This window comes from Salvelinus alpinus, chromosome 9, assembly GCF_045679555.1.
Source record: "Salvelinus alpinus chromosome 9, SLU_Salpinus.1, whole genome shotgun sequence".
NCBI lineage: Eukaryota > Metazoa > Chordata > Actinopteri > Salmoniformes > Salmonidae > Salvelinus > Salvelinus alpinus.
Window position 1 is genome coordinate 12,775,876 of NC_092094.1, and position 144,179 is coordinate 12,920,054.

The window sequence follows — 144,179 nt, forward strand, 5'->3', positions numbered from 1 at the left end:
TGTAAAGTGGCTGTTCCACTGGATGTCATTAGGTGAATGCACCAATTTGTAAGTCGCTCTGGATAAGAGCGTCTGCTAAATGACTTAAATGTAAATGTAAATGTAAGTATTCAGCCCTGAGTCAATACATTTAAGAATCACCTTTGGCAGTGTTTACAGATGTCAGTCTTTCTGGGTAAGTCTCTTAAGAGCTTTCCACTCCTGGATTGTGCAACATTTGCCCATTATTCTTTTTTAAATTCTTTACGCTCTGTCAAATTGGTTGTTGTTCATTGCTAGACAACAATTTTCATGTATTGCCATAGATTTTCAAGCAGATTTAAGTAAAAAAATGTAACTCGGCCATTCAGGAACTTTCACTGTCTTCTTGGTAAGCAACTCCAGTTTGGATATAGCTTTGTGTTTTAGGTTATTGGCCTGCTGAAAGGTGAAATCATCTCCCAGTGTCTGGTCGAAAGCAGACTGAACCAGGCCTGGGCTTAGCTCCATTTTGTTTCTTATTTATCCTGAAAAACTTCCCAGTCCTTAACAATTACAAGCAAACCCATAACATGATGCAGCCACCACTATCCTTGAAAAACGGAAAGTGGTACTCAGTAATGTGTTGGAGAAAATCCAATACAAACATAACAATTTAATAAAAAAGGACAAAAAGTTGCTTTGCAAACAGGATGCATGTTTTGGAATATTTGTTTTATGTCCAGGTTTGCTTCTTTTCACTCTAAATAGGGTAGTATTGTGGAGTAACTACAACTATCATGTTGATCCATCCTCAGTTTTCTCCTGTCACAGCCATTAAACTCTGTAACTGTTGTAAAGTCACCATTGGCCTCATGGTGAAATCCCTGAACGGTTTTATTCGTCTCTGGCAACTGAATTAGGAAGGACAGCTGTATCTTTTGTAGTGACTGGGTGTATTGATACTCCATCCAAAGTGTAATTAATAACTTCACCATGCTCAAAGGGTTATTCAATGTCGGCTTTTATTTTTTAAATGTTTTACCCATTTACCAATAGGTGCTCTTCTTTGCAAGGCATTGGAAAACCTCCCTAGTCTTTGTGGTTAAATCTGTGTTTGAAATTCACTGCTCGACTGAGGGACCTTACAGATAATTGTATATGTGGGGTACAGAGGAGATGTAGTCATTCAAAAATAATCATCTTAAACACTATTATTACACACAGAGTCCATGCAACATATTGTCCTTCTTGTTAAGACATTTTTCAACTTATTTAGGCTTGCCATAACAAAGGGGTTGAATATTTATTGACTCAAGACTTTTTAGCTTTTCATTTTTTATTAATTTGTTGTTGTTTTTTATTGAAAAACATAATTCCGCTTTGACATTATGAGGTATCGTGTGTGGACCAGTGACACAAATCTCAATTTAATCAATTTAAAATTCAGGCTGTAACACAATAAAATGTGAAAAAAGTGTGAATAATTTCTGAATCAATCGGTCAAATGTATTTATGAAGCCCTTTTTACATCAGCCGATGTCACAAACTGCTGTACAGAAACCCAGCCTAAAACCCCAAACAGCAAGCAATGCAGATGTAGAAGCACGGTGGCTAGGAAAAACTCCCTAGGAAGAAACCTAGAGAGGAACCAGGCTCTGAGGGGTGGCCAGTCCTCTTCTGGCTGTGCCGGGTGGAGAGTATAACAGAACATGGCCAAGATGTTCAAACGTTCATAGATGACCAGCAGGGTCAGATAATAATAATCACAGTGACTATAGAGGGTGCAACAGGTCAGCACCTCAGGAGTAAATGTCAGTTGGTTTTTCATAGCCGATCATTCATAGTTAGAGACAGCAGGTGAGGTAGAGAGAGTCCAAAACAGCAGGTGCGGGACAAGGTAGCACGTCCAGTGAACAGGTCAGGGTTCCATAGCCGCAGGCAGAACAGTTGAAACTGGAGCAGCAGCATGACCAGGTGGACAGGGGACAGCAAGGAGTCATCAGGCCAGATAGTCCTGAGGCATGGTCTCAGGTCCTCCGAGAGAAAGAAGGAGAGAGAGAAGGAGAGCGAGAGGGAATTAGAGGGAGCATACTTAAATTCACACAGGACACCGGATAAGACAGAAGAAATACTCCAGATATAACAGACTGACACTAGCCCCCCGACACTTAAACTATTGCAGCATAAATACTGGAGGCTGAGACAGGAGTGGTCGGGAGACACTGTGGCCCTGTCTGACGATACCCCCGGACAGGGCCAAACAGGCAGAATATAACCCCACCCACTTTGCCAAAGCACAGCCCCCACACCACTAGAGGGATATCTTCAACCACCAACCTACTACCCTGAGACAAGGCCGACTATAGCCCACGAAGATCTCCCCCACGACATGAACCCGAGAGGGGCGCCAACCCGGACGTTCCATTTCTGAAGGCACTGTACGTTACATTTCTGCAGTACATTTGACAACCATGGGTATAACCGCTAAGAAACACACCTTACTGAAGCACATATTATTCATATCACTCTCTATTGGCCTCGGCCTACTTACAGAGATCCTCTCAGGATCCTTCGACCTGTACCCATCTTCCTTCACTATTCTCTTCACTGGCACAGCATATAACACCTTCTGTACTACTCTGATCCTGGCAACCTCAACCTGCCTTTCTCTCGTCACACCTTTTGTCCATCCATGCACCTATCAATATAATGCGTTGTCATCCCTACTGCCTCTGATCTGGCAAACTCAATAAACACAAAAACTGCATTTGTAAATTATGTCTTGAGTGTTGGAGTGTTGCCCTATCTGATCATAAATTAAGAAAAATAAGAAAATCATGCTGTCTGGGTTGCTTAAAAGAAGGTATTTGATGTATGACAATCAAAAACTTTTTACACCACTGTCCAATAGTGAGAAACAAGTTTTGGTTTACTTCATACCATAATTTACAAGTGTCGTCAGAACTCCGGTCAACAATGAACGCATTTCTCCTTAACAATGAATGATTCTGCTTTGTGATTAAAAATAAGTTATGACATTACTAGCTTGACAAACAATTCTCTCCTGTCTCAGCTGCAACCATCTGGGATCCTGCTAAACCAACCATAAGGGGATGTATTATCTCCCCATCATCTCTGATCAAGGAACTTAGATTGGAAAAGAGGGAACATTTGAAGCTGAGGTAAAGAATTTCGAACTTTTACACAAACAGCCAACTCAGGTAAACTGGAACTCCCTAACTTGTACTAAGTCCAAACTCACTTTAGACCACACAAAGCCCTTTTTTTTACCAAACAAAAATATTATGACTCTGGCAACCAACTGAGCCATCTACTTGCACACCAACTTAAAAATGAACGGAGAGAAAGATCTATTGAGTCTATAAAGATGGCAGATGTCTCCACTACCTTGCTTATCAATAATACATTTGGTGACTTCTATAAATCTCTTTATACTTCTCAATACAGTTTACTAGCAGTGGTGTAAAGTACTTTAGTAAAAATACTTTAAAGTACTAAAGTAGTTTTTTGGGGTAACTATCTTCATTTATTATTAATATTTTTTACTACTTTTACTTTTACTTCACTACATTCCTAAAGAAAATAATGTACTTTTTACTCCACACATTTTCCCTGACACCCAAAAGTACTTGTAACATTGTGAATGCTTAGCAGGACAGGAAAATTGTCTAATTCACACACTTCTCAAGAGAACATCCTTGGTTATCTAGCGGACTCATCAGACACGTTTTGTTTGTAAATTATTTCTGAGCAAGAGTTGGACCGTGCCCCTGGCTATCCGTAAATAAATAAAAAACTAGAAAATGTAGCAGTCTACTTTGCTTAATATAAGGAATTTGAAATTAATTATACATGTACTTTTACTTTTGATACTTAAGTATTTTTAAATCCAAATACTTTTAGAATTTTACTCAAGTAGTATTTTACTGGGTGACTTTTACTTGAGTCGTTTTCTATTAAGGCATCTTTACTTTTACTAAAGTATGACAATTTGGTACTTTTTCCACCACTGTTTAACAGAGCAAATGACGAAATCACAAAATATCTGAATAAGATCACTTTACCCACTATATAAGATGAGCATAGAACGACGTTATATGTCCCCCTTACTTCTGAAGAGGTCTGGGAAGCTATTAAGTCAATGCTCTCCGGAAATAGCTACTCGGTAGAGTTTTATAAGAGGTTTTGGCCTGAGATATGACCTATCCTTATGCCTGCTCTTAATGATATGTTTGAAAGAGACCTCATACCAGAGTCCTGAACAACTGCCTAAATTAGCCTGTTACTGAAAAAAGAAAAACATCCATTGGAGTGCTCTTTGTTTAGACCAATTAGTTTGTCGGAGTTGATGTTAAGATAGTTGCCAAGACACTTGTTTGCAGAGTGGAAGTCCTGCTATCGCACCTCATTAATCTGATCAGACTGGTTTTGTCAAATCCAGATCTGGAATGGACAATGTGAGACACATTTCGAATATCATTAACCATCTTGGCAGGAAGACAGACCTCTCACTCATTGTCTCTGTAGATGCCGAAAAGGCTTTTGACAGAGTTTAATGGGAATTATTGTATTCTGTACCAGAAAAGGCGAATCTGGGTGATCATTTTATTAATTTTGTAAAATTACTGTAGTCCACTCCATCAGCAGCAGTTAACACAAATGGTTGGCTATCATTAATATTTTCTATTGGTAGGGGTTGTCGCCAAGGCTGTCCTTAGTTGCCTAGACTGTTCTCATTGGTCATAAAACCAATGGCTGAGGCAATAAGGTGTAGCAATGACATCAGGGGCATTTCTGTGGGAGATCAAGAACATAGAGGCGCATGCACATACCGATAGGACGCATGGGGTGTGAGTAGCACTGGTTAGTACAGACAAGAATGTGGTTTAAATGTAGAAACCAGACAAAAAAGTTTATATTAAGCCTCTAAAATCAATAAATCAACATATCCCCAAGCAACTGGGAGAGAGTGAACAGTCAGTTTTGTACAACAGCGAGCCAATCAGTTGGCAAAGCGACGCAGCAACACGAATCCAACATGCCAAGCTAAAATGCCCTCAATGCAAATAAAAAAACTGCTACAATCTGTCGTTAAAAGTTTATTTGCTCAAAAAGAAAGTAGAGGCTATCGTGTCAGACACGCACAAACAACGGCAGAGGGGATGCTTCAAAGGCAGTTGTCCACATAGAATGACTCCATGACTGACTTCACAAGCTCTTGGTTGGCTCCTACGTTGTCCTGAACGTTTCGCTGCTGAGCGTAGATGGCACAACAGGGACTACAAATCTTTCCAAATGGCAAGACCTGCCACTCATAGATCCTTGGTTCTTCAGTTCTATGCATGTTCCACCAGATGAAGCATAGCACCGGTTTGTCAGCTGGTAAGAGGCGGATCTGATTAAACATGTCTTTGATGTCACTACTTACAAGTACAGCATGTTGACGGAATCTGAGCAGGACACTGAGCAGGGATGGTCCCAACGTTAGTCCAGGGAAGAGAATGTCATTGAGCGACAGTCCTTTATGCTGGAATGAACAGTTAAACACAATCCTGTCCTTTCCATTGTGATGCACAGTATGGTGGAGTATAAACCAGTAGATTGTTCAGTTACCTTGGGTGGCAACAGTGAAACATAACCTGCTGTCTGCAGCTTCTTGATCTCCTGACAGTACACCTCTGCGCTTTTTGGGTCTGGCGAGTTTTCGCTCCGTGCTATGGAGGCTTGGCAGTACAGCTTCCTTTGGAGCATGGAGAGTTGCATCGTTGACTCGACGAAACATGGGTGTAGCGAAGCGCTGAAGTAATCAACTTCTATCCTAGAAGAGAACTTCTGGAGAAGCGTCATGGATTGCTGGTCTTGTTTCGAGCGAGTCGCCAACTTCTCACTCACATAGAAAAGGGTATCAATCTGCCAAAGTCACTCCACGTTTTTGAAGAGCTCGGCGGACGGCGAAACAGTAGTGGTGAGCAGGCACTGTTGTTCAGCTGGTGCTGTGTGCAAAAAACTAGTAGCACCTTGCTAGTACCAGCAGAGTTTGGTGTGGACTGCCAGTGTAGCTGTATTGGTATCAGAAGGTGAAGCCTGTCTGAATCAATCAGCAGCAGAGGTTGAGCTTGGTCTACCAGTGGCAAAGGCAGCTTACGGAGGTGGTCATATCGCTTTCGGAGAGCTGCTACTGGGAGGAGTGTTCAGAAAAGCCTAGGTAGGCTGTAGTGAATGCCTGACGTATCTGACAGTTCTTGAACGGTTTGAGCAGGAGGGGACACCTCAAAGGTAACTGAGGCACCTTGCAGTTGCAAATCATCTTGTCGAACAGTCCTGAGGGTGAGTGTCTCAGGCTCAGAACTGACGTTTAGTTGTTGAACAGAGTGTGGCAGGACGATGCTACGCTCCGAGCCATCGCTGAGCATTGCGTATGTCTCCAGGGCTCGGTCTCCATTGTGAAGTAAGACCTTCAAAACTTTCAGCATTACTTTCGCCGATCGTTTGGGTCTGTCCAGGTACACCTTGGTCGTAGGGACACTCACCATGAGCAGGCTTTTCTGGTTTTCCAGTATGGCGTCATGAAGGACCGTTAGGTGCTGCTCTTTACATGTCTTGCATGGTCGTCTGAGGGTGCAAGCATCAGCTTTGTGGGATTGTTCGCACTTCCAACATCTTTTTCCATCCTTTGTCCACTTGACGATCTGTCCTGTGTTCAGCTTCTTGAACTCATCACTTAAGTTGAGAAAGTGTTCTTTATTGTCACAGTGGGGGCGGCATGGCTGTATGGCTTGGGTCTGGATTTCTCCTTGGATTGAGCAGGCTCCTTGGGAAGACATGGCAATAAAATAGGTAAATTCAAGAAGCCTGTTTGAGATTATTCACTCATTCTTCATTCAAACTAACAGGAAAAGGTTGATCTGGTGAATTTGGCCATTAGTTGGCAAGGCAATAATGGGCCGGGGGCCTCAATGAAAAGATGGGACAGTGTGTTAGAAATGCCGGGGCCGTTTACTGGTCAAGGGGAAAAGGGCAGGTGCTCAGCCATCCCTGAGACCCCTATTTGTGCATGTGTCGGCTTTTAAACAACTTTCTTCCCCTTTGCTGCAAGAACGTATTTTGGCATATTAAGTTGAAATTCAACATTTTAACACTGTAATGGAGTATCCTTATTCTGAATTATGTCTGTTAGTGTAAAAGAGGATCCTTAATAGTCCATTTGTAATTTAGTTATGGTTTATTGATCAAATTGTGAAATGTATCAATGCGTGAAACTGACTGCTTGCAAGCCTGATAATTATGCCAGGCATGACTCTCTCTAGATAAGGTACTCTGTTTATTTTAGACAAGATTTCTCCACAGAAAAGTTAATATTTCAATTAGATCATTATAATTCAATAATATAATAATTCCAAGAAATGTTTACCCAGTGGCATCCTGAGGCATTGACAGATCACAAGAGAAGAAAAACAACTCTCAATACACACAGTCACTAATCGCTAACCCTGATTCTCCCACCTGTGAGTATATCAGAGGGTTGGGTACCGTGGCAGAAAAAATACACATTTCTGTTGCATAATGGACATAAATAAATATCTATTTGAGTGGTCTTTTATTTTGAAAACCCACATGAATACCCACAGTTAACTGCCAAAATGAAGGAACCACTTGAGTAAATGAGGGATACAAAGTATATTGAAACCAGGTGCTTCCACACAGGTGTGGTTCCTAAGTTCATTCATCCCATCATGCTTAGGGTCATGTATAAAAATGCCCAGTGCCCATTATTTTGACTACCATAGCTAGAAGAGATCTCAGTGACTTTGAAAGAAGGGTCTCAAAGGAGTATAGTGGGTTTAAAGGGTGTTTGTGTGAGTCTCAGTCACCAGATCTCAACCAAATTGAGCTCTTATGGGAGATTCTAGAGCTGGTTATGAGACAGCGTTTTTTACCACCATCAACAAAACACCAAATTATGGAATTTCTTGTGGAAGAATTGTGTTGCATGCCTCCAATAGAGTTCTAGAAACTTGTATAATCTACACCAAGGCGTATTGAAACAGTTTTGGTGGCTCCTGGTGGCCCAATGCCCTATTAAGACGCTTTATGTTGTTGTTTCATTGATTTTGGTAGTTACCTGTAAATGTGTGATGAAAGTGTTATGAAGGGAAGGGGGAAAGGGGATACATAGTCAGTTGCACATCTGAATGCATTCTACCGAAATGTCTCTTCTGCAATTAACCCAACCCCTCTGGTTTCATCAGGTGTTATTGATGCCTAATGTATCACCCCTTTAAATGAAGTGTTACCCATTGTTAAAAAAAAAAATAATGTTTTGTTTTTAAATTATTGATTCTATTTACATTGCCGAAAATGTGTCATCAAAGTCATTTCCCCCATTATGTCAGGGTTCAGCATGTCGGAGAACTCGGGAACAGAGATGTTTCACTCATTCTGCATTCAAACAAACAGGTAAAGGTTGATCTGGTGAATTTGGCCATCAGTTGGCCAGAATAATGGGACGGGGCCTCAATAAAAAAAATGGGACAGTGTGTTACAAATGCTGGGGCTGATTTCTGGCCGAGGGCAAAATGGCAGGTGCTCAGCCATCCCTAGACCTCTAGATGTGCACGTGTCTGCATTTAAACAACATTCTTCCCCTTGCTGTAAGAGAGTATTTTGGCATATTAAGTTGAAATTCAATATTTTAACACTGTAAAGGAGTATCCTTATTCTGAATGATGTCTGTTTGTGTTACAGAAGGCCCTTAATAGTCCATTTATCATTAGGTTCCTTTGATTTCAGTTTATTAATCCTATTATGAAATGAATCAAATGTACAATGAGTAAAACTGGCTGCTTGCAAACATGATAATTATGCCAGGCAGGACCTGCTTTAGGTCAAGTACTATGTTTACTTCAGACACGCCTTCTCCCGGATATCATCACAGAAAAGTAATTTATTCAATAAGATAATTCACTTAATAATAATTCCAGGGAATGTTTACCCAGTGGCATCCTGAGGCATTGACAGAATACAAACAACTCTCAATGCACACAGTCACTACGCTAGGGTTTAACATGTACTTGCAGAAAAAAAGGTACTGCATTGTACTTAAAGGGGTACAAACCCTTGTCACTGTAGTGCAGCGTTTACCAAACTCGGGGTCTTGACCCCATGTGGGGTTGCCGAATTGAACATGGGGTCGTGAGATAAACTCGCGCTTGGTTTATAGAACCTGGGTCAGTAACCGGTAGCCGCTAGATGTGTTTGTAATAAATCGAGCTGTTTCTGTTTTCTTCCTACAAATGTGGTCTTATCTTTTGAACGGTTTAAGTGGAAAATATTATCACCCAATCACTGAAAGATGAGACTCTCAGGAACACATATGTGTTTTCTGTTCCACTCTTCAATGCCCACAAGCCTCCTTAGAACAGAATGGACAAGACAAGACACTAAATCAGACTGGAGGGAGAATGTTCTTTTCTACACTGAAAATCATACAAATCATTGCCTGATGATCTTCTGACCTGCCCAATACCTTTGTGATGCATTTCAGTCACTTCAAACCAACCTTCCTTCAGATTGAATTGCTGTCAAAAGTACTGTCAGACTGATTTGTAATAGACTGTCATATCATCGCCCCAGTTAATATTGGCCGTTGATTACACAGATTTTTTACATGTTGGGGTCGCACATTTTTTTAAATCAAATTGGGTCGTGGGCCAAAAAAAGTTTGGGAACCCCTGCTGTAGCTGTACCCTATAAGGCCCTATAAGGTATATTGTACCATTAGTTATAGGTGAATATTTGTACCCTATAAGGCCCTATAAGGTATATTGTACCATTAGTTATAGGTGAATATTTGTACCCTATAAGGCCCTATAAGGTATATTGTACCATTAGTTATAGGTGAATATTTGTACCCTTGCAGGTTTTTCAAACCAGCACCTTAATCACCTTAATGGCTCTTAATCGAATGGATGAAGAGCCATTTATTTGGCTCCCTGATTTGCATACCTCTACTACTGCTTTTTGAGCCACAAACAACGATTCTCTGCAGTTCAGTTCAGAATCATTCTCTGCAGTTCACTTCAGAATCATTCTCTGAAGATGTTGAATTCTCACCGCAGAAACAATCAATATTGGGGAGAGTGCTTCATTCTGGGCCACTCTCATTTTTGCAGTGCGTAAACAACATTTCACGACTTGCAAACATTCAACACATAATGGTAGGCTACTTTTTTTGACTTTACATCAGAGATTTGCAATTTTTTCATGATTCTCTGTCAGTTTTTAAGCATTTTGAACAAAGAGCCACGTGGGAGCCAAATGAACATATCTTTTACATGAATGGAGCTAAATTATCCGGCTCACCGAAAATACTTTTTGCTCAGCACTTTATTGTCAAATGCTCTTATGTAAGCCTTTTTAAAGACTTCAGAACAGTTAGCAGACATAATCAAACTTTAATTAACATATCCTTAGATGACTTAAATTTGTACAATACTTCCTTTTGTGGGTGGCCAACAATAAGTAACTAAAAGCCATGACCCCACTAGGCCACACCGCCAATGATTGTACCTTCACATAAAACATAATAGGTACAAACATGTACCATAATACTAGATTATCTGCACATGTACCCTAAAAGATATCGAACCTCTAAAGGTACATTATGTGTAATTTGATATTTTTATACCCCAGGGAACAAGACTGTACCCTAACCGTACCCATTTTCTCCGTGTGTAGGAAAACGTTTGGTACAGAGAGGGTTCTTATTCTGCATTCAAACAAACAGATCAAGGATCATCTGGTGAATTTGGCCATCGTCTGTGGTGGTTCTTGTTAAAAGGCCTGGAGGGCTGATCACCATGCAGTGGTCTTAGGGCCTTAAGTAGGCATGTAACACGTTTTCCTTCACAGCTGTTTCAGGGAAGCAAACAGAGTTAATACAAACCAACCTGTCTCTGAAAAACCTATTTAAAGGAGAGGAGGAATAGGTCGAATTTAGGACACGGAGAGAGACCCAGTGAAGTTCTTTGAAGATCTCTGAAAAAGTGAAGCTACAACTGAAGATTTCAAAAGGTGAGATTTCAACAGTTATTAATTTAAAACTGCACCTGTCTGCATTCCAATTGGTACCCTACTCCCTATGTAGTGAGCTACTTTTGAAAAGGGCCCATAGGGCCTACAGTATGTGTTCCTTGTCAAAGTAGTGCACTACATAGGGAATATGGTGACATTTAGGAAGCATACATTTTCCTGTGTGCTAGGCTATTCTATTGTATGTGGTTGAAGGGTGTTGAATGAGAGATTCCTGTTTTTTTTCCATGTGAGCACAGAGTGAAATGCAGAGGCGATCAACGCTGTTATAATGGAAACTACTGGCAAATACAACTCAACCCAAACTCATCTGCCAAACTTACGATGGGGGAAAGCTGCATGTTATGTACCCAGTAGGTCCCTCTGGCCCTCTGGCACTGGCCTTTTAACTATCCCACACCTAGGACCAAGAGGCATGGAGAGGCAGCCTTTAGTTACTAAGCCCCCAGCCTCTGGAATAGTCAGCCAGAGAACCTGAGGGGGGCCGAAACTGTGGACATATTTAAAAGAGATCTTAAAACACACTTTTTTACCTCTGCTTTTCCTTAGGTCGTTTTTTAGTTGTTCAGTTTGTGTAATTATTTTGTTTTTATCTTATATTTGTTGTGAAGTAAATATTTCAGCTTTTATTTTCATTGTTCTTTATTTGTTTTTTTCCTGTAAAGCACATTGTGCTGCATTCCATGTCTGAAATGTGCTGTATAAATAAAGCTTGATTTGATTTACGTGGGCAGCAAGGTGGGGTTCAGGCGCTCGTGAAAACCCACTGTCAATATGCCCTGTTCATTCATTGTTATGCCCACAAACTAATTTTAGTTTAGGCACAGGGGACAAACAATATTCAAAACGCAAAAAAACTTTTTGCATCCATTGACAATTTTACCCATCATGCATTTTACAGACATGCTTACTGAGGTTGACAATACCATTCGGTTACCGGGAGGCTGTGCAACTCATAGGAACTTCAAAAGTAGAGCAGTGCATGCTGTGCACGAAGGCCAGAGATCATTGGACACTGTTTTTGATCGGATCATTACTGAGCCCAGCTGTGATAAAGATTCAATCGCCCAGAGCAGTGCTCTGAAACAGAAACTGAAGGACTTCATGTTAATTGTTTTAGTTGGTGTTTGAGGCCATTTTTTGATTCACCGAACAACTGTTTCAGGCCCTACAGAGCAAATCTCTTGACGTAAGACATTCTTGTGTACAGGTAGATGGGACACTGAATGCATTGAAAGCCATCAGAAGTGATGCTAAGTTTCAAGGGATAGATGACAACACTGTTCAGGCTGTTGGAATGGAAGATGAAAAACTCAAAAGATGCCACGGTGGCTGGGATGACTATGAGCTCAACCACCGGGACAACGCTGACAATGACCTAGGCTTCCTGGACAGATACCGACGACTGTACTTCAAAATACTCAATGGAATCATACTACACATGACCCAGAGGACTGCTGACATAAAGAGCCTCAACTTTTTCCATGTTCTTGATCATGGGTAATTTCCTGAGTACTCAAAGCAAGAGGGGTTTCCTGATAGAGTACTGATAGAGTACTCACACAGCTGTCCCAGACGTACCCTTTCTTTGACAACCAGAGATTGAAAAATGAGCTGCAGGTAGTCTATGCTGATGCCTTCTTTAACTTCTAATTGGTCCCAATCCCGGATCCGGGAGCACCCCCATCAGTAAAAAAGCTGACTAGCATAGCCTAGCATAGCGTCACAAGTAAATACTAGCATCTAAATATCATTAAATCACAAGTCCAAGACACCAGATGAAAGATACACATCTTGTGAATCCAGCCATCATTTCTGATTTTTTAAATGTTTTACAGGGAAGACACAATATGTAAATCTATTAGCTAACCACGATAGCAAAAGACACAACTTTATTTTTCCACAATTTTTTTCCTGCATCACAATTAGCTATCACAATTTCGACCAAATAAAGATATAAATAGCCACTAACCAAGAAACAACTTCATCAGATGACAGTCTGATAACATATTTATTGTATAGCATATGTTTTGTTCGAAAAATTTGCATATTTCAGGTATAAATCACAGTTCTACATTGCAGCTGCAATCTGAAATAGTGCCGAAGCAGCCAGAATAATTACAGAGACCAACGTCAAATACCTAAATACTCATCATAAAACTTTTCTGAAAAATACACAGCGTACAGCAAATGAAAGACCAACATCTTGTGAATCCAGCCAATATTTCAGATTTTTTAAGTGTTTTACAGTGAAAACACAATATAGCATTATATTAGCTTACCACAATAGCCAGAAACACAAGCCGTTTACCAGCAGCAAAGGTTAGCGATCCTAACAAACCAACAAAAGATATATAATTTTTGACTAACCTTCATATACTTCATCAGATGACAGTCCTGTAACATCATATTACACAATGCATATAGGATTTGTTCGAAAATGTGCATATTTAACGGCACAAATTGTGGTTATACAATGTGATTAGTAGTCAACTTCAAGCAATCTGTCCGGCGCCATCTTGGAGAGGCACCTAATCTAATCGATAACTAATCATAAACTTGACTAAAAAATACAGGTTGGACAGCAAATGAAAGATATATTAGTTCTTAATGTAATCGCTGTGTTAGATTTTTAAAATTAACGTTACTATGATATACAGCGTGCGCTAAAGCGAGACCGCACCGCAATTCATGGCGGAATTATTGTTTCACATTTTTCAACATAAATACGAATTAATAGCATAAAGACCTCTTACTATTTGTTGAGCTTCCATCAGAATCTTGGGCAAGGTGTCCTTTGTCCAGAACAATCGTCTTTTGGTTGAAAGATGTCCTCTTCAACCGTGTAATTAGCAGCTAACGTTAGCCATATGCCGGAGAGGTGTCCAACTCGCGACGACGCATGACAAAGAAATTCCAGAAAATCGCAATAAACTGCTATAAACTGCTATAAGTCGGTTTAAATTAACTACCTTATGAAGTTTTTAAGACAAAAAACAAATTAAATCAGAGCCGGAGATATAGAACTGCTAAACCGAAAGCTTTTCAGTACGCCATGCTTGGTGTCCCTCCTGCGTCAGGCCCCGCGTCGAAAAGGTCGGTCCTTCCGTTCCAAGAGGATTTATACTCCCCCAGATGGTGCTATCCACTCCATTCAAAGTCTCACCGCTTACTGACATCTAGGGGAAGGCGTATGCAGTGCATGTAGCCCCATAGCTTACAAGGGAATTTATAAACCGACCCTGGAACAGAGACCTCGATTTCAGAAATCTCACTTCTTGACAGGAAGTGAGCTGCAGAATGAGTTCTGTTTCACTCAGAGAAATAATTCAAACGGTTTTAGAAACTAGAGAGTGTTTTCTATCCAATAGTAATAATAATATGCATATTGTACGAGCAAGAATTGAGTACGAGGCAGTTTAATTTGGGAACGAATTTTTTTCAAAGTGTTAACAGCACCCCCTATTGAGAAAAGGTTTTAACAAACCACCAGATGAGCTGCTGCAATCACTTGTGAAAAATGACCTGACCACCACTTTACCCGAGGTATGCAAGCTCCTGAAACTAATGCTCACCATCACTGTTACAAGTACGTCAGCTGAAAGGTCATTTTCCTGTCTGAAAATGATTAAAACTTACTGTACTTGCGCTATAGCTGTGGACAAGAGAGAATCACGCATTTGTCAAAAATGTCAATGGAAACGTGTGGGCAGCATGATCTTAAGTCCAGCGGAGTACTGTATGACAAAGTCATTGACCCTTTTGGGGTAGGGTGAGTCAACATTTTCTCTTTGCACACACGCACACACAAATTGATTAGACTTGATTATTTTTGGTGTTTTTAAATTGCCATTGTATTAAACTAGGCATATACTTGATGTTGTTTAAATATCGGAAAGTATTCAGACCCCTTGACTTTTTCCACATTTTGTTACATTACAGCCTTATTCTAAAATGGATTAAATAAATAAAAATACTCACAATACCCAGAGCAAAAACCAAGCCATGAGGTCAAAGGAATTGTCTGTTGAACTCCGAGACAGGATTATGTTGAGGCACAGATCTGGGGAAGAGTACCATAAACTTTCTGCAGCATTGAAGGTCCCCAAGAGCATAGTGGCTTCCATCATTCTTAAATGGAAGAAGTTTGGAACCACCAAGACTCTTCCTAGAACTGGCCGCTCTGCCAAACAGCAATCGGGGGAGAAGGGCTTTGGTCAGGGAGGTGACCAAGAACCCGATGATCACTCTGACAAAACTCCAGAGTTCCTCTATGGAGATGGGAGAACCTTCCAGAAGGACAACCATCTCTGCAGCACTCCACCAATCAGACCTTTATGGTAGAGTGGCAAGACGGAAGCCACTACTCAGTAAAAGGCACATGACAGCCTGCTTGGAGTTTGCCAAAAGGCACCTAAAGACTCTCACTCCATGAGAAACAAGATTCTCTGGTCTGATGAAACCAAGATTGAACTCTTTGGCCTGAATGCCAAGCGTCACATCTGGAGGAAACCTGGCACCATCCCTATGGTGAAGCATGGTGGTAGCAACATCATGCTGTGGGGGATGTTTTTCAGCGGCAGGGACTGGGAGACTAGTCAGGATTGAGGCAAAGATGAACGGAGCAAAGTACAGATGATGAAAACCAGCTCCAGAGCGCTCAGGACCTCATACACTGGTGCGAAGGTTCACCTTCCAACAGGACAACGACCCTAAGCACACAGCCAAGACAACACAGGAGTGGCTTCGGTACAAGTCTCTGAATGTCCTTGAGTGGGCCAGCCAGAGGCCGGACTTGAACCAGATCGAACATCTCTGGAGAGATCTGAAAATAGTTGTGCAGCAACGCTCCCATCCAACCTGACAGAGCTTGAAAGGATCTGCAGAGAAGAATGGGAGAAACTCCCCAAATACAGGTGTGCCAAGCTTGTAGCGTCATACCCAAGAATACTCAAGGCTGTAATCGCTGCCTAAGGTGCTGTAACAAAGTACTGAGTAAAGGGTCTGAATACTTATGTAAATGTCATATTTCAGGTTTTTATTTTTAATAAATTAGCAGAAAGTTCTAAAAACCTGTTTTTGTTTTGTCATTATGGGGTATTGTGTGTAGATTGATGAGGGGGGAAAAGCAATGTAATATATTTTAGAATAAGGCTGTAACGTAACTATGAGGGAAAAGTAAAGGGTTCTGAATGCACTGTATATTATTGTGATGAGTCAGTGTGAATGTGCTCGTTGAGATGCTGCCTCTGCCGGAGAGGCACTGTCCAACTGATGGTGCTGGTAGCATATGCTGTGCTCTCCGGTAACTCTCTGTGGTCCTGAATCAATAGTTAGAGTGCTCGGAGTCTGTTTTAATGCACATCTTGGGGTCACCACAGGTTAACATCAGTATTCCGGGGGCTTCTCCCTATAGTTAGCCTACAACATGTCCAAGTTGAAGTGCATTGCGGTTGTATTTCCCATTAGGCTATTTTAATCTTCCTGCTTCTGAAATCATTTTAGCAAGGATGCTATTATAACTTGTGCAAACCGATGGTGAAATGAAATTTGCTAACTAACTTTAACTTGCGTTTGACCATGCTGTTTAGGTCATCTAACTGTTTGTTGCATGCAATATTTTCTTTTTGGACTTAAACGGGATAGATGTTGCTCTCTGGTTTTAACTGTGATGAAACACAAACATATGTGGTTGAATTTATTCTGCCTAGTAGTGTAAAGTACCTAAAGTAAAAATAGTTTTTTTGGGTATCTGTACTTTACTTTACTATTAATATTTTTTACAACTTTTACTTCACTACATTCCTAAAAAAAAGTATGTACTTTTTACTCCATACATTTTCCTTGACACCCAAAAGTACTAGTTACATTTTGAATGCTTAGCAGGACAGGAAAATTGTCAAATACACACACTTAACAAGAGAAAATCCTTGGTCATCACTACTGCCTCTGATCTGGCGGACTAACTAAACACATGCTTAGTTTGTAAATTATGTCTGAGAGTTGGAGTGTGCCTTTGGCTATCCTTAAATGTAAAAATAAATAGAAAATGTGGTTTGTCTGCTTTCCTTAATATAAGGAATTTGAAATTATTAATACGTTTTAGCAATTACATTTTCTTTTGAAACTTAAGTATATTTCAAACTAAATAATTTTTTACTTCTACTCAAGTTGTATTTTACTGGGTGACTTTCACTTTTACTTGACCAAAAATATTATTAAGGACATCAACCACCCGAGCCACTGCCTGTTCACCCCGTTATCATCCAGAAGGCGAGGTCAGTACAGGTGCATCAAAGCTGGGACCGAGAGACTGAAAAACAGCTTCTATCTCAATGCCATCAGACTGCTAAACAGCCATCACTAGCACATCACATCACTAGCACAACATCTGCCTATGGATATTGATTAGCAATCACTGGCCACTTTTAGAAATGGATCACTAGCCACTTTAATAATGTCTCCGTATCTGGCATTACTCATCTCATATGTATAAACCGCACTCCACACTATTCTACGGTATCTTAGTCACTTTTAAATTCTGTTTACATATTGCATCACCCATTTCATATGTATATACTGTATTGTATTCTATACTACACCACTGACTGTTAAACAGCCATCTCCAGCACATCAGAGGCTGCTGCCTATAGACATAGATTAGGTATCACTGGCCACTTTAAGGAAATTAAACACTAGCCACTTTAATAATGTCTCCGTATCTTGCATTACTCATCTCATATGTATAAACTGTACTCTATACTATTCTACGCTATCTTAGTCACTTTAATTGAGTGTAAATATTGCATCACTCATCTCATATGTACTGTATATACTGTACTCTATACTATGCCACTATATCTTAGTCCAATGCCGCTCTGACATATATGTATATATATTCTTAATCCATTCCTTACTTATATTTACTTGTATTTTGGGTATATGTTGTGAAACTGTTAGATATTACTGCACTGTCGGAGCTAGAAGCACAAGAATTTCACTACACCTGCAATAACATCTGCTAAACATGTGTACGTGACCAATATTTCTTTTTAAATTTTATAAAATTTAATTTAAAACCTGTCTAACTGATTTTGCATAGGACCAATCTTTCCACTGTTTTGATGTTATTGCGTTTTCTCCCCGGTCCCTAATCGAAACAGACAAATGTAATGGTGTTAAATATAAATGCAATGTAAAGTGTTGGTCCCATGTTTAATAAGCTGAAATAAAAGATAGCAGAAAGGCTTATTTCGAAAAGCTTATTTCTCTCAAATTTTGTGCACAAATTTGTTTACATCCTTGTTAGTGAGCATTTATGCTTAACCAAGATAATCCATCCACCTGACAGGTGTGGCATATCAAGAAGCTGATTAAACAGCATGATTCTTACTCAGGTGCACCTTGTGCAGGGGAAAATAACAGGCCATTCTAAATTGTGTAGTTTTGTCACACAACACAAGGCCCACAGATGTCTCAAGTTTTGAGGGAGAGTGCAATTGGCATGCTGACTGCAAGAATATCCACCAGAGCGGTTGCCAGAGAATTGAATGTTCATTTCTCTACGATAAGCCGCCTCCAACATCCTTTTAGAGAGTTTGACAGTACGTTCAACCGGCCTCACAACCGCAGACCACGCGTATGGCATCGTGTGGGTGACTGGTTTGCAAGTGCCCCATGGTGGCGGTGGGGTTATGGTATGGAAAGACATAAGCTACGGACAACGACCACAATTGCATTTTATCAATGGCAATTTGAATGCACAGAGATACCGTGACAAGGTCCTGGGGCCCATTTGTCATGTCATTCATATGCAATCATCACCACATGTTTTAGTATGATAATAGATGGCCCCATGTCGCAAGGATCTGTACACAATTCCTGGAAGTTGAAAATGTCCCAGTTCTTCAATGGCCTGCATTGACATTTCACCCATTGAGCATGTTTGAGATGCTCTAGATCGACATGTACGACAGTGTGTTCCAGTACCCACCAATATCCAGCTACTTTATACAGCCATTGAAGAGGAGTGGGACAACATTCCACAGGCCACAATCAACAGACTGATCAACTCTATGCAAAGGAGATGTGTTGCGCTGCATGAGGCAAATGGTGGGCACTACAGGTAATGACTGGTTTTCTGATCCACGCCCTTACCTTTTTAGAAGGTACACTAGATATACAAAAGTATGTGGACACCAATTCAAATTAAAGGATTCGGCTATTTCAGCCACACCCGTTGCTGACAGGTGTAAAAAATCGAGCACACCGCCATGCAGTCTCCATAGACAAACACTGGCAGTAGAATGGCCTTACTGAAGAGCTCAGTGACTTTCAATGTGGCAACGTCATAGGATGCCATCTTTCCAACAAGTCAGATCATAAAAATGTCTGCCCTACTAGAGCTGTCACGGTCAACTGTAAGTGCTGTTATTGTGAAGTGGAAACGTCTAGGAGCAACAACGGCTCAGCCGCTAAGTGGTAGGCCACACAAGCTGACAGAATGGGACCACCAAGTGCTGAAGCGCGTAGTGCATATAAATCATCTGTCCTAGCTTCCCGAGTGGCGCAGTGGTCTAAGGCACTGCATCGCAGTGCTAGCTGTGCCACTAGAGATCCTGGTTCGCAGCCAGCCGTAACCGGGAGACCCATGGGGCGGCGCACAATTGGCCCAGCGTCGTCCGGGTTAGGGGAGGGTTTGACCGGCAGGGATGTTCTTGTCCCATCACGCACTAGCGACTCCTGTGGCGGGCTGGGCGCAATGCACGCTGGCACGGTCGTCAGGTGTACGTGTTTCCTCCAACACATCAGTGCGGCTGGCTTCCGGGTTAAGCGGGCATTGTGTCAAGAAGCGGTGCATGGTTGGGTTGTGTTTCGGCGGACGCACGGCTCTCGACCTTCGCCTCTCCCGAGTCCATGGATACCACGAAATTGGGGAGAAAAAGGGGTAAAAAAATAAATATAATAATAACTAAAGAAATGTAAAAAAATAAGATCTAAAAATAAAGAACAACGAATAAAATAAAGAACAAAAAATGTCATTCATATAAAAATAAATAAACAAAAAATAATCATCTGTCCTTGATTGCAACACTCACTACTGAGTTCCAAACTGCCTCTGGAAGTAACGTCAGCACAAGAACTGTTCCTCAGGAGCATCATGAAATGGGTTTCCATGGCCAAGCAGTCGCACACAAGCCTAAGTACAACATGCGCAATGCAAAGCTTTGGCTGGAGTGGTGTAAAGCTCGCCGCCATTGGACTCTGGAGCAGTGGAAATGCGTTCTCTGGAGTGATGAATCACGCCATTCCAGTGAAGGGAAATCTTAATACTACAGCACAATGACATTCTAGACAATTCTGTGCTTCCAACTTTGTGGCAACAGTTTGGGGGAAGGCCCTTTCATGTTTCAGCATGACAATGCCCCTGTGCACAAAGTAAGGTCCATACAGAAATGTATTGTCGAGATCGGTGTGGAAGAACTTGCCTGGCCTGCACAGAACCCTGAGCTAAACTCCATCGAACAACTTCGGGATGAACTGTAACACCGACTCCAAGCCAGGCATAATTGCCCAACATCAGTGCCCGACCTCACTAATGCTCTTGTGGCTGAATGGAAGCTAGTCCCTGCAGCATTGTTCCAACATCTAGTGGAAAGCCTTCACAGAAGAGTGGAGGCTGTTAAAGCAGCAAAGGGGGGACCAACTCCATATTAATGCCCATGATTTTGGAATGAGATGTTCAACGAGCAGGTGTTCACATACTTTTCGTCATGTAGTGTATCTGTGACCAACAGATGCATATCTGCATTCCCAGTCATGTGAAATCCACAGATTAGGTCCTAATGAATTTATTTAAATTTAATGATTTCCTTATAGGAACTGTAACTCAGCAACATCTTTGAAATTGTTGCATGTTTGTTCAGTATTGTCACGACTCCGACCGAGGCAGGCTCTCCTTCCCGTTCGGGTGGCGCTCGGCGGTCGTCGTCACCGGCATATTAGCTGCCACTGATCTTTTCCTCCCCCTCCTTATGTGTTCATTGGTTACACCTGTTTTGTGTTTGTTCATAATTAGTTGGGCTTTATCTGTCAGCCGGCCCGCCCGTTTCTTTGTGCGGGATTGTTTTATTGTAAACTTGGTGTTTGTTAGTCTGACGTTACGTGTTTGTGTTGGTGTACATTTTCTGAACTGTTTTCGTTCCCCGTGTCTGGGGCGGTTTATTGTGAGCACCCAGTGTCAAGTGGGGTGGCCGTTGTTTGTCCGTGGTTCATTAAATGAACGTTATTATTGAATCCTCTGTCTTCCTGCGCCTGACTTCGCACTCCGACACCCAGTCCTTACAAGTATATAAATTAATGGGTGCAATTAAGAAAACCGTTCCAATAGGATTCTGATAGAGGTGATTACAAAATCCTATAGAATTGCTAAAATCATATAGGGTCCAACAGTATTACTTTTTTATTTCCAATAGGAAAAAATGGGTCTGATAGGATTCCAATAGGATTCTGATACAGGTGACACAAAATCCTATAGGACTGCGAGAATCCTACAGGATCCAATATGATAACGTTTTAATTTAAATCAAATCAAATCAAATGTTATTTGTCACATGCGCCAAAAACAACAATAACCTTACTGTTAAATGCTTACTTACAAGTAGTCCAATAGTATTCCAATAGGATTCTGATTGAGGTGTTGCAAAATCCTATAGGATTGTGAGAATCCTATGGGATTCTATTTGAAAAATCACAAATGCTGTAGGATTTTTTGACCAAGGATAGGCCAACATTGCTGTTCTCCAGAATGAACGAGTAGTACGTTCCACCTAGCCACCTTGGCACCACATTCAGCAGCGTTTTTTGGGCATCACATAACCCATCACCTGCACTTTAGGAGTGGAAGCCTTTACTGTTCGTTGAAGTCGTTTGGGAAGGCTGTGTGGATTCCGTCTATCACTCCATTCGTATTTGGGAACCCATTGATGGGAAAGAAACCCCTCTTGAATTTAACCTGTTGTGCGATGGTATATGGAAATTGAATGTTACAGTTCATTTTACTGATGATTGCCCCCAAAACATTGGCTCATTGAGGGATGTGAGATGGTGATCGCCAAGCTCCCACTGAAAAGTACCCGTTGCCAAAAACCTGAGGGTGGATAGCACTTTGATGTGCAGCGGAAAGTGTTTGCTTTTCTAAAGAGGATTTTAAATCCTCGCAAAGATCCTATGTGATTGGTTTTTGGAAACTACAGTATATCTGATGAGCCAATCTGTTCTTTCTGCAAAAAAGTCCCATCTGTCTCTAAAAACACGCTCTCTGCGGAATGCAGCCTGTGCTAAATCTTCCAACAGGGCAAGATCAGCCATCTCTCGTTCGAATTTTCCCATTATATTAGTATTTTATAGTATTTCAACAATGGTTTCACTTTCACACATGCCTCTAATTTAACACATTACTGTACTTTATGTGGATTATCTGAGGACGTGGAAACCGGCCAGTATATTTTACAATAGTTATCTTTTGTTTATTTTTAGTCCCATCCAGCTCCACTTAACCCCTCCAATCTATCTCTGAACACCATCCATATATTTTTCAACTGTGCTGTGTTGTTTCACTAATGTTCTGAACCTTTCTATTTTCACAGATTCTACATATTGTACATTTAAAAAAAAAATTGCTGAGAGTATTATTATATTATTGATCGATTGACTATTACTTTTTAAATCACCCAGCAGTGCTATTTGCAGAAAGGGACATAACTTGGCAGGGTGTCTGGGGGTCCTCCCATTTTTGGGGGCATCTAAAGCACATTTCCTACATTTCTACACAATCTAATATGACCTTTGGCCCTTCTAGCCTTCTCTATTTAGAACAACAAAAAGTAAGCAAAAATGCCCACAGTCATCAAGCTAGGTAAGAGAATATTAAATATGTTGAAGTGATTGATAAGACTGAACTTGATCCATGATCATTCAATAACAATATTGTGTTGCACCTTAAACCAATAGCCTGACAAATGAACAACTCTTACAAATAAAGTACAAGGACATCCTCTATATCAAATTTCAGCAAGACAACCCAACCAACCCAAGCCGCCTACACACCCGACCCCCACCAGTCTAGTCAATAACTCAACTCTCTCCCCAACACAACTGCCTTCCCATCTTTTTTTTATGTCTCAAGGGAAAGGTTTGGAAAACAAAAGTTGAATGAAAACACACATACACCTACACATTAACACACAGAAACAGTACACCTTCCATATAATTTATACCATAGGCCTAATAGTACTGTAGAGCTATTTTTACTTGCACACAATATAGCTGGGTCTCCCTGTCCTGCCCCTAGGGGTCCACTGCCCTGCAGCGCCTCAACCCAACACACCCCACTCAGCTTTAGGATCTTAGTGAAACATGTATTATTGGTTCCAGGTGTGTTAGGCCAAGGCCAGAGTGACAACAGTACAGCAGAGCCCCAGGGACAGGACTGAGCAGCCCAGCAGCTAGGGATTGCCTAAATAGGTATCTTCCCTGACGTGAGCATGTTTTCAATACAGTCTCCTTTTGTCGTACAGTGTTCCATATAAGGCATCCAGACCTTATGAAAGTTTCACAGTTTACTCTTAATTTTAAAACGAATCTGGTGATACTGTACATAACTTGACATTTCTTCCATACATTGTGGGAGGATGACCAACCTTCCAGTTAATGGCAATGCATTTATTAGCCATTATAAATGCTAGGTTACACAGTTTCTTCTGATAACAATCTCCAGTATCAACATTTCCAAGCAAACAAAAACAGGGAGAAGGGAGAATATGTAGACATGCTGAGATAAAACAACATACTCTTTGCCAGAATTCAGCCAGCCTTCACAAGACCACAACATATGCAAATATCTTCCCCTTCACACCTCCAGCAGAATAATACCATTTCGGAGTGCATGATATTCAGTTTCATTGGCATATACAGTAGTGTGTTCTCTGGATGGTCTTAAACTGCCGTGATTTATGTCTGAGATGATATGAACATGACTGGGCATTCTAACATATCTGTATCCATTCATCATCATCAATAGCGTCTCCCAGGTCTTTCTCACATTTTTGTTTTATATGTTTTGTGTCATCGGGAAAGGCCTCTGTCAACTCTTGATACAGTTTTGAAATCAACTTTAGAGGTTTGTCAGACTGCCTTAAAATAGCATCTGGCTTGTCCAGTGTTTGCAGGACAGAGGGAATAAAGTGTTGTATCTGCAAAAATTCACCTCACCTCTGTCACAGACCGGTCTTCCCTGGCTGTCTAACCCTACTGGGACCCCTGTCACCATTTGAACCTGCTAAGACATGATGAGCATAGTGTTGTGTACTGACTGCACTAGAGGGCTGCATTCGCACAGGATGCCTGCGAGACCTGCGGGTCCCGGCAGAGATCATTGCGGCGTGGTCAGCATTTTTTATTCGGCAGGCGGAAGCGGGTGGTCATACAGACGACTTTGGGATTCAAATATTTTTGTCATCCCACAGATTCTTTTGAAACGGTCTTTGTTCTGCTTTGTATGCGTTAGCCTACTTATGGTATTAATAACACATATTTGTCCCATTATTCACACACTCAGAATTCGCTGCTTCAACTTCAGTAGCCTACCTCTTCTAGTTGGGTGTGAGAGTTCAAGTGCGCCTAGTATGTGTGGTCTCATTGAAATAGAGTAGGCTGCCTATGTAACGGATGTGAAATGGCTAGCTAGTTAGCGGGTACGCGCTAGTAGTGTTTCAATCAGTTACGTCACTTGCTCTGAAACCTAGAAGTAGTGTTGCCCCTTGCTCTGCAAGGGCCGCGGCTTTTGTGGAGCGATGGGTAACGACGCTTCGTGGGTGTCAGTTGTTGATGTGTGCAGAGGGTCCCTGGTTCGCGCCAGTGTCGGGGCGAGGGGACGGTTTAAAGTTATACTGTTACACCTACATAGGCCGGAGAATCACGTGGCAGTTAACTTGAATATGAAATTAACTTAAAGATGATTAGACTGTAGTGTACTACAGTGTCTGTAAATAAATATTGCCGTGGGGTGCTGGCAGGAGCAGGATGAAGCAATTGGTCCCGCGCAGACCTCTACTGTGCATCATGACAGTGAAGCCTGTAATGTTATAGCTGTTTATTACTGTGTCAGTGTGAAAAGTAAGGAATTATCTTGGGAAACTGACAGATCAATAACGTTACATTAACGTACTCACTAATACAACTCACAAGTAGAAAGAAACAAAGAAATAATTAAATATTATAATTAATATTTCTCTCCATTGGCTCTAATGTGTCTGAGCATCCTGAACTTGATGGGTATGCTATTTCCATCCATCCATCCATTTGGTTCCTGCTGTTCTGACAACTACATGCATGTGTGCATTCCTTGTCTTTCGAAATCATACAATGAGGCAAAATCAGAACATGGAGGCAAGAAAAGCCATTGTCCTCTCAGTATTATCATAGATGCGCCAACGTGCAAGTACACAAACTGAAATGTGCTTGTACAAGCTTACAGCATACTGTTACAGTATACCATATAAATAGTTTATGTCTATGCTGTATACATCAGTCAATGAGTGAAATATATGTACTGTAGGCAGAGATCAAGGCCAGGGCAAGCAGCAGAAGGCAGACAAGGCAGAGAAAGGAAGGGACAGGGGTGGACTGAAGACAATAGAGAGAGCACCAAGCTCACCTCGGGGCAGACAGTGGTATTAGTTTGAGGACTGATTCATTATCCCTCAAGCACTGGGGATGAAATAGAATAAACCATGATCATGCTGTCTGTCTGTACCTTTACAGTTTCAGGGCTCACATTATGTTAATGCCTATGCCTTGTGCTATATGCAGATATGCAATTTGCTCTATGAGCAGGAATTGGCATCAGAATACTTGTGATTGAATGTTGCCATGTTTAAATGTTTAACTGGCAATGACGTAGGGTGACTGCTTGAGGCGGTGCCCCTCTCTGTGGAGCTCCCTCTGACTCTCCGCCCTTGGAGGCGTTCAAATCTCACAGAGAGTAATGATCAAATATCGTCTCTATCTATATAACGTTAGCTAGCTAACGTCATTTTGCCTACCAGAAAGACCCCCAGGTAACCAAAAGGCCTTTATTCATTGTTTTGCGTGTTAGCTATTACATACTGAAAGGCTAGCCCGCGTTTTCCATCAGACTTCGACATTATTGTTCTGCGATTTCTGGGCCCTGTGGTGCGCGGATGGATTAGCTTTGTGGCAGACAATAGTGAGTCTTATTGTGTGCATATGCCAGCTTAATACAATGTCATCATGCCTTATATTTTACTTCACGTTATACTGGTTGGTGAGAAAGTATCGTTGTAAATAGTCAAAATGGTTGGTTGTGTTTTGGGCGTGTTGACAGGCGCATCTAGCTAAGTTGCTAGCTACTGTTGCTAACCATTATTAGCTAGCTTCTGTTGATGTTGTCAGCTGACGTTTGCAAGAACAGTCTTAGCTTAGCATCGTTAGTTAGCTAACTATCTGTGCATTGATGCTGAACTGTGCTCCTTGATTCTAAGTAGGTATATATATATCTCTCTCGTTATTTGTTACCGAACATAGCTAGACTACATGCGGGCGAGGTTCTGTCAGTAATGTTTATCATTAGCCTAACGTTAGTTAACCTATTGAGATTGTGTTGAAGATGGAGCCTTTTCCAAGCCTTTTTCCATCATGCCATGCATGTGTTTATTGTATTATCATTGAACACACTATGTTTGGCATTACTTTGCTTACTAGTTAAATCGATGTTTGCTAGTGTCGCAGACTCGCAGTTAACTAATGTAGCTAACTTAGCTGGTTAGTTAGTGTAGTTAAGCCATCTAACCTTACCCAGCCAAAATATTTAACTCGCCCCAGCCAGCCAGTCTGCCATATCATAGCTTGCCAGACGCTGTTGCCATGTTTTTTGGCAAATCTTTACATATCGCTCAGCTATTTGCAAATAGAACCATATAGGTTATGTTTGCAAGTAACTAATTTGGCTAGCTAACGTTAGTTAGATAACTAGATGACTAACATATTGTTGATGAAATATGCACTTCATGTGTTAAAGCTGTTTACCCCAAACTGCATAGATCAATATGAAATCTGACAAGGCAGCCTCTCCTGAGAATGCATTAGGGGAGAATCGCATGGTTTGTCCTTTCAAATAGAGTTGTAGCACAGCCATTTTAACCACAACTAGCGGGGTATTGTAATGGCTACGTTTTGTCTTTAGATCTCTACTCAGACATTGTATTAGGCAAGCTAATGGTTCTACTGAATTATGTCTGCACTTTGTACACAAGTGCTATTGGTGTAGGCCAGAGTATCATACTGATGCTTTCATGAATACATTGCATGATGTTTTCTAATTTCACATTGGTATGATAACTATGGAAATGACTGCACTATTGACATACCAGCACTCATTCCAACTTAAAATAGATGTCACATAAAACATGGTGACTCACTTTGTTTTCATATTTCCATGACAGTTGAATTTGTAAGGCCTAAGGCAAACACACAGAGGTCATCATGGGTGACGACAGTGAGTGGATGAAGTTGCCCATCGACCAGAAGTGTGAACACAAGGTGATTACCCCTTACACACACTATAAAACAAGCCTGACTCTCCTCAGTGTTGAATCCTTGCTGGATGCGTTTCAGCAGCTGTGGTTTTGTTTCATAAAATGTTATCCAATAGCACACTCAGTATTCTCATTGTAAGATCATTTATAGAGCAGCTTTTATTGAACATGTTTTTTCCCACATAACATCTAATTTAGACTGGATTTCCAGCAGCATAGAGCTAGACTGGAGAAGGCTTATTGGCTTCTTCCAAAAGGATAACTTAAAACCCAGTAACGCTTATGATTTAGAGTTTCGAATCCCTCTTCAGAGTTTCTCTCAAATGATCGAAACCCCTTACTGACTGCTTCAATCACAATGTTTTATATGCTAGGCCAATCAACAGCCCAATATAACATCCAAAGAAGGCCCATTTTAAATTACTTTCTCTACTCTGGCATTCCAACTAGAATCTGGATCACATCACCCTATCCCTTAGTTATAAACTCGAAATGACCTTGACTCCCTCTCCTCACAATGCTCACTATTCTCCTGCTTCATCCCAACCACCCAACCAAGGTATGGAAGGCCAGACTAAATGGCTATGAAGAAGCCCTGAAGCTCTTCCAGCGTATAGAGGATGAGAAGAGCCCAGAATGGGGCAAATACCTGGGCCTGCTTAAGAAGTTTGTGACAGACTCAAATGCTGTGGCCCAGCTCAAGGGCCTCGAGGCAGCACTTGCTTACGTTGAGAATGCTCATTTGGCTGGCAAGTAAGTATTAAACCTACATCTGTCATCTGACTACTAGACTGTACTGTGTAAGAATAAGTATTACCTAGCTTATTCTCAGTCTTCAGGCTACTTGAATATTTCCTGATATAAACACTGTTTAAATAATTAATGAATAGGCCTAATTTATAGCCTGGGTGTACAGGTTAGGTGATTTCATAGAATTATAATACATGACTCATCGTAATTCTATGGGTGAATATAACAACAGTCTCCCAGTGAAAGCTTTCTGTTTGTGTTATAAGTACTGCTCTCTGTGTGAGTATGGGCTTGTTGTGGAAAGCTCCAGTAAGATGCAACACAGTCAGGAGAAATGTGATGCCTGTCTGATATTTATTTATGGCGTGAGTCAGTCTGACATCATAGCCGTCTATTGTGTGCAGCCTATTGGGCAAGGATTACACTATTGAATGACTGGTAGATACTGAGTTTAGCTAAAAGGTGGTATTTCCAGATGACCTCTTACACCTCCTGGACAGCTTCTGGTTATGAACAACATGGTATTATATTGTACAAAAACAAGCACTTGCATTCTACAATGGTAACTAATGTCAAATATTGTTTCCACAAACCCTTGTTATATGATGTACACTCCACAGTATGTATTCCACATTTTACAGAATTTTAACGGCTTGTATTTGAATGGTTGGCTAAGTATTCTTCTCTGTATTGTGCTTGTGTTCCAGAACATCAGGAGAGGTGGTGTCTGGAGTGGTCAGTAAAGTGTTTAACCAGCCTAAAGCCAGGGCCAAAGAGCTGGGCTCTGACATCTGCCTCATGTACATAGAGATCGAGAGGGCTGAGGTGGTTCAGGACGAGCTCATCAAAGGCCTCGATAACAAAAACCCTAAGATTGTTGTCACCTGTATTGAAACTTTAAGGAAGGCACTTAGGTGAGTTGTTCAATTTTTTAGTTTTCCTAGAGATTTCTCCAACCAATTAATTATATATTTTTTCTTTTTTTACCATCGCTATTTTCATTACATACATAGGCCTAAATTCTGAAATGTAACATGATTTTTATTTTATTTCCAGTGAATTTGGCTCCAAGATTATTACCCTGAAGCCAGTGGTGAAAGTTTTGCCCAAACAGTTTGAGTCGAGAGAAAAGGCAGTCCGAGATGAGGCCAAACTACTCTCAGTAGAGATCTATAAATGGATCCGGGATGCTCTGCGACCTCCTCTCCAGGGTATCAACTCTGTTCAGGTGTGATGACACTTCTGAACACTTTCATACACATCCCATCTCCTCTCTGCCTTCTCAAAACGCATAGGAGAAGAAGTTCTGAGGGGAGGGACGTTGGACCTTCTCCAATAATAGGATTATAGCATGGAATTGTGGAAAGACAAATTGAGATGCAGCTAGAGTTTCCGTATGGTCATGTGCAGTATGGGTCTCCCTAAATGCCGGAACAACCGATGAATGGGATGTCTAACAGTTGGGTATCTTACTCTTTCTTCCACAGTTGAAAGAGCTGGAAGAGGAGTGGGTGAAGCTGCCAACAACGGCCCCTAAACAGAGTCGCTTCCTCCGCTCCCAGCAGGCCCTCAAGGCCAGGTTTGAACAGCAGCAAGCGGCTGGAGGAGACGAGGCAGACGGTAGGCTTTCTCATAAATAGTTTTGATGTTCACATTTAAGCCTTTTACACACCCCCACACCCCCCTTTTTCTAGCCTGGGTGGCGGTGTGTTTGTGCTATCTTGCCCACTCCTTATGGAAATGTTGGCTAGATGGCACAATCAGATCTGTGACTAGGCTGCTTTTTACCCCCTGCAGCTTAATTCCATTTGTGGAACAATTGATCTTCATCGATGGCGTTTGAGGGTGAATTTGTGCAATGCTTTATATCTTTGTGAAAGTGAACTTTAAATGCCCAGGTGTTGTTGAAAGACAAGAAGATTGACGTATGATGGAAACTGGTCTTGAGAAAGGCCTTTGTGCTGAAGCGTCAACATCAAACCGTCTCCAATATATCCCCTCGTCTTTTTTTCTTCTTCACTACTCTTACTAATGAGATGGGTCTAGGACTACAATATCAGATGGTCTCAGTCTGTAAACTCTTTCAGGAGATGACGATGATGAACCTGCACCTCAAGTTGATCCTTATGAGCTGCTGGAACCAGTGGAGATCCTCTCAAAACTACCTAAAGACTTCTATGACAAAATTGTAAGTTTGGGCCCCTGTGTTTTAGGAAAGGCCCTATTGGATCTTTGGATGTGATGTAATGCTGAATCTGTCTAAATTATTTTATATGATTAGTTTCACTGCAATTTTGTTTCTTGTAACAACTATCTGATTTTTATCTGACCATAGGAGGCCAAAAAATGGCAGGAGAGGAAAGAGGCCTTAGAAGCATTGGAGACCTTGGCTAAAAACCCTAAATTGGAGAACGGTGACTATGGGGACTTAGTCAGAGCACTAAAAAAGGTACAGTAACATGCATATCAGCTTAATGGAGATGCCAGGGATCCTGGGAAATGGAATGTGTCTCAAGGAAGTAGGTCGGTCGACAATGAAAAATCTACTGAACAACTCTCTTGTTTTCCAGGTTATTGGGAAAGATGCAAATGTTATGTTGGTGACCTTGGCAGCCAAGTGTTTGGCTGGACTAGCTGCTGGGCTCCGGAAGAAGTTTGGAACATATGCAGGACATGTAAGTTAACTAGCTAGCTATCCTCATGGCAGAGGGAACATCTCTTTATACATCTTGATTTCTGACCAAAAATAAGTACTTATATATTATGCGCAATGTTTTCAAGGTGGTGCCAACGATTTTAGAAAAGTTTAAAGAGAAGAAACCTCAAGTGGTCCAGGCCTTGCAAGAGGCTATTGATGCAGTCTTCCTTACTGTGAGTATGCTGTTTCATCCAGTGTAGATGCGTATAGATTGCATTTGGATTATTGTTACAGTGATATTTGTGTTGTTCATTCGATTAGTTCCTCAATTTCTTGATTAACCCGGAAGCCACCTGCACCAATGTGTCGGAGGAAACACCGTACAACTGGCGACCGTGTCAGTGCATGCTCCCGGCCCGCCACATGAGTCTCTAGAGCGCAATGGGGACATCCCTGCCAGCCAAACCCTTCCCTAACCCGGACGATGCTGGGCCAATTATACGCAGCCTCATGGGTCTCCCGGTCGCTGCCGGCTGCGACACTGCCCAGGATCGAACCAAATCTGTAGTGACTCCGCTAGCACTGCCTTAGACTGCTGCGCCACTCGGGAGGCCCTCAATGTCTTGTTTTTGACATAATGCTATCCATGTTTTTCAGACAACTCTCCAGAATATCAGTGAGGATGTATTGGGGGTGATGGACAATAAGAACCCTTCCATCAAACAACAGGCCTCTCTGTTCCTGGCCAGAAGCTTCCGCAACTGTACCCAAGCCACATTGCCAAAGAGCATGCTCAAAGCTTTCTGCCCTGCATTTCTCAAGGTATCTGAACATTTCCTATTTCTAAGCAGGCAAATTCAGGGCTGGTTTCGCAGAAACAGATTAAGTGTTGTCCTGGACTAAAAAGCATGCTTAGTCAAGACTCTAACATTGTAAATGCTTTTTAGTCTAGGACTAGGCTTTATCTGTGTCTGGGAAAATGGCCCTCTGTTCAAATTATGCTCTGTCCTCAAATTTGTGATTGAGTGTGTGGAGTAATGCTCCTACTCCTGATCTCTTGATTAACCCTCTCAGCAAGTGAATGATTCGGCCCCAGAGGTGAGAGATGCTGCGTATGAAGCTTTGGGTACAGCCATGAAGGTGGTGGGTGAGAAGGCTGTCAACCCATTCCTGACTGATCTGGATAAACTCAAGCTTGACAAGGTGAGGCTAGGGGTGTTGCGATGACCGTATTACCGCCACACCGGCGGTCACGAGTCATGAAGGCAGTCAAATTCCACGTCACCGTTTAGTCACGGTAATGATGATTCTCCAAGTTCTTATGCTGCTGATGGTCATTAGTAGCCAACCAAACTTGCTAACTGCCTGGTACTCAGCACTCTATTGTCCCTCTAATCACTCTGACATCAATGCAAATGTGTTCGAAAATCTAATCTAACACTTCATGAGAGCCCATGAGCTCATGTTGTGCAACATTTCTATAGGCTATGCAATTGTGCGAGAAAACAGAGTGATGGCCTCTATTAAAAAGAGGAGGATCCCATCAGCTTTCTATAGGCTTGCCCTACTATATTTATTTCTCAACGTTCCTAATATTAAGCACATTGCTTATCTTTACAACAGGAGTATAGCCTACCTGGCTGGCATGAAAATGAACCACAGGAAAAGTGTCCTCCATTCACTATTTAAGTGCATAGATGACATGATTTTTTCCCGCTACCTCTGTTTGGAGACTGGTTCATTGTCATGCACCTGTCTAAATCCAAACTTCACACATATATGTTGATGGATTCTGGGTGCTAAACACCTAAACTTGGGATAAGGTTAATTATCATGTATCCTATTGAAATATTGAGTGCTATGGTTTAGAGGGTCTACACCAGAAGTTCATTGTTATCTGTAGGAGGAAGGTATATAGTGTGTGCAACTAAGCTTGGAATGTACTGAGTGCAGGGAAAGCGATCACATGTGGCAGGCATTGATAAGGGGGGAGAGCCATGGATTACTGATGAAGGGGGTCTAGGTCAGGTCACGTTAAGGGAGAAATAAAAGTTTATGGCCCGTATCACTTAGTGTCCTGCCTTGCAGTAAAGATACAATGTTTGTACAGATGTGTAGGAGGAGACTCCGCCTAGGAGGAAGGGTTAAATATCAGTGCTTTTGTGAAAAGGTTTTTGTGTAATGCAGCTGTATTGATCCTCTGGGAAGAATAAACTTGGTTAAGCTTTCATAGTGTCACTGAAATTAGAACCTGACAAGATTAAATCAAGGATAGTCTGATGGGTGACAGTATTAGCCTATCACTTGTGAATGATATATTATCACTTGGGAATGATGCCCAGCATAAGAAACAAGGCCTTTTTTTGCGTGACTTTTTCGAATCAGTCGCACACCTCATGTAGCTTAGTCCATAGTCCTTTAGTTGTGATACAAACCTTCCTGCTGTGTGCGCATTGCTGCGCTTATAATGTGAATAAATAGCTTAATAGTTTATTAACATATTTTAAGCTAAATGTTCTGATCTGTTGCGTCAGCCACAATTCGTAAAAAAAAAAAAAGACTATGACTATGTTTGGAATATTTATTTCTCACACAGAATAGAATAGGTGAACTTTTGTACTATGGGGGATAGTAGATTGACATAGGCTAGTGCTTTTGCTGTTCCTTTAGGCCTACTCATCTTGTTGGCTGACGAAAAGTAAATATGGACCGTTCTTCCAATATGCATCTCGGAATTGGATAAGGACGCACGCAGTTGCATTCCTGATGTCTGTCTTCACTTGTAGCCAATGAGTAACACCTGATCACGTGATGGAGAACCATGTGAGTGAGAGGTGCTTTAGAGCGCGCAGCACTCTGGGAGAAGGGCACAATGCAGCACTCTGGGAGAAGGGCACAATGCAGCACTCTGGGAGAAGGGCACAATGCAGCACTCTGGGAGAAGAGCACAATGCAGCACTCTGGGAGAAGGGCATAATGCAGCACTCTGGGAGAAGGGCACAATGCAGCACTCTGGGAGAAGGGCACAATGCAGCACTCTGGGAGAAGGGCACAATGCAGCACTCTGGGAGAAGGGCATAATGCAGCACTCTGGGAGAAGGGCACAATGCAGCACTCTGGGAGAAGGGCACAATGCAGCACTCTGGGAGAAGGGCACAATGCAGCACTCTGGGAGAAGGGCACAATGCAGCACTCTGGGAGAAGGGCACAATGCAGCACTCTGGGAGAAGGGCACAATGCAGCACTCTGGGAGAAGGGCACAATGCAGCACTCTGGGAGAAGGGCACAATGCAGCACTCTGGGAGAAGGGCACAATGCAGCACTCTGGGAGAAGGGCACAATGCAGCACTCTGGGAGAAGGGCACAATGCAGCACTCTGGGCCAAGGGCACAACAGCCACTGGCCGCAAAAGGCATCAAGTTTTTTTAGGGTGCGTTATGGCCACACAAAGGGATGCCGTTGGGAAATTCGAGGCGTTATCAAGTGCTTGTCAAATTGTGAATAAGAGACGGATGAAGTGCGACTTTTCAAGTCATCATTAGTCGCATCATGCAGCCTTACAATGTATTAAATCAAAACATATAGCCCAACGTTTGTAGAACTAAAGTTAAATTACTAACTCTAAATTAAGCATATAGAAGTACATATTTTTTTTGTAAACCGCTCAACACACACTGCGCACTCCCTCAAATCATTTGGAGAAAATATCCTTTCTATTTTATTCAGCTTTGTTCAATTGTATTCTTCAAACTATAAAATAATGCCACGGAATTCTAAGCAAATCTTGTCTGCTAAATGAACTAGTGTAGCCACAGCCATTTGTCATAGCCATATCGGACCTAACATGAGCACAACTCAAAGTATGCTGTTCTTCTGAAATAGACTACATTTTCTTCATATCATGTTTCTTTAGACCTAAAATAAATAATGGATTAGTGATGGTGTAGGCTATATTAAATGGATTTAAAATGTAGATGTTCCAAAGGTCTGCATCAGTGGCTTGTATGGAAGCCAGGAGATGCTAAATGTGTTTATGTCAATTACCGTGAGACCGACAGTTATTTGCTTGACAATCACCGGCTGACAATTTCGTGACCGCCACAGCCCTAGGCAAGTCCATATAAAAGATTTATCAGTCTATTGTTTTCTATATATATAATACGGATACTGATAAGGAATATATATATTATTATTGTTATCTTGTGTTGCTTATCCTGTGAAAAACTAGTTTACCCCTTCAGACTAGTTGAGGCCAATGTAGATGAGTTCTTTATTGGATAAGGGTTATATTATGAGTGAGTGAGTGAGGTTGTACCCTTTTGAAGTTTAGCCGTTAAAGAGTTGACAACAAATGAAATGACCTGACTTCCATCTCTAAATGAACAGATTAAAGAAAGTGCTGATAAAGTGGAACTGCTGGGAAAGAAAGGAGGTGGAGGAGCGGAGAAGAAGGCACCTGCTGCAAAGGTTGCACCGCCTGCAAAGGTTGCACCGCCTGCTGAGAATCCAGCTAGATCCTCTGGACCACCCAAGAAGGCCTCAGCAGCTAAGGTGTGATTGGGTGATTGATTATACAATTATAATGCATATAAAGCCACTCCGGCCTGAGACAACATTACAAAGTGAATCCCAGGCTAACAGTTTTGTTTACCAGGCTCACTACACTGCCACTAATGAGACACAGGAACCATAGTAGTAATAATAATTGATTGCATCTATATAGCGCCTTTCCACCTACAGTAGGTGCTCAAAGCGCTTTGCATAGTAAAGTGGGGAAAGTCACTACCTCCACCACCAATGTGTGGCAACCAGTTGGGTGATGCACAGCAACCATTTTGTGCCGGGAACACTCACCATACATCAGCTATCATGGTGGAGAGGTGAGGAGTGATGAATGCCAATTGGGGATTCGGGCAATGATTAGGTGGCCAACTACTATTAAAAAGTTATATTTTTTGTGTTTTTCATTATTTTTTAAGTCTGGTGGACCTCCTAAGAAAGGGAAATCTGCTCTGGGTGCCAAAGGAAAGAAAGTTACTGAAACAAAGGAATTCATAGAGACAGAAATATCGGTAAGTTGGCTCATAATGTTTCACGGTTGTTTCGCAGATTGTAATGTGCAGCCATTTCACCGTAGGAATACTCAGTTTTGTTTTGATTCTTTAGTGATCTGTTTCAACATGAGTGAAGCAGTCGTCTCTATGATTGGCTCTGGCCCTCTGACCCCGGTTCCTCTCTAGGTTTCTTCTTTCTAGGGAGTTTTTACTCTTTTCATTAACTTGAGTGCGTTCTTCTGTCTGTGTCCTCTAGATTGAGGTATGTGAGGAGAAGTCGGCCGCGGTGCTCCCTACCTCCTGCATGCAGCTGCTGGACTCTGCTAACTGGAAGGAGAGACTGGCCAGCATGGAGGAGTTTCAGAAGGTAACTAGTTTTGACCTTGTATAGTTTGACTTCGTTTTTGCTCATAAAGTGCATTCAGAAAGTATTCAGACCTCTTCCCCTTTTCCACATTTTGTTACGTTTCAGCCTTATTCTAAAATGGATTAAATAGTTTTGGCTTTGTCATTATGGGGTATTGTGTGTAGATTGGGGGAACGATTTGGTTCATTTTAGAATAAGGCTGTAATGTAACAAAATGTGGATAAAGCCATACTTTCCAAGTGCGCTGTACCTCATAATAAGATACATTTGTGTTCTATTTAATTTGGTGCTTTTGCTCATGTCATGAACATGCTCCATACAACATAATGGTATTGTCATCTGAATTCCAATGTATTTTTAGCATCTACAACTGGCATATAAACATGTGTAAATAGGTTAGAGACATATTTTAAGTGTCGGCGTCATGTACTGTTATCTTATGCTATGTTCTTTCATGTGATTGTCATCAGGCTGTGGAGCAGATGGACAAGAATGAGATGCCGTGCCAGGCTCTGGTCAGGATGCTGGCCAAGAAACCAGGCTGGAAAGAGACTAACTTCCAGGTACAGTATACACACTTTAAACACTTACCGATAAAATGGAAGTATCACCAACAAGTATATATTTTAGTGGACAGTCTCTTTTTTTGGTATTGGACCTTGTTTTTGTCCAGCTCCTGTCATTATTTTGGATACGTGTAGAAAGAAAAACGTATTCACTAGATGGATCCACCCACATGGCTCTGTCTTCATAACTGACTTTTGGCTCTTGGGTTTGTTCAGGTGATGCAGATGAAGCTCCACATTGTGGGTCTGATAGCCCAGAAGGGCTCCTTCTCCAAGACGTCTGCCTTCGTGGTGCTGGACGGCTTGGTTGATAAAATAGGAGATGTGAAGTGTGGGGGTAAAGCTAAGGAGGGCCTGACTGCTACTGCCGAGGCCTGCTCCCTCCCCTGGACTGCTGAACAGGTCTGTTGTCACTATTTGTTTATGACACTGCTGTTCTGGTAGTCTGTTTTTGAATGAAAAGAACAAGACTAAGAAATATGAGAACACAAGTAGGATATATATCACAGCGGTCCCAGGACTGGTTTGTAGATTAGTATGTCATATGTCTGTTCTACAATATATATATTCCCAAATATTACATTTTTCTGTTACAATGTGTGCACTGAACTGACATGCAGGATTGTTGATGACGCTCCGATGTTCTGATCAATGTCATTAAATAGTCTATAATGGACATCACAGCGGCGCTCAACTCAGACAGCAGTGTGTAGCCTACTGTAGTTGCTGGCAAAGTCATTCACAGCCGATACTTTAGAACTTTCCAGTGCTACTATCTTTGCCATGTAACGGTGTTAATGAAACTAAATCAGAGACCACGTTTCCCCTCTTATGGCTCTCGCGACTTGAACCTTGAGAGGAATATTTACCTTGCATAGAACACACTGCAACTAGCAGACTAGGTCATAGGTCAACTATGGGGCTCATGTACATGTACAAAATTATAATTTTTCCCTAAAAGCATGATGATGGTCATGACTTTCTTACATGAAAGGGAGTTTAACTTGGCCCCAACCAATCAAACTGAGATCCTCTTAAGTTTCAGTCATGGGCCTTATTTCTTTTTTTCAACCGGTCCCTGGTCTGTAATGGTTTGACTGGGATAGGGTCCAAGGCAGACAACGTGAAAGAGGGTTACTGGTTTATAGATATGATTCCACTTTCTCTAAGAACGTCGCCTGATGGTCCTAAGGGAACATTCTCTGTGGGACCTTTGTTTAGTTCCCTGTACGTTCCCAGGATATCACTGAGGACCATGTCAGGACCTTTTTAGGACGTTCCCAGGACTTTCATGGACATCGCATAGTTTTTCACTAATGTGCTTCATCCCTCAGGTGGTCTCCATGGTTTTTGCACAGAAGAATCCAAAAAATCAAGCTGAAACCCTCAACTGGTTGTCTAATGCCATGAAGGAATTTGGATTTACTGGGTTAGTCTTACTTTCCATTATTGGAAGTGTATTCATCTACCAATAACAGTATCAAAGCCTTTACTGTCCTATGATTTTAGATATTTTAATTCACCAAATCATTGTGGTAACACAAGTCTGCAGGTAAAATGCTTTGTGTTATAAACATTTCTGATGATGTGTATCCCCTGCAGCATCAATGTGAAGGGTTTCATCAACAATGTCAAGACGGCGTTGGGAGCGACCAACCCTGCGGTGAGGACCGCAGCCATCACCCTCCTAGGAGTCATGTACCTGTACATGGGAGCTCCTCTACGCATGTTCTTCGAGGATGAGAAACCTGCCCTGCTGAAACAGATAGACGATGAGTTTGAAAAGGTAGGAAAAACGTGTGAGCAGCATGTTGAGTGAAGTAAACAATATAGTATTTGATGTATGTCTTTTTTCCCTTCTTCCTAATGACTGGCCTCTCTTTGAAATTGGTAGCTAGAGGTTTATTTAAACTTTGATCTGTTCGGTCTACATAAGATGAATCTCTTGTGAACAGACTATTTAAACATTCTGGTACCGTCGATCTGTCATCAGGCTTTAGGCTGCATGAGATAAAGATCAGAATTAGTTCAGTGTTTGGGTTTTCTTCACAGGTTATTTCGACGAATCGGGTTTGGGCGAATGCAGTGGTCCAACTGGGGGTGGGGATATCCAGCCTGAATAAATACAGCCGGTATTATCAGCGGGGTGGGGCTGTTTTCTTTTGCAAGGGTGGAGACTAGTGATGTTAATCGGTTAGCTGCCGAAAATACATGCCTAATGGTCTATAGGTTATTTTCATAATTTTGTGGAATTAAATTTGTGCGTATGTATTTTTGTTTGTCGTCATGCATTTAATTTATCACAGCATACACACCCTAGTTTGAGGAGCTGAATAGCCTACCACCTGTCAGTCAGCACGAGAGTAGCTCCTTAAAAAGCCTGTAGGTTACTGGAGTGAAACCTGTTTTTATAAGCCCAGTCATTGGCAACAAATGACAATTCTAAATGCATTTGCGTGTTAACTTTGGTGGCCACTATATCAAAAATTTTGCATTTCTTTTTTGGGTGAAGTGCAATCCCATTTGCCTTTAGGGTGCATAGGCTATAGTCTGCTTACTGTTGACTATCAGCACATCACCTACTTTTCAATGCGAGCTGGAGGCAGAGTAGTGTAATGCGAGCTGGAGGCAGGGTAGTGTAATGCGAGCTGGAGGCAGGGTAGTGTAATGCGAGCTGGAGGCAGGGTAGTGTAATGCGAGCTGGAGGCAGGGTAGTGTAATGCGAGCTGGAGGCAGGGTAGTGTAATGCGAGCTGGAGGCAGGGTAGTGTAATGCGAGCTGGAGGCAGGGTAGTGTAATGCGAGCTGGAGGCAGGGTAGTGTAATGCGAGCTGGAGGCAGGGTAGTGTAATGCGAGCTGGAGGCAGGGTAGTGTAATGCGAGCTGGAGGCAGGGTAGTGTAATGCGAGCTGGAGGCAGGGTAGTGTAATGCGAGCTGGAGGCAGGGTAGTGTAATGCGAGCTGGAGGCAGGGTAGTGTAATGCGAGCTGGAGGCAGGGTAGTGTAATGCGAGCTGGAGGCAGGGTAGTGTAATGCGAGCTGGAGGCAGGGTAGTGTAATGCGAGCTGGAGGCAGGGTAGGGTAATGCGAGCTGGAGGCAGGGTAGGGTAATGCGAGCTGGAGGCAGGGTAGGGTAATGCGAGCTGGAGGCAGGGTAGGGTAATGCGAGCTGGAGGCAGGGTAGGGTAATGCGACCTGGAGGCAGGGTAGGGTAGGGTAATGCGACCTGGAGGCAGGGTAGGGTAGGGTAATGCGACCTGGAGGCAGGGTAGGGTAGGGTAATGCGACCTGGAGGCAGGGTAGGGTAGGGTAATGCGAGCTGGACGTCTTACTTTGAAGTAAAGTAGCCTTGTGAAAATCCATCCATAGAAGCGTTCAGGCAGTTATTTTCTAAAGTCTTCCTTATGCCATTAAAACCTCTTTGGGCTAAGTGGGATGCTAGCGCCCCACCTCGACAACATCCAGTGAAATTGCAGAGTGCGAAATTCAAAATACAAAAATCGTAATATTAAACATTCATGAAAATACAAGTGTCTTACATCGTTTAAAAGCTTAACTCCTTGTTAATCCAACCGCTTTGTCAGATTTCAAAAAGGCTTTTTGATTAAAAGAAAATCAGAAATAGCGATAAAATAAATCAATTACCTTTGAAGATCTTCCTCTGTTTGCAATCCCAAGGGTCCCAGCTACACAACAAATGGTCGTTTTGTTCGATGAAGTCCTTCTTTATATCCCAAAAAAGTCAGTTTAGTTGGCGCGTTTGATTGTGTTCCACTCGTTCAACATGCAGACAAAGGAATCCCAAAAGTTACCAGTAAACTTCGTCCAAACAAGTCAAACAATGTTTCTAATCAATCCTCAGGTACCCTAATATGTAAATAAATGATCAAATTTAAGACGGAATGTAGTATGTTCAATACTGGTGATAAATAACGAAGTGCGCACCCTCATCCACGCGCGCCACAAGACTACAGTCCAAATGAGAGCCACCTTGAAAAATTACAACTACTAACTAATTATTCAAAGAACAAGCCTGAAACCCTTTCTAAAGACTGTTGACATCTAGTGGAAGCCGTATGAACTGCAATCTGGGAGGAATTCCTTTGAATATCCCATAGATAAGCATTGGAATGGCCAGTGACCTCAAAAACAAAGAATCCGGGTTTTCGCCCGCCATATCAGTTCTGTTATACTCACTGACATTATTTTAACAGTTTTAGAAACTTCAGAGTTTTCTATCTAATGCTACCAATTATATTCATATCCTAGCTTCTGGGCCTGAGTAACAGGCAGTTTACTTTGGGCACGTCAGTCATCCGAACTTACGAATACTGCCCCCTAGCCATAAGAAGTTTTTAACCAGCATTTCTCTCCTGTTCTATTGGATTTCATATTCACTTACTTTTGTTGTCCAGAAGCCATAGGCACTATCCTAGTCATATTAGCAACCCATTCTAGTAGTTGCTATTAGATTCCCCCTTTTTCTACGTTTCTAACGGAGATTTCCGTATCTGTCACATGAAACTGCTCTCCGTTAGGTGTGTAATTTGGAACTGTGTTTTCCGTGAAAGAACTGTTTTCCGTGAATTCTATTTATTAGCTGCTTCATGACAGCAGTTGCTTGTTCAATAATAGGCTATAGCTTTTTTGACTGTAAGACGATAGACTTGCTATTCATGAAAAATATCCAGTCCTTGTATGCATGCAAAGTGTCAGGGAGCAAGAAGCGACGCGAGAGGTTTCACTCTTGCCAAAATAGGCCCAATGCGATTTCTATGGGCTTATTTTGGGCATAAGCTTATCACCTGCCTTCCCGCCTTGCCATTGTTAGGGTGGAAACATAAACATCTTGTCATTATATGCAGATCTCTGATACTATTTTCTGTTGGTCACGTCATTTTACTTCTTTTTAAAAAATGTAACCGTTTGTTGAGGGTCAGTTAGTCAGCAGCAAAATTGACTGAAATTTGCATCCCTAGTGGAGACTTCGCAAGACTAGATATCTACATTTCTAACACCACCACCCCCCCAAACCTAATTGAGGATCGGACCAAATAACGCAATATTTTCTTTATGGTTTAACTGAGATTAACATAAGATTGATGTCAGGAAGGCATATAAGATATGTTTATATGCACAGGTAAATATTTTTCAATGTGACTGAGATTGCTGCTTTTGCCTCTTCAGATGCAAGGCCAGTCTCCTCCGGCTGCGTTCAGAGGAACCAAGAAAGGAGGAGCAGAGGAGGACGGTGAGGAGGCAGACGAACAAGAGGAGGATGGAGGAGGAGCAGCTGACATCATGGATCTGCTACCTAGAACTGACATCAGGTTTGAATTCACACACTACCTCACCGCTCCTTCTCAGCACTGTTCCATATTTTCACCAAGTATGGTGGTCCTGCTTGGATTGGTTTGGCTCATCTGGCTCAGTGTGAAAAGTCCTATACTACTTGGACTATTTTGGTTTTGATGTTAAATGGTTTAGTTATTTCACCTTATGAATCTATGTTCTTCATCTCCTGTCAGTGATAAGATCACACAAGACATGGTGGATAAGATGGCTGATAAGAACTGGAAAATCCGTAAGGAAGGTCTGGATGAGGTGGCAGCGGTCATCTCTGAGGCCAAGTTCATCCAGCCCAGTATAGGAGAGCTGCCAATGGCACTGAAGGGCCGACTCAACGACTCCAACAAGATCCTGGTAAGAAATGGACTCTGCTCTGACAGATACCATGACATTAAAAAAATCAACGTTTTAAGTGATCTGTTTTTCTCCAGGATATTGGAGTATCAGTGCAAACATCATTTATAGATGTCCTGCCATATTGTAGATATTTCTGACAGTGAATTATGTCTCTCCCCAGTGCCAGCAAACCCTGACTATTCTTCAACAAATAGCCGTAGCGATGGGCCCAGCTCTGAAACAACATGTTAAGAGCCTGGGCATGCCCATCATCACTGTACTGGGAGACAGTAAGGTAAACACTATCCTACTCTAAAATACCTACACAAAGGCATAGGTAGGCATTAGGATTAATGTGAGAGAGAGTATTATATAGTGCATACATATTACAAGCATAACAATCTCATACCATTGATAGACTAGCGTAGAGTTGTCAGAATCACTTGTCACTCTCTGTATTGGATTGAGTGAATAATGGCGTTGGCGCTCTGTGTCCCCTCCTCCCCTGTAGACCAATGTGCGTGGTGCTGCCATGACAACCCTGCAGGCCTGGGTAGAACAGACCGGCATGAAGGACTGGCTGGAGGGAGAGGACCTTTCTGAAGAGCTCAAGAGGGAGAACCCTTTCCTCAGGCAGGAGGTACAAACACAGCCCTTCAGGTCATCTCTTAGAATCTCTGTTAAAGCCTACCTCTTGTAGCTGGCAGTAATGTGTACTGACAATGTGGTTAGATGGCTGTGTCATGGGTATTGTGTGGATTCACTGGGGGCATTTGGACTGTTAAAAAAAGGGGAAACATAATACCTCCAACCATGTTTGAGAAAGACCCATGTAACCCCCCTCTCCCTAGGTGCTGGGCTGGCTGGCAGAGAAGCTCCCCACTATGCGTACGGTGCCCTCTGACCTGATGCTGTGTGTGCCCTACCTGTTCATTTGTCTGGAGGACCGCAACGGAGACGTGAGGAAGAAGGCCCAGGACGCCCTGCCCACCTTCATGATGCACTTGGGCTATGAGAAGATGTTGAAGGCCACTGGCAAACTGAAGGTACATTATGCCATGGAGGAGATGACTTAGACGCACTAACTCAAGGTGTGTTATGGATGGAAGAGATGACTAGGACAGGCTATATTAAAGATAACTTGGCTAAAATATATCTACCAGAGATGGGTGAGGGGCAAGTTCATTGGATAGCTTTTGAAAACATTTGAATGACTAACTCATAGAGGAAAACCGAGCTGAATTCAGTCTGGATTCCTAGTGGAAAACAGAGATGATTTCAGTCTGGATTTTGAGGCTAGAGTACATTGTCTTAGGTCAGATGGTGCAGTGGTTTATGGCAACACTCGCGTTAGAATGACGCCATCTGTGTGAACACAATGGGCTGGGGTATTGTTATTGTGTAGTGACTCGGAAGACAGTGGGCTGGGGTATTGTTATTGTGTAGTGACTTGGAAGACAGTGGGCTGGGGTATTGTTATTGTGTAGTGACTCGGAAGACAGTGGGCTGGGGTATTGTTATTGTGTAGTGACTCGGAAGACAGTGGGCTGGGGTATTGTTATTGGGTAGTGACTTGGAAGACAGTGGGCTGGAGTATTGTTATTGTGTAGTGACTTGGAAGACAGTGGGCTGGGGTATTGTTATTGGGTAGTGACTTGGAAGACAGTGGGCTGGGGTATTGTTATTGTGTAGTGACTTGGAAGACAGTGGGCTGGAGTATTGTTATTGGGTAGTGACTTGGAAGACAGTGGGCTGGGGTATTGTTATTGTGTAGTGACTCGGAAGACAGTGGGCTGGGGTATTGTTATTGTGTAGTGACTCGGAAGACAGTGGGCTGGAGTATTGTTATTGGGTAGTGACTCGGAAGACAGTGGGCTGGGGTATTGTTATTGGGTAGTGACTCGGAAGACAGTGGGCTGGAGTATTGTTATTGGGTAGTGACTTGGAAGACAGTGGGCTGGGGTATTGTTATTGGGTAGTGACTTGGAAGACAGTGGGCTGGAGTATTGTTATTGGGTAGTGACTCGGAAGACAGTGGGCTGGGGTATTGTTATTGGGTAGTGACTCGGAAGACAGTGGGCTGGGGTATTGTTATTGGGTAGTGACTCGGAAGACAGTGGGCTGGAGTATTGTTATTGGGTAGTGACTTGGAAGACAGTGGGCTGGGGTATTGTTATTGTGTAGTGACTCGGAAGACAGTGGGCTGGGGTATTGTTATTGGGTAGTGACTTGGAAGACAGTGGGCTGGGGTATTGTTATTGTGTAGTGACTCGGAAGACAGTGGGCTGGGGTATTGTTATTGTGTAGTGACTTGGAAGACAGTGGGCTGGGGTATTGTTATTGTGTAGTGACTTGGAAGACAGTGGGCTGGGGTATTGTTATTGTGTAGTGACTTGGAAGACAGTGGGCTGGGGTATTGTTATTGGGTAGTGACTCGGAAGACAGTGGGCTGGGGTATTGTTATTGGGTAGTGACTCGGAAGACAGTGGGCTGGGGTATTGTTATTGGGTAGTGACTCGGAAGACAGTGGGCTGGGGTATTGTTATTGGGTAGTGACTCGGAAGACAGTGGGCTGGGGTATTGTTATTGTGTAGTGACTTGGAAGACAGTGGGCTGGGGTATTGTTATTGTGTAGTGACTTGGAAGACAGTGGGCTGGGGTATTGTTATTGGGTAGTGACTCGGAAGACAGTGGGCTGGGGTATTGTTATTGGGTAGTGACTCGGAAGACAGTGGGCTGGGGTATTGTTATTGGGTAGTGACTTGGAAGACAGTGGGCTGGGGTATTGTTATTGTGTAGTGACTCGGAAGACAGTGGGCTGGGGTATTGTTATTGGGTAGTGACTTGGAAGACAGTGGGCTGGAGTATTGGTATTGGGTAGTGACTCGGAAGACAGTGGGCTGGGGTATTGTTATTGTGTAGTGACTCGGAAGACAGTGGGCTGGGGTATTGTTATTGTGTAGTGACTCGGAAGACAGTGGGCTGGGGTATTGTTATTGGGTAGTGACTCGGAAGACAGTGGGCTGGGGTATTGTTATTGTGTAGTGACTCGGAAGACAGTGGGCTGGGGTATTGTTATTGGGTAGTGACTCGGAAGACAGTGGGCTGGGGTATTGTTATTGGGTAGTGACTCGGAAGACAGTGGGCTGGGGTATTGTTATTGGGTAGTGACTCGGAAGACAGTGGGCTGGGGTATTGTTATTGGGTAGTGACTCGGAAGACAGTGGGCTGGGGTATTGTTATTGGGTAGTGACTCGGAAGACAGTGGGCTGGGGTATTGTTATTGGGTAGTGACTCGGAAGACAGTGGGCTGGGGTATTGTTATTGTGTAGTGACTCGGAAGACAGTGGGCTGGGGTATTGTTATTGGGTAGTGACTCGGAAGACAGTGGGCTGGGGTATTGTTATTGGGTAGTGACTCGGAAGACAGTGGGCTGGGGTATTGTTATTGGGTAGTGACTCGGAAGACAGTGGGCTGGGGTATTGTTATTGGGTAGTGACTCGGAAGACAGTGGGCTGGGGTATTGTTATTGTGTAGTGACTCGGAAGACAGTGGGCTGGGGTATTGTTATTGGGTAGTGACTCGGAAGACAGTGGGCTGGGGTATTGTTATTGTGTAGTGACTTGGAAGACAGTGGGCTGGAGTATTGTTATTGGGTAGTGACTTGGAAGACAGTGGGCTGGGGTATTGTTATTGGGTAGTGACTCGGAAGACAGTGGGCTGGGGTATTGTTATTGGGTAGTGACTCGGAAGACAGTGGGCTGGGGTATTGTTATTGTGTAGTGACTCGGAAGACAGTGGGCTGGGGTATTGTTATTGTGTAGTGACTCGGAAGACAGTGGGCTGGGGTATTGTTGTTCTGTCATCTGACTCTGTGTGTCCATGTCTTCCTCTCCCTGCAGCCGGCCTCCAAGGAGCCAGTGTCTGCCCTGCTGGAGAAGGCCCGGGCAGTGATGCCAGCCAAGCCTGCTCCACCACCTGGCAAAGCTGGCGCAGCCAAGTCTAGCAGCGGCGGCGCCCCCGCTGCAAAGTCAGGTTGGCTTGCCTCTCCGTTACTGTCTGAATGATGAATGAGTGTTCATCCCCAATTGCACCCTATTAAGTGCACTACTTTTGACCAGGTTCCATAGAGCTCTGATCAAAAGTAGTGCATTATGTAGGGAATAGGGTGCTATTTGGGACACTATCTACCACCAGTACATTCCTTATCATGTGCTACATCAACTAAGATCCCCTCCTGGCTGAAGTTACTATCTTTACAATGTTCTAATCTTGAGCAATAATCCAATCAAATGGTATTTGTAACATGCATGTTGACTTTACCGTGAAATGCTTACTTACGAGCCCTTTCCCAACAATGCAGAATTAAAAAGTAAGGAAATAAACATTTTTGGCAAAGAAGAAGGAAAAAAGGAAATAGTCACGCAATAAAATAGTAAGGCTATATACAAGGAGTACTGAGTCAATGTGCAGGGTTACGAGGTAATTAAGGGAACATGTAGGTAGGGGTAAAAGTGACTAGGCAATCAGGGTAGATAATAAACAAAGTAGCAGTGTGTGTGTGTGTGTGCACTACAGCTCAAAAGTTTGGGGTCACTTAGAAATGTCCTTGTTTTTGAAAGAAAAGCACTTGTTTTTTTTGTCCATATAAAATTGATTAGAAATACACTGGAGACATTGTTAATGTTGTAAATGACTATTGTAGCTGGAATCGGCTGATTGTACGCCTATGTAGATATTCCATAAAAACAGAGGCCCATTATCAGCAACCATCACTCCTGTTTTCCAATGGCACGTTGTGTTAGCTTATCATAGCTTTATAATGATCAAGTTTATCATTATAAAAGGATAATTGATCATTAGAAAACCCTTTTGCGATTATGTTAGCACAGCTGAAAACTGTTATCTGATTAAAAAAGCAATAAATCTGTCTGCCTTTAGACTAGTTGAGTATCTGGAGCATCAGCATTTGTGGGTTTGATTACAGGCTCAAAATGGCCAGAAACAAAGAACTTTCTTCTGAAACTTGTCAGTCTATTCTTGTTCTGAGAAAGGAAGGCTATTCCATGTGAGAAATTGCCAAGAAACTGAATATCTCGTACAACGCTGTGTACTACTCCCTTCATAGAACAGTGCAAACTGTCTATAACCAGAATAGAAAGAGTGGGAGGCCCCGGTGCACAACTGAGTAAGAGTACATTAGAATGTACTCTAATTAGAATGTCTAGTTTGAGAAACAGATGCCTCACAAGTCCTCAACTGGCAGCTTCATTAAATAGTACCCACAAAACACCAGTCTCAATAGTGAAGAGGCGACTCTGTGAGGCTGGCCTTCTAGGCAGAGTTGCAAAGAAAAAGCCATATCTCAGACTGGCCAATAAAAATAAAATATTAAGATGGGCAAAAGAACACAGACACTGGATAGAGGAACTCTGCCTAGAAGGCCAGCATCCCGGAGTCGCCTCTTCACAGTTGAGACTGGTGTTTTGTGGGTACTATTTAATGAAGCTGCCAGTTGAGGACTTGTGAGGCTGTGCTAACATAATTGCAAAAGGGTTTTCTAATGATCAATTACCCTTTTTAAAATGATAAACTTTGATGCTAACACAACGTGCCATTGGACGCAGGAGTGATGGTTGCTGATAATGGGCCTCTGTATGCCTATGTAGATATTCCATTAAAAAAATTACAAATCTGCCGTTTCCAGCTACAATAGTCATTTACAACATTAACAATGTCTACACTGTATTTCTGATCAATTTGATGTTATTTTAATGAACAATTTTTTTTGCTTTTCTTTCAAAAACAAGGACATTTCTAAGTGACCCAAAACTTTTGAACATGTGTGTGGGTAGAGTCCAGTGAGTGTGCATAGAGCCAGTGCCAAAAAAAAGGGGTGGAGGGGCAATGCAAATAGTCTGGGTAGCCATTTGATTAACTTTTCAGCAGACTTGTGGCTTGGGGGTAGAAGCTGTTCAGGAGATTTTTGGTCCCAGACTTGGTGCTCCTGTACCGCTTGCCGTGCTGTGGTAGAGAGGACAGTCTATGACTTGGGTGGCTGTAGTTGTTGACAATTTCTTGGGGCTTTCCTCTGACACCGCCTAGCTCCCTTGGCCTCATAACCTGTCTTGTAAGATGTAGGTTTAGTCTGTTTTATTTATTTATATATATTTTATTTATTTATATATCTATATGTATATATCTATATGTATATATATTAGTGTGGACAGAGAGAACTTCCTGACCACTGTTGTTTTTTATACAGGTCCGTCTAAACCTAAACCTGTCATTGATGACTATGATGATGACGATCCTGAGCCTGAGACTAAGTCTAAGAAAGTGGTCAAGCCTGGAGCAGCCAAAAAGGTATGCATTTATTCAGCTTTTCTTTTGTATTAAGTTTATTTGTCAGGGACCATGTAGTTACATTTGATGCATTGTTCCACATATAGTTGGACTGATAATGTACGTCTCCAGTCCCTGGGAATCTTACTTGCCAATGTCATGAAAATATCATTTCAGTCCCATCTCATTTCAGTCCCATCTCATTTCAGTCCCATCTCATTTCAGTCCCATCTCATTTCAATCCCATCTCATTTCAGTCCCATCTCATTTCAGTCCCATCTCATTTCAGTCCCATCTCATTTCAGTCCCATCTCATTTCAGTCCCATCTCATTTCAGTCCCATCTCATTTCAATCCCATCTCATTTCAATCCCATCTCATTCAGCTCTCGGCACACCAAACTCCTACAGTGTGCCAGCTTTTCTCTCTGTGAAGTTGATATTTAATTTAGCATTTAATAGAACGCCCCCCCAGGAATCTGTTGCGAGCTCATATAAAGATAGTCAGTAGTCCTAAAAGACTTACAAAGGGGAAGCCTAGCAGCCAGCATGTACATGTTCGGATTCAAGCACCTCTGTGTTACTAATGTGTGACTCAGGAATGACTAACTGGGTGGAGCCTTGCGTCGGCTGTTGAGGCTCTGCGCTCTGTCCAAGGCGTTGCACAATATCTAAGAATTTTAAATCTAGCTTTATATTCATCTTTGTAATTTTGGTGAAAAATATGGTTAGTGTGTAGTGCTTTTTCATTTACAGGCTGAAATCACAAAGCTCTTTACATTATGAAGAGGATGGTGTTTTGGTGTTGTCTTAACCTTTTGTCTTTGTCTGACCACGCTATACATGAGTTTTACAGCTTTTATATATAGCTTTACATGTTGTAGTAATGTTTCTGTCTTTTAAACCTCTACCACATATTCTGAGCACAACCCTTTAGCTTTTATCTACCTTTGGATCTTGTAATGATGATATTTCTGTGCCTCCCCATCTCTCTCCCCCGTCCCGTCTTCAGGGTGTGCTTGGGAAGAAGGCCCCGGTCACGAAGGCCAAGGATGAGGAGGACCGGTCTGGTGTCATCTTCATCCTGGTCCCCAATGGCAAGGAGCAGAGGATAAAGGAAGAGAAAGGGCTGAAGGCACGTCACCTTTGACCTTTTCACTTTTGATAAAAGGAGTGTGGGAGATGTCTCTTTGTAATCACTTGAATAAGAGATGTACATCTCAATGTGCCTTCTCTGGTTAAATAAAACATCAAAATAAATTGTGCAGTGAGATGGAAGCTAGAGGTTTCTATAAAGGACAGTCATGTTTCATCTGCTCCCTGACAGTGTTTTCTGGATGCCCAGGATAAGACTGTTAACTGAGCAAGACATTTTAACTCTTTATTTAAGCTTGAAGTCCCACTGAGAGCAAAGTCTCTTTTGCAAGGGAGCCCTGCAAAAGTGTAAAGGAAAATATTGTTTTATTTTATCCTTTTATTTAACCCGGCAAATAATTTAAGAACAAATTCTTATTTACATTGAAAACCTTTCTTGCTGAACAAGAAATAACTTGTCATGTGAATAAGAATGCTGATTTTATAATTCTTGACTAATGATAATCATCTAACTTGTGATGCAGGTGTTGAAGTGGAACTTCCAGACCCCGCGGGATGAGTACGTGGATCAGCTAAAGACTCAGATGTCCAGCTGCTTCGCCAGATGGCTCCAGGACGAGCTCTTCCATGCTTCTGACTTCCAACGCCAGGTCAAGGCTATCGGGGTCATGGGAGAGGTGAGAACCTGTAGGAGACAGTGAAACGCACTAATGATTAGATGGAGCCCTTGGTTGAGTGTGTTCTTTTTTTCTTGAACCTTTATTTATACAGGTGTGTGTTACTGAGATAATCTCTTTAGCAATAGGGACCTGCACTCTGTACATAACCGCTTTTGTTGTTTGAGTCTGAAGAGTGTAAAAGGCTTCAAAAATCGAATCTTGCCTCCCGGGTGGCGCAGTGGTCTAAGGCCGCAGCCGGCCGCGACCGGGAGGTCCATGGGGCGACGCACAATTGGCCTAGCGTCGTCCGGGTTAGGGAGGGTTTGGCCGGTAGGGATATCCTTGTCTCATCGTGCACTAGCGACTCCTGTGGCGGGCCGGGCGCAGTGCGCGTTGACCAGGTCGCTAGGTGCACGGTGTTTCCTCCGACACATTGGTGCGGCTGGCTTCCGGGTTGGATGTGGCTGTGTTAAGAAGCAGTGCGGTTTGGTTGGGTTGTGTTTCGGCGGACGCATGGCTCTCGACCTTCGTCTCTCCCGAGCCCGTACGGGAGTTGTAGCGATGAGACAAGATAGTAACTATTAACAATTGGATACCACGAAATTGGGGAGGAAATTTTTATATTATAATTTTTTATTATTAGTCTTGTTTTTTAGTTTCTCTTAGACCAAAACCATTAGTGTTTCTTAGAAACCTAAGGGAGTTGCTTGTTTACTTGACTGACTACAATCTTATGTTTCCACTCTGTAGCGAATGGAGGATGAGCTTGAGGGCACAGTCAGCTGCTTGGACCTGATCCTGAAGTGGTTCACGCTGCGTTTCTTTGAGACCAACAGCACTGTGCTGATGAAGGTGCTGGAGTACCTCAAGCAGCTCTTCCCCACACTGAGTAGAGAGAACTACCACCTCAATGAATACGAGGCCTCCTCCTTCATTCCCTACCTCATCCTCAAAGTAAGTCATTCCCCTACCACCTCCTCAAAGTAAGTAATTCCCCTACCTCAGTGGTCACCAACTGGTCGATCACCAAACATTTCTGTAAAAAAAAACAACGATAAAGCCTTGCGTTCCTTTTTTGGGGGGGTTTGCGCTGTTGGCGGTTGGTGTACTTGATTCAGCAGCCCTGGTGCCTGGAAAGAAAGGTATTCCCATTATGAACCATTTCATGTGCCTGAAAGTAGAACTCTGCAGGCCAAGGGAGCAAATCAAGTGCACCTACCGCTGGCCAATCCGATAGCTCAGATCACCGTGTCTGTACAGTTTCCTCAAGTCGTAGGCTGTGAAAAGAAGCCTCGAACACACAGCAAAGTTGATACTGTGAGTTTTCTAAACTTTTAAAACCATGACTAGTGACTCAATGAATACAGCAAATAGATGCTGTTTTTATGAGTAAGTTCATGTTTAAGTTGTTATTCAGCACTGTCAACACATATGTGCATTCTCCCTACTTCCACTCACGCTACAACCAGCACTGCAGCTGTAATGAATGAGTACAACCAGCACTGCAGCTGTAATGAATGAGTACAACCAGCACTGCAGCTGTAATGAATGAGTACAACCAGCACTGCAGCTGTAATGAATGAGTACAACCAGCACTGCAGCTGTAATGAATGAGTACAACCAGCAGTGCAGCTGTAATGAATGAGTACAACCAGCAGTGCAGCTGTAATGAATGAGTACAACCAGCAGTGCAGCTGTAATGAATGAGTACAACCAGCAGTGCAGCTGTAATGAATGAGTACAACCAGCAGTGCAGCTGTAATGAATGAGTACAACCAGCAGTGCAGCTGTAATGAATGAGTACAACCAGCAGTGCAGCTGTAATGAATGAGTACAACCAGCAGTGCAGCTGTAATGAATGAGTACAACCAGCACTGCAGCTGTAATGAATGAGTACAACCAGCACTGCAGCTGTAATGAATGAGTACAACCAGCACTGCAGCTGTAATGAATGAGTACAACCAGCACTGCAGCTGTAATGAATGAGTACAACCAGCAGTGCAGCTGTAATGAATGAGTACAACCAGCAGTGCAGCTGTAATGAATGAGTACAACCAGCAGTGCAGCTGTAATGAATGAGTACAACCAGCACTGCAGCTGTAATGAATGAGTACAACCAGCACTGCAGCTGTAATGAATGAGTACAACCAGCACTGCAGCTGTAATGAATGAGTACAACCAGCACTGCAGCTGTAATGAATGAGTACAACCAGCACTGCAGCTGTAATGAATGAGTACAACCAGCAGTGCAGCTGTAATGAATGAGTACAACCAGCAGTGCAGCTGTAATGAATGAGTACAACCAGCAGGGCAGCTGCAATGAATGAGTACAACCAGCAGTGCAGCTGTAATGAATGAGTACAACCAGCAGTGCAGCTGTAATGAATGAGTACAACCAGCAGTGCAGCTGTAATGAATGAGTACAACCAGCACTGCAGCTGTAATGAATGAGTACAACCAGCACTGCAGCTGTAATGAATGAGTACAACCAGCAGTGCAGCTGTAATGAATGAGTACAACCAGCACTGCAGCTGTAATGAATGAGTACAACCAGCACTGCAGCTGTAATGAATGAGTACAACCAGCACTGCAGCTGTAATGAATGAGTACAACCAGCACTGCAGCTGTAATGAATGAGTACAACCAGCAGTGCAGCTGTAATGAATGAGTACAACCAGCAGTGCAGCTGTAATGAATGAGTACAACCAGCAGTGCAGCTGTAATGAATGAGTACAACCAGCAGTGCAGCTGTAATGAATGAGTACAACCAGCAGTGCAGCTGTAATGAATGAGTACAACCAGCAGTGCAGCTGTAATGAATGAGTACAACCAGCAGTGCAGCTGTAATGAATGAGTACAACCAGCACTGCAGCTGTAATGAATGAGTACAACCAGCACTGCAGCTGTAATGAATGAGTACAACCAGCACTGCAGCTGTAATGAATGAGTACAACCAGCACTGCAGCTGTAATGAATGAGTACAACCAGCACTGCAGCTGTAATGAATGAGTACAACCAGCACTGCAGCTGTAATGAATGAGTACAACCAGCACTGCAGCTGTAATGAATGAGTACAACCAGCAGTGCAGCTGTAATGAATGAGTACAACCAGCAGTGCAGCTGTAATGAATGAGTACAACCAGCACTGCAGCTGTAATGAATGAGTACAACCAGCAGTGCAGCTGTAATGAATGAGTACAACCAGCAGTGCAGCTGTAATGAATGAGTACAACCAGCAGTGCAGCTGTAATGAATGAGTACAACCAGCAGTGCAGCTGTAATGAATGAGTACAACCAGCAGTGCAGCTGTAATGAATGAGTACAACCAGCAGTGCAGCTGTAATGAATGAGTACAACCAGCAGTGCAGCTGTAATGAATGAGTACAACCAGCAGTGCAGCTGTAATGAATGAGTACAACCAGCAGTGCAGCTGTAATGAATGAGTACAACCAGCAGTGCAGCTGTAATGAATGAGTACAACCAGCACTGCAGCTGTAATGAATGAGTACAACCAGCAGTGCAGCTGTAATGAATGAGTACAACCAGCAGTGCAGCTGTAATGAATGAGTACAACCAGCAGTGCAGCTGTAATGAATGAGTACAACCAGCACTGCAGCTGTAATGAATGAGTACAACCAGCAGTGCAGCTGTAATGAATGAGTACAACCAGCACTGCAGCTGTAATGAATGAGTACAACCAGCAGTGCAGCTGTAATGAATGAGTACAACCAGCAGTGCAGCTGTAATGAATGAGTACAACCAGCAGTGCAGCTGTAATGAATGAGTACAACCAGCAGTGCAGCTGTAATGAATGAGTACAGGAAGTGTTCCCATAACATTGCTTTCTTGTTATTATTAGCGGCTTGTTTCTTTTTTAATATCAAGGAATATTTCACTTCCTCTGGTCAGAGTTGTAACTTTGTGTAAGTTGGTGCATGAAGCAGAAATCATGCAGTGCGAAGTCAGTTTCGTCATCAGCTGGAAGACTGTGTCCCCTTTTCTCAGCGGAGGGAGGGAGAGGGAGATGGTGAGAGGCATCTGCTCCCTCCCCTCGGCCTGCATCTGATGGTCAGTCTATCAGTCCAGTAAAATGAAAAAAAGCGAATTATTATGCTCACTCTGCTGTGCCTCACAAGTAATACAACACATATATTACCAGTGTGATCATATACCTACAATTTTGAAATATAATTTCATAATGGTCTGTGAAGAACAATGGCAGGGTAATTCAAGCATAGTCAATATGCAGTGATAATGTATTTGGCCTATAGCTTACTGTACAAACCTCATTGCTACAGAACTGTTAGGTTAATGTAGCATAGGCTTATGTTTTTAATGGGTTAATGTGTAGGCTTACATTTTTAAGCCATGTTTTTTTTTTTATATATATAAATCTGAGCGGTAGATCTCTGCTGACTTTTGGACTCAAAGTGATCTTGACTCAAAAGGTTGGTGACCATCCCCTTACCTCATCCTCCAAGTAGGGAATCCCCCTACCTCATCCTCCAAGTAGGGAATCCCCCTACCTCATCCTCCAAGTAGGGAATCCCCCTACCTCATCCTCCAAGTAGGGAATCCGCCTACCTCATCCTCCAAGTAGGGAATCCGCCTACCTCATCCTCCAAGTAGGGAATCCGCCTACCTCATCCTCCAAGTAGGGAATCCGCCTACCTCATCCTCCAAGTAGGGGGTCCCCCTACCTCATCCTCCAAGTAGGGGGTCCCCCTACCTCATCCTCCAAGTAGGGGGTCCCCCTACCTCATCCTCCAAGTAGGGGGTCCCCCTACCTCATCCTCCAAGTAGGGGGTCCCCCTACCTCATCCTCCAAGTAGGGGGTCCCCCTACCTCATCCTCCAAGTAGGGGGTCCCCCTACCTCATCCTCCAAGTAGGGGGTCCCCTGTGAATTGTGCCGTAAAAGTTGTTTTCATGTATGATTTTGGGTGGCAGGTAGCCTAGTGGTTAGAGGCAGGTAGCCTAGTGGTTAGAGGCAGGTAGCCTAGTGGTTAGAGCGTTGGGCCAGTAACCGAAAGGTTGCAAGATCGAAACCCTGAGCTGACAATGTAAAAATCTGTAGTTCTGCCCCCTGAACAAGGCAGTTAACCCACTGTTCCCCAGTAGGCCGTCATTGTAAATATGAATTTGTTCTTAACGGACTCGCCTAGTTAAATAAAGGTTCAATTAAAAACAACACGTCTTAACAAAAAAGGAAAGGTTTAGTAGAAAGTTCGATACACGGTGAAGCTGCAAATGCTAATATGACTATTGACTAGCCATCTGTAACCCTCTTTCACCTGACAGGTTGGAGAGTCGAAGGATGTGGTGCGTAAAGATGTGCGTGCCATCCTCACCATGTTGTGCAAGGTCTACCCTGCCAGCAAAGTCTTCCCATTCCTCATGGACGGGACCAAGTCCAAGAACTCCAAACAGAGAGCTGGTAAGAAAGAGATTTTAGTTGTGACTGAGGTTGACCAAGGCTATAAGGACTAAAACAGGTTATAGAATTCATTACAGTAAGTGATTGTGTCAGAAATGTTGTAATTCATTGTAAGAACTTCAGGTTCTTAATAAATACTCTATGGGGCTAGTTTCCCAGACACATATTATGCTTAGTTCTGGATAAAAGCTATTCCATTTTATGGGGGGAATATTAAAATATGTTTTTGTCTAAGACTAAGCTTAATCTATGTTTGGGGAAACTGTCTGAATACCTGAAGTGTGACGTTCCTGTCTGAAAAGCTCCAGATCTTACCATCCATCTCTCCCTGAATTTCCCCAGAATGTCTTGAGGAGCTGGGCTGTCTGATAGAAAACTATGGGATGAACGTGTGTCAGCCAACACCGGCCAAGTCCCTGAAAGAGATCGCTGTTCACATCGGAGACAGGGACAACTCAGTACGCAACGCTGCCCTTAACACAGTGGTGACTGTGTACAACGTCTGTGGCGACCAAGTCTACAAACTCATTGGCAATGTAAGCTACTCGCTAGTACAATGTACTGAAACAGTGTACAAAACGTAAGGAACACCTGCTCTTTCCATGACACAGACTGACCAGGTGAATCCAGGTGAAAACTATGATCCCTTATTGATGTCACTTGTTAAATCCTCTTCAATCAGTGTAGATGAAGGGAAGGAGACCGGTTAAAGAATGAGTTTCAAGCCTTGAGACATGGATTGTGTGTGTGTGCACTTCAGAGGGTGAATGGGCAAGACAAAAAATGGAAGTGACTTTGAATGGGGTATGGTAGTAGGTGCCAAGCGCACCAGTTTGAGTGTCAAGAACTGCAACGCGCAACTCAATATTAGGAAGGTGTTCATAATGTTTTGTACACAGTGTAAACTTCAGTACAATAGAGGGTATGTCACAACGCAGGGTCAATGAGTTAACCAGCTAACTTGCTTAAATCTTCTGGAATGAATACATTTTAAGATGTAGATATGCTTGAAATGGGCATGGACTGTTTCAACCAACAACCATTTAATTTATTAATGAACCATTAATATCTGAATGTTTATCAAAGTTGGCCAATTTACTATCCTGCTTTGGACTAGACCCCTCTGGATATATCATCTCCGGTGTTAATCTCAAACATCCTGTCTTTCTCCTGCAGTTGTCTGAGAAGGAGATGAGTATGTTAGAGGAGAGGGTCAAGCGCTCGGCTAAGAAGACCCCGGCAGCTGCCCCACCACCCAACAGACAGGCTGCAGAGAGGGAGAGGCTCCAGAGAGAGCACCCCTCCAACCCCAACACTACCTTCATGAGGAAGCCTGCTCAGCAACCTCAGGAGGATGTGCCCAACAAGCTCAAGTATGGGAAGGGTCAAGTCCCTGGCCTAGTGCCTCCTCAACTACCTGCCACAGCATGGCTCTCTCTCCTAACGAACCTGCCTATGGGGTTTTTACTATACTTAAGTCTGGTGATCTACTAGATAGTACCACTTTTACCATTACTAACATTCATGGTAAAGAAATTCTGTCCATGTCTTAAGACCTATCTACAAACCCTCGTGAAAATATCTTAATGCTCTTCCTCAATGTTTCTTGAATGTCTTTCCTCTTGCTCTAACCTATGTTTCATTGGGTACAACTAAACGCATGTGACTGGCCTGCAACTCATTGACAGTCCAATGTGGGCGACCCTAACCTTGAACAAACCCCTGACGCAAACCTCAAACCTAACTTGAACCAATTAGAAAATTCCACGTGTTTGCTGGTCAGTCACCCTTTAGTTTTCCCAGTATCGTTGCATGGTGTGGTCTCTTAATCCAGACCTCTCTTCTCCTTTATAATTGCTCTTTTCTTATCGCTGCTCTGCTCTCCATGGACAGAATAATGTATCGCACATATAGGATGTGAGTACCGCCGAGCCTCTCCCAGACAGTGTGCCCTCTGCTCTCCTCCAGAAGCACTCAGAATGGGGCTGTAATGTAACACTCACCAGTCTAAACTAAGTAGTTCATTTACTGTGTCCTCCCCTCCTCGTTTGTTGTAACTGTCTTAATGTGTCCATGGTAACCTTCCAGTGTCCATACTAGCAAACCGCAATGTTTTGGGCATGCATTCTAAGTAGTAGGCTTGTGGGGGATATTGGAACAGAGCTATTTGTGCTGCCTGCCTGCCTCTCTGTCCATGTTGGTTTCCATGACATGGTTCTGATTCTGAATGATCCTCTTCTGTCCTCCCTCCACCAGCCAAGCGCGGGCTCAGAACGCAGAACGGGAACACTCACACCCCTCTATCCCCAAGGAGTTTCAGCTGGATCTAGACATGATTGAGAACGACCACACGCGGGTCAGTGAGCTGCCTGACCTGGTCCAACACAAACTGGAAGAACTGCTGGAGCCCATCATGATGCCAGAGCCCAAGTAAGTGTCTAGCTGCCCTGAGCCCTAATACTCTACCGGCTGCCCTGAGCAGCCCTGGTACTCTACCCGGCAGCCCTGGTACTCTACCCGGCTGCCCTGAGCAGCCCTGGTACTCTACCCGGCTGCCCTGAGCAGCCCTGGTACTCTACCCGGCTGCCCTGAGCAGCCCTGGTACTCTACCCGGCTGCCCTGAGCAGCCCTGGTACTCCACCCGGCTGCCCTGAGCAGCCCTGGTACTCTACCCGGCTGCCCTGAGCAGCCCTGGTACTCTACCCGGCTGCCCTGAGCAGCCCTGGTACTCTACCCGGCTGCCCTGAGCAGCCCTGGTACTCTACCCGGCTGCCCTGAGCAGCCCTGGTACTCTACCCGGCTGCCCTGAGCAGCCCTGGTACTCTACCCGGCTGCCCTGAGCAGCCCTGGTACTCTCCCCCGGCTGCCCTGGTACTCTCCCCCGGCTGCCCGGATACTCTCCCCTGGCTACCCTGAGCCCTAATACGCTACCAACACAGGTTGGGAGATCTGCCTGCCAACTTTATTACTTTGTTCTGAAATAGCTGTTGTGTTAGCTGGCTGGGAGAGATGTGTGTTGATGTTGAGTGCAAGAGACTTAACGACCCCGTCATCATAAGACTAATCATCATGAGAGATCTCATAAGACACATGGTTATATAAGGTGTGAGTTGCTTGTGTTCCCTCAGGATCCGCTCTGTGTCGCCCCACTTTGACGACCTCCACAACAGTACTGCGTCCACCATCAACTTTGTCATCTCCCAGGTGGCCAGTGGCGACATCAACACCAGCATCCAGGCTCTGGCTCAGGTACATCATTGACTCGGTTGGTGGCACCTTAGTTGGGGATAATCAGTGGAATGGTATCAAACGCATGGTGTCCAGGTGTTTGATGCCATTCCATTTGCTCCGTTCTAGACATTATGAGCCGTTCTCCCCTCAGCCGCCTCCACTGAGGCATAGCAACATCACTCACTGGGGAATTACCAGGCTTTACTCTTCAACTATAAACCTCAGCTCTTTTTTTTTCTTTTTTTTTTGCAATGTGTAATGAATACATTAGAAATCCTATTCAACCAAGCTCTCACAATAACAACCACAAGAAATGGAAGTAAGGTAACCTCTTAACACCCATCTATTTACCTGAGGTACTCTGCTCTGGTTAGGAGAGAGTAAACGGTTGATAACGACAGTACCAAAGTGTGTGTGGTGTGGGATTCTCTGTCTCTCTGTAACCCTTGTGCCTCCCCCAGATTGACGAGGTGTTGAGGCAGGAGGACAAAGCAGATGCCATGTCAGGTCACATTGACCAGTTCCTCATCGCTACCTTCATGCAGCTGCGCCTCATCTACAACACACACATGGCTGACGAGCGCCTCGACAAGAAGGACATCTTCAAGCTCTACAGCTGCATCATCGGCAACATGCTCTCAGTGAGTGTGACTACACATGAACACCACTAGGGGGTTCTGTTTGACCATTTAAGGCCTGAGGATTGTCTGTGTATCCTGGCAGATCTTTCTAGAGAGAAATTATACAGGAATTGTTCTTTGTCATTGTATTTATTAAAACATTTTACCAAACGTTTTTAGCCAAGCACACCTGAGTAGGCTTAGTAGACTGGTGTTGACATCTGTGTCCCTGTACTGGGTCTGTCTCCTGTAGCTGTTCTCTATAGAGAGCCTTGCACGGGAGGCGTCGATGGGCGTGCTGAAGGACCTGATGCACGGTCTGATCACCCTGATGCTGGATGCCCGGGTGGAGGACATCGAGGACGGACAGCAGCTCATCCGCTCTGTCAACCTGCTGGTGGTCAGAGTACTGGAGAAGTCTGACCAGACCAACATCCTCAGGTCAGATTCCACTCACTCTCTGAGACTGACGGGGATGTCATTTTTCTTCCTGGTTTAATAAGGAATTTCTACTTTTTTATTCATATTGAAATATACCTACCCCCAAACAAACATCCTACGTTTCCTGATTGTATATGTTGGAGTTTCCAGTGAGTTCCAGTATCTAGTGTTTATACGGAGTCTCTGTTCTATCTCTCTGCAGCGCTCTTCTGGTGCTGCTACAGGACAGTCTTACCACTTCTTCTGGGTCACCTATGTTCTCTGAACTGGTCATGAAGGTAATATCACTGTTTCACTATATTTTCTTGTGGGAGAGTTTACTTTTGTCGTTTTACATACTATTAGGGCTGAGAATTGTTAGGGACCTCACAATATATTATCACGATACTCAGGTGCTGATACGATGTGTATTGTGGTTCTCATGATTCTATGTATTGCGATTTATTGCAATTTGATGTTACAAACATTGCTCACTATGTGTCTGCTGCAGAGAGACAAGAGAGCATGAGAAAATGAGTGCTGAAAACATGTTGGCTCACTATTTAAAAAGAAAATGGAGAACAAAGCTATAGAATGAAAAATACCTGAGTTTTGGCACAGGTATAGCCGACTACCAATTATTATTTATATTTTTTACAAATGAATACTTGCCGTCAAAGGATCGATTTAATATTGCAATTGGAACTGTCTATTTTTTCCCCCCATCACTACATACTATGTATATTGTCACGTGATTTTCTCAGACATAAACTTCCTGTTCTTTGTATTCCCAACTAACACATAAATAAAGAAATACTGAATTTGACTTTAAAAAGTGGTCAATTTCTCCCTTTACACTGCCTGTACAATCTTAAACTTTTGTTCTGTGTCTGCAGTGCCTCTGGCGTATGATCCGGTTCCTGCCAGAGACCATCAACAGCATCAATCTGGACCGCATCCTACTGGATGTTCACAACTTCATGAAGGTGTTCCCCAAAGAGAAGCTCAAGCAGCTGAAGAGTGACGTACCCCACAGGACCCTCAAGACCCTACTGCACACACTGTGTAAACTCACTGGAGCCAAGGTACAATACATACACGTCATTCACAGCCAATGGTTCAGTGATTTGTTATGTTTTATGTACACAGATGAATTTCCCCCTTGAGGAACAATTTAAGTTGTATTGAATTGAAACACCTTAATATTTATTAGTGCATTACTCAGGGGTACTGCTGTCTATTTTCACTGGTTTTAATTACTCGGGGGTACTGCTGTCTATTTTCACTGGTTTTAATTACTCGGGGGTACTGCTGTCTTTTCACTGGTTTTCATTATTCAGGGGTACTGCTGTCTATTTTCACTGGTTTTCATTATTCAGGGGTACTGCTGTCTATTTTCACTGGTTTTCATTATTCAGGGGTACTGCTGTCTATTTTCACTGGTTTTCATTATTCAGGGGTACTGCTGTCTATTTTCACTGGTTTTCATTATTCAGGGGTACTGCTGTCTATTTTCACTGGTTTTCGTTAAGTAGACCATAGGTAGGCTGTTGTGGTTGTTTTGACCATGTTGTTTTGTGGTGGCTAGATCCTAGACCACATGTCCATGATCGAGAACAGGAATGAGTCTGAGCTGGAGGCCCACCTGAGACGTGTGGTTAAACACTCTGGAAACTTCTCTGGCATGAAGTCTGACAGGGGCACAGAGAAAGGACAGGTATGTTCACTTAACCCAACCTCTATTAGATTTATTGAACACCAAGTGAATACACTGAATTAAAAATAATTCAGTCCGCTTCCATAAAGCCTAATCTCTTCTTCCTGCTTCCAGGATGACAGGATGTCAAAAGCTAAAGTGAGCGACATCCTCTCTGAGATCTTCAAGAAGATTGGTTCCAAGGAAAACACAAAAGAGGTGATTTTATTTTCTTTATTATTCCTATTCATGTATTCATACCTTAGTTTTACTGTTTTCATCCCCCTGCTCAGTTCCTAATTGTAAAAGATCATGTGTTCTCAATAACTGGTTAAATTAATTTCCAGTCCCACCCCAGAATTGTTTTAAGTTGGCTGTGTGTGTTGTGACGTTGTGTTCTCTCCAGGGTCTGACGGAGCTGTATGAGTATAAACAGAAGTACTCAGACGCTGACCTGGAGCCCTTCCTGAGGAACACGTCTCAGTTCTTCCAGAGTTATGTGGAGAGAGGCCTGCGCATGATTGAGTCTGAGAGAGAGGGCAAAGGCAGGATCCAGCCTTCTAGCACAGGTAATAACCCTGCAGGATTAAAAGGGAATTACTGGTCTTTACCTTTTTGATACTTTATCTGATATGACTAGTGTCTACCATGGCCAACCCACAAACTTTAGTCCCAACCCTTTACCTGAGCAGTAGGGAATGTAATCCTATAACATTGGCTCCAGTGTTCTGGTATAAGGAGTGTTATTACTGTTGTGGTTTACTAGTAGCTAGCTACTGTATGTCAATTTATTGATATTATATGCATCTGCTGGACTGGTTAAAAAGCAGCTCGGTAGCTGTGAAGAGTTGAAGTGTGATGTGTCTCTCTGTTCCAGTGATTCCCCAACATGGCCTAGACTCTGGCTCAGTGCCTCTGAACGGAGAGGAGATGAAACCCGCAGTGTACTATGAGAGACTGAAGATACTGAGACAGAGACAGGGACTGGAGAACAACTCCAGGGTTAGTTTAATATCGATCACATTGATGCCACTGGGCTTACCAATTTCACATTTAGATTTATATATTTATATTACGATGTAGATTTGTAATACTTGCTGTATTGATGAGTGTCCCCATTATATTATAGCTAGTTTCACACAATTTTAAACCTTATCACTTGTTCTCTCCTTCTACCTTTTTTTCTATATATTCTCTCCCCCTCCTTCTCTCTGTCATAACAGCAGGCTCAGCTATTGCAGCAGGTGGAGGGGGACAGTGGACCGACGCGTCCCATCACGTCCCTGCTGTCCAAGCCCTCAGTGGCCTCCTCCACAGACATGCTCCAAAGCAAACTCTCTCAGCTCAAGGAGTCCCGTGAGTCCCACTTCCAGCAGGAGCAGTCCCACTCCCACAGCCCCACACGCTCCTCATCCCCCGCCGCCAACCTCGACGACCTCAAGAAGAGGCTGGAGCGGATAAAGAGCAACCGCCAATGAGTGAACCCTGACCCCACCTCTATACCCAGTCTATCCAATGTGTTAGCCAGACTCCACCCTAAAACCCACCAAGCATTGGCTTTACCCGCCCCAAAACCCATCTCTTATCCTGGCCTTATTTTTCAGGGCAATCCCCTCTTCTGTGTATAAATTGAAAAAAATAACCTGTCATTGTATAATATTCTATAAGTGAACTAGCTTCTGTTTAGTATCGTGGCACACTTGTTTGTATATACTCATGTGTGCTAACCACTCAATGCTTTTAAGTGTCAAGCTAGGGTTATAGTGTACAGTTTCCATGTGCAAAATACTGTAATATGTGTAACTTAACCTATCCTTTTTTAGGTTTTAGAATTCCATGGTCAAACCATAACATTTCTCTGAGCCTCCAGCAGGGTTGGAGTGTGTTCCATTTCAATTCATGAAGTAAACTGACATTCCAATTTAAAAAATAATAATAATAATGTTTTACAGAAGTATTGAGGAAAATCAGAATTGAAATGTCAGTTTACTTCTGAAATTGAAATGGAATTGACCCCAAACCTGTTTCCAGGCCTTGTTAGTTTATACCACTGTTTGCTGAACTTGCTAATGAGCTTTTTCATCTATGAAGTTAAGACTCATAAAACCTGAAGGATTCTGTTCTCAAAGTGAAGGAAGGAGCATGGCATGAAGGAATTAATGTTTTGTAAATAAAGTTTGCATTACTAAAATCTGCTGGTTTAATGATGTGCCCATCTTGCGTACTGTAGCAGAATGTTGCTAATTCCGACTCATTGTTTTTATTTAATTCAAATGGAAGTAGTCTTAAATTGTTGCTCTTATGAGTGTTTAATCTGTAGTGAAAATGGCAATAAAGCAAGTTTGTTTTTGAACAAACTATGTTTTGCATTTTATTCTTGATCATGACACAGGTGCACCTTGTGCTGGAGACAATAAAAGGGCACTCTAAAATGTGCAGTTTTGTCACAACGCCACAGATAGCTCAAGTTTTGAGGGCATGTGCAATTGGCATGCTGACTGCAGGCATGTCCGCCAGATAATTAAATGTTCATTTCTCTACCATAAGCTGCCTTCAATGTCATTTTGGAGAATTTGGCAGTACATACAACCGGTGACCACTCGTAACCACGCCAGCCCAGGACCTCCACATTCGGCTTCTTCACCTGTGGGATCATCTAAGCCACCTGGACAGCTGATGAAATTGAGGAGTATTTCTGTCTGTAATAAATCCCTTTTGTGGGGAAAAACTAATTCTGATTGGCTGGGCCTGGCTCCCAAGTGGGCGGGCCCATGCCAACCCAAGGCTGTGCCCCTTTTGAAAGAATATGCCAAAAACAATCAGATAACGACAGAAATATGGATGAGACAAAGAAAATTCGAGGGGATAAATTGTCAGATTAATACTGCCATTGAGAAAATCTACAACAAATCGATTGATATCTTTCAAGGGCAGTCTCGCAAAAAGAAGCATTCTTGCGTGTTTACTATTGCTATTCAAAATGCTCTGAACAAATTAAGGGAATCGTATACAAACATTGGCACATTCTAAAATCCGATGACAGTATCGGTAATGTGTTTTTGGACCCTCCCTTGGTCGTATTCTCATGGGGCAGAAATCTCAGAGATCAATTAGTAAACTCCGATTTACCAACCCAAAATACCCCTGCACAACGTCTATTTACGCCTCTACGGGATGGAAACTACAAGTGTAATGGATGCGCGCAATGCAATGGCACTTACAAATGTAGATCCTTCAAACACCCCCAAACAGGGAAACAAATCCCAATCAAATGTGTTATCACGTGCTCCAATAAGGCAGTTATTTATCTTATAACTTGTTCTTGTGGTAAAAAAAAAACTACGTATCCAGTTAAGGACCACTTTTTGGAAGCGAACCACTCGATTTGTCCCTACGTTATATCGGCATCGAACACGTCACCCTCCCTAGGAGAGGGGTTGACCTCGACAATTTATTGTTAAAACGAGAGGCTGCCTGGATCTTTAACTTAAAGAACCTTGCTCCCTTCGGTCTCAACGTAAACTTTGATCTGAAGCCATTTTTGTGGTTATTGTAATTTTGCTATTCATTGAAAATGTTTGTAGGTCTATGTAGCCAAATTGTATCTATGATCATATGCTATTCATTTGTGTTTTTTATATGTTCTATTTATATCTGTTAATTAACCAATGATATCAAGCCACACCCGGCCATGATTACAGACACCTGTGTGTGTTCTTTGACACTATATTAACTAATGACCCGCAGTGTTCGTCATTATATAAAGACAGTTTGTCAGTCAAAACGTTGGTTATGAGGTTATTAAGTTATTGCAACAGCTAGCTCCTAGTGTGCGGCTTTCCTTTTCTTTTTCAAGTGTTTTACTCCGCTAGCCAGCACCTCGCCTTAACAGGTGTGCGTTTCTCTCGCCTCTGCAGAGTCATGTGGAATCCGTAGATGAGGGTCTAATGAATTTATTTCAACTGACTGATTTCATTATATGAACTGTAACTCAGTAAAATCATTGAAATTGTTGCATGTTGAGTTTATATTTTTGTTCAGTATACACAAACTGTATATTAATAAAGGTATTTCAGGATTTCATCAGGTTTAGGCCAAGATTTAATCCGAACATGGTTTATAATGCTACTGCGCTAGACAGCTGACAATTTGCCTGTTAAAGGCTACTTCCCAGCCGTTTGCGGAGTTCACATTCATGGTAAACGCTTTGAATGTCGGCTCAAGTGTAAATTACCTTTTCAAAGGCAAAATGTCCCCTATACCGCAGCTGCGCTATAGCATGCGTCGGATTTAATCCAAGTCTTAAAGTTGTATTTACAATAAATGCAAATATACATATCGCAATTGTGTAGATAAATACAAAATCTGAGGTATTGCCTCAAATATCCACAAAGTGCTGAAAAAGCACACTATTTTAAACAATCTAATAACTTAATTATTTTTCAATCCATACAATCTTTTAAAATGTGAGTACATCTCAAAGGCCAAAGGTTACCTGAAGATGTGGCATAAACATGCTGGAAAACATTTGTGATCAAATTGAAATTGACTGGCAGTATATTCAACTTCCCATAGATGTTTCTGTCTCCAAATCTTTCACTAAGCACTCCATCTTTGGTTTTGTATATCCTAAGTTGATGTAAAAGAATGGCAAACACAGTAGATTCAACAGTACAGCCTCCAAGCATGCTTTGTGACTACATGCAAGGGAAGAGGAGGGCTGTATTCAAACAAGTGCAAGTATACAATACATTTAGAAACACTCTCAGCAGCCAAAGACAAATAGAAGCATGACATACAAGAACGGCATGATCAACATGTGTCACGTGCCAAATTCTTGACAAATGACAATGTTTTCTGATTCAGTTGTAGGCACATGCAACACAAATTATTTGACATACAAGTTACACGTTGCTTATACAAAAGGCAGTTTGAGGTTGATTAATTCATTGTAGCCACAGTTTTTCTCTGTTGGGATGTGCTTATTAGTTCATTGAGCAGCTAACATGGAATGTTTACATATAACTATGCTACAGTACACGCAAACAGATATATCTTTCATCAACATGTTTCCTATTGCAGATTTCTTGACAACGACATGCATCACAACAAACCTCATTCTTTTTTCAAATCTATTTAGTAACAGTGTTGAGAAGCGACCTGTTTCTGTGCTGGGAGGACATGTCTATAACCATTCTCCTATTCAGTGGGCTCAGAATAGTTATTTTAACACATAAAATAAACAGCATTGTGGAAGACTGGAGATTAAGCACAGTAGGCACCAAATCAGCCCTGTTACCTGTAAAAATCGATCATAGGCCTACTGCTGTATTAAATGGACAGTCTTTGTCAGAAGACAACATGCATAATCTTGGACTTTGACTTTCAATTTCCCTTTGTGTAATCTATAGAAAAGTGTGCAAACGGTGAATAGAGCGAACAACAGATGACTACTGCAGAGTTGGTGAACTTTGTCACTTGTCCAGGAACAGACATTAGCACTGGGTCTGGCCCAGCTGAAGGCCTTTAGGAGGGAGTTTGAGCCCCAGGGAGTTGGTTCCTAGCGGGTCCATCATGTTCTTGTATCGTTCTCCTCTGTGCTTCATCAGGAAGGGACCCCAGTCCGGCTGAGGGGAGCACACTAGCTTCAGACGCTGAAACATCATTAAATTCATTACCATAACATGTCGTAATACCAGGGTACACATCAGGAAAACATTAGAACACTGTTGTATAAAAACCATTGTCCCTTGAGCCAGATGTCCTGGAACAAGTGTAGCAACATAGCATCAGAAGAATATTCCAATTATTTTCACTCTTTTGTAGGATGATCTTACCAAGCATCGCAATTTCACTATCAAGCTACATTAGGCATTATTAGGCTACATTAGGCTACATTAAGCATTATTAGGCTACATTATTGGACCACTACATAACATGGAAGATGAGAGAGACAGTAAATGTCTTAAGCAGGGGAGGGGGGAGTTACATTTAATGTCTTTAGCAGGGGGAGGGGGGAGCTACAGTAAATGTCTTAAGCAGGAGGGGGGAGCTACATTAAATGTCTTTAGCAGGGGGAGGGGGGAGCTACATTAAATGTCTTTAGCAGGGGGAGGGGGAACTACATTAAAGGTCTTTAGCAGAGGGCAGGAGGAGCTACATTAAATGTCTTTAGCAGGGGGAGGGGGGAGCTACATTAAATGTCTTTAGCAGGGGGAGGGGGAGCTACATTAAAGGTCTTTAGCAGAGGGCAGGAGGAGCTACATTAAATGTCTTTAGCAGAGGGAGAGAGGAGCTACATTAAAGGTCTTTAGCAGAGGGCAGGAGGAGCTACATTAAATGTCTTTAGCAGGGGGTGGGGGAGCTACAGTAAATGTCTTTAGCAGAGGGAGGGGGGAGCTACAGTAAATGTCTTTAGCGGGGGGAGGGGGGGCTACATTAAATGTCTTTAGCAGGGGAGGGGTAGCTACAGTAAATGTCTTTAGCAGGGGAGGGGGTAGCTACAGTAAATGTATTTAGCAGAGGAGGGGGAGCTACATTAAATGTCTATAGCAGGGGAGGGGGGGAGCTACAGTAAATGTCTTTAGCAGGGGGAGGGGGGAGCTACAGTATATGTCTTTAGCAGGGGAGGGGGAGCTACATTAAATGTCTTTAGCAGGGGAGGGGGGAGCTACATTAAATGTCTTTAGCAGGGGAGGGGGGGAGCTACAGTAAATGTCTTTAGCAGGGGGAGGGGGGAGCTACAGTAAATGTCTTTAGCAGGGGGAGTGGAGCTACAGTAAATGTCTTTAGCAGGAGGGGGGAGCTACAGTAAATGTCTTTAGCAGGGGGAGGGGGGAGCTACATTAAATGTCTTTAGCAGGGGGAGGGGGGAGCTACATTAAATGTCTTTAGCAGGGGGAGGGGGAGCTACAGTAAATGTCTTTAGCAGGGGGAGTGGAGCTACAGTAAATGTCTTTAGCAGGGGGAGTGGAGCTACAGTAAATGTCTTTAGCAGGGGGTGGGGGAGCTACAGTATATGTCTTTAGCAGGGGGAGTGGAGCTACAGTAAATGTATTTAGCAGGGGAGGGGGGAGCAACATTAAGTGTATTTAGTGGGGGGAGGGGGGAGCTACATTAAATGTCTTTAGCAGGGGAGGGGGGAGCTACATTAAAGGTCTTTAGCGGGGGGGGAGCTACAGTAAATGTCTTTAGCAGGGGAGGGGGGAGCTACAGTATATGTCTTTAGCAGGGGAGGGGGAGCTACATTAAATGTCTTTAGCAGGGGAGGGGGGAGCTACATTAAATGTCTTTAGCAGGGGAGGGGGGGAGCTACAGTAAATGTCTTTAGCAGGGGGAGGGGGGAGCTACAGTAAATGTCTTTAGCAGGGGGAGTGGAGCTACAGTAAATGTCTTTAGCAGGAGGGGGGAGCTACAGTAAATGTCTTTAGCAGGGGGAGGGGGGAGCTACAGTAAATGTATTTAGTAGGGGGAGGGAGGAGCTACATTAAATGTCTTTAGCAGGGGGAGGGGGAGCTACAGTAAATGTCTTTAGCAGGGGGAGTGGAGCTACAGTAAATGTCTTTAGCAGAGGGAGTGGAGCTACAGTAAATGTCTTTAGGAGGGGGTGGGGGAGCTACAGTATATGTCTTTAGCAGGGGGAGTGGAGCTACAGTAAATGTCTTTAGCAGGGGAGGGGGGAGCTACATTAAATGTATTTAGTGGGGGGAGGGGGGAGCTATATTAAATGTCTTTAGCAGGGGAGGGGGGAGCTACATTAAAGGTCTTTAGCGGGGGGGGAGCTACAGTAAATGTCTTTAGCAGGGGAGGGGGGAGCTACAGTAAATGTATTTAGTGGGGGGAGGGAGGAGCTACAGTAAATGTATTTAGTAGGGGGAGGGAGGAGCTACAGTAAATGTCTTTAGCAGGGGAGGGGGAGCTACAGTAAATGTCTTTAGCAGGGGGATGGGGGAGCTACATTAAATGTTTTTAGCAAGGGGAGGGGGAGCTACATTTAATGTCTTTAGCAGGGAGGGGAAGCTACATTAAATGTTTTTAGCAAGGGGAGGGGGAGCTACATTAAATGTTTTTATCAAGGGGAGGGTGGCTACTGTAAATGTCTTTAGCAGGGGGAGTGGAGCTACAGTAAATGTCATTAGCAGGGGGACGGGGAGCTACATTAAATGGCTTTAGCAGGGGCAGGGGGGAGCTATATTAAATGTCTTTAGCAGGGGGAGGGGGAGCTACATTAAAGGTCTTTAGCAGAGGGCAGGAGGAGCTACAGTAAATGTCTTTAGCAGAGGGAGAGAGGAGCTACATTAAAGGTCTTTAGCAGGAGGGGGAGCTACATTAAATGTCTTTAGCAGGGGGAGGGGGAGCTACAGTAAATGTTTTTAGCAGAGGGAGGGGGGAGCTACAGTAAATGTCTTTAGCGGGGGGAGGGGGGGGCTACATTAAATGTCTTTAGCAGGGGAGGGGGAGCTACATTAAATGTCTTTAGCAGGGGAGGGGGGAGCTACAGTAAATGTCTTTAGCAGGGGGAGGGGGGAGCTACAGTAAATGTCTTTAGCAGGGGGAGTGGAGCTACAGTAAATGTCTTTAGCAGGAGGGGGGAGCTGCAGTAAATGTCTTTAGCAGGGGGAGGGGGGAGCTACATTAAATGTCTTTAGCAGGGGGAGGGGGATCTACAGTAAATGTCTTTAGCAGGGGGAGTGGAGCTACAGTAAATGTCTTTAGCAGGGGGAGTGGAGCTACAGTAAATGTCTTTAGCAGGAGGGGGGAGCTACAGTAAATGTCTTTAGCAGGGGGAGGGGGAGCTACAGTAAATGTCTTTAGCAGAGGGAGGGGGGAGCTACAGTAAATGTCTTTAGCGGGGGGAGGGGGGGCTACATTAAATGTCTTTAGCAGGGGAGGGGGAGCTACATTAAATGTCTTTAGCAGGGGAGGGGGGAGCTACAGTAAATGTCTTTAGCAGGGGGAGGGGGGAGCTACAGTAAATGTCTTTAGCAGGGGGAGTGGAGCTACAGTAAATGTATTTAGCAGGAGGGGGGAGCTACAGTAAATGTCTTTAGCAGGGGGAGGGGGGAGCTACATTAAATGTCTTTAGCAGGGGGAGGGGGAGCTACAGTAAATGTCTTTAGCAGGGGGAGTGGAGCTACAGTAAATGTCTTTAGCAGGGGGAGTGGGAGCTACAGTAAATGTCTTTAGCAGGGGGTGGGGGAGCTACAGTATATGTCTTTAGCAGGGGGAGGGGGAGCTACAGTAAATGTCTTTAGCAGAGGGAGGGGGGAGCTACAGTAAATGTCTTTAGCGGGGGGAGGGGGGGCTACATTAAATGTCTTTAGCAGGGGAGGGGGTAGCTACAGTAAATGTATTTAGCAGAGGAGGGGGAGCTACATTAAATGTCTTTAGCAGGGGGAGGGGGAGCTACAGTAAATGTCTTTAGCAGGGGGAGGGGGGAGCTACAGTATATGTCTTTAGCAGGGGAGGGGGGGAGCTACATTAAATGTCTTTAGCAGGGGAGGGGGGGAGCTACAGTAAATGTCTTTAGCAGGGGGAGGGGGGAGCTACAGTAAATGTCTTTAGCAGGGGGAGTGGAGCTACAGTAAATGTCTTTAGCAGGAGGGGGGAGCTACAGTAAATGTCTTTAGCAGGGGGGGGGGAAACTACATTAAATGTCTTTAGCAGGGGGAGGGGGGAGCTACATTAAATGTCTTTAGCAGGGGGAGGGGGAGCTACAGTAAATGTCTTTAGCAGGGGGAGTGGAGCTACAGTAAATGTCTTTAGCAGGGGGAGTGGAGCTACAGTAAATGTCTTTAGCAGGGGGTGGGGGAGCTACAGTATATGTCTTTAGCAGGGGTAGTGGAGCTACAGTAAATGTCTTTAGCAGGGGAGGGGGGAGCTACATGAAATGTATTTAGTGGGGGGAGGGGGGAGCTACATTAAATGTCTTTAGCAGGGGAGGGGGGAGCTACATTAAAGGTCTTTAGCGGGGGGGGAGCTACAGTAAATGTCTTTAGCAGGGGAGGGGGGAGCTACAGTAAATGTATTTAGTGGGGGGAGGGAGGAGCTACAGTAAATGTATTTAGTAGGGGGAGGGAGGAGCTACAGTAAATGTCTTTAGCAGGGGAGGGGGGAGCTACAGTAAATGTATTTAGCAGAGGAGGGGGAGCTACATTAAATGTTTTTAGCAAGGGGAGGGGGAGCTACATTTAATGTCTTTAGCAGGGAGGGGAAGCTACATTAAATGTTTTTAGCAAGGGGAGGGGGAGCTACATTAAATGTTTTTATCAAGGGGAGGGTGGCTACTGTAAATGTCTTTAGCAGGGGGAGTGGAGCTACAGTAAATGTCATTAGCAGGGGGACGGGGAGCTACATTAAATGGCTTTAGCAGGGGCAGGGGGGAGCTATATTAAATGTCTTTAGCAGGGGGAGGGGGAGCTACATTAAAGGTCTTTAGCAGAGGGCAGGAGGAGCTACAGTAAATGTCTTTAGCAGGGGGAGGGGTAGCTACATTAAATGTCTTTAGCAGAGGGAGGGAGGAGCTACAGTAAATGTCTTTAGCAGGAGGGGGAGCTACATTAAATGTCTTTAGCAGGGGGAGGGGGAGCTATAGTAAATGTCTTTAGCAGAGGGAGGGGGGAGCTACAGTAAATGTCTTTAGCGGGGGGAGGGGGGGCTACATTAAATGTCTTTAGCAGGGGAGGGGGGAGCTACAGTAAATGTATTTAGCAGAGGAGGGGGAGCTACATTAAATGTCTTTAGCAGGGGAGGGGGGAGCTACAGTAAATGTCTTTAGCAGGGGGAGGGGGGAGCTACAGTAAATGTCTTTAGCAGGGGGAGTGGAGCTACAGTAAATGTCTTTAGCAGGAGGCGGGAGCTACAGTAAATGTCTTTAGCAGGGGGAGGGGGGAGCTACATTAAATGTCTTTAGCAGGGGGAGGGGGAGCTACAGTAAATGTCTTTAGCAGGGGGAGTGGAGCTACAGTAAATGTCTTTAGCAGGGGGAGTGGAACTACAGTAAATGTCTTTAGCAGGGGGTGGGGGAGCTACAGTATATGTCTTTAGCAGGGGGAGTGGAGCTACAGTAAATGTCTTTAGCAGGGGAGGGGGAGCTACAGTAAATGTATTTAGTGGGGGGAGGGGGGAGCTACATTAAATGTATTTAGTGGGGGGAGGGGAGAGCTACATTAAATGTATTTAGTGGGGGGAGGGGGGAGCTACATTAAATGTCTTTAGCAGGTGAGGGGGAGAGCTACATTAAATGTCTTTAGCAGGGGGAGGGGGAGCTACAGTAAATGTCTTTAGCAGGGGGTGTGGAGCTACAGTAAATGTCTTTAGCAGGGGGAGTGGAGCTACAGTAAATGTCTTTAGCAGGGGAGGGGGAGCTACAGTAAATGTATTTAGTGGGGGGAGGGGGGAGCTACATTAAATGTATTTAGTGGGGGGAGGGGAGAGCTACATTAAATGTATTTAGTGGGGGGAGGGGGAGCTACATTAAATGTCTTTAGCAGGGGAGGGGGGAGCTACATTAAAGGTCTTTAGCAGGGGGAGGGGGAGCTACAGTAAATGTCTTTAGCAGGGGAGGGGGGAGCTACAGTAAATGTATTTAGTGGGGGGAGGGAGGAGCTACAGTAAATGTATTTAGTGGGGGTAGGGAGGAGCTACAGTAAATGTCTTTAGCAGGGGAGGGGGAGCTACAGTAAATGTCTTTAGCAGGGGGATGGGGGAGCTACATTAAATGTTTTTAGCAAGGGGAGGGGAGCTACATTTAATGTCTTTAGCAGGAGGGGAAGCGACATTAAATGTTTTTAGCAAGGGGAGGGGGAGCTACATTAAATGGCTTTAGCAGGGGCAGGGGGGAGCTACATTAAATGTCTTTAGCAGAGGGAGGGGGAGCTACATTAAATGTCTTTAGCAGAGGGAGGGAGGAGCTACAATAAATGTCTTTAGCAGGAGGGGGAGCTACATTAAATGTCTTTAGCAGGGGGAGGGGGAGCTACAGTAAATGTCTTTAGCAGAGGGAGGGGGGAGCTACATTAAATGTCTTTAGCAGGGGGAGGGGGAGCTACGGTAAATGTCTTTAATGGGGGGAAAGCTAGAGTAAATGTCTTTAGCGGGGGGGATAGCTACAGTAAATCATCACATACCTGGATGAAGGTGCCGGGGGCCAGGTGCATCTTGATGCAAAACATGATGGGGATCCAGATAACAGAACAAACCACCATGAGCCAGCCCATCACCATGGACCAGGTGGGGTAGGTGTAGGTCTCATAGGTCATCACCTTCCAGTGGTACAGACTCAGACCCAGGATAAACTGTAGTACAGGCAGAAGACAGGGACAACCAAGACATTAAAGGCTACTGAGCATTAGGTGAACTATAGAAATAGCATTATTAGAAGGGATAAAGCCCCTGCATTTGGCTAGAACAGGATGCACGTTTTTTGGTCCTGGGGCCCACCCTGGGTGCACGTTTTGGTTTTTACCCTAGCACTACACAGATGATTCAATAATCAAAGCTTGATGATGAGTTGGTTATTTTAATCAGCTGTGTAGTGCTAGGGCAAAAACCAAAACGTGCACCCAGGGTGGGCCCCAGGACCGAGTTTGGGAAACCCTGGACTAGAACACTCATGGAAACACTCAATATGACTGACATGGTATAGTGATGCACAATGTCCATGTAATTCGATTTTTATGCAGTTATCACTGTTTCTTATGTACCGTTTCTTGTGCTGAAAGTAACATGTTCTATATAAAATCACACAGAGCAACATGGGAATACAGAATACATTTAATCTTGGCCTGGGGATGGTAGCACCTACTGTGAGAATGGTGGGGGTCACAAAGGCCCAGCAGACCCTCCAGAACATGTTTGGCTGGAACCCGATCATCATTTCAATGTCTTCACAGAACCTCTTCAGACCTAGAACACAACAACCAGTTAGTTTGAGTCCTTTCACACACAGTACCAAGCTTGATAATGTCACTCAACCACAATTAGTAAAGCATATCTTGAAAACATTTACAGGAAGGCTTATGCCAAATAAGGTCTTTGTCGAATAAGGTATCTTTTGAATACGGTCTGAAAAAACTGTACAAACACTGGACCAGTGCCTATACATGACTCACCATAAATGTATGAAACTCCCACAAGTTCAAAGATGGCGATGATGATCAGAGAGTATGAGGCTGCGTATGTGTCCACCAGCTGAAGCATATACATTCCATTCTGCCAGGATGGGATACAAGACCCATCAGAGCACTGAAAACGTAGCAGTCCGCTATACAGCCTCACTGACTCTCAATGTCATTCTATTAGTTTGACTGTGTATCCTTAGTGTTTGAGACGTGCCACTCAGACACCTAAACTGTATAATACATTTGCGTTATTGACAAAATGACTAGGGCCGGGATCTAGTTGTTGCAGAGCAGCGCACTACACAGCGCCTTCTCAAGGCATTCGCCATTTATGGTAAACGCTACAGATGAATGTTGAGGATCAGATTAGGCCTTACCTCTGTGATCATGGGGTACCCCAGGATGTAGAAAGAGGTGCAGCACCCCAGGGTGAAGAGGGCCTTGTACTTCCTCAGATATCTGGGGAACTCATCTGACACAGACGTCACTATGGTCTCAATGGTGGCAAACTGAGACAGGGACAGTAGATACTTAATTAATATAATAGATTCCGTCGAACAACAGAAAGCCAAATGACATAATCTTGGTACTACACATACTTACAATGAACCACTAAGACCTTGTGGAGGTCTTATCAACCACTAAGACCCTGCGGAGGTCTTATCAACCACTAAGACCCTGCGGAGGTCTTATCAACCACTAAGACCCTGCGGAGGTCTTATCAACCACTAAGACCTTGCGGAGGTCTTATCAACCACTAAGACCCTGCGGAGGTCTTATCAACCACTAAGACCCTGCGGAGGTCTTATCAACCACTAAGACCCTGTGGAGGTCTTATCAACCACTAAGACCCTGTGGAGGTCTTATCAACCACTAAGACCTTGTGGAGGTCTTATCAACCACTAAGACCTTGTGGAGGTCTTATCAACCACTAAGACCCTGCGGAGGTCTTATCAACCACTAAGACCCTGCGGAGGTCTTATCAACCACTAAGACCTTGTGGAGGTCTTATCAACCACTAAGACCTTGTGGAGGTCTTATCAACCACTAAGACCTTGTGGAGGTCTTATCAACCACTAAGACCTTGTGGAGGTCTTATCAACCACTAAGACCTTGTGGAGGTCTTATCAACCACTAAGACCTTGTGGAGGTCTTATCAACCACTAAGACCTTGTGGAGGTCTTATCAACCACTAAGACCCTGCGGAGGTCTTATCAACCACTAAGACCTTGTGGAGGTCTTATCAACCACTAAGACCTTGCGGAGGTCTTATCAACCACTAAGACCTTGCGGAGGTCTTATCAACCACTAAGACCCTGCGGAGGTCTTATCAACCACTAAGACCTTGCGGAGGTCTTATCAACCACTAAGACCTTGTGGAGGTCTTATCAACCACTAAGACCTTGTGGAGGTCTTATCAACCACTAAGACCCTGCGGAGGTCTTATCAACCACTAAGACCCTGCGGAGGTCTTATCAACCACTAAGACCCTGCGGAGGTCTTATTAACCACTAAGACCCTGCGGAGGTCTTATCAACCACTAAGACCCTGCGGAGGTCTTATCAACCACTAAGACCCTGCGGAGGTCTTATCAACCACTAAGACCCTGCGGAGGTCTTATCAACCACTAAGACCTTGCGGAGGTCTTATCAACCACTAAGACCCTGCGGAGGTCTTATCAACCACTAAGACCTTGCGGAGGTCTTATCAACCACTAAGACCCTGCGGAGGTCTTATCAACCACTAAGACCTTGTGGAGGTCTTATCAACCACTAAGACCTTGTGGAGGTCTTATCAACCACTAAGACCCTGCGGAGGTCTTATCAACCACTAAGACCCTGCGGAGGTCTTATCAACCACTAAGACCTTGTGGAGGTCTTATCAACCACTAAGACCTTGTGGAGGTCTTATCAACCACTAAGACCTTGCGAAGGTCCTATCAACCACAAAGACCTTGTGGAGGTCTTATCAACCACTAAGACCTTGTGGAGGTCTTATCAACCACTAAGACCTTGTGGAGGTCTTATCAACCACTAAGACCTTGCGGAGGTCTTATCAACCACTAAGACCTTGCGGAGGTCTTATCAACCACTAAGACCTTGCGGAGGTCTTATCAACCACTAAGACCTTGTGGAGGTCTTATCAACCACTAAGACCATGCGAAGGTCTTATCAACCACTAAGACCTTGTGGAGGTCTTATCAACCACTAAGACCTTGCGAAGGTCTTATCAACCACAAAGACCTTGTGGAGGTCTTATCAACCACTAAGACCGTGCGAAGGTCTTATCAACCACGAAGACCTTGTGGAGGTCTTATCAACCACTAAGACCTTGTGAAGGTCTTATCAACCACTAAGACCTTGTGGAGGTCTTATCAACCACTAAGACCTTGCCAAGGTCTTATCAACCACAAAGACCTTGTGGAGGTCTTATCAACCACTAAGACCTTGCGAAGGTCTTATCAACCACGAAGACCTTGTGGAGGTCTTATCAACCACTAAGACCTTGTGAAGGTCTTATCAACCACTAAGACCTTGTGAAGGTCTTATCAACCACTAAGACCTTGCGGAGGTCTTATCAACCACTAAGACCTTGTGGAGGTCTTATCAACCATTAGGGCAGCGCACAATTGGCCCAGCATCGTCCGGGTTAGGGGAGGGTTTGGTCGGGGTAGGCCGTCATTTTAAAATAAAAATTTGTTCTTAACTGACTTGCCTAGTTAAATAAAGATAAAATAAAAATAAAAGACAACCAAGTAATTAAATACAAACACTTACATCCACACAAAACAGAAAGCAGAACAATAGTTACCATGGTATCCAGTCCCAGAGTGAGTAGCATAAGGAAGAAGATGATGGCCCAGAAAGGAGAGAGAGGAAGTCTGGTGAGGGCCTCTGGATACACTACGAAGGCTATGCCAGGACCTGCAGAATCACAACAAGACAAGAGAACTGTCTGGTTACACTAATGTTACTTCAAAAAGTTATTTTAATAGAATAGAATAACTGTTTTCTTTACCCTCATCAGCCACCTGTTCGATGGGCACTTTCAGCTCATGAGCCATAAACCCGATGACAGAGAAGATGACAAACCCTGCAAAGATGCTGGTGGCACTGTTGGTGCAGGTCACAATGATGGTGTCCCTAAAAGATCAAAGACAGTCTGAAACTGTCTGAAACAAGTTGTTGCATCTACAGTATAGTTTGCATGTAGGGTATGTTTCCTGGACGCTTAAGACTAGTCCTGGAGTAAGAAGCATACTCAATAGAGAACCTGTGTCCGGGAAACCGTCCCATAAGGTTTAACCCTGCTCACCTGTAGCAGTTGTTATGAAACTTGTTGTAGGAGGACAGAGTGATAAGTCCACCCCAGCCTGCTGACAAGGAGAAGAAGATCTGGGTTGCAGCATCCTTCCACACCTTGGCATCGTAGAGTTTCTCCCACTTGGGAGTGATGAAGTAGAGGATGCCATCCCCAGCTCCAGGCAGAGTAACTCCTCTGACCAGCAGAATCACCAGCACCACGTAGGGGAACGTAGCCGTGAAATACACCACCTATAGAACAGAATCCAACAGAATCCAATCCACTCCAATAAAATAGAAAAACTTTAATGATCCTATAATCCTATTGTCAATCAGTGCAGCAACGTAGACACAAAGACAACAATCCAAAAACAGACACCAATAACCACAACATATATCTCTTCAGAAAAGCCTCAAAAGAATAATATAAGTATGTTGGCTGGAAAGTGACAATGATTACCTTCCCAGATGATTTGATTCCTTTAGCCAGTGAGGCGTAGACAATAACCCAGGCCAAGAGAAGACAGAGGGCCAGAGGCCAGCGGATTTCCCCTGGGTATTCTATTCCTTTGGAGATGTTCAATACATTATATCTGCATGGAGAGGGAGGGAGAGACATCAGGTTATAACGCAATGTCTTCAAATCAATAACATATTATTTTCACTGAAAAATATAACTTCAGTCACACACACATAAAGCAGACATATTTTATTTTATTACATAGCCTAACATAATAAACAATACTTACTTAAAATACTCTTCACTTGGGCTGACATAGGTTTTGTTGATCTCAGATGTGATGTTAGTGAGTTTGCTCAGATTCCCAATGACATCAGCAGACAAACATAGTGTAGTATTCCTTATAGAGGTGGCGTTCCCATCCCGCAGAATGCATGAATCTGACAGGAGAACAAAAGCGAAGAAAGTGGGTGGTAGCATGTGTGAGTAGTTAAGTTCACGTGGTGGCTAAAATTGAGGTGGTATGAATAAATCCACTATGCAGCGCAAGAAGAACAGATGGACGCTAGAGGGCGTCACAGTAGCCTGCCCTCCAGCAAGAATTGTGTCAAGTGAGCATTTGTACAGTACCTGACATTAATGCTTTGCCATAGTATTCGAGTGTGGCCTATTTATATGACTTACAATCGAAATACAATGTATTTGGATTTTATATACCTGAATAAATGAAATACACAGTATTTTCCCACAATAAACATTTCTAACAACAATTAATCCTTGCATTCCAAATTGGAAGGTGTTCGGCCTTCTGAATACATACCAAGAAGAAGCATGTCTTTGTCCTTGCAGTGTTGAGTGTTCCATTTATTCTTGCAGTTCGCCCAGGGGAGTGAGCCCTTCAACGAAGCGAACAAGTAGTACAATGTCCAGCACATTATTATGTTATAGTATATGGCTATCAAGACTGATATTATCAACATGGCAATCCCGCAACCTAGAATAACGAATGAGACGAAATATAGAAATTACTCTTTTGCACCTGAAATGTATAGGTTATAATAAAAAAATTAAAAATAGACTATGCTTACGTACTGTTCAAGTATGATCGCTGTTGTTTAGCTTACCTTGAAGAGCAGGGATTGCTTTCCATACGGACACGGGTCCTTGGCTTGCAAACTGCCCCAAGGACACCTCCAATAAGAATATGGGGATTCCAGCAAGGCCCAACATGATTAGATAAGGAATCAAGAAAGCACCTACAGGAAGAAAGTGGAAACGGAGTTGAATGTCAGGCAGCTCAATCCGATTACAGTTTTGCATGAAACAGGCTGAATGGTGAAATTATTGGACAAGAAATATGTAATTTCACAACATATAAATGTAAATTGTAGTTGAATCACAATTATTATTTGTTTTATTTAATAATATGAACTGCATTAGTATCAATATTAAACGAATCACATAATTATTATTGTAATTATTAAGAGTATTATTATTTTATGTAAATTGTTAATTTATTATTATTTAATTTATTAAAATAGGCTATTGAAATAATAGTCAAACGCTAAAACGAATAAAGTCTCCAAAATAAATAAACAGATAGGGATTTAATTATTTTTATACATTCGGATTTCTTTGCTGAGATAAGCAGATGCAGTTGATGAAGTGTGCAAACGAATAAAATTGTTTTGCAACATAAATGTGTCCTTTACCTCCTCCATTTTGGAAGGCTAGGTATGGGAATCTCCAGACATTTCCCAAACCAACAGCATATCCAACCATTGATAGAATGAAGTCCATTTTATTGGACCAGTTTCCCCTCGCTTTATTCTCATCTCCTCCTTCATCATCATCATCCTGAAGGAAACAATTAACGTTTAACGGTTATTTAAAAACACAAATATAAATGATTGATGTCGAAAAGTCTTCAATTATCACCGATCAATTTGATCTATTCCTGCACATTTCACCGTTTTTGTATTTATAAATGTGGGACTATTCATTCTAATGATTCTGTTTCGATTAGGCTACAATCATGATGCGTTCCATCACTTCCACACAAAGGGCGCTATTTGGTTTGATATGTCCCCAGGGAATAGAACAATGGAGAGGGCCTGCAGCGCTACAGATTACTCCGCAACACCCTGCTCTGCAGTAAGTAATGCATTGTGACCGAACACCAGCAAAATGCTCCCAGGAAAGTGAAATTCGTTTAGGCAGCACACCAGTTTACACTTGTCAGACGAAATCAGCCACTGGCTATGTTCTGGGCATGCTTTTTACTCGCGTCGTGCCTGAGTAATAAAATAACGGACTCTTACCCCGTCCCCGGTCACTGTGCCAGGTAGAACCGAAATGTTTCCATCTGTCCCCAGTATCACAGTGGTGGGACTAATCTCCGTCCCCGTGCCATTTTGCTCTACTGGGCTCGTTGTAACACTTTGATTGGGACAGGAAGCTGTGCCATGACAGTGTATCGTAAAATGATCCACAGAGGCACATTCGGCTCCATCAACGTCGGTATTATGCGTTGCAGGTGCGTCGGTTTTAAACGTTCCATTTCTTGTGTTAGGCCTATCCACCGGATGAGAAAAAGTTTGTTCCTCGGTTTTTGAGGGATGCTGACAGTTTGAAGAGGGTAGATCTGGGACATTCTCTTGTTTGTTTATTGTTACTGCTACCGCTCCAGTATCTGATTGTGGTAACGACACCTGAGTGGGAGGATCAGATACCTGCCGGTTGTTCATCTCTTCAGAACAATCCTACAAAAGGTGAAATTAAAATTCGTTACAATACAGGCATATACATACAACTGTACAAAATAAATGGTCAAATAGACTGGAAAATCAAGTGGCTTAATTGGTGGCAATTCACATATTGGATAACATATATACAGTTAGGCCTAGTGCATGTGTTTTTTTAGTTCAATACTATTATTCCATATTTGTGGCAATTCCTTTGTGGGGCATTGGTCGACTCTGGATTGGTTATGTATTCATTATTGCAGAGATTCTTTAATTTTACGGCTCATTTGCTCTCGGTCATTCCGTGCAGCAGCAGCAGCAGCAGCGGCCCCTCTCTCTGATTGAACAGGCAATAGACAAGCTGTTGAGCCCCCTCTCCCCCAGTCCCAGCCCAGCAAGCATTCTCCACAGCAGTAAAACGTAAACACACCAAACAGATAAAATGATTACCCGCGAGGAACCAATAATCGTTATTGTTTTAAAATTGAGATACATAAAACTACTTTGCCAAAGTAAAAACACACAAACACAGGCACATATGCTATAAAAATGACTAAGCTACTGACAATAGAAGAGAATATTGCAATTTTTTTTTTAAAGATGCTAGAATAAGATTAGCCAATAAAATGGCAGATTAAACTGAACAGAAGATGTCGAGTAAGGAATGTTTCGCTGCCTGTAGTAGAGGGAATGAGCTGTAAATAGACGCATCATAGTTTCAGCACAATGCATTTCAGCACCATGGACGGCGACAGTGGTTCGACTACTGTACAGTCTACAGTAGTCCACTCAATGTTGACTGAATAAGTGCCACCCGTGATTTTTCATCAATTTTAGTCTAAAATAACTGTACTTAGCCACAATCATTGTTTAGATTAGGAATTGAGGATCAATGAATGCATCTCACCATCTTTGTAGTAAATTCCAGGACAGCCGGAAGCTGAGAAGAGAAGTCCGGACTGCAGCGAGATTGAAAGAAACTGCAAATGCAAAGCTCAGTCGGTGGGAGTTTCTTTAGCCTACGTCAGAGTATTGCAAGGTGCCCTTCGAGGAACGTTTTACTAAAAATATATATTCAATGCATCTTCAGTTGGAGATTCACAATTCTTCCAGGAACAACTATGCATGCCTAATGCAGTGTGCACGCTTTGTCACTCGTCGTTCGCTGCCAGCTCTGGTGTTTGGCTGGATAAATTAATGGACAAAGAATACACGAGGGAATACACAAAACAATAAAAACCCGACATGAATCTCGTCACATAAAGAGAAATGCGACCTAACCATGGACTTCACAGGTTCGTTTCAGGCCAATGACCTGAATAATTGAATTATATTGAAATACAATTATAATTATTTTATAGTTTCCATATTATGATTAGTAAACCTACAATGTCAGAGTGCATCCAGATCTGACAATTTTCTGTTTTCATCATCACCTATGCCAGGTAGCGATACAGCACATTTTAGCCATTCAGCAGGAATGAACGCCTCAGCAGCGCGAGGCGAGCTAAACATCTGTGCTTGGCTGGCCAGTGCCCAATACGGGTTTAATTACCAAGATTAATTGTAATTGATTTATTTCTACACGTATTTTCGTCTCCCCTTACACCATACCTTGTTTCTCAGACCAAGACCATTCTGAGAAGAAATACATTGTTGTAAAAAATAAATGTTTTGAGTGGATTGGAAATATTTGCTATTGGATATCGTGCTTATCATATTTGCTAAAAACAAACAGGAAAACATGTTCAGTGAAAAATAACGACTATTTATTGCATTTAATTAATCAATATAGGCCCATATAAAACAAATCTGATTTAAGGAAAGATAAACTAATTATGGCTGAAATGAATAGTCAACACCATAATAACCTCATACTGATTAATAATAATTTATTATTTCAGTAAATTTATTTGAATGTGTATCTGGAGGTGAGAGTTTCTGTGTGTTATTTCCTAACAGCTTCTGTTGATCTATGTGTTGAGGGTGCTTGTAGGGGCCAATGATGCAGAACTAATAGCTTTTAGTCCTGAAACAGCTCCCTGCTCCCAACAGCAGAGAAAAACCCAAAGCTCTGGGTCCAGTTCGTTGTGTGTGTGTGTGTGTGTGTGTGTGTGTGTGTGTGTGTGTGTGTGTGTGTGTGTGTGTGTGTGTGTGTGTGTGTGTGTGTGTGTGTGTGTGTGTGTGTGTGTGTGTGTGTGTGTGTGTGTGTGTGTGTGTGTGTGTGTGTGTGTCAGGGGATAGTCCTTTAATGAACTCTGGCATCCCACTAAAGGACTCCTCAAGATGCCATCTCCTAAACAAACTGTTTGCAGCCAAGAGGTCTAAGGCACTGCATCTCAGTGCTAGAGGCGTAACTACAGACCCTGGTTTGATTCCAGGCTGTATCACAACTGGTAGTGATTGGGAGTCCCAATTGGCCCAGCATCGTCTGGGTTTAGCCAGAGTAGGCAGTCATTGTAAATAAGAATTTGTTTCTTAACTGACTTGCCTGGTAAAAAAAGAAGAGGGGGTGGGAGAGACACAGAACACTGTTATCTCTCCCTAGGCAGGGTGAAATAGATACTTATCAGGGCCAACCTCAAAAGGTACAGGGAGCAATTCATCATTTTTCCTTTAGTGGTATCATGTGGGAACAGCGTGTGTCTGATACACGTCAGTAGCATGTCTTAGGAACAGCCAGATAATGGGGTTGTATGGGGTTTAGTGAAGCGTGAGCTCCTCACACTCAGCAGAATAAGGCACAGGGATGGTTGGCTTACTAAACTACTCTAGAATGGCGGCGCATGCATAAGATCCTTACCCTAACCCTAGTTTCATGTCCACCACCCTGGCTCAACCCTAACCCTAGCTTCAATCACAACCCGGCTCAACCCTAACCCTAGCTTCATGTCCACAACCCGGCTCAACCCTAACCCTAGCTTCAATCACAACCCGGCTCAACCCTAACCCTAGCTTCATGTCCACAAACCGGCTCATCCCTAACCCTAGCTTCAATTACAACCCAGCTCAACCCTAACCCTAGCTTCATGTCCACAACCCGGCTCATCCCTAACCCTAGCTTCAATCACAACCCGGCTCAACCCTAACCCTAGCTTCAATCACAACCCGGCTCAACCCAACCCTAACCCTAGCTTCAATTACAACCCGGCTCAACCCTAACCCTAGCTTCATGTCCACAACCCGGCTCAACCCTAACCCTAGCTTCAATCACAACCAGGCTCAACCCTAACCTTAACCCTAGCTTCAGTTACAACCCGGCTCAACCATAGCCCTAGCTTCATGTCCACAACCCGGCTCAACCCTAACCCTAGCTTCAATTACAACCCGGCTCAACCCTAACCCTAGCTTCAATTACAACCCGGCTCAACCCTAACCCTAGCTTCAATTACAACCCGGCTCAACCCTAACCCTAGCTTCAATTACAACCCGGCTCAACCCTAAACCTAGCTTCAATTACAACCCGGCTCAACCCTAACCCTAGCTTCATGTCCACAACCCGGCTCAACCCTAACCCTAGCTTCAATCACAACCAGGCTCAACCCTAACCTTAACCCTAGCTTCAGTTACAACCCGGCTCAACCATAGCCCTAGCTTCATGTCCACAACCCGGCTCAACCCTAACCCTAGCTTCAATTACAACCCGGCTCAACCCTAACCCTAGCTTCAATTACAACCCGGCTCAACCCTAAACCTAGCTTCAATCGCAACCCGGCTCAACTCTAACCCTAACTTCAGTTACAACCCGGCTCAACCCAACCCTAACCCTAGCTACATGTCCACAACCCGGCTGAACCCTAACCCTAGCTTCAACTACAACCCTATTCATAGCTATATGTCCCCAACGCAGATTAACCATAACCCTAGCTTTATGTCCACACCCCGGCTCAACACTAATGTCCGCACCCTTTGTTTTTCATAAACATTGATGTTTTTCAAGGCAATTAAATACAAAATATTTGACAAACAGGAACATGAATATTCCAGATCCCTTCATCTCTCTGAGCCATTTTCAAATGTTTGTCCCCCCATGATGTGGCTCAGTTGCTGTATTAGGCAGGACATCAAGTCCCCCATCAGTTCCACTCATTCATCAACAGACTAAAAGGCCCATCTCAGCCTGTCTTCTATGCATCTGTCTCTCTATGTCTAGGCACCTGTAATGGATCTTCTCCCCTGACAGTCCTGATTAGGTGAACCAGCTTGTTTAATGTCTGTGGACTGGGTGCTGACTGTCTATCAGTGCCCTTTACTAAGCATTCTGCCACACACTCAAATCCTGCAGATGCTAACCAGAAGAAGAAGTGAACAGAAATACAGACAGGCCAATGGATATTATGGGGATTGTCAGTTATTAATGTGTGGTATCAACAAAGAACACATACCAATTCAGTCATCTGTAAGAAGTGAACCCAACTACAGAGCCAATGGATATTACAGGCTGTGTCAATTCACTTTTAATGTGTGGTATCAACAAAAAACAACATTATTTTCCTATTTCAGTGATAAACACCTACTGGTCAATATTCAGTAGAGATGATGAAACAAATAACTCTCTCATACACCTAGAGACATTTAAGACTGAAGGGAGGTTCATGATGTGAGAGGACACTGTCATGATTTCCACAGCAGTCAGGCATACGTTTGTAAAGGACAGGAGGTGGCTGGTGTGGTGCTTCCAGTCTATATAACTCAGCAGGGCACCTCCATAACATCATGGAGTTCTCCTCAGAATGCTATTGACCCCTGTGTGACCACATGTTCTGCTTCAGTGGGCGCCATATTAATCCTGATAGCATTCCATCACTGCCAGTAGCAGATATAGGGTTTTGTCAACCTTATAGGACAAGCTCTAGACAACACGCTTTATTACTGAGAGCTCAGATTGTGGTGTCCAATTCACAGAACTAGAATAAGATTATATTTCTATGGTCCAACCCCCCCCCCTCACTCAGAAACACATTTAGTTGCTTATTTGTTTACCAACAACCCCACAATCTTCTCCAAATCTCTCCTTTCCCGTCACCAATGGTTGACCTCCACTGTGGAATCTCCTGTATCCACTCAGCCACAACGAATACACCCATAAACATACATGTTTATATACATCATTGGAATACACCCTGGAGGTCTATCTACCCTTGGGCCAGGCAATGGTTTCCTTTATTACCCCCATCAGAGCAATGTGGCCTCTGTGCATTGACTGCAAGGCCCAGCAGAGTACAGCCCTCATCTGTAATTTAAAATGTAATTTCACAGTCCGCTGCTGCCTCACTTCACCTGTAGCAGAGACATCTGTAGGGAGAATTACATCTGACATCATCTCCCACCATGTAGTCTCCTCGCTACAATGCTGCAGCCACAGCTCAACTCAAGGACCAATTCCTCCTGTTTTGTTACTGTTCTTTTTACTCGATGGCTGAATGACTGTGAAGGTGTAGCTGTGATAAGTGACTGTGATAGTGACAGTGTATGTGACTGTGATGGTTTAGCCATGTGACTGTGAGAGTGATGGTGTAGCTGTGTGACTGTGATAGTGATGGTGTGTGACTGTGAGCTTCAGACCCACTGACAGGATGAGTGATTACTGTGTACGTCCTCAGAGTCTCTAAAGCTCCCAGCAGAGATAATGAGACCCAGGAGGCAATGGGACTTCATTTATCTTCTATTTCCCCCTCTCCTCACACAAACCGAGCAAACGGTCTTGCTGAAAACTGGGACACACACACACACGACTAGACTTATTGAGGTCAGTAATCATTGGATAAAAGGTAGCAGATTTGACTTTGTCTAATAATTTGGGCCACTCCCATTGTAGTAAAAGAGAGCAAATACATTAGGGTACTCCTAAAGCGAAAGGTATAAATAAATGGTCAATGTATATGTTAACTTCATATTCAAGCATGTAATACAAATGGGAGTCCTTATAACACTTTCTTTTTTAAACAGATCTTTATACATTTCTATTGAGCTTATAAGGCCGGTCATTTTCTCTAGATCAAATTCTGGTTTCGAGGTGTAGCCCATTTGTCATTCTTTTAGTTTCACACTGTATCACAGCTCATTTACAGATGCCTGTATGATGTATTGCCACATTTTCAGCTAGTCAAAGACTGAGGCTGTGGTCATTCAACCAATGTGGTACTATTTATTTCATTGAAATTTAGGCAGAAATACTGTTACTCAGATGGAAAATGTAAAGTAATATCAAGTTTTATGAAAGCTTTGGATTTAAAGTCAAGTGCCTCGTTTGAGAGCTGCGAGTCATCCAGAAGTATGGATGGGAAAAAACAGAAGAGTCTTTCCTCCAGCTATAGAAAAATAACTTGCACACCCATTAGATTACCAGGTTCATGGAGAGAACTGATATTTCCTAGACATACAATAACAGAATGGGGTTATAGGTCAAGCTAAAAGAGGGTTTAAACACGGGTCCATTCACACGGTATAGAACATGCCAGTGGCCACAGTGCCAGTGGGGTTGCTTTTAACTGAATCTCCCAAATGGCCTTTTCTTTTAACATGACCTCTCACTGAATACTGACTGGGGGATGAAGTGTGTGTGTGTGCTTTGGTTGGGCCCAGGGTCTGAATAAAATAAAGGCTCTTTCAATGAGCATCGCATTCACTTCATAGCCTCCGTATTCAATCTCTGCATTATCCTGTTATCGCGATAGCCAGAACGTGTTACCAGACAGTAGAATTACTTAGTGCATTTATTAGTCACAGCCATGCTTTACAATGTATTAAGAGTTATCCTTATCTTCCTCTGTCAGTGTCCCAGGCTGTGTTACAAATCTATTGACTATAGAGATCACTCCTTTTGACCAGGGCTATGGCCATCTCAGATACACCCTAGGCAGTCATGCAGTACCCAGACAAAAACTGTCACCATGACAGGAATCATTTGCAGGACTAAGGATAATGATAGTCCCAGTGGACCACAGAACAACACTGACATCAGCTGGACCAAGGGAGGTAAGACATGGAATTTCACCCCCTACTACATTCATAACCTTAATTGATACTTGCCACTCTTTTCCATATATCAACTTGGCATCATCCTGTGAAGCACCCAATGCCATTTTATTTCAAAACAGTTGCAAAAGGAACACATAAAGAATAAGCTTTGTAGAGGATGTTTCATGCAAGCTGTATACAAAGGTATGTTGAAAAGAGTAAAAAAAAGGAGAAAGGAAACCAAAGACAAAGTAAATACATTTATAAAATCTATTTAAGAAACGCAATAAATAATCTCTCACAGTAGAGGGCGCCCCTGAATTGTTCTAGGACTTAATGTAAATTAAAATGAGAGTAATCTATAGGCGTTTGGTTGTCCCAGCTTAACAGATCCATCTATATCTGCGAGTGAAACTAAAAGTTTGTGGATGAAGATTGTCCGGGTAAGTAAAAAACAAAAAGAGTGAAACCCCTGAAAGTTGGAAAGTTCCAATCAGCAGGGTAAGAGTCAGTCCTCTACCCAGGTAGAAGGCAGGCTGGAACGTACTGGGTGATGTTCAATTATTTATAAACATGAATATTCAATTATTTATAAACATATGAATATGTAGGTTTCTTGTCAGTGTAGACAGGCTGGGACATTGGACAGTTAGGGTTTCTTTGGAGCAAAGACGACAGGTAGGACCCGTCGGGAGTTGCTTTTCACCCAGGGGTGGGTGATGACGCTCTGCAGGGGGAGCCGCATAGAGGGACTGTGGCGGAGCAGCTTAGAGACCAGGTCCCGAGCACCATCAGACACCACCTTGGGGAACTGCAGGTCAACCTGCGAGATGGGAGGTCATTCATCACCGTTTAAAAGCGGTGCCTTGGGTGAATATCTAACTACTACATGTATGTCTCTTCTATGTAAACAGATGTTAGTCAGAAATCACAATGGAACTACTCAAGCGATTACACTTGAATTAGGGATAATATTACTACTGGATATACAAGTCATTGACGATTTTAAAAAAATGCAAACCTTTGTGATGCGCTTGTACGTGTCGGAGTGGCTGGCCGTTTCAAACGGGGGGTTTCCAACAAGGCACTCATAGCAGAGCACCCCGATGGACCAGAGGTCCACCTTCTCATCGTGGATCTTCCCCTCAATCATCTCTGGGGGTAGGTAGTCCAGCGTTCCACACATTGTGCGGCGCCTAGAGGGGGTAAGACAGCAGCTAGATAAGTGACAAGGTTTTCTAATGGCAACATTTCAACAAATAGACAGTCATGATGAAGAAAAACCCAGTGAATTCATGATATTCAGTGCATTTGAGGAGATCCGTTTGAGCTAGACAGGGTGCAGAATCTCCAATCTTGTTGACATAAACAAGTAGTTATTTGGGATGCAACAAGGTGATTTGTAGATCAGAGATTCTGTACAATCTGACGGTAATGTAGTCTCAAACATACAAATTGACAGTATTTAGTTGTGAAGCAAACATGAGGCTATAGAGGGTTCAGTTCAGGGTTCGCTCACCTTAAGGATGGGGCATGGACAGACCAGCCGAAGTCTGCTATCTTCAGCTCCCCACGGAGCCCCAGCAACAGGTTCTCAGGCTTGATGTCACGGTGTATCACCTTCCTCTCATGGCAGTACTGCAGCGCATCAGCCAACTCCTCCATGTACTAACAAAGGACAAACAGATATTAGACATGACTCATTTCCACATTACAATTCAAATGCAAATAAAGTAATGCCAACTTAAATCAATGCCAAAACGTAGCTACCATTATCAGACCAAAATATGACTTAATTATTAGAAATATACTATCTAACAACCAAATGCTATGATTGGAGGTCTTGGGTGAAAGAAGCAACGGATACTGATTATTCAGAATAGATTAATTAGCTTGTCTATGCAACAATAAAATGCTGACTTCTTACCGTAGCAGTGCGCTGGTCATCGAAGCGACCACATTTCTGCAGCTCTTTGTACATCTCACCCCGTGGGGCGTACTCTAGGATCAGGAAGACCCTTGAGCTGTCATGGAAGTAGTTGTAGAAGCGCAGGATGTTGGGGTGTCTAAAGGAACAGGAGGAAGGAATGATTTAAATCTACCTTCCCCAACCTGAGAAAATAATACACCCTGAATTATAAAAAGGGAATACTGGTCAGTTTCAAAATGCCAGCTGAAATCCACTCACTGAAGTATATTTCATGATGTTAGTGTTAACCAGCAAGTCAAAACATTTCCCGTAGAGAAATCATTATATTTAGGCAACATCAACCTATACCCCCACTAGGCTAGATTCAAAAAGTTAAGAAATTCAAAATCAGGGTACTACTGACCTAAGATGGGACTGAATCTCAATCTCTCTTCGGAGCTGGTGCTCCACGCCTTCCTTCTCCATCTGAGACTTGAAGAGCACTTTCAGTGCCACAATGAAATTCAGCTTCTTATCCCGTGCAACGTACACGTTCCCAAACTTGCCCTTGCCCAGGGGCCGCCCGATGTCAAAGTCATGGATGGTGAATTTCCTGAGGAGAGACGAAGGTGTGGTTTTACAACCTCTACATGACACATCTAGTTGATAAAACCTAAAAATGCTAAGGTGAATTGACCCTTCTTAAACAAATTCCAAATGCACAACATCAGGGTGAGGTGACGATATTACTGGACAGAAGACTTACTTTGCCGGAGCGGCACCAGAGGAAGAGGTGACAGGCTCTCTCCCAGGACCTGTAGTGACATCATGGGGATTCAGAATAGAACAAAAAACATATTGGGGTACATTGTCAGCACCATTAAAAGTGGTGTGATGTGTTTCTATACAGTTTCAGATGGCACATCAGGCAGAATGGTGGCTATAGAAATGTACCTGTAATTGCGTTTTTGTCTGTAGTCTCTGGGGCAGAGGGTACTTGAACTCTCTGTGGACCCACAGAAACCATTGAAGTTGCCATCTATCAGGTAGAAAAACATCCTGGATTAAACCTAATTGCCTTCAGCTCCCCAGTACTGGTTCAAAGTTATGAATTCAAAATGGTAGCCAGCCAAATGGGCAACTTAATTTTATGGCAACTAGCTAGCCAGAAATGGAGTAGATGGGGTTCCCAACTCCACGATGTACATCACGGTAAAGTTGGGTTGCGACGACTGTTGGCAGAGTGTACCTCCGACTAGATCAAGTCGCTCTCAGTCGATACGAGGAAACAGTTGGTGGTTGTATTTGATTAACATTTTATTAAAAAGGATGGATTTCATCATCATCATCAAAAAAAATAAGCTACTGAGGACAAACATTATGTACACAGTAAGGGTTTCAGAATTTACATTTTAGAAGTATCGACCGACAGCGATACGATGTAGTCAGAGCTCCAGGGTTGTCACTAGTTACCACAAAGTCATAATTATGGCTAAAATGTCTTCTTCTTCTTCTACAATGTTTCTTCTTAAAAGGGAAATGTAGATGTTTGAACTCCATATTCATCATCTCCAGCACCACCCCAACACACACAAACTAGGTGGACACAATTTATCGATTCGGCAATTTCTGCCACAGATGTGGCTGACCGGTGTATAAAAACGAGCACACCGCCATGCAATCTCCATAGACAAACATTGGCAGTAGAAGGGCCTGTACTGAAGGGCTCACTGACGTTCAACGTGGCACCGTCATAGGATGCCACCTTTCCAACAAGTCAGTTCAAATTTTTGCTAGAGCTGCCCTGGTCAACTGTAAGTGCTGTTATTGTGAAGTGGAAACGTCTAGGAGCAAAAACGGCTCAGCAGTGAAGTGGTAGGCCACATAAGCACACGGAACAGGACCGCCGAGTACTGAAGCGTGTAAAAATCGCCGGTCCTTGGTTGCAACACTCAATACAGAGTTCCAAATTGCCTCCGGAAACAACGTCAGCACAATAACTGTTCATTCGGGAAATGGGTTTCCATGGCCGAGATACGGCACACACGCGCAATGCTAAGCGTCGGCTGGAGTGGTGTAAAGCCTGGACTCTGGAGGCGTGGAAAGTTTCACCATCTGGCAGTCCAACAGACAAATCTGGGTTTGGCAGATGCCAGGAGAACGCTACTTGCCCCAATGCATAGTGCAAACTGTATAGTTTGGTGGAGGAGGAATAGTGGTCTGGGGCTGTTTTCATGGTTCGGACTAGGCCCTTTAGTTCCAGTGAAGGGAAATCTTAATGCTACAGAGCACAATGACATTCTAGACGATTCTGTGCTTCAAACTTCGTGGCAACAGTTTGGGGAAGGCCATTTCCTGTTTCAGCATGACAATGCCCTGTGCACAAAGCGAGGTCCATACAGAAATGGATTGTCGAGATCCGTGTGGAAGAACTTGACTGGCCTGCACAGACCCCTGACCTCGACCCCATCTAACACCTTTGGGATGAATTGGAACGCCAACTGCGAGCCAGGCCCAATCCCCCAATCTCACTAATGCTCTTGTGGCTGAATGGGAGCAAGTCCCTGCAGCAATGTTCTAACATCTAGTGGTAAACCTTCCCAGAAGAGTAGAGGCTGTTAAAGCAGCAAAGGGGGGGGGACCAACTCCAGATTACCCATGATTTTGTTCGACAAGCAGGTGTCTACACGCTACATGACCAAAAGTATGTTGATGTTGGGGTGGTGTTAGAGATTATGAATATTACGCAAAAACATTTTGAATTTAAACCTAACCACACTGCTAGCCTTATGCCTAACCCTGCCCTAGCGTGTGGGTTAGAGATCTGACGCCAATGAAGCTCCGATTCCAACATACAGCTCTGCAGGTGTATTAATGTCAAAATACATTTGTTACTCACAAAATAATAAAAGTGCGGTAAGCACAGGCTTAGGAGATCTGATACGATTTGTTCTATGAAAATCTTTAACAGAAGCATTTATATAAAACTTTTTTATTTTAAATAAGCACATAAATGCTTTAAAATTTAGGTTAACTGACTGATATCTCAGAACAAAACATATAATATCTCCTAAGCCTGTGTTAACCTCAGACCTTATTTTCTGCGTTTAGTCATCCGTTGCCATCATCTCATGTTTCAGCATGATAATACACAGCCATGTCGTAAGGATCTGTACAATTCCTGGAAGCTAAAAATGTCCCAGTTCTTCTGTGGCCTGCATACTCAGATATGTCACCCACTGAACAAGCTTGGGATGCTCTGGATCGACCTGTACAACATGGTGTTCCAGTTCCTGCCAATATCCAGCAACTTCATACAGCCATTTGAAGAGTGGGATAACATTCTACTGGCCACAATCAGTGTGATCAACTGTTATGCTACATGAGGCAAATGGTTATCACACCAGATACTGACTGGTTTTCTGAACTATGCCCCTACTTAAAAAAATAAAAAATAAAAATGTATGGTATCTGTTACCAACAGAGGCATATCTGTATTCCCAGTCATGTGAAATCCATAGATTAGGTCGAATGAACTTATTTGAATATGAACAATAACTCGGTAAAATCTTTGAAATTGTTGCTTTTATATTTTTGGTCAGTATACATACCGGCCATAACGGGAGTAAATTAATATAGTTGCTCAGCGAAACTCCATACTTGGTGAGTAACGTACGTATTTTGACATAACGATTGCAGAGCTGTCTAATGGAAGTTTGGTTTGTTGCTTCCAGGGCGTTAGTTAGGATAACCGTAAAACCCATTATATCTAACGCACAGATACTGGGGCAGCCTAACCTTAAATTAAATTAAGACCAACAAGTTAGTTCACACGATATAGCCATTTTGACTGATTGTGGTAACTAGTGACACTCAATTCCATTGATGTAGTTACATCGTGGAGTTGAGAAAACTCGGCTAGGAAAGGAGGGAATCATAAAGGTAAACGGGACCAATGTGGCGAAACTTACCGGTCTTTGTAGGCCTTTAGGATCACAATTCTCCTTATTCTGCAAAGAGATTGAATAGTTTAACAAGCTAAGTTGGCTAACGTCATCATTGGCACTGCCCAGAAGTTGACGTTAGCCATAGATAATGTTTTAGCTAACTAGCTAGTACCCTGGCTAACGTTAGCTAGCCAAAGCCATTTTTCAAACAAAGCTAACGCAAGCTATTAGCTACAGGGTTAGCTAGAGACAACAGTAATGTAGGACGAGACTTTAGTAATTTAATTAACAATTAAACTCTTACCTGCATCATACTGACGCATTTAGCTATATGTGAAGTACAATAACTTTAAAACCAAACGGCACCCTATTCTTCGGGCTTCGACCGCCAATCTTTCAAAGCCACTGTCGTTGTGTGTGATTGGCTAGATCAAATGTACAACTCCTCGTCGATTGGTCAGCCCAGCAGTGACGCGCTTCCGTTTTACTTCCTATTCGCGTGTGTTTTTCTGTTGTTGATGTTTGTGGTGTCGAGGTAGCTAGCTAGTTGTGAGTTCCACACAGAAAAGGCGAATATGATGACCATAATCAGAGGATCCCTCGCGTCATTGTTATCTAAATATTGTTTTTACATTGGCAAATATATGTATTTACACAATATTTAGATAACAATGACGTGAGGGATCGAGCACACAGCCATGTAATCTCCATAGACAAACAATGGCCGTAGAATGGCCTTACTGAAGAGCTCAGTAATCTTCAACGTGGCCACCTTTCCAACAAGTCAGTTCGTAAAATGTCTGCCATGCTAGAGCTGCCCCGGTCCACTATAAGTGCTGTTATTGTGAAGTGGAAACATCTAGGAGCAACAATGGCTCAGCCACTAAGTGGTAGGTCACACAAGCTCACAGAACGGGACCAAAATTGTCTGTCCTCAGTTTGTGACAACCCACCCTCCACTCACTGCTGTATTCTTTCTCTTTGCTCTTGTTTTCCTTAATAGGATGTCGGTGGGCAGAGCTGGGAGGGTCGTCACCCCTCATTATCACATTTATGCACGCAACCATTCACTTACACTACTGATTACTGACTACACACGCCATTGTTAATTGTATTTAGTTTACTTCAGTTAATAAATATATTTTGTTATTCCTTATCTCCACGTTGTCTGCCTTTTTGTTATGAACTTCGAGACGGTTTGTGAGAAGTTGTAAAACCCCCTACTGAGTTTCAAACTGCCTCTGGAAGCAATGTCAGCACAATAACTGTTTGTCGGGAGCAACATGAAATTGGTTTCCATGGCCGAGCTGCTGCACACAAGCCTAAGATCACCATGTGCAATGCAAATCGCCGGCTGGAGTGGTGTAAAGCTCGACCGCCATTGGACTCACGTTCTCTGGCGTGATGAATCACGCTTCACCATCTGGCAGTCTGACGGATGAATCTGGGTTTGGTGGATTCCCGAGAACGCTACCTGCCCCAATGCATTGTGCCAACTATAAAGTTTGGTGGGGGAGGAATAATGGTCTGGAGCTGTTTTTCATGGTTCTGTCTAGGCCCCTTAGTTCCAGTGAAGGGACATCTTAAAGCTACAGCATACAATGACATTCTCTGGACAATTCTGTGCTTCCAACATTGTGGCAACAGTTTGGGGAAGGCCCTTTCCTGTTTCAGCATTTCAATGCCCTTGTGCACAAAGCAAGGTCCATACAGAAATGGTTTGTTGAGATCGGCGTGGAAGAACTTGACTGGCTTGCACAGAGCCCTGACCTCAACTCCATCGAACACCTTTGGGATGAATTGGAACACCGACTGAGAGCCAGGCGCAATCGCCCAACATCAGTGCCCGACCTCACTAATGCTCTTTTGGCTGAATGGAAGCAAGTCCCCGCAGCAATGTTCCAACATCTACAAATTAGTGGAGTCGGCTATTTCAGCAACTCCATATTAATGCCCATGATTTTGGAAATAGATGTTCGACGAGCAGGTGTCCGCAAACTTTTGGTGTGGCTGAAATAGCCGAATCCACTAATTTGTAGTATCCACATACTTTTGTGTATATATGGTGTAATTTAAAAGTATGCATCAAGGTGTCTGTAATAGAATGCACTTGTCAAAAACAAATGTAGGCATAAAAAATGAATCACTATTGCTTCCAAAATCTTTTTTACAACTGAGGAGGAGTGCCAAGATGGCTGTGAGGTGGCTTCAATACAGTGCCCCCTGTCAGTCATCCAGGGTTTATACACATCATTGGTACAACTCCACTGTTAGTTTTCACACTCCCTGTAGATGAAGAAGTCAGGAAAATATGGCTCATAAAAATAAAAGTTCATTAAACACCATAAAGTATGCAGCACTCATTGTTGAGAGCAACTTTGCAGAGGTGACCCCAGTAGGAGGATGCAGACGCCTCAAGAAAAGCTTCCTACCTTGTTCCATTGGAATTATATCATCCCGGCCAAACAGAGACCTGTGTGAGAAAGGGTAGAGAGACCCCCTTTCCCTAGACCTCCTTCCCCTCCCCTTGCAGTCGATGTGAAGCAGGAGGATACTCACATTCAGCACCACGACTAATGCGCAGTCACTGAGGCTGCAGCCCTGGATATGGTCCTGATGAAGATCGAGGACCAATTTCTTAGAGATAGAGGAACTGCAGGAGAAGTTGCAGAATCTGGCAGCACAACACCGCTTTGGTTTGCAGAGATTTGCTGAGTCCGTTGAGAACATACGGTTGGGCTCCCGACTGGCGCAGCGGTCTAATGCACTGCATCTCAGTGCAAGAGACGTCACTACAGACCCTGGTTTGAGTCCAGGCTGTATCACAACCGGCCGCGATTGAGAGTCCCATAGGGCGGTGCACAATTGGCCCAGTGTTAGCCGGGTTAGGGTTTGGCCGGGGTAGGCCGTCATTGTATATAATAATGTGTTCTTAACTGACTTGTTAAATAATATATTTTTTTAAGTAAAAAAAATTGCTGGGTATTGGAAAACCTCTCTCGTCATTGTGGTTGAATCGGTGTTTGAAATTAACTATTTGACTGAGGGACCCTAATTGTATGTGTTGTGTACAGAGGTGAGGTAGTCATTCAAAAATCATGTTAAACACTATTATTGAACACAGAGTGACTCCATGCAACTTATTATGTGACTTGTTAAGCACATTTTTACTCCTGAACTTATTTAGGCTTGCCATAACAAAGGGGTGGAATTCTTATTGACTCAAGACATTTCAGCTTTTCATTTTTTTTAAATAATTTTGTAAATCAATTTTAAATTCAGGCTGTAACACAACAAAATGTTAAAAAAAATAAAGTTTTTGTCTAGATGACATGATTTTCATCCAAGGACCCTTCCGTTCCAATGAGTTTTCAGTGTCCCTGAACATGCTGGGATAAAACTGACATTGAAAAGCACTTTTTAGTATATCTTAACTACCGTATCAAACTATGTTTAACTAGACAGACACAATTGTACATATCTGCCTTTATATCAGTCATAATCTGTAGATTTGCAAGCCACAAGCACCTGATTGCCTTCTGGCATTTGACTGAACCGGTGGCAGCAACAACAAAGATGGTCCGAGTCAACAAAGCTAAAACAGCTACGGCTAGCCTTCCTGGAAGAAAATCTGTAAGTGACTACTTACTTAAGTATAGTATAGTACATAGTATAGTACAGTATTGTAAGATGATCCAGTCTGGTCCCTGATCTGTTTGGGCTCTTGCCAACTCCATTGCTGTCATTGTCAAGCCAAACATTCTTTGTCATGATAATGAGTAACAAGGAGATGGCATGATAGTACACACACACAATGGTACTACTAATGAGGCAAGTGCTTTCAGGCTTTTAATGATCCAGTAGATCATAGAGCCTAATCAGGAAGTCTTGAGGAAGTAATGCTGCCATTGAACCTATTTTCCCAACAATGAAGCAACATTTCTGCTTATGATAAACATGTTTATTACTACTGATTTCAAGAGTTATGTAAATGAAGGACAATCTATTTGACTACCAATATGTTTTGCTTTATGTTCAATAGGGCCTGCCACAGATGGATGAGTGTTTCCTGTTCATGACTCGTCTTGCACTGGGTCTGAAGCAGAGGGACCTGGCCAATCGCTACAGCGTCTGCCAGTCCACCGTGAGCCGCATCATCACTTCTTGGGCCAACATCCTGTACTGCCTGCTTGGCTCCGCCTCCATCTGGATGTCACCAGGGAGCGTCTGCCCCTGGAGTTCAAGGACTATGCAGACATAACGGTTCTAGTAGACTTTACAGAGCTCCGCTGCCACTCACCATCCTCCTATCAGCGGTACAGTCTTCCTCCACCTTCAAGGTAATGGTGGGGATGACTCCACACGGCACAGTCACGTCTGTATCTGCACTCTATCCTGGAGCTGTAAGTGTTGAGGAGATATTCCTGCAGTGTGGCATCGTTCCCCTACTCACTACAGACGCGGCCATTATGGTGGATAAGGGCCCCGGTGTGGACGACCTTGTAAGGTCCACCGGCCAACTTCCTGGTCAAAGGGCACACAGATGCCAACAGGGCGCAATGTGATGGATGATGAAAGGGTAAGGGGGATACCTAGTCAGTTGTCCAACTGAATGTATTCAACTGAAATGTGTCTTCCGCATTTAACCCAACCTCTCTGAATCAGATTTTTACCTTGTCAGCTCAGAGACTCGATCCAGCAACCTTCCGGTTACTGGCTACCTGCCGCCCCTGCCAGATGAGACACAGATCATTGCAAAACTGAGGGGACCAGTAAACAATGCGTAGAGTCAAAGACCACAAGCTCTTTGAGACAGTGACGTACCTGTCAGATATAATCATTCAACTGTTCACAGTGGCATGCCTGCTGGTCAACTACCAACATGAACAACTACCAGCAGTTAAAGTACCAAGGCACAGGAGGAAAGGAAGTGAGGGGGGAGTTGGTCCTCTTGCTCCGTCTACTCCTCTCTGGCCAGATACTGTACTGCTGGAAGGGGTTTAGAAGAACCAGTAGGGGGCACTACTCTCCTCTCTTGGTCTAAGTAGAACACAATACTCCACAAATGATGCAGTTCTTCAAAGATATGTTCAACCAATGGAGGCTGGTGGGAGGAGCTATAGGAGGATGGGCTCATTGTAATGGCTGGAATGGAATAAATTAAATGGTATCAAATACATCAAACATATGGAAACCACACATTTGACTCTGTTCCATTTATTCCATTCCAGCCATTCCACTGTGTTCAACCAATGCTCAGGAGCTTCACTAAGTTGTTGTTGTTGGTTGTTGTTTTTTTAGAGAAAATGTTTAATGTAATTCCAGGAAAAGAGGGCCACACATCACCCAATTCACCGAAGTCAATACTGTATTGGTTGTGGGTCCATTCCCCACGGGGGGACCAGGATGAATATGTATGAACTTTCCAATTTGTATGTCGCTCTGGATAAGAGCGTCTGCTAAATGACTTAAATGTAAATGTAAATGTAAAACATATGAAGAAAAGGCAATCACAGGTCCTTCCTCTGGTTTATGAACGGTTTGTTATGATAGAGATGGTGTTTTCTGTAAAACGGTGAAAATCACTAACTTTGATAAGTGCTCTTTTAGAAACGGAAACACATTTGTCTGCATTTTATTTTATAACAAAAATACAACGTTGACAACCCAATTAACTTTCAAATCCTCAAAAATGTACTGTATGTCAAATATAATGGATAATAAAATAAACCATAGAGCATCCAACATATAATCAATATAAATTAATAGGCACATTAATAAAAAACTTTAGTCTAAACGGTATGGTCCCTCGGTGTACCATTGACTGGGAGGTTGTGTAGTCCACAGACTTATAGTCCTAATGATCAGCCATTCTTTCTGACTGGCAGTCACAACAATACGGACACACTCAATGTCAAAGGCAATCTTGTGGTCCACGTCTTGAATCTCAATGTTGCCATATTTAAAGTCCCCTAATGTGATGTAGGAAGAACACTGCCTTCCTCTCTTTGTCCCCACCAGCTTCTCTCCTACTTCCAGAGCTCCATGGTGCAGGATATCGTTCTGACGATCGTACGTTCCTGTCATGATTTTTATCTTGCTGATTTGAGTTGGTTCGTGTAAGATAATGACAAAGAAGTCTCCGGTAGAGGGGTGTTTCCCCCAAAAGTATTCATCCACACTGCTATAAGCCTTGGTGGCGTCATAGTTTTCAAATACATGAATGTTTGTGTATAAGCTAGCAGGAGGGTTGTCAGGGATATCAATGGAGTCTTCTTCAAAGTCATCATCCTTCAACTTGTTCTCTGCCCCTTTATATGAGGAGTAGTAGCCCATGTGCTGGAACAAGGAGGGCTTGAAGCGGATCACGTCTTTCTGGGCAAGCAGGTCCCGGAAGTGAATGAGGAGCCAGTCACAGGGCATCTCCTGGTAGAACATGAGCAGGAAGTGGGCCAGGCGTGGCAGGTCTCTTGAGTGGTAGAGCTTCCCTATGTAGCCAAGCTTGGAGAACTCCAGCATCACCCAGTAGGAGCCTTCCCTGGAGGTGACCACCTTCTTCAGGGATGTCAGAAAGTTCCGTGAGCAGCGGACATCATCCTCCAGCATCATGTAGAAATCAGAGAGGTTGGTGCAGAAGTTGAGGAGAAAGGCGTAGTCGACGTTCTGCTTGGAGCGGAATCGTACCCTGTCCTCTGGGTCATTGTAGTTCCTTTTTAGCCCATCCAGTGATGGATAGTACTCCTCAGGGGCATGGATCACCAAGAGATGCCCAGCGATGATGTGGTGGGCAAACTTCCTGGAGATGTCCTGCACCAGGTTTTCACACCAGGCCAGGTCAAAGTCTGCCAGGTGGACCACCACCACAATCTCTTTCAGCTCCTCATAACTGGACTGGTCAAAAATAGATTTGATTGTCTCCATGAGGTAATTCCCTCTTTTTCTTTTGACGGATGACAATCCAATGGTTAGATATTCTGTAAACACAAACATTGATATGACTATATAAATAATAATAATAAAAAGACAAATCAATGACTTTCAGGATGAAATACATGTGTATCTACAGGTATATTAAAAGGTACATTTACTCTTTCGGGGCAGTGGGTTCCCAGCGAGGTAACGATATGTGACGTTTATGGTTCCAGAGAAATTAGTGAGGTCTCTGAAGGTGTGAACATATCTCTCAGTGTTTGAAGGATGAATTGATGTCTCTCTCAGCGGTCTTTTACCCGCCTCCTAAAAAACGACAGCATTGTTACTCAAATGTAAAATACAAATATGACATCATAGGAAGGAAGATCCAGAGACAGCCTACCATCATGTATCCATCCTCCATGTAGAGATTGAAGAAGAGGAGACAGGTGATCAGGACCCCCAGGAAGGGGATGGTGGAGCGTTTACGGAAACACCTCATCTTGTCCTGGGACTTCCACACCAGCCTCATGATGGTGACAGTCACTGGGGGAAGAGAAACAACAACATTAAAACAGCCTAATCAGTTAAAGCAAAGGATATCATTGATGCGCACAGATTTCCTGTAGAGCTCACTGGAAGATTTTTATTTAATCCCCTAAAGCAAGTTGTTTGAACAAATTGGTCGTTTTCATTCGTAAAAGACTGTCTGTGTGTGTAGGTTGATCTACATCCCCCAAAGTCAATCCAGTTTTGTTGAATGTACAGTATGTCTATGTGAGTGCGTACACAGAACTGCCTGTACCATGTGTTTTTGATGTGCTTGTTTGAATTCAGCAGTGCATATATGCATATGTAAGGTATGTACAGCTCTGGAAAAAATTAAGAGACTACTGCAAAATTATCAGTTTCTCTGGTTTTACTGTTTATAGGTATGTGTTTGGGTAAAATTAACAGTTTTGTTTTATTCTATAAACTACTGACAACATTTCCCCCAAATTCCAAATAAAACATTGTAATTTAGAGCATTTATTTGCAGAAAATGACAACTGGTCAAAATAATGAAAATAAATATGCAGTGTTGTCAGACCTCGAATAATGCAAAGAAAATAAGTTCATATTTATTTTTAAACAACAAAATACTAATGTTTTAACTTAGGAAGAGTTCAGAAATCAATATTTGGTGGAATAACCCTGATTTTCAATTACAGCTTTCATGCATTTTGGCATACTCTCCACCAGTCTTTCACATTGATGTTGAGTGACTTTATACCACTCCTGGCGCAAAAATTCAAGCAGCTCGGCTTTGTTTAATGGCTTGTGACCATCCGTCTTCCTTTTGATCACATTCCAGAGGTTTTTAATGCGGTTCAGGTCTGGAGATTGGGCTGGCCATGACAGGGTCTTGATCTGGTGGTCCTCCATCCACACCTTGACTGACCTGGCTGTGTGGCATGGAGCATTGTCCTGCTGGAAAAACCAATCCTCAGAGTTGGGGAACATTGTCAGAGCAGAAGGAAGCAAGTTTTCTTCCAGGACAACCTTGTACGTGGCTTGATTCATGCGTCCTTCACAAAGACAAATCTGCCTGATTCCAGCCTTGCTGAAGCACCTCCAGATCATCACCGATCCTCCACCAAATGTCACAGTGGTTACGAGACACTGTGGCTTGTAGGCCTCTCCAGGTCTCGCACGCACTGTGAAACTTGGCGGAGGATCGGTGATATGCATATGTATACATGCAATGTATTGTGAGTGTGTGTATGTATGTATGTGTGTTGTGCATGTGTGCATGTGTGTGCGCTGAGACATACACACACTTGTACAGTGTGTTGTACGGCTCTCCATCTCCAGCCATTCCCAGTGGGCCTCTGGCAGAGCGCTAATCTGGGTCAAAGTGCAAACTTCTGAGAAGGGCCTGGGAGAGGCTCGTTTACAAATGAATCATTCCTCCCGTCCTCGTTACGCTCGCCACTGATGGAACCACAAAGCCTTTCATGTTTCCTTCTGATCTTAAAGGTAAATACTCAGAGAGCTTTCACTCTGGAAACAGCTTGGATCAAAAGCCTTATTCAATAGGAGCATATTGTTCCCCAATATAGGACAGAAGTGGGAAAGAGGTTGTGTACCTGGAAGTGTTGCTGAGAGACCTGCAGTATATTGGTAGAAATATGAGCTGTGCTATTGTAGGGTTGTCTGATTACAAATGAACATTTTCTGTAATGTACAGTTTAAACAGCCTCTGAGATGGATGTATGCTGACAGGAACAAATTGATCGTACTCTTCCCATTAAAAAAACATTATTGAAGAGGTGAATATATTCTTTACAGACAACTGCCAGCACACCAGCCGAGGTCCACCTTTGGCTCATTTCCTAACAATTTCCAAACTTCCTGTAAAATGAATATAAATATACATCGCTGTTTGAGTGAATCCATTTGCATCACAGAATGATAATGAAGAAAAAGTGCTTTCAAAAAAGCCAATTAATCTTATGTAAAACGGCTGCTCAATGCGGCTAATGAGATGCCATTTTAATAAGCGGGTGTGTTGTACAACAAAGCCATTTGGTAAACACTATTGTTCATTTGTTTGATGACAACATTCAGGTAACATGCAGCCTAGGCGCCAGTCTGTTTCTGCATCAGCCAACTTGTTGTTGCCTTGTCAAACATGGGGACCAGTGAGTCGAGTTTAAAGTTTTCCAAGCTTTGCACCGGCCTCTTCAAATATTCATGCCCACACTGTGTGTAGTCTTCAGCACATTAATGTGATGTTACAGTGTGGGCTGAAGCACTGCAACCAGCCAGCCACAGAAGAGCTTCATTGGTCTTAAACCTACAATTTCATCAAATTCATCACTAAAAATACAAAATTATACTACAAATTACAGTCACATTTACCCTGTAAAAATGACAAGTAGCCACCATGTGACACCAATCTCTTCAACCAGCCCAGTCAGCTACTTGATCTATCAGGCCCTTATTGAATGGATGATGACTGCTATTATCCATAGCCTTAAAATATGATATTCAACATATGATCATGGTGTACATAAAGCTACGCCATTTATTCACTCAGCTATAGCAGTACATAAAAAATGGTCACGTCTCTCGCCTTCCTAATGGCAGTGATGCTGAATATGGTTATGGTGTCATTGAGTGTCCTCTCACACCACACCACCACCCCCCCCCCCCCCCCCACCACCCCACTCCGGCTCAGTGCTGCTGGGCTGTGACGGACTGTGGAGTCCATTTTGTCACCTTGTTTCATTCTGTCTCAGATTGGAAATGCATGGAGGATTATTGCCTGGTGTTCAGGATGAGTGATGATGGGCACTGAGCCTGGCCTGGCCTGCTCTTTCGCTCCTCTTGTTTGTGTGGGGCTGTCAGAGCTCATCTGGAGGAAAGAGAAATCGATTATGTGGGTCATGGGTGTTAGTGGACATTTCAGTTTGTTTTATTGTGTCTCGGGGAAAACATTCATAACATCACTAATAACAATAGCAATGACTATTGAAACAACAAAGAAGAGGAAATAGGGAAGGAAGATGGTACTTCTTCCAAATGATATGGATATATCCATCAGACATGCACACAGGTTTGAGGAGCTGGAAATGCAGCTGAGATTTGCTGGCCAATATGTATGTAGCCACAGGATTCTTTTAATTAAAACCTCTTAGATATAAGGTGTCCTTTCTGGTACCGGTTCCGACCATCATTTTCGCTTAAAAATCGACATGTAGATTGAAATGGCTTGCATTGAGCAAAAGCCCTGGTTCCCACGGACACAGTCACAGTCATTTTTCTGTACCTGTGTGAAGTAGTATGTGAAATCTGAAACCACTTGAAGCTGGGATGTCCCACCTACCATTTAATTCGCTCTTCCGACTGTCCATCAACTCTTGGCTCCTACAGCTCAGCCACTGACAAAGAATACCATCGTTACATCATAGCACATCCATCTAAAATAATTCATAGATTTTAAACAAAAAAACACTTTCTGTTTGTCATGAAAGGCGAGTTCCTAACGAGTTCAGGAAGCCAAGCTAGAGCTCTGTGAAACATTTTGACCTAAAGAGACTTAAATAATATACACATTTTCTCTAACACTAAACATACCAGTGGAGGCTCCTCTGAGGAGGAATGGGAGGACCATTCTCCTCAGTGAATTTATATATTGACATTTCGCCAAATAATTTACTAAAACACATTGTTTTGCAATGAAGGTCTACAGTAGCCTCAACAGCACTCTGTAGGGTAGAACCATGGTGTAGCCGGAGGACAGCTAGCTTCCATCCTCCTCTTGGTACATTGGCTTCAATACAAAACCTAGGAGGCTCTTGGTTCTCACCCCCTTCCATAGACTTACACAGTAATTATGACAAATTCCGGAGGACGTCCTTCAACCTATCGAAGCTGTTGCAGCTTGAACTGACATGTTGTCCACCCAATCAAAGGACCAGAGAATGAATCTAGTACTGAAAGCATAGACTACAGCTAGCTAGCATTGCAGTGCAAAAAATGTGGTGAGTAGTTGACTCATAGAGAGAGTAAGACAATAGTTGAACAGTTTTCAGCAAATTGATTTCTTCAAGAATGAAGTAGAAGCAAGAGAAAGAGAGAGAGGGAGAGATTATTATGTTTTTTTCACTTTAACTTAACTTACAAACACCCGGCTCAAACAGACGGACGCTATGTTAGCTAGTTGGCTATGACTATCCAACACAACACTGGAACTCTTCCAAGTCAAGGTAAGCTTTTGGTTTTATTAATGTATTGCCACCGGGGCCCGCCAGTGTAACTGCTAAACTGCTTACTGACTTTACACTAACGTTACTGCACGATTGTAGCGGGTTTACTAACGCATCAGTTCTATTAGCTATGTTGACTAGGACGTTACTTTAGCTGATATGGGGACAACGATGTACGCTGTGTGTAACGGTTAGGACATGGTTTGGCTTGGAAAGGTTATTTCGCCTGGTTACGTACAGCTGATGTGTTGTGCATTGAAGTCCACAAAAGAAGGGAAAAGGTGAGAGGAGGAGAGTACATATAGGCGAGAAGGAATACAACGTGGCTGCTATGAAAGTGATCTGTGTTTACGTGTGATAAGGGGTGTATTCATTCCACCAATTCTGTTGAAAAACGCTTCTTAAACATGGGGCAAACGAAACAGGGATAAAAATACCTGAATTTGTCCAATAGAAACTCTTGTTTGCAACAGCTGTCTGTCACCTCAAATGAGTCCTCAGCAGTTTATATTTAAAAATAATAATTTCTTTGAGTATGCAGCATTACTAGTTATTGTTTATAGCCGCCTCATAATAAATTATGACTATTTATTTAACCTTTATTTTAACTAGGGAAGTCAGTTAAGAACAAATTCTTAATTACAATGACGGTCTACCGGGGAACAATGGGTTAACTGCCTTGTTCAGGGGCAGAACGACATCTTCTTTTTTTTACCTTGTCAGCTCGGGGATTCGATGCAGTAACCTTTCGTTTACTGGCCCATCGCTTTAACCACTAGGCGTAGATTACATTTTCGTTTACATTTAGTTACATCATCTCTGTTTTTATCTCATGCTGTTCCACCTGAATGTTTCCAGTGCAACTGTTGATATTTGATGTCAGATGAACTGTCAGTTCCCAGGGCTGATCACTTGGTTACTCTACATTATTTTACAGATTGTCAAATCTAGAATCTAGAACTAGTGGACCAGTGGATCCATCCAGACCCCTGTGTTTCTACACAGGGAGAGAGTTAGTGAACAGTGCAAGTTATACTTGGACACAAACTGTTTGAATCAATGTTGTTTCAACGTAATGTGTCAAGTATTGTGATGTGGAATCTATGTAGAAAATACATTGGATTTGCAAAAAGTGAAATTTCAACCACTTAATTATGTCATCACGGGAACCAATTTTCAACATAGACAAACCATGTATGAAATATGTTGAATTTGATCATACATACATCATAAATGGATTATTTCTGTAATTTGAAAGTTACATATCTTGAAAACGTCATTGCTGTCAAGCAAAACATAGAACTATGGCAACAATGGACTAATGAAAAGAATCCCAAAAGATAGATTTGGGAGGAAACTCCTTTAATAATGAATATGTTGGATTCATGTCTCCATTTCAACCAAAATCTAAGTTAAAGAATAGGACTAAATCAAATAACACTTTATTAAACGTGCATTTAAAGTTTGATTTGATGTCCTTTTCTTTAACTTAGATTTTTGGTTGAGATGGAGACGTGAATGCAACATATCAATTATACATTTGTAGACAAACTGGAATTAAAATCACACTAGGTCACTGGCACAAAATATACATCTCCTTCAAATGTTGATATTTTGTCGTGTTGACAACCAAACACAACTCAATATCACTTTTGCAAATACAGTAAATAGCCTATTAACTTGTCAACAAGTTATCAAATTAAATGTTGGATTCACATCTCCAACTAAACCAAAAATAAAAGTTTAAAAAATAGGATTAAGCCAGTGGCTCAGATGAAACTATCCAAGCATTAGATACAATGCATTCGGAAAGTATTCAGACCCCTTGACTTTTTCCACATTTTGTTCCATTACAGCCTTATTCTAAAATTGATAAAATATTTTTTTTCTCCTCATCAATCTACGCACAATACTCCATAATTACAAAGCAAAAACAAGTTCTTAGAATTTTTTGAAAATGTATATAAACCCCCCCCCCCCCCGGAAATATCACATTTAGATAAGTATTCAGACCCTTTACTCAGTACTTTGTTCAAGCAACTTTGGCAGCGATTACAGCCTCGAGTCTTCTTGGATATGACGCTACAAGCTTGGCACACCTGTATTTGTTGAGTTTCTCCCATTCTTATCTGCAGATCCTCTCAAGCTATGTCAGGTTGCATGGGGAGTGTCACTGCACAGCTATTTTTAGGTCTTTCCAGAGATGTTTGATCGGGTTCAAGTCCGGGCTCTGGCTGGGCCACTCGAGGACCTTCAGAGACTAGTCCCGAAGACACTCCTGCATTGTCTTTGCTGTGTGCTTAGGGTTGTTGTCCTGTTGGAAGGTGGAACTTTGTTCTAGTCTGAGGTCCGGAGCATTCTGAAGTGGGTTTTCATCAAGGATCTCTCTGTACTTTGCTCCGTTCAGCTTTCCCCCGATCCTAACTAGTCTCCCAATCCCTGCTGCTGAAAAACAGCCCCACAGCATGACGCTGCCACCAACATGCTTCACCGTAGGGATGGTACCAGGTTTCCTCCAGGGGTTATGCTTGGCATTAAGGCTAAAGAGTTCAATCTTGGTTTCATCAGACCAGAGAATCTTGTTTCTCATGGTCTGAGTCCTTTAGGTGCCTTTTGGCAAACTCCAAGCGGGCTGTCATGTGCCTTTTACTGAGGAGTGGCTTCCGTCTGGCCACTCTACCATAAAGGCCTGATTAGTCGAGTGCTGCAGAGATGGTTGTCCTTTTGGAAGGTTCTCACATCTCCACAGAGGAGCTCTGGAGCTCTGTCAGAGTGACCATTGGTTTCTTGGTCACCTTCCTAACCAAGGCCCTTCTCCACCAATTGCTCAGTTTGGCCAGGTGGCCAAGCTCTAGGAAAAATCTAGGTGGTTCCAAACTTCTTCCATTTAAGAATGATGGAGGCCACTGTGTTCTTGGGGACCTTCATTGCTGCAGAAATGTTTTGGTACCCTTCCCCAGATCTGTGCCTCGACACAATCCTGTCTCGGAGCTCTACGGACAATTCTTTCGACCTCATGGCTTGGTTTTTGCTCTGACATGCACTTTAAACTGTGAGTACTTATGTAAACAGGTGTGTGCCTTTCCAAATCATGTCCAGTCAATTGAATTTACCACAGATGGACTCCAATCAAGTTTTTGAAACATCTCAAGGATGATCAATGAAAATAGGATGCACCTGAGCTCAATTTCGAGACTCATAACAAAGGGTCTGAATACTTATGTAAACAAGGTATTTCTGTTTTTTATTTGTAATAAATTTGCAAACATTTCTAAAAACCTGTTTTCACTTTTTCATTATGGGGTATTGTGAGTGGCGCAGAAGTCTAAAGCACTGCATCTCAGTGCAAGAGGCGTCACTATAGTGCCTGGTTCGAATCCAGGCTGTATCACATCCGGCCGTGATTTGGAGTCCCATAGTGGGGCGCACAATTGACCAAGCGTCGTCCGGATTTGGCCGGAGTATAGGCCGTCATTGTAAATAAGAATTTGTTCTTAACTGACTTGCCTAGTTAAATTTTTAAAAAGAAAGAAGAGGGGGGATGGAGAGAGACAACACTGTTATCTCTCCCCCCTCAGGGTGAAATAGATACTTATCAGGACCAACCTCAAAAGGTACAGGGCGTAATTCATCAGCTTTCCTTTAGTGGTATCATGTCAGTAGCATGCCTTAGGAACAGCCAGATAATGGGGTTGCATGGGGTTTCGTGAAGCGTGAGCTCCTCACACTTAACGTAACAAAATGTGGAAAAAGTGAAGAGGTACGTTGAAATTACGTTAAAAAAAAAGTGTTTACTCAATCGTTAATCTCGGCACCCAGAACAAAATTGCTCAATTGTTGATGTATTTGTCTCATGAATCATCCATTGGCCCAATAAGCATCAATGGGAGGTGATTCGTATCTTGGCATGTGGGTGGGTACACTACTCACAACACATTTGACTGAGGTCATTGCTCAGTCTGGTCTCCAGCGTAGATATAATCAATTCCCTATTATTACATTATTCCAGTTGCTTGAGGCCCTGGGCCATCAGGCTGTGGAATATGATATTGCTGGAGACTTTCCCAGCGTGATGACTGTCTGTCAGCGTTGCACCAGGAGGAGGATTGGGAACTATCCAGCTAGTCTGAGTCCCATTTCCAATGACGAACAGCCCTCTTGTGACAAGTCAATAATGCCCTGAGGGACCATACTTGCCATGGATCATTCTGGAGACATGACAGTGTGTGTTGTTGCACAAATGCCAAGAAGAGAATAGGGGTGATATCAGACTGTGGGAAAATCTGTTATTTTGATTTTTCATTTGATTTCAAATTATTTTACGTGAGAGAATGGCTGTAGATACAACAGGGAAGAACATTATTAGGTAAGATATTATTACAGATGAAAATGACAAGTCCATCACATTTACATTGTCAAATAAATGTCAAATAAAACCTGTATTCACAAGCCTATTGTCTTGTAAGCACCTCGCTTCCCTCCCTTATACTACCTTGTAGTAACATTCACTGGGCATGTTTTGTTAGTGTTTACAACCCAAAAAATACCAATAAAAATCACTACAGTCTTGAGGTTAACATTTCAGGAGATAGTAGGAGAAGATTCAATGATGCAGTATACAGGTCTCGATTAGATGTTGGTCTCCATAGTGACCACCAGAGTAATTGTAAGGTAGCATTAATAAGTGGGTCCTGCAGGGTTGATCTCAGTGGTACAGTTAAAGGGGGAAAAAACGATGTAATGACTGATGAACATGGTTATATACAATTGTTTCCAACAGGCAGTGTTGATTAATCACACAGGGGGTTGGTGACACCAGACCCAACACCCTCTATTGGAGCTGGGTAGTGAGGCTGCAGGGAGGCGCTGCTCTAGGACACAGTGGCTCAGCTGACAGGAGGGGTGAACATGTCATCTTTCCAGGAAACCTATGAACAGACAGAATGACAGACTGAGGGATGTGAAGGGATGTAGTAGCAGAAGTATCTGAGTTGGGTTCAGGATCAGGGACAGGTTCAGGATCAGGTTCAGAATCAGGGACAGAATCAGGGACAGAATCAGGGACAGGGATAGGATCAGGGACAGGACCAGGATCAGGGACAGAATCAGGGACAGAATCAGGTTCAGGATCAGTGACAGGATCAGGAACAGGGATAGGATCAGGGATAGGATCAGGGATAGGATCAGGGATAGGATCAGGGATAGGATTGTGTTCAGGGACAGGATCAGGTTCAGGGACATGATCAGGATTAGAGGCAGGATCAGGGACAGGATCAGGTTCAGGATTAGAGACAGGATCAGGGACAGGATCAGGTTCAGGATTAGAGACAGGATCAGGGACAGGGTCAGGTTCAGGATTAGAGACAGGATCAGGGACAGGATTTGAGACAGGATCAGGATTAGAGACAGGATCAGGGACAGGATCAGGGACAGGATTAGGGACAGGATCAGGGACAGGATCAGGGACAGGATCAGGTTCAGGATGTGTCAGGCAGCAGCAGTTATTGGTAGAATACTGATGAAGGGGTGATATTCCCCATACTACCCGTCTTGTGTCCACAGAACTCGCACTGTCTGCTTTGCCATCACAAACACAGTTTGGGTGGAACTAAGTGTGGAAAACCCAATAACCTTTTATCCTACTAGGATTACTTGCAGGAAAGGCTGCCAAATAGTTCTGTAGAGAATGATGAGGCAACCTAACGGCCAACTCTGCCAAAACGACTCCAACAACTAACTGGCACTGAACAGCCAGACTCAATATACCTGAGGCATTCTATCATGCCTAGCCTGTCTGTCTAGTTCCCAATCTGCTCCTCTGCAGGTCTGTCTGTATGACAGAGTAATGAGAGACCAGTACTACCACACAGATTTCCTCCAAGACCACTGGATTACTACTTCACTGCAGGCGGTTGAAAAGTCTACCCATGTTCTCACCAAATCAATTCTAATTGGTTTCTTTTGGTCGATAATTTGCTCATTGCTCTGCTATTTCAGTCTAAATGCAGCTCAATGCATCAATCTACAGGTTATGTGGTTAAATACAATTTCTAACAGTCGTATAACCTTGTAACAATGTGTGGAAAGTGTAAGGTGTTGTAAGTGAACAGGGCTGTGGTTGCCTATGTATGCCTCTTAAAAGGTTCACCCACGGGTTCACCACCATGTTCACCACCGGGTTCCACCACAGGTTCACCTACAAGTTCACCCACGGGTTCACCACCATGTTCACCACCGGGTTCCACCACAGGTTCACCTACAAGTTCACCCACGGGTTCACCACCATGTTCACCACCGGGTTCCACCACAGGTTCACCTACAAGTTCACCCACATGTTCACCACCGGGTTCCACCACAGGTTCACCTACAAGTTCACCCACATGTTCATGCACAGGTTCACCGAGAGGTTCACTAACCGGTTCACCCACGGGTTCACCACTGGGTTCACCACCGGGTTCAACCACAAGTTCACCACCAGGTTTAACCACAGGTTCACGCACAGGTTCACCACCAGGTTCACCCACTGGTTCATCCATTGGTTCACCCACAGGTTCACCCACTGGTTCACCACCGGGTAAAAACAGCATCACTCAAATTATTAAGAGCAACACTGAAGGTTCAGCTCTGGTACACCTGAGGCCAGATGGGAGTCCACAGACAGACAACAGGTAGACTGTCCAGGACATTTTTTTTCTTCTCATTTAGACATCACATCAGAACTGTGTGGTTCCCCAGACCTGGCATATAGGAGATGCAGCCAGTCTAGCATTCAAAAAGCTCAGTCAGTGATGATTTCAGAGAATGTGTGAATGAATGCTACGAGTCAGACGTATATACCTCCAGCTAAGACAAAGGTGTGATGAGGAGATTGTCCACATAAGCAGAAAAGAGAAAGGTGCCATACATGTACTCGCTCCCAGTGATGTTGTGACAAGGGAATGTGTAATTTACGTGATAACGACTGTTTATGAGAACGCTAAGCCAAGGCATTGATGGGCTCTGCGATGCTGGAGAGAGGCCAGACAATAAAGAGCCGTCAGGATCAGTAGAGCTGGTCTCCACTGACTCTCTGCAGTCAGGATCAGTAGAGCTGGTCTCCACTGACTCTCTGCAGTCAGGATCAGTAGAGCTGGTCTCCACTGACTCTCTACAGTCAGGATCAGTAGAGCTGGTCTCCACTGACTCTCTGCAGTCAGGATCAGTAGAGCTGGTCTCCACTGACTCTCTGCAGTCAGGATCAGTAGAGCTGGTCTCCACTGACTCTCTGCATTGTTGATGCTTCGCTCCTTGGGAGTCTCGCTACGTTATCAGAGATCATCAAAGGCACTGTCAAGAAAATTTGAAACTGGGGCTTCCAGAGGCTGAAACTGGGGCTTCCAGACGCTGCCTGAGACGCTAGACACATCTAAATGAGACAGGCTTATTAATTCTTCAAAAGCCACCAAGCTTCCTTTTCCCCAAGACTGATTTTGGTACACTTAAAAAGTGTAGAAACTCGGTTGGTGTAAACTTTACTTGAGGTAAACCTGCGAGAGTGTTTTATGCTTATGGGGTCATAAATAACCTTGCACATCTACGTACAGTGTGAAATCTAAAGTGTGAAATCTACATCCCAACTGTCTGAAACATCAAAGCTTTAGTTATCTTTATGATTGCAAAGTAGATAGACTCTTTAAACAAGAGAGAAGAAGCCAGTACTTCAAAATGCACATAATTTAATACCACCCGATATTTAATTTAACTTAAGAGGCTTTAATAATCCTCTCTCTCTCTCTCTCTCTCTCTCTCTCTCTCTCTCTCTCTCTCTCTCTCTCTCTCTCTCTCTCTCTCTCTCTCTCTCTCTCTCTCTCTCTCTCTCTCTCTCTCTCTCTCTCTCTCTCTCTCTCTCTCTCTCTCTCTCTCTCTCTCTCTCTCTCTCTCTCTCTCTCTCTCTCTCTCTCTCTCTCTCTCTCTCTCTCTCTCTCTCTATATATATATATATATATAGAGAGAAAGAGCACACCACAGAACTAATATATACAGTGGGGAGAACAAGTATTTGATACACTGACGATTTTGCAGGTTTTCCTACTTACAAAGCATGTAGAGGTCTGTAATTTTTATCATAGGTACACTTCAACTGTGAGAGACGGAATCTAAAACAAAAATCCAGAAAATCACATTGTATGATTTTTAAGTAATTAATTTGCATTTTATTGCATGACATAAGTATTTGATCACCTACCAACCAGTAAGAATTCCGGCTCTCACAGACCTGTTAGTTTTTCTTTAAGAAGCCCTCCTGTTCTCCACTCATTACCTGTATTAACTGCACCTGTTTGAACTCGTTACCTGTATAAAAGACACCTGTCCACACACTCAATCAAACAGACTCCAACCTCTCCACAATGGTCAAGACCAGAGAGCTGTGTAAGGACATCAGGGATAAATTGTAGACCTGTACAAGGCTGGGATGGGCTACAGGACAATAGGCAAGCAGCTTGGTGAGAAGGCAACAACTGTTGGCACAATTATTAGAAAATGGAAGAAGTTCAAGATGACGGTCAATCACCCTCGGTCTGGGGCTCCATGCAAGATCTCACCTCGTGGGGCATCAATGATCATGAGGAATGTGAGGGATCAGCCCAGAACTACACGGCAGGACCTGGTCAATGACCTGAAGAGAGCTGGGACCACAGTCTCAAAGAAAACCATTAGTAACACACTACGCCGTCATGGATTAAAATCCTGCAGCGCACGCAAGGTCCCCCTGCTCAAGCCAGCGCATGTCCAGGCCCGTCTGAAGTTTGCCAATGACCATCTGGATGATCCAGAGGAGGAATGGGAGAAGGTCATGTGGTCTGATGAGACAAAAATAGAGCTTTTTGGTCTAAACTACACTCGCCGTGTTTGGAGGAAGAAGAAGGATGAGTACAACCCCAAGAACACCATCCCAACCGTGAAGCATGGAGGTGGAAACATCATTCTTTGGGGATGCTTTTCTGCAAAGGGGACAGGACGACTGCACCGTATTGAGGGGAGGATGGATGGGGCCATGTATCGCGAGATCTTGACCAACAACCTCCTTCCCTCAGTAAGAGCATTGAAGATGGGTCGTGGCTGGGTCTTCCAGCATGACAACGACCCAAAACACACAGCCAGGGCAACTAAGGAGTGGCTCCGTAAGAAGCATCTCAAGGTCCTGGAGTGGCCTTGCCAGTCTCCAGACCTGAACCCAATAGAAAATCTTTGGAGGGAGCCGAAAGTCCGTATTGCCCAGCGACAGCCCCGAAACCTGAAGGATCTGGAGAAGGTCTGTATGGAGGAGTGGGCCAAAATCCCTGCTGCAGTGTGTGCAAACCTGGTCAAGAACTACAGGAAACGTATGATCTCTGTAATTGCAAACTAAGGTTTCTGTACCAAATATTAAGTTCTGCTTTTCTGATGTATCAAATACTTATGTCATGCAATAAAATGCAAATTAATTACTTAAAAATCATACAATGTGATTTTCTGGATTTTTGTTTTAGATTCCTTCTCTCACAGTTGAAGTGTACCTATGATAAAAATTACAGACCTCTACATGCTTTGTAAGTAGGAAAACCTGCAAAATCGTCAGTGTATCAAATACTTGTTCTCCCCACTGTATATTAGTTCTGTGGTGTGCTTCTATTCCCAGTAGTAGCATTTCATCACAAGCTCGGGCCCAGTTTCAGCAGTGTCACTTACTTGACTGAGTCCATCAAGACTGTAGGCATAAACTATTCTCTACTTCAGCTAGAAGAGCACTTTGGAAGGGAGGCTGATAAGCTCTGGACCTCCCTCTCCACAGGAATATATAATGGTCTTCTCCTTACCTGGAGAGATGAGTGTATTTCTACCAGGGGCTGTTCCCTCTTACAAAGCCCACGCTTGCAGTTATCCCATTTTTGGTAAGTTAGTCTTGTCAGCTATCTAAACTTGTAGTAATCATGGTCGAATTACTGACCGGACACACCAGGCACATGCCCAGGTGCCCTGACCTCCAGGGGGCCCCCATTGATTTAGTTAGTCTCACACAAATATGATATTAACATGGCAAAATGTGTATAATTGCTGGAAACTTGCTGTGAAATTTGTTATAAAATTGCAAACTCTAAAATCTGCTTAGGGCCCCAAAAATGCTAGGACACACACACTCCCTCCCTCCCTCCCTCCTCACACCTCCTCTCTACTCCATGCCTGGAGCCAGACTCTTGTGTTGTCTACCTCAGAGAAGCTGGTACTTGGCATAAAGAAGAGGCTCCAGTGGATTGTGTGCTCCGCCTGCCAATGGGCTCTTTTGATCAGCCGCCAGGTGATGACAGGTGATGAGAGGTGATGACAGACAGGTGATAATCTCTCCGTCCCTTTCTATCTTATTCCCTTTCTATTTGTTTTTGTATTCTGTATTCTCTCTCTTTTATTCTCTCTCTCTCTCTCTTATTCTCTCTCTTTCCTATTCAATTCAATTCAAAGGGTTTCATTGGCATGGCAAACACATGTTTACATTGCCAAAGCAAGTGAAATAGATCATTAACAAAAGTGAAATGAACAAAAAATGAACAGTAAACATTACATTCACAAGTTTCAAAGGAATAGGAATCTCAAATGTCATATTATGGCTATATACAGTGTTATAATGATGTGCAAACATCCCCCCACTTCCTCTCTCTGTCTCCCTGATCTGGAATGTGAGTACACAGGCTTTGGTTCCTGTTGTCTGTCCTGTAGGAAGAACAGCTGTTTGCATGAATCTTTAATGCACATTGTTCATTCGCCCACATCAGTGTTTCTCCATTCTAGCAGATGTATATCTGTATCCCCTCATTCTCACTTTAAACAGCTTCAAGAGCTGGTTATTCATAGTGCTCAAATCTGTATCAGTCATCGTTTTTCTATTCTATGGCGATTGCTCAAATTGAACTTGATCATTAAAATGTTTTAAAAGCTTTTCAACAACTTGCCAGTGGTAGTGAGACAAAGTAAGATTAAGAATAACAATCTCCTCAAGATATCACATCTGCATTTACCTGAAGTGTGAGACTATTAGTGGCTTTTGTTTGTCCATAAATATAATAGGGAAAGGGGGATACCTAGTCAGTTGTATAGGGAAAAGGGGGATACCTAGTCAGTTGTATAGGGAAGGGGGGATACCTAGTCAGTTGTATAGGGAAGGGGGGATACCTAGTCAGTTGTATAGGGAAAGGGGGATACCTAGTCAGTTGTATAGGGAAAGGGGGATACCTAGTCAGTTGTATAGGGAAAGGGGGATACCTAGTCAGTTGTATAGGGAAAGGGGGATACCTAGTCAGTTGTATAGGGAAAGGGGGATACCTAGTCAGTTGTATAGGGAAAGGGGGATACCTAGTCAGTTGTATAGGGAAAGGGGGACACCTAGTCAGTTGTATAGGGAAAGGGGGATACCTAGTCAGTTGTATAGGGAAAGGGGGACACCTAGTCAGTTGTATAGGGAAAGGGGGATACCTAGTCAGTTGTATAGGGAAAGGGGGATACCTAGTCAGTTGTATAGGGAAAGGGGGATACCTAGTCAGTTGCATAGGGAAAGGGGGATACCTAGTCAGTTGTATAGGGAAAGGGGGATACCTAGTCAGTTGTATAGGGAAAGGGGGATACCTAGTCAGTTGTTTAGGGAAAGGGGGATACCTAGTCAGTTGTATAGGGAAAGGGGATACCTAGTCAGTTGTATAGGGAAAGGGGGATACCTAGTCAGTTGTATAGGGAAAGGGGGATACCTAGTCAGTTGTATAGGGAAAGGGGGATACCTAGTCAGTTGTATAGGGAAAGGGGGATACCTAGTCAGTTGTATAGGGAAAGGGGGATACCTAGTCAGTTGTATAGGGAAAGAGGGATACCTAGTCAGTTGTATAGGGAAAGGGGGATACCTAGTCAGTTGTATAGGGAAAGGGGGATACCTAGTCAGTTGTATAGGGAAAGGGGGATACCTAGTCAGTTGTATAGGGAAAGGGGGATACCTAGTCAGTTGTATAGGGAAAGGGGGATACCTAGTCAGTTGTATAGGGAAAGGGGGATACCTAGTCAGTTGTTTAGGGAAAGAGGGATACCTAGTCAGTTGTTTAGGGAAAGGGGGATACCTAGTCAGTTGTATAGGGAAAGGGGGATACCTAGTCAGTTGTATAGGGAAAGGGGGATACCTAGTCAGTTGTATAGGGAAAGGGGGATGAATCAAAGAGGTGGGCTGCCTTAATCCACATCCACGTGGGTTACCTGCAGTGGGTTAACTGCCTTGCTCAGGGGCAGAACGGCAGATTTTTCCCCTTGTCAGCTCGCTCAACGCTCTAACCACGAGACTACCAGTCAAACATATTTATTTCGCCACATGATGGGGCTGTGTGCTTAACCCTGTGTTGTTGCCTGCAGCAAGTCAACATATAGCCTGATGGTATCGGGATGCCTCACTGCACTGAGATGCTCTCGTACATAGAGCAAATTAGTTGACTTTCCTTTGGGATGTAGTTCAGTGGATTTTTCAAAGACTACTTGGTATAGTCTTATTACTACTGTGTAAGTGTGTGTCTGGTGTTGAAAGGACTTCTCTGCTAACCGGCCAGTGATCCTTCCAGGCAAAAGGACTTAAGCCATCAAAGGCTCATTATGGCAAATCTCCAAAAGCATAGATGGAAATAAAAATGTTCTTATGACTTTAGAAGAGGCTTATTACTGAAGAAATCAATCCAAAATGCATTCATGGCATTTAGGCATGTATCAGAAGACATACCTGCTTTCTAAAGTCAATTTACTTTGTGGGTTGTAGGAGAGCCTAGGCTGGCATCATAGATGGATACATTAATGGCTCTGTCATTAGTTGTGGCGGACTGTGAAAACAAGAGCAATGATCAACAACATAACCTCATTACCTTGGTGTTTTCAAAAATCACACGTTTTGCATGCCTCATTCCAGAGATTCTGGGATCTTCACAGGGAAGTGAATGGGCTGAGGGTGAAGGAGAAAGAGTAAACCAGAGAGAGGGAAAAGGAGAAAGAGGGTGGTCCACAAGGCCCATCTCATTATTCAGAGAGACACTCGAGGCCACAGGAAAAAGCGCACTTCATTGTTTTTGTCAAACTCCGTCCGGCTTAATGACGTGTTCAGTTCTTAGGGCCTCAGCTAGTGGAGATATTAAGGATGGTGTGGCTGGGCCAGACGTAAAGAGAGAGAGACAATCTGATCACCTCACCCTGTTTCATACACAGTGCTGCCTGACCTCAACACACTATTCTGATATTAACTCACAGTCATAGACATACGACTGATATGTTGTCTTTGCTCACAGCTCTAAGTATAAATGTTACTGCATGACTTCATTAAAAAGCCATTACCAGGGACTTTATGTCATGGATTTTGGCCAAAACAAAAAGGGAAATGTGGACTAAAATAGATATATACTGGTAATGACATTAGGAAGACACTCTTTAACCACATGTCTGATACATACATACAGTAGAACATTTCAAACCCACACATATTACGGTAATATCACACACTTAAAAATACAGTGACGCTCAGGCTAATCCTTAAGCTGTTGTTTGTTTCCACAAAGTGAAAGGCCACTACAGATTTCTTGAACACACTACCGTCTCTGCCACCCCACAGTGAAATAGATTGGCTTGTAACTCTGGATGCTACTTCTCGAGCTCACAAAGGGATTTTTTGTATTTTACCCCCTTTTTCTCCCCAATTTCGTGATATCCAATTGCTATCCAATTAGGATCTTGTCTCATGGCTGCAACTCCTCAACAGGCTCAGGAGAGGTGAAGGTCGAGTCATTCGTCCTCCGAAACATGACCTGCCAAACCGCACTTGTTAACACCTGCCCGCTTAACCCGGAAGCCAGCCGCCCCAATGTGTCGGAGGACCTGACGACCAAAATCAGCCGCAGGCGACAAAGCACCCCCCCGGCCAAACCCTCCCCTAACCCGGACAACACTGGGTCAATTGTGCGCCACCCTGTGGGACTCCCGGTCACGACCGGTTGTGACACAGCCTGGGATTGAACCCGGGTCTGTAGTGACACCTCAAGCTGCGCCACTATTAAGGCCCCCGTTAATAGGATCTGTGTCATCAGAACTTACAGAGTGAAGCACAAAGTCAGATCCTATTGAAATAAAATGAGTGAAGAATCCACCAAGAGGCTCTTACTTTGTCAGCTTCTCCTTTGTGCCAATATGTGTGACCCGCTGGCCGCTTTTTCACAGATCAAACAGTCACGCATCTGAAAAAAAACAAAACAAACATAGACGTTAGCCTTAAAGCCATAGACACATTTCAGACACATTTTCAGCTGGTATCTATCAAATCAAATCAAATCTGATTGGTTAGCAGATGTTAATGAGAGGGTAGCGAAATGCTCGTGCTTCTAGTTCCAACAGCGCAGTAATATTTAACAAGTAATCTAACAATTCCCCAACAACTACCTAATACACACAAATCTTAAGGGATGGAATAAGAATATGTACATATAAATATATATATGAGCGTATCTATATACTGTATATTGGTGGGGAAGGAGGAATGTGTTATTTTCCATTAGACTAACTGGGTGATACACAGATACTGGGCACCTGTTCAACTTGTTCAACCTGAGGCCTTCCAGCTCTACTCCCCAGTTGAAGGTTTTTAGAATGTCATTTGTGCCTAATGGCCACACTCATTAGTGGCATCTCAAAAACATTGTGGTCATTACCGAAACACATTTACAGTGTGACTTCAACCATCAATCACCCTTCATTCCATGGCAGTTGGTTGGCAAAATATAATTAATGCAAAGCCGGAATGTTCTAATAAAATCTGTAAAGCGCTATCCTTACACGATCCTCGTTATCCTTACACGATCCTCGTTATCCTTACACGATCCTCGTTATCCTCACACGATCCTCGTTATCCTTACACGATCCTCGTTATCCTTACACGATCCTCGCTATCCTTACACGATCCTGGTTATCCTTACACGATCCTTGCTATCCTTACACAATCCTTGCTATCCTTACACGATCCTTGCTATCCTTACACGATCCTTGCTATCCTTACACGATCCTCGTTATCCTTACACGATCCTCGTTATCCTTACACGATCCTCGTTATCCTTACACGAGCCTCGTTATCCTTACACGATCCTTGCTATCCTTACACGATCCTTGTTATCCTTACACGATCCTTGCTATCCTTACACGATCCTTGCTATCCTTACACAATCCTTGTTATCCTTACACGATCCTTGTTATCCTTACACGAGCCTTGCTATCCTTACACGATCCTTGTTATCCTTACATGATCCTTGTTATCCTTACATGATCCTTGTTTGGGAGTTGAACGTGCAGGAATAACAAAAATGGACCAAATAAGAAGGTAACAGGTGAGTGAGTACACATAAGGCACCTTTCATAACACCTTTCTGACACTATTTCTGACATCTTTTTGAGTGTTGCAGTATCATTCACAACAACCTTCATAACAACTATCTCCATCAGTATTCCATTTTCCAGTGAGCTTGTTTTGACTAGGGATAATTGTAGTCAATGTAGCGAGAAACCTGGTTTGAGGGAAACATCCATCATTGATGCAGAACAGGCTCCTACACTCCTACATGCTGACCACAATGCCCGCGTCGCATGCGCGAGCATTGCAAAATACATTTACACATATATGTTATTCAACCATTGCACCCACATTACTCGCGCACATCAATGAGCGTCTGCGTAGCCACGCGCTAAATTAGAACTTAGTTTTATTTGTGATGCTTGACGTGCTGCAAGTCCCGCCTCTCCCATCTCCTCATTGGTTTTTAGTATCATATACCCATGTGGGTGATTGAAAGATGAACTGAGGTCCACACTCCAGTCCAGTTGGTGGTGGGTAATGCACCTTAAAGTTGGTTGTCAACCACCATATAAAGTCCAAAGAAGAACAAGAAGCCTGAAGGAGGAGAGATTACTAGAAACGAACTCAGTTTACCCTTTAATCTGTGGATTATTTTTTTAACATTTATTTTATTTCACCGTTATTTAATCAGGTAGGCTAGTTGAGAACAAGTTCTCATTTACAACTGCAACCTGGCCAAGATAAAGCAAAGCAGTGCGACACAAACAACACAGAGTTACACATGGAATAAACAAACATACAGTCAATAACACAATAGAAAAAAATGCTCTCGAGCGGCTAGATGTTCTTTACCATTTGGCCATCAGATTTGCCACCAATGCTCCTCATAGAACACGTCACTGCACTCTATACTCCTCTGTAAACTGGTCATCTCTGTATACCCGTCGCAAGACCCACTGGTTGATGCTTATTTATAAAACCCTCTTAAGCCTCACTCCCCCCTATCTGAGATATCTACTGCAGCCCTCATCCTCCACATACAATGCCCGTTCTGCCAGTCACATTCTGTTAGAGGTCCCAAAAGCACACACATCCCTGGGTCGCTCCTCTTTTCAATTCGCTTTAGCTAGCGACTGGAACAAGCTGCAAAAACACTCAAACTGGACAGTCTCTTCATTCAAAGACTCAATCATGGACACTTACTGACAGTTGTGGATGCTTTGCGCAATGTATTGTTGTCTCTACCTTCTTGACCTTTGTGCTGTTGACTGTGCCCAATAATGTTTGTACCATGTTTTGTGCTGCTACCATGTTGTGTTGCTACCATGTTGTTGTTATGTTGTGTTGCTACCATGCTGTGTTGTCATGTGTTGCTGCCTTGCTATGTTGTTGTTTTAGATCTCTCTTTATGTAGTGTTGTGTGTCTCTCTTGTTGTGATGTGTGTTTTGTCCTATATTTATATTGTATTTATTGTCTTAATCCCAGGCCCCCGCCCCCGCCCCCACAGGAGGCCTTTTGCCTTTTGCTAGGCTGTCATTGTAAATAAGAATTTGTTCTTAACTGACTTGCCTAGTTAAATAAATGTTAAATACAAATAAATAAATAGGCACACAATGAATAACACATTCATGAATGTCAAAAAAAGAGTGTCAAAAAAGGAAATCATAAGGTTTGGAAGTGTCTGTCTTAAATCTAGGAGATATAAGAAAGCTCAGGAAATATATATCTTTACACATATTTAACCCCTTATTTTTGTTAGCACAAAACAACCTCCATACTTCCATTCATTTGTATGGGTTACCTTTAGATGAAGGTTTAATATCTGTATATATCTCCATACTTCCATTAATTTCTATGGGTTTTGGGTGATGAATTTTAAATGGGGATTTTTTTATTATGTTACTTAGATCGATGCACCGGTGCGTCAAGACTCTAGGGGGTTCTAGATTTGGTTGGCACTTTTAAAACATCACGTGAAAACAAAATTGCTCAAGTATAGAATAAAGTTCTGTTATATTATGTTCCATTCTATTTCATTCTATTCTACAGTTTTTCCACGTCACCTAGAATGCATTTGACTCTGTACCGGTAGGCCCTGTATATACAGCCTCCCTATTGTTATTTTACTGATGCTCTTTAATTATTTCTTACTTTTATTTCTTACTTTTTTTTTTTAAAGGTATTTTCTTAAAACTGCATTGCTGGTTGAGGGTTTGTAAGTAAACATTTCACTGTAATTTTGTAAGTCGCTCTGGATAAGAGCGTCTGCTAAATGACTTAAATGTAAATGTAAATGTAAGGTCTACCTGTTGTATTCAGCGCATGTGACAAATACACTTTGATTTGATGTCTTTAAGGAAGAAGCATGGAACACTATGGGGTCAACAGTTACCTCTGATCATGAATATATCTGTGAAAGATAACATCAGCAATGGCAGCTTTGATATAGATACAGTTTGACCATGGGAAGTCACACATCTTCTGGTGTGTTTGGGAGAGCTTAACGTGTGAACCAAATAGGACCCAATCTTAACTTGACACCCGCAATCACAGCAAATTTGCGGATTTTAAAACATCTTGGTGTTGAGGCACTTACACACTCACTTGGTGAAGGCTACAGGACGGCAAGCCATCTGTCACTAGCTAACACAGTCATGGGTGGTACTGGTTCCTCGAAAATTCACTCGAAAAGCACCCTCGGAAATATATGTGCAAATAAGGCTTTACACCCTACAGTGTTAAAACAACCACTAAAAATGAGTTACTGTAAAATCACAGGTGTTAACTCCTTAACACTGAGAAAGTGCAACATCATCAGCTCCAATGAGGTGTTAATTTAAGTTGGAATTCGCAACACCCATGGTGTAGGGACCCAACACGCTTGGGGTGTTAGTTTATCAACACTGAATAGTGTTATTTTAACACTATTTTGGTGGTTCACAGACGCACACTAAGAAAGTGTTAAATGTGACACTGTGGGTCTTAAAATTCTGATCTCAAATTTGCTGTGCACCTAATTATAACTTTTGCGAAATCTTCAATTGACATCAACACATGACAGAATCTTTTTCCCATCTCCTCTACAGATTACTGCCTCTCAGATATGAGATTTTTCAGCGTCACTTTCTCAGATGATCTGACAGGTCCACCTCAGTGCTAGAATAGCTCCCCCCATAGCACCCATCCAGCCTGGTCACTGTCTCATTACACCCCACACAGATCCACAAAGAAAAAGGTGGCATAACTATTGATTTTTAAAGTCAATATTTCAGTCAATGTTTCAACAGGTCTGCCCCTGACCAGAGTCAGTCAATACACTCCTGTTACGATGCAACTCCAGCCCAGCTTTCGTGGTGAGACTGATAGAAAGGGAACAATAAAAGAGATAAGCTACATTTGCAATAAGAGCCACAGTTGATAAGTATCCAGTGGCCAGACATGAAAATAGCCCGGGTACATCCTTTACCCAAACAAGTTTGCGTCTCAAATGGCACCATATTTCCTACAAATTCTTATTTACAATTACGGCCTACCCTGGCCAAACCTTAACCCGGACGACACTGGGCCAAATGTGCACTGCCCTATGGGACTCCCATAGGCCGGTTGTGATACAGCCTGGAATCGAACCAGGGTCTGTAGTGATGCTTCTAGCACTGAGATGCAGTGCCTTAGACCGCTGTGCCACTCAGGAGCCCCCAGGACTGATAGGCCTCTGTTCAAAAGTAGTGCACTATATAGGGAATAGTTTGGCATTTGAGGACGCACACCAAAACATTATGGACAGCGGTTTCACTGTCTGACTGACTGTATATCCAATCTGTGATTAAAGTACTTTTAAATTTAAAAAGTGATGCTACAGAAGTTTTGTATAATTTCAGCCAGTAGTTTTGAAAGTAACGCTTACGAGACAAAATGGATCCCCAAAAGTAGTGCACAATTGTGTACAACGTCATCCATTTCGTTTGATATATCCTGCCAAATGTTGTATTTATTTCGTATCCTGAAATGTGGATGATATGTTATGAATTCCAATTTGTACAATATGTTACAAATTTGTAAGTGCTTACGATCCTGTTCAATCTCTTTAAGGGCTCCCTAAATGATTGTCTAGCACCAGAAAGAGAATATATACTGTGTTCTATTCTATCTTAGTCTATGCCGCTTCGACATTGCTCGTCCAAATATTTATATATTCTTAACTCCATTCCTTTTACTTAAATACTTGTGTGTATTTTTGTGAAATTGTTAGATATTACTTGTTAGATATTACTGCACTGTTGGAGCTAGAAACACAAGCATTTCGCTACACCTGCAATAACATCTGCTAAACATGTGTACATGACCAATACAATTTGATTTGATATAGAGATGGCTGCAAGTGAAGCCCAAATTTCCTACGTAGTGCACTACTTTAGACCAGAGCCAATTCTTCCCTTTTGGTCAAAAGTAGTGCACTATATAGGGAATAGGGTGCCATTTGTCTAACTCCTCAGTTAGTACCGGGAGGTGTAGGGGGTCACTAACATAAGTATCAACTGGTTTGGCACGTTCTAACACGATGTGCTTAGTGGAAGCCGCTCAAATCTGTGCAGTCTGACAGGGAGGAGAACACACCATCTAGGACACAACATAGGATACCATTAGATGACGCTATTATAGATCGAGCCAGCCACAAACACCCTGGCTGACAGAGGTGAGAGCAGTAGTGCATCATCTCAGTGTAATCTGGCGGGGAGATGAGAGCAGGTTATTCCCACATCGCTGAGAGGAAGGGGATTTGTGTCACCAGCAAAGCCATGATAAAACCCGGGACACAGCGCCATCACTCAGGATAAAGCGGTCTCAGTTAGAGGAAAGTGGGTTTTACAATGGAGCAGTAGTTCAATGTTCAATGGAACCAACACATACCCATTACAGCACAAAATGAAGAGGTAATAACATGGTAATAGTATGGTAAAAGTTATAGTTACCGACAGACAGACACACAGAGAGCGAGAGAGAGAGAGAAAGAGCAGCATTACAGCACAGAATAGAAGAGCAGAATCTGCTTCAATAGCCCATGCAGCGACAGGCATGCTTACCTGCCTGCTGTACGTCTCCTGTTGTCAGTGTGAGAAGCATGAGGGAGTTCTGCCGATGCTCTGTGCTGCACGCTGTCACCAGTCTAAATAATCTCCATGACTCACACAAGAGCAGATCATTGGCTCTCAGAACAATGCAGTAAACACTTATCATAACGCTGGCTACTAGCCTCTCTCTCTGTCTCTCTGTGTCCATTCCGCTCTCTCTCTCTCTGATCTCCACCTCTCTTTTTCAGCCCTCTTCCTCTCTTCCTCTCTGTCCACCTCCCTGCCCCTCTCCCTGACTCCCCTCACCAAGGTGTCACTAACTGTGTCGGCACACCCTACTTCTCATTGGTTGTTCGATTTTCCGTCTCCTAACCCTCCTCCCCTTTCCAATTTTCTGTCTTAAAGTCGCAACATATTGAAATGCACCCTTCAGCCTCAACTCCCCGTGGCTTGAGATAAGCCTCTCTCTCTCAGACAGACAGAGATTTAAATCAATCAAAATCCAGCCAAAGAGCATATTTTAAGGTCGTTAAGGGACAGATTTCAGTGATTGTAAAGAGAGTACTGGTGCATGATTGAAAGTAAAGAGCCAAGAGTTATACAGTCCCCGTACTTATTTAGAATTAAAATGTGTCTTTCTACACCTTAAAATGTAGATATATACAGTACATATTCTACTGTGCCATCCATTGGGTGCTCTCTCTCATGCAATATTTATAATGCCTAGATATGAATCCTAGATTAATGTGTGAATATTGAATAATAACAATGGCAGTGGTGAGGCTTTGTGGCGTAAAGTGCTCCGCTCTGCGTACTCATGGTGTTACTAAGATATTTCAAATGAGCTGCTGCAGTTGAAATGGAACAGTCTCGTCTAAATCATTCAACGCACACCACGTAGCAGGCACACCATGTAGCAGGCACACCATGTAGCAGGCACACCACGTAGCAGGCACACCACGTAGCAGGCACACCACGTAGCAGGCACACCACGTAGCAGGCACACCACGTAGCAGGCACACCACGTAGCAGGCACACCACGTAGCAGGCACACCACGTAGCAGGCACACCACGTAGCAGGCACACCACGTAGCAGGCACACCACGTAGCAGACACACCACGTAGCAGGCACACCACGTAGCAGGCACACCACGTAGCAGGCACACCATGTAGCAGGCACACCACGTAGCAGACACACCACGTAGCAGACACACCACGTAGCAGGCACACCACGTAGCAGACACACCATGTAGCAGGCACACCACGTAGCAGGCACACCACGTAGCAGACACACCATGTAGCAGGCACACCACGTAGCAGGCACACCACGTAGCAGGCACACCATGTAGCAGGCACACCACGTAGCAGACACACCATGTAGCAGGCACACCACGTAGCAGGCACACCATGTAGCAGGCACACCACGTAGCAGGCACACCATGTAGCAGGCACACCACGTAGCAGGCACACCATGTAGCAGGCACACCACGTAGCAGACACACCATGTAGCAGGCACACCATGTAGCAGGCACACCATGTAGCAGGCACACCACGTAGCAGGCACACCATGTAGCAGGCACACCACGTAGCAGGCACAACTAGAACACAACGCCTAGGATATTACATTGCTCGTCTTGAACACAATGACACACAAGTGAAGTTCACCGCTGTAAAGCATGAACCCAATTCAACTGTGCTTTATTTGAAGTGAAGAAACCATGTTATCCTACCTACAACAGGAACATCCCCTAAGATATTGTAATACTCTAATATAATGTAATGTTCAAAAGAAGTATGAGGTAAAACGATAACTCTGATTTTAACAGTCTAGGTTGAAACTTCAGGTTGAGCCCAGGGGCAAATCGCCCTGGGGTGAAATTGCCAGCAGTGTGAAAACGCCTCAAGTATACTTTGTCTGCACTCTACAGCAATGTCACCCTCAGCAAGAATAGACAACAAGCTCCGAACAATTACCATGCCTGATTATGAGCGACAGACAGTCTGCTCCGTAGTCTGTTGGTTAAACTGGGGCTCTTTGTGTACTTAGGATATTCTTCATGTGTACTTTGGAAATGAGCTTGACTAAGTTAATGAATAGATGAATAAATACATAAAAAATGTATGTTGTGTTATCATGTTCTCTCAAGGGCATCCGTGGATGACTAACTCACCTTGCAACTTAAATCCAGCACTCGGTAAAAACTGGTTGAATCAACTTTGTTTCCACATAATTTCAACCCACCAAAAATATATTGTGATGACGTTGAATCAACGTGGAAAACTGACTGGATTTGGAAAAGTCTTCAACTTAAGGGCATTTCTTTTTTTCACCCAACTTTTGACCTAAATCCAATGACATGGTGACATTTGTTGTTGATTTCACGTTGAATGCACATTAGTTGAAAACTCAACCAAATGTAAATCAAAACTAGACGTTGAACTGACGTCTGTGCCCAGTGGGAGGGAGTTTAAAGCAATGGCTGCCTCCCCCTCAACTTTCACCAATAAAATCAAATGGTAAAATAAGGACAGAGGACAGGAGGAAGGCTTTGACAAAAAATGATGGCTTGGCCAACGAACATACGACTATTAACAAACCTGTACTTTACGGACATGCGAAGTGCCATATTATAAAGGAGGTCATGTATGATTTTGACCGTTCTTACAATGCATTTATAGCTGCATCACAATGCATTACACCTGCAGGCTAATCAAAGCCTAACCGACACATTGTATTGATTGCTTTGCAACACTCAGTGAGCCATAGCCTTCTTAACAGACAGGTATGTGATTACAAGTCTAGAGGGTCAGGCATTAAAAGGTTGGAGGTAAAAGGAGAGGTTAGGAACATCTCTTCTTCTCCAATACACCTTCCTCTGTTGTGCCTGCAATGCATTAGTAATTCCCTAGTCAGACACAAGCTGTCTGACAACCTCCAGTCAGGCCAATCACTCTCACAGTAACCTCCAGTCAGTCTAATCACTCTCACAGTAACCTCCAGTCCGTCCAATCACTCTCACAGTAACCTCCAGTCAGTCTAATCACTCTCACAGTAACCTCCAGTCAGTCTAATCACTCTCACAGTAACCTCCAGTCAGTCTAATCACTCTCACAGTAACCTCCAGTCAGTCTAATCACTCTCACAGTAACCTCCAGTCCGTCCAATCACTCTCACAGTAACCTCCAGTCAGTCTAATCACTCTCACAGTAATCTCCAGTCAGTCTAATCACTCTCACAGTAACCTCCAGTCCGTCTAATCACTCTCACAGTAACCTCCAGTCCGTCCAATCACTCTCACAGTAACCTCCAGTCAGTCTAATCACTCTCACAGTAATCTCCAGTCAGTCTAATCACTCTCACAGTAACCTCCAGTCAGTCTAATCATTCTCACAGTAACCTCCAGTCAGTCTAATCACTCTCACAGTAACCTCCAGTCAGTCTAATCACTCTCACAGTAACCTCCAGTCAGTCTAATCACTCTCACAGTAACCTCCAGTCAGTCTAATCACTCTCACAGTAACCTCCAGTCAGTCTAATCACTCTCACAGTAACCTCCAGTCAGTCTAATCACTCTCACAGTAACCTCCAGTCAGTCTAATCACTCTCACAGTAACCTCCAGTCAGTCTAATCACTCTCACAGTAACCTCCAGTCAGTCTAATCACTCTCACAGTAACCTCCAGTCAGTCTAATCACTCTCACAGTAACCTCCAGTCAGTCTAAGCACTCTCACAGTAACCTCCAGTCCGTCTAAGCACTCTCACAGTAACCTCCAGTCCGTCCAATCACTCTCACAGTAAACTCCAGTCAGTCTAATCACTCTCACAGTAATCTCCAGTCAGTCTAATCACTCTCACAGTAACCTCCAGTCAGTCTAATCACTCTCACAGTAACCTCCAGTCCGTCCAATCACTCTCACAGTAACCTCCAGTCAGTCTAATCACTCTCACAGTAATCTCCAGTCAGTCTAATCACTCTCACAGTAACCTCCAGTCAGTCTAATCATTCTCACAGTAACCTCCAGTCAGTCCAATCACTATCACAGTAACCTCCAGTCAGTCTAATCACTCTCACAGTAACCTCCAGTCAGTCTAATCACTCTCACAGTAACCTCCAGTCAGTCTAATCACTCTCACAGTAACCTCCAGTCAGTCTAATCACTCTCACAGTAACCTCCAGTCAGTCTAATCACTCTCACAGTAACCTCCAGTCAGTCTAATCACTCTCACAGTAACCTCCAGTCAGTCTAATCACTCTCACAGTAACCTCCAGTCAGTCTAATCACTCTCACAGTAACCTCCAGTCAGTCTAATCACTCTCACAGTAACCTCCAGTCCGTCTAATCACTCTCACAGTAACCTCCAGTCCGTCCAATCACTCTCACAGTAACCTCCAGTCCGTCCAATCACTCTCACAGTAACCTCCAGTCCGTCCAATCACTCTCACAGTAACCTCCAGTCAGTCCAATCACTCTCACAGTAACCTCCAGTCAGTCTAATCACTCTCACAGTAATCTCCAGTCAGTCTAATCACTCTCACAGTAACCTCCAGTCAGTCTAATCATTCTCACAGTAACCTCCAGTCAGTCTAATCACTCTCACAGTAACCTCCAGTCAGTCTAATCACTCTCACAGTAACCTCCAGTCAGTCTAATCACTCTCACAGTAACCTCCAGTCAGTCTAATCACTCTCACAGTAACCTCCAGTCAGTCTAATCACTCTCACAGTAACCTCCAGTCCGTCCAATCACTCTCACAGTAACCTCCAGTCAGTCTAATCACTCTCACAGTAATCTCCAGTCAGTCTAATCACTCTCACAGTAACCTCCAGTCAGTCCAATCACTCTCACAGTAACCTCCAGTCAGTCCAATCACTCTCACAGTAACCTCCAGTCAGTCTAATCACTCTCACAGTAACCTCCAGTCAGTCTAATCACTCTCACAGTAACCTCCAGTCAGTCTAATCACTCTCACAGTAACCTCCAGTCAGTCTAATCACTCTCACAGTAACCTCCAGTCAGTCTAATCACTCTCACAGTAACCTCCAGTCAGTCTAATCACTCTCACAGTAACCTCCAGTCAGTCTAATCACTCTCACAGTAACCTCCAGTCAGTCTAATCACTCTCACAGTAACCTCCAGTCCGTCCAATCACTCTCACAGTAACCTCCCGTCAGTCCAATCACTCTCACAGTAACCTCCAGTCCGTCCAATCACTCTCACAGTAACCTCCAGTCAGTCCAATCACTCTCACAGTAACCTCCAGTCAGTCTAATCACTCTCACAGTAACCTCCAGTCAGTCTAATCACTCTCACAGTAACCTCCAGTCAGTCTAATCACTCTCACAGTAACCTCCAGTCAGTCTAATCACTCTCACAGTAACCTCCAGTCCGTCCAATCACTCTCACAGTAACCTCCAGTCAGTCTAATCACTCTCACAGTAACCTCCAGTCAGTCTAATCACTCTCACAGTAACCTCCAGTCAGTCTAATCACTCTCACAGTAACCTCCAGTCAGTCTAATCACTCTCACAGTAACCTCCAGTCAGTCTAATCACTCTCACAGTAACCTCCAGTCAGTCTAATCACTCTCACAGTAACCTCCAGTCAGTCCAATCACTCTCACAGTAACCTCCAGTCCGTCCAATCACTCTCACAGTGTGAATGGATGTAAACTAATTTACATGTCATTCTGTCTGCCTGAAAGTCTTCTATATCAGCAGGTACAGCAATGAGACAACCTTATCTGTGTAATTGCCTGTCAAGTGATAAAATAGACACTTGTTGGTTAAGAGTCACTCCCAAAATAAAATGTAAATGTAGAGAATCAGAGAAAAGCTTCATTCAGGTTGACAGGACATGTATGTCAATTTTATATTGGCACAACCATGCAGCATTGTAAGGCCATTCAGCTTTTCAGAAAAGCCATTTTTGACAGAACATTTTCAAAATGTTGAAAAAATGTTTTTATCCTTCAGCCACAGAACAAGTGAATTGTCACTACTGCCATTGTTGGCCGTGGTTATGGCAATGAGCCACCATGACGACCATGTGTATTGGCAGGAATAACAGTGGTCAGATCTGTGTCTGGGTCCCTCTACAAAATGAACAAAACTACTACTTCATTTACTATTCTGATCATGAAAGAGGAATGTTTCCATTGGGTCTTCGAGGCCAAGATGAGAGCAATACAACAAATTTTCAATCACTTTGGTTACATTTTCAGATGTAAGTGGTATATTTTCAAAACTCTAAGTGCGTGGGTGTGTTGTGAGTGTGGGAAATGTGATTGTTATTGAGGGTTCATTCAGGTGAAAGATTGTTCGCATCAAATCCATCACAACCCCATGCAGGACAATTCCATTTTACAGCCCGCCATTTCCCCAGGCTTCAGAGGCCTGGGAATATTCAGGGTTGATAGGATGTTCCCGTGGCTTCTTCACATACTAATGCGAGACAACCAGGGTGAAAGTGAATATGTCCTTTCCACAGACCTTAGAGCAAGTGAATATGATACCTTATGATGCTTACCTATCCGTTGGATAGCAATATGGAGGAGTGCCCTCAAATTGTGTCAAACTCTAGTGTCGTGGTTTTAACAGTATTGATTATATACTTTATCTATAGGAATGTAGGACAGGGTGCTGCACATCATAGGTCCTTGTGTTTTATAAACATGTTATGCAACAAGGAATCATTGTAACACAGACTGGAGATGCCAGGGGGTAAAGCGCAGAGATGCGCTTTTTGGTACCTATGCCATCACACAATTTTGAGTCAGACGATGAAGGACATTATGAGTGAACAAAAAGAAAAATCCCATTAATGTGGGGGCCTTTATGAATCTATGTCAAGCAGAGCGTGGGCTGAAATGGGTTGTACTAGGCCCCTGGAGTTCACACCTCAATTGAGCCAATCACAACTATCCTGAAAAGCACTCATTAATTTCAAAATGTTTTATCCAGTGATATTTTCTTAAAGCGTAAGGGGGTTTGGGTATGGGCGTGGTTATAAAGAAATGGACTGGTCAGTCACTGTAGGCGATCATGTTACAATTATTATTATAAAACCAAAGACACTGTAATCATTAAAACACCCATAGACCTGTATGAGACATTACCTACGCTCCTCTCACAACGCAGTAGGTGGCATCACTTATGATAATGTATCATTAAATCAGCTATAGGTGTTTAATGATTACACAGTGTCTTTGGTTTTATAATAATAATTGTAATAATCCTAATATTGTTTGTATTTATTTATTCATTAGTTGATTGTGTTGAAGCAGAATGTGTAGTGTTCATGCCGGGGTTAAGCTCAACATATAGATCCAGCCCCCCTAGGAAGGTTGGGAAAAGGAGACATTTCACTGAGTATGTAGACCTGTTTAACTAGAGGTATTATAATAATATACTGATAATAGGTGTTTTAAAATCTATTCTGGTAAAACATGTATAACATCTTGTTTTGGACATACATTCAGCCCACGCTCATTTGGGTCATCAAATGTATTTTAACAAAAAAAGAAGAGTAATGTGAGCATTATATGAACATGCATTGCAATGTGAAACATGTATTTCTAGATGAAACACTGATTAAGTTTGGTGAAAAAATTACTTTGAATTTGTTTGTTGTACTCAGTCAATTGAAAATGTGCTTAGAGTTGTTTTGAAACACGAGACATTTTGATGATCTGCTTGTTTTTTGGGGCTTAGAGTTGTGAAAATGTACTACATACTTGTGAAAATTGCACCAAAGTGATTGAATTTTTTCATATATTTTAAGTTTCCCTTAAATAGTTTTTATTTTGAAACGTTAAATAAGTAAATCACTACATAAAAACTGGATTGACATTATGCTGCTCTTATAGTAGGACATTTTAACCAGGGCAAAGTCAATGTTACGCTTCCCTGATGCTAATTACTGTCTCTTTGCATCCTCTGATTACACACTTGGATTGACAAGCATCAAGGTTATCCTTTAGTGTCAGGTTAGTGTTACTCAAAGGTGAATGCGTAGTTGAATGCGTGTGCAATGCTTTGAGAGCAAAGGACTTCTTACAAAGGTCGTCACTCAAATCAGCCTGCCAACCTGCCATGTAGGTTCAGGCTGGCTATCCCTGTGGAGTTGGAAGAGTCAGAATTTTACATATCCTCTATTTTGAGGTGTTGTGGGAAATCCTAGTTTCACTGAATATTTAATGAAGCAGAGCGGCACCCAGATTCTACGTAAGTGGAACATGAAAAGATCCTCTTTCTACTGTACAAATGTTTTCCTTCTGTTTTCTTTTTTCAGCAGCGGTGGCAGAGATAAGGCGGCGGTGCTACACTTCCAGTATTATAAGATAGCTAGCTAGTTACCTTGGAGGCTTCTCGGATGATCTGATGAGAAGAGAGAGATAAATTGAGGCTGTTCTGGGGGAAAAAGGGGGTGCAACTCAATATTAGGAAGGTGTTCTTAATGTTTTGTACACTCAGTGTTTATATTTTTTGTTTTTTGGGAGTGGAGGCAACAATTTAACAGCGGTGGTACGCCAATACTAAATGAATATAGGAGAAACACTGACTGCACAGATCAGATGCCGTCAGTGTGTATCTCTGGTTGTGAGATTCACAGAAATATTCAATACAATTATTTATGTGTTATAAGTACATTAGCACTGATGACCTGAAAAACAGGGGGAGTGAATGGGGCACCATCAGCATGCTCTAAATTACCTACTGCCAAAAACACCTTAAAGTAACTGGCAGCAAACCAAGTTATTTAGAGACAGACACAAAGCACCCTGGAAACTGATTTGTAATAGAAGAGAGTAAAGTTTGCTTTGCTTGAGGTTGAAATTATTTGGGTAGACAGTCGGAGCATGGGTGAACTATCTTGTCGAAGACAGCTCAAGTTTAGCTCACAAAGGTTATTTAGGGTCTATTCAATCAAACCCACAAATTCGGTTTTCTGAGATTTTGATTCAAAGAAGTGTAATTCTTCAATTATGCAAATATACAGTACCAGTCAAAAGTTTGGACACAACTACTGATTCAAGGGTTTTTCATTATTTTTTACTATTTTCTACATTGTAGAATAATAGTGAAGACATCAAATCTATGAAATAACACATATGGAACCACCAAAAAAGTGGTAAAAAAATACAAATATATTTAAAATTCTTCAAAGTAGCCAACCTTAGCCTTGATGACAGCTTTTCACACTCTTGGCATTCTCTCAACCAGCTTCACCTGGAACGCTTTTCCAACAGTCTTGAAGGAGTTCCCACATATGCTGAGGACTTCTTGGCGGCTTTTCCTTCACTCTGCGGTCCAACTCATCCCGAACCATCTCGATTGGGTTAAGGTCAGGTGGTTTTAAAGGCCAGGTCATCTGATGCAGCACTCCATCACTCTCCTTCTTGGTCAAATAGCCCTTACACAGCCTGGAGGTGTGTTGGGTCATTGTCCTGTTGACAAATAAAATTATAGTCCCACTACGCCTAAACCATATGGGATGGCGTATCGCTGTAGAATGCTGTGGTAGCCATGCTGGTTAGCTGTGCCTTGAATTCTAAATGAATCACAGACAGTGTAACCAGCAAAGCATCCCCACACCATCACACCTCCTCCTCCATGTTTCACGGTGGGAACCATACATGCAGAGATCATCCGTTCACCTACTCTGCGTCTCACAAAGACACGGCGGTTGGAAACCGGACGGCGGTTGAAAATTTGGACTCATCAGACCAAAGGACAGATATCCACCGGTCTAATGTCCATTGCTCGTGTTTCTTGGCACAAGCAAGTCTTCTTATTGGTGTCCTTTAGTAGTGGTTTCTTTGCAGCAATTCGACCATGAAGACTTGATTCACGCAGTCTCCTCTTAACAGTTGATGTTGAGATGTGTCTGTTACTTTTACAGATAACTCTAATGAACCTATCCTCTGCAGCAGAGGTAACTCTGAGTCTTCCTTTCCTGTGGTGGTCCTCATGAGAGCCAGTTTCATCATAGCGCTTTATGGTTTTTGCGGCTGCACTTGAAGATTCTTAAATTATTTTTATGTTCCGCATTTACTGACCTTCAAGTCTTAAAGTAATGATGGACTGTGGTTTCTCTTTGCTTATTTGAGCTGTTCTTGCCATAATATGAACTTGGTCTTTTACCAAATAGGGCTATCTTCTGTATACCACCCCTACCTTGTCACAACACAACTGATTGGCTCAAATGCATTCCACAGATTAACGTTTTACAAGGCACACCTGTTAATTGAAATGCATTCCAGGTGACTACCTCATGAAGCTGGTTGAGAGAATGCAGAGTGTGCAAAGCTGAACACTTTTTTAGTTACTACTTGATTCTATATGTGTTATTTCATAGTTTTGATGTCTTAACTATTATTCTACAATGTAGAAAATAGTAAAAATAAAGAAAAACCTTTGAATGAGTAGGTGTATTCAAACTTTTGACTGGTACTGTACGTCTATTGATCTCTCATTTCCACCCAATTATAGCAATTTAGTCATTTGATTTGAACACTTAATAAAAATAATTATGAAGGATATACTCTGCATAATGAATAATATGCATTGTGATGGGAAAAACCCTGCTTTTGTTTTCCTTTCAATGTGAACTTCAAAGCATCAACCACAAGTGCCTGTTTAAGAGAAGAGTTCTCCTAAAACAAAGTAATAATCTGCATTTGAAAGGAATAAATAATGGATTTCCAATCGGGCATTGTTCAATAGAGCACGCTCCAACGGTAAGTGCTCCAACGTAATTATGGTTGCATTACATTAGGTGGTTCCTCCTACCCAATATTGGGGCTTGTTGTCACTGATGTATTCAAGTCCATTTAAATCCAAATATTGTGTTAACGATGAATATTAAAGGCAGAGCCCGGTGACAGGTTAATGTGAAAGTGGGGGTCAATGACTGTTTAAGGTTAGAATACATAACAGGAAGATCACAATTCATACGTTTATGACAGGATAGGCTGCACATTATTAACAACAGTGGCTTTATAGAACATGTCTTGGTAGTAAGTAACAGCTCCTGACATAAAGTCATTAACAAGAAGTAGATTCAAGTGCCATTTTATCAAGAGCAAATGGAACAACTGATCTGGCTCACTGTATTTTCAAACTGATTAAATATTGCACTGCATAAGAACATAGATAAACTTTCATCAGGAATGTACATTTTAAATGTGGTTTCTGATCACAAGAAGTGACATGGACTCCTCCACTGCAGGCTACCAGACTAGGGGCGTGACTGGCTCAGTTGTCTCTGTGAATAATACACAGAGACTCTGACAGACATGAGTCCTGTCATGTGGGTTTTCTTCAACTCTCCTCCAACAGTATAATCATGGGTGGTGTGGGCAACAGAATTCAACCAAAATACTGTAGCCTTTACAGAGGTAAAAATAAATAAAAAATGACTAAGTAACTACAAAACCAGACTGCAGAGCAGTAATACATTTCAAGATGAATCATCTAATGTAGGCCTGCTACGTGTAGGGTTGTCTTGACCTGCTGTCACGACAAGCCCACTTGAAATGTATTTCAAGGAACTTTAGCTGAATTCTGGTGAGCGGTAATAAATGAAACGTAAGATGACAAAGTAATTATTTTCCATGCGTTTCATTAATGTGACCCAATGTCACCTTGTTCTCGGACAGAAGAAAACACACAGAAAGCAGAGCAGAGCCATAATGAGATGTTTGGCCACAGGCCTTTAAAGGAGCAATGATGCTGTCACTCTGCCGTCATGACAACTGCCCCTGTGGCACTGAATCACTGACACCCTCAATGTCCTGTATGTTTCGTAGAGGGCAAGGAGGAACTAGTTGATCTGAGCATTTACCTTACCAAGTCTATTCTCTACATGAGCGGATTGAGTTCTGATGGGTTTTTGGAATAGCCAGTACTTTTATGTAGTATATCATATTGTTGTCTCTACCTTCTTGCCCTTTGTGCTGTTGACTGTGCCCAATAACATCTGTACCATGTTTTGCGCTGCTACCATGTTGTGTTGCTACCATGTTGTTGACATGTTGTGTTGCTAGCATGCTGTGTTGTCATGTGTTGCTGCCTTGCTATGTTGTTGTCTTAGGTCTCTCTTTATGTAATGTTGTCTCTCTTGTCGTGATGTGTTTTGTCCTATATTTATATATTTTTAATCCCCCGTCCCCACAGGAGGCCTTTTGCCTTTTGGTAGGTCGTCATTGTAAATAAGAATTTGTTCTTAACTGACTTGCCTAGTTAAATAAAGGTTAAAAAAATACAAATAAACGAACCAACTTATAAATGTGGTGGCATTTCAATAAAAAGGGAAATGTAATGTGTTGTCTGGCTGTGAATTTTGTTGTTGATATCTATGAGCAGAACGTTCCCTGCTGTGTGTGATTGTAACGTATACACAGGGAGTCAGGAAGCAGGTGCAGAAGGTGTTTAATAATAAGAAACATAAGAAGATAATACAAACCAGGAGAAGCGTACTGGGGGCCCCTCAGGGGTAGCGTGCTCAGTCCCCTCCTGTACTCCCTGTTCACTCATGACTGCACAGCCAGGCACGACTCCAACACCATCATTAAGTTTGGCGATGACACAACAGTGGTAGGTCTGATCACCGACAACGACGAGATTGACCTCCCCATATAGGCTAAGACCTGGCCGTGTGGTGCCAGGACAACAACCTCTCCCTCAACGTGATCAAGACAATGGAGATGATTGTGGACTACAGGAAAAGGAGGACAGAGCACACCCCCATTCTCATTGACGGGGCTGTAGTGGGGCAGGTTGAGAGCTTCAAGTTCCTTAGTGTCCACTTCACCAACAAACTAACATGGTCCAAGCACACCAAGACAGTCGTGACGAGGGCACGACAAAACCTATTCCCCCTCAGGAGACTGAAAAGATTTGGCATGGGTCCTCAGATCCTCAAAGGGTTCTACAGCTGCACCATCGAGAGCATCCTGACTGGTTGCATCACTGCCTGGTATGGCAAATTCTCGGCCTCCGACCACAAGGCACTACAGAGGGTAGTGCATACGGCCCAGTACATCACTGGGGCCAAGCTTCCTGCTATCCAGGAACTCTATATCAGGCAGTGTCATTGCCCCCTCTTTTACGCCGCTGCTACTATTTGCAGTCACTTTAATAACTCTACCTACATGTACATATTACCTTGACTAACCGGTGCCCCTGCACATTGACTCTGTACCGGTACCCCCTTTATATAGTCTCGCTATTGTTATTTTACTGCTGCTCTTTAATTACTTGTTCCTTTTATTTCTTATTTGTATCTTTTAAACTGCATTGTTGGTTAAGTAAGCATTTCACTGTAAGGTCTACACCTGTTGTATTCTGCGCATGTGACTAATACAATTTGATTTGAACGTAATACTGCCTGAAGACTGAGGCTACTGAGGGCTAAATAAAGGGGAAGTAATCAAGGTAAATTCTGAACTCCAGGAGTGCATAATGATGGGGAGCAGGTGTGCAAAATTATGGTTGCCAGGTGTGCGTAATGTGGGTTGCCAGGACCGGTGGTTAGTAGTCCGGCGACGTCGAACGCCGGAGAGAGGGAACGGGAGTAGGCGTGACAGTGATGATGTCATATTCCTGAGTCTCTTGGCTGCTTCCTAGTGGGTTGTGTCACAGCTGTATCAAACACTCCAGGATGAAGTTTCCCCTCGGTACAGAGCTAGAATCAGCTTCCTCTCCCCCAATCCTAACTCTAACCATTTGTCCCAAAAGATACTAAACGTGTGTAGGGGAAACTTCACCCTTCAACATATCAAACAATTGAGGTGACTTTGTCAAATAGCAGAAAGTGCTGAATCATATTCCAACTGAAACCCTGACCGTCAATGCATGCAATTCGGCTGATCTTCATTCCTCTTCTGGCAATATATTAAAAGTTACAACCCAATAAATAATTCAAACAAAGGTATAATAGCCTGTTCAGAGAAACATTGAATATTTATCCAATTTGAAATTATAATCATATAACAAGGTATTTGAAAAAGGGTTCTCTACAACAGCAGAGTATTCAGACAGCTAATAGCACTGCTCATTAGTATGCACCTAGTCCAGCCTCAGACAAAGAGAGAACCATGGTTGTGTACATTTTACAGCAGGCCATTTCAATCTTCTCTCACTCATATTCCTAGCTATGGATCGATTCTGAATACAGAAACAAAAAAGTATCAAAACTGTCCCTTTTATATTCAAATGAGAAGTAAGCCTATATGGGGAAATTGGATTTCTCAGAAATGAAATTCCTGATGGCAAATTGTTTTGGATTATCTTGGTGTATTAATATTCAGGCTATGAAGATCAGTTGGCTAGGCCCATTCTTCACTTCACAGCACAAAGGCAGGTAGAGTAGAACACTCAGTCCACAAAGGAACTGCACTAAAATTATGTTCTCTGTTCAGACTGACTCGCATTTCCATTCCAGTTTCAATGTTCAAACAATTCCCCTTAAGCACGTTAAGGGATATCCTCCTTGTTAATTTACATATGAAAAGGCGCTGCCGGATCACTAGAATTAGACGGTGATTTTGGACAGTAGAAAAGGTCCCAAGAATGATATGATATGCCTTCCTCTGCCAGACAGACAGAGGCAATCATAATTCAAATGAGGATACATTGAACGTTACATAGAAGAGGGAGAGAGAACTTTGTTCGATAATTTTAAGTATTTCAGCTCATACCAAAATGTAATGGCCACATCCTCACAGAACAAGGGGAACCTAGAACAAGGGGAACCTACACGGAGTGTACAAAACATTAGGAACACCTTTATATTGATTTGCACCCACTTTTGCCCCCAGAACAGCCACCATTTTTTGGGAATGGTATCTATAAGGTGTCAAAAGCGTTCCACAGGGATGCTGGCCCATGTTGACTCCAATGCTTCCCATAGTTGTGTCAAGTTGGCTGGATGTCCATTGGGTGGTGGACCATTCTTGATACACACTGGAAACTATTGAGCGTGAAAAACCCAGCAGCGTTGCAGTTCTTGACACACTCAAACCGGTGCGCCTGGCACCTATTACAATACCCCATCAAAGGTACTTTTTGTCTTGCCCATTCACCCTCTGAATGACACACATACACAATCCATGTCTCAATTGTCTCAAGGCTTAAAACTCCTTCATTAACCTGTCTCCTCCCCTTCATCTATAATGATTGAAGTGGATTTAACAAGTGACATCAATAAGGGATCATAGTTTTAACCTGGATTCACCTGGTCAGTCTAGGTCACGGAAAAAGCAGGTGTTCATAATGTTTTGTACACTAAGTGTATATAGTATGTTATAACACCAAATGGCAATATCCTATAACCAATCATCATATCCAAGTGAGAGGGTCAGTATCTGATTATTTAACTGATTCTTTAAACGGAACAGTATAAGAACCTTTATACACTTTGCAAGAAATTGAAATGATTCAAATTTCTCAAGTATTAATTTATTTCCCAAATAAACATTTGCATTTGTTGTTATGTAAGCCATTTAAAATACTAACGGAGAACCCAACATATTCAGTCACCTAACACTCAAAATAATTTAGCGTAATAAAAATGTTTCCCCCCAAAACAAAAATACTCCCAGTTGAAGGTCCAGGAGTTTACCTTCAGAGCTCATGTTTGACTAATATTACTTCTAGAGATTCAGTCATTTTTGGAAGTCATTTTGTCACCACACTCCTTGTGGTGTCTACAAAGTACCAGTAATCAAAGATCCAAGCAGGTTCCCTTCAGTGAATCATCATGTAAACTTCCTGTTTTACAGTCTTCCAATTCACTCAGCGACATGTAAACCCCTGATGTAGCTGTCCCAGAAACCCACTACATCTGGTGCATGGGGTAGGGACTGCTTATGCTGAGTGGCTGAGCTAAATGTCCAGGGCCGGTGGGACGGTAAGTTGTGGATGTGAAGGGTTTAGGATGGATTGGGGAGCAAGCTGGGCAGAGTCTTTCTTTCTTTCCCTCCCTCCCTCTCTTCTATTCAACATGAATGGTTCAAAAAAGAGCTTTTAAAATGGCGGAGGCATTGAAGGCTAGACTAGAGGGCCATGACAGTGAGTGTATCAGCATACCCAGGCAGAGATACTTCTACTTGGCTGCAACGTCCCCGTCTGGCCTCATGCTGAAGGGCTCCAGGCGTTCGCACTCCGGTAGCAGGTTGTTGAGCCTCTCCATCAGGGGGATGGTCTGGTCAATGCCCATCTGGATACGTCTCAGGATCATGGACATCTCGTTCACCTTCTGGATCTGCTCAGCGTACTTAGCATAGCGCTTCTGACGCTGCTGCATGATGCTGAACAATGTGTCCACAGACAGGTCCATCTGGGAGGGAGGGAGGGAAAGTGTGAGATCATTCTAACAATTTCATATTGTTAATATTTCAATAGACTAGCGTGGCTTCTTCCCCTCCCTTATCTATGCGCATATGAAAACCAAAGACAAATTAAAGAAGATGGAGGCCTATTGGGGAAGCTGCTTTCACCGGACTCCGGTCTGTCAGACTGGTGCAGATGAAGGAAAGGAGAGGTGCCTGCATGCACAGACAGGGGAGGTGATTTTAACCTCTTTGATCCTCTTGACCAGGGCGTTCTGGTCGAAGGCCACGGCCTCGGCACACTGGTGCAGGTGGTCCTGGTAGCGGATGCAGAGCTGCAGCACCTGGGCAGAGTCCAGCCTCTCTAGACACAAACTGCTGGGGGACATCTGTCCGCTCAGCACACCTAGAGACATGGACAGACTGACCCTCAAAGCATAATCTATGATCACTCTTTCTGTCGACTTCATGGTCATAAAGGAATGTCTAGGCCTATCCATAATTGTACACATTCTCATATGGAATATTATTACAATACTGTAGAGACAGAGGACAGGTCTAGATTAGAGGCTCTTAGCTTACCTTTCAACAAGGGCTGAAAAGTGGGGATTTCCTGAAGCTTGATGACATCAGGGTCATTTTGGATGTTGCGCAATGACTGTGTCCCCTGAGCCACCACCACAATGTCGTCCATTTTAGCCTTCTGCTTCGCTGGAGAGGGAACCACTGCAACAACAAAGCATTTCAATAGATTTTTCCATCTATTAGTAATTGTTTTTGTGTTGAAAGATAGCTAACCGCTAGAGAGGCTCCTAAAAAAATGACATGAGACTATGGGCCCTGGTCAGCAATAGTGCACTAAATAGGGAATAGGGTATCATTTGAAACATCCTGCAAATATGAAACAATGCACTTTTAACCAAAGTTCCATCAAAACATGTTCAGCACTGAGCACATTTCAGTCCTGCTGAGCGCAAATTGAACGTTGTGAAAATTCTGTGCAACTTCCAACGCATGTTTACTGTGAACACTGAGGCTGTACACTCTTTAAATTACAG

At 43.1% G+C, this 144,179-nt stretch overlaps 5 protein-coding genes across 9 annotated transcripts in view; 1 reads left to right on the forward strand and 4 right to left on the reverse strand.

Moving 5' to 3' along the window:
* The first annotated feature begins 26,039 nt into the window (after nucleotides 1–26,039).
* Nucleotides 26,040–64,604, forward strand: LOC139584329 (cytoskeleton-associated protein 5-like). Of its 3 annotated transcripts, none has more exons than XM_071416029.1 (44): nucleotides 26,040–26,192; nucleotides 27,597–27,693; nucleotides 28,249–28,442; nucleotides 29,147–29,353; nucleotides 29,496–29,667; nucleotides 29,927–30,059; nucleotides 30,527–30,627; nucleotides 30,775–30,888; nucleotides 31,010–31,114; nucleotides 31,221–31,310; nucleotides 31,735–31,899; nucleotides 32,152–32,280; nucleotides 35,464–35,628; nucleotides 36,057–36,149; nucleotides 36,388–36,498; nucleotides 36,969–37,061; nucleotides 37,281–37,466; nucleotides 38,399–38,493; nucleotides 38,667–38,850; nucleotides 42,251–42,393; nucleotides 42,592–42,766; nucleotides 42,930–43,043; nucleotides 43,260–43,388; nucleotides 43,600–43,794; nucleotides 46,651–46,783; nucleotides 49,014–49,114; nucleotides 50,104–50,226; nucleotides 50,711–50,863; nucleotides 51,596–51,799; nucleotides 56,145–56,280; nucleotides 56,623–56,816; nucleotides 57,457–57,653; nucleotides 58,174–58,197; nucleotides 58,537–58,710; nucleotides 59,409–59,529; nucleotides 59,973–60,152; nucleotides 60,385–60,572; nucleotides 60,775–60,850; nucleotides 61,448–61,636; nucleotides 62,140–62,268; nucleotides 62,383–62,466; nucleotides 62,654–62,816; nucleotides 63,125–63,249; nucleotides 63,471–64,604. In XM_071416029.1, the coding sequence occupies exons 2-44, from the start codon at nucleotides 27,637–27,639 to the stop codon at nucleotides 63,723–63,725; spliced, it is 6,099 nt and encodes a 2,032-aa protein (XP_071272130.1). In that variant the 5' UTR covers nucleotides 26,040–26,192; nucleotides 27,597–27,636; the 3' UTR covers nucleotides 63,726–64,604. The 3 variants fall into 3 exon arrangements, with proteins under 3 accessions (XP_071272130.1, XP_071272132.1, XP_071272131.1); XM_071416030.1 differs by lacking the exon at nucleotides 26,040–26,192 and adding an exon at nucleotides 26,200–26,341; XM_071416031.1 differs by lacking the exon at nucleotides 58,174–58,197.
* Nucleotides 64,605–66,110: 1,506 nt separating this feature from the next.
* Nucleotides 66,111–82,887, reverse strand: LOC139584330 (sodium- and chloride-dependent glycine transporter 2-like). The gene is made up of 15 exons (XM_071416032.1): nucleotides 82,782–82,887; nucleotides 81,452–81,892; nucleotides 80,843–80,987; nucleotides 80,255–80,386; nucleotides 79,951–80,124; nucleotides 79,420–79,570; nucleotides 79,131–79,263; nucleotides 78,684–78,922; nucleotides 78,387–78,511; nucleotides 78,180–78,292; nucleotides 75,746–75,877; nucleotides 75,360–75,459; nucleotides 75,053–75,153; nucleotides 74,376–74,543; nucleotides 66,111–67,901 (listed from the first exon to the last, which is right to left on the reverse strand). Exons 1-15 carry the CDS (start codon nucleotides 82,782–82,784, stop codon nucleotides 67,743–67,745), a joined length of 2,316 nt encoding a protein of 771 aa, XP_071272133.1. The 5' UTR covers nucleotides 82,785–82,887; the 3' UTR covers nucleotides 66,111–67,742.
* A 5,685-nt stretch (nucleotides 82,888–88,572) lies between these two features.
* On the reverse strand, nucleotides 88,573–95,127 carry aurkb (aurora kinase B). 2 transcript variants are annotated; one of them, XM_071416034.1, is made up of 9 exons: nucleotides 94,995–95,127; nucleotides 94,715–94,753; nucleotides 91,698–91,749; nucleotides 91,510–91,558; nucleotides 91,168–91,356; nucleotides 90,762–90,900; nucleotides 90,354–90,502; nucleotides 89,856–90,030; nucleotides 88,573–89,657 (listed from the first exon to the last, which is right to left on the reverse strand). In XM_071416034.1, the coding sequence occupies exons 1-9, from the start codon at nucleotides 95,001–95,003 to the stop codon at nucleotides 89,484–89,486; spliced, it is 975 nt and encodes a 324-aa protein (XP_071272135.1). In that variant the 5' UTR covers nucleotides 95,004–95,127; the 3' UTR covers nucleotides 88,573–89,483. The 2 variants fall into 2 exon arrangements, with proteins under 2 accessions (XP_071272135.1, XP_071272134.1); XM_071416033.1 differs by having other exon boundaries at nucleotides 91,698–91,782.
* Nucleotides 95,128–100,309: 5,182 nt separating this feature from the next.
* Nucleotides 100,310–127,067, reverse strand: LOC139584332 (alpha-1,3-mannosyl-glycoprotein 4-beta-N-acetylglucosaminyltransferase C-like). 2 transcript variants are annotated; one of them, XM_071416036.1, is made up of 5 exons: nucleotides 126,797–127,067; nucleotides 120,536–120,608; nucleotides 102,006–102,148; nucleotides 101,779–101,926; nucleotides 100,310–101,664 (listed from the first exon to the last, which is right to left on the reverse strand). In XM_071416036.1, coding segments are annotated over exons 2-5 (1,479 nt in total). In that variant the 5' UTR covers nucleotides 120,537–120,608; nucleotides 126,797–127,067; the 3' UTR covers nucleotides 100,310–100,477. The 2 variants fall into 2 exon arrangements, with proteins under 2 accessions (XP_071272137.1, XP_071272138.1); XM_071416037.1 differs by lacking the exon at nucleotides 126,797–127,067 and adding an exon at nucleotides 122,567–122,892.
* A 15,166-nt stretch (nucleotides 127,068–142,233) lies between these two features.
* Nucleotides 142,234–144,179, reverse strand: part of LOC139584333 (BLOC-1-related complex subunit 5-like) — a 7,903-nt gene continuing 5,957 nt past the window's right edge. Inside the window, exons 3-5 of the mRNA XM_071416038.1 lie at nucleotides 143,704–143,847; nucleotides 143,370–143,527; nucleotides 142,234–143,129 (exon numbers count right to left, since the gene is read on the reverse strand). Of these exons, the coding sequence (XP_071272139.1) occupies nucleotides 142,896–143,129; nucleotides 143,370–143,527; nucleotides 143,704–143,847 (536 nt within the window). The 3' untranslated portion in view covers nucleotides 142,234–142,895. The remainder of the gene's footprint in view (nucleotides 143,130–143,369; nucleotides 143,528–143,703; nucleotides 143,848–144,179) is intronic.

Coding starts and splice junctions, on each gene's coding strand:
- aurkb (XM_071416033.1), bottom strand. Junction 91,559..91,697: donor AGACAAAAACGCAATTACAG/GTACATTTCTAT, acceptor ATGTCACTACAG/GTCCTGGGAGAGAGCCTGTC. Junction 90,503..90,761: donor ATGACCAGCGCACTGCTACG/GTAAGAAGTCAG, acceptor GTCCTTTGTTAG/TACATGGAGGAGTTGGCTGA.
- LOC139584329 (XM_071416029.1), top strand. CDS start 27,637: ATGGGTGACGACAGTGAGTGGATGAAGTTGCCCATCGACCAGAAGTGT. Junction 35,629..36,056: donor AGAAGGCCTCAGCAGCTAAG/GTGTGATTGGGT, acceptor TTATTTTTTAAG/TCTGGTGGACCTCCTAAGAA. Junction 36,150..36,387: donor TCATAGAGACAGAAATATCG/GTAAGTTGGCTC, acceptor TGTGTCCTCTAG/ATTGAGGTATGTGAGGAGAA.
- LOC139584332 (XM_071416036.1), bottom strand. Junction 101,927..102,005: donor TGGAGGATGGATACATGATG/GTAGGCTGTCTC, acceptor GTCGTTTTTTAG/GAGGCGGGTAAAAGACCGCT. Junction 101,665..101,778: donor GAACCCACTGCCCCGAAAGA/GTAAATGTACCT, acceptor TTGTGTTTACAG/AATATCTAACCATTGGATTG.
- LOC139584330 (XM_071416032.1), bottom strand. Junction 79,571..79,950: donor CAAAGACATGCTTCTTCTTG/GTATGTATTCAG, acceptor TTCTCCTGTCAG/ATTCATGCATTCTGCGGGAT. Junction 75,460..75,745: donor GGTACCCCATGATCACAGAG/GTAAGGCCTAAT, acceptor CCATCCTGGCAG/AATGGAATGTATATGCTTCA.